Genomic DNA, 144,179 nt, shown 5'->3' with positions numbered 1-144,179 from the left:
AATATTGTTGAGACTGGTGGAAATTTGCACACTGAATACTTCATGGCAAGACATTACTATTTTTATATAAATGTAATGACATTTTAGTTAGATTTTTAAAAAAGATTTATTTATTATTATGTATACAGTGTTTTGCCTGCATGTATGCCTTCATACCAGTGGAGGGCACCAGATCTCATTATAGATGGTTGTGAGCCACCAAGTGGTTGCTGGGAATTGAATTTAGGACCTCTGGAAGAGCGGTCAGTGCTCTTAATCTCTGAGTCATCTCTCTAGGCCCTTTAGTTAGATTTTTTTGTTTTTGTTTTTGTTTTTCAAGACAGCGTTTCTTTATGTAGCTTTGTGCCTTTCCTGGAACTTACTCTGTAGTCCAGGCTGGCCTCGAACTCACAGAGATCCGTCTGCCTCTGCCTCCAAAGTGCTGGAATTAAAGGCGTGCGCCACCACCGCTCGGCCTTAGATTTTTAAAGGAGCTTTTTTTTTTTTTTTTTTTTTTTTTTTAAAGATTTATTTACTTATTATGTATACAGTTCTATGTCTGCAGGCCAGAAGAGGGCATCAGATCTCTCATCAGTTGGTTGTCAGCTACCATGTGGTTTCTGGGAATTGAACTCAGAACCTCTGGAAGAACAGCCAGTGTGCTTAACCTCTGAGCTATCTCTCCAGCCCTAAAGGAGCTCTTCTTAGAAAGCAAGAGACAAGGTCATACTGTGTAGCCCGGGCTAGCCTCATACTTGCAACCCTCCTGCCTTATGGAGTACTAGTGTTTACATAAGAACTACATTACACTCAGCTTAGATTTCTTGTATGTTAGAGATATTTGCTGCAATTTCTTCAATGAAAAGATGTGATTACTAAGATTTTCTTCAGAATAATATAGGAGGGTCTTAGTCACTGTTCTATCACTGTGAAGAGACACTATGAACAAGGCAACTCTTATAAAAGAAAGAATCCTGATTGGCAGGCAGAGAGAGAGAGAGAGACACTGGAGGTGTGGGCTTTGGAGGTTTCAAAAGCCTTTTGAAATCTCAAAAGCCCATCACCAATGACACACTTCTCCCAGCAAGGCCACACTCCTAATCTTTCTAATGCTTTCAAAAAGTGTCACTCCCTGGGGGCCATTTTTATTCAAATCACCATAAGGAGAAAGGATAGATGGGTAAAGAGATGGCTGGTATAAATTGGTATGATAATAACCAAAGCTAGATGATGTGTCCACCTAATGCATTACCTAAATATCTGAAATTATCCCCAGTAATAAGTGTTTCAAAATGTTAGCAGATACTAAACATGTTTTTATTTGACTTCTCATTAAGTTAAAATGAAAAGGACTAACAACATTTACCTTGATGAGGTTTGAAGCCATTATAAATCTAGTTCACTACCAATGGCCATATAAAGTCATGTATCACTTTGGAAACTCTTTACAATGTTGAACATATATCTATCCTACTATCCAGACTTTTTGTTGTTGTTGTGCTGTGTGATATGCAAAAGAGTGAACATGCCAGGCATATATTCAACCATGTGGTTATAACTTCAGTCCTGTCCTTAAACAGATTTTTAACAAGAAAGATTGTAGCCATACTGCCCCTGATGTCTTGTTTCCAAGAAGAATTTCCCTTATATACTACCGTGGGCTGTCTTTCTGTATGCTGTGAATATGTGTTGCTCCCATTGGCTAGTAAAAAAAGTTCTTTTGGCCTGTGTCAAGGCAGCTTAGAGGCAGGTGGGAAATCCTAGGAGAGAGACTGGAAGAAGTGGGAGAGAGACACCAGCACCGCCAGGAGAAGCAAGATGTGAAAATACCAGTAAGTCACAGCCACGTGGTAACTTATAGATTAATAGAAATGGGTTAAGTTATAAGAGCTAGCTAACAAGAAGCCTGTCATAGGCCATGCAATTGGTAATTAATATTAAGCCTCTGAATGATTATTATTATTATTATTTTTTTTTTTTTTTGGTTTTTCGAGACAGGGTTTCTCTGTGTAGCTTTGTGCCTTTCCTGGAACTCACCTGGTAGCCCAGGCTGGCCTCGAACTCACAGAGATCCGCCTGGCTCTGCCTCCCGAGTGCTGGAATTAAAGGCGTGCGCCACCACCGCCCGGCTGAATGATTATTTTATAAGCAGCTGTGGGACCACGGTGCTGGGTGGGACAGGAGAAAACTTCTGACTACGATATACAACTTTACCCATGATGCTCATATCTCCTTGTCAATGCCAGTGTAGGTCCTATTACTTTTATCTTAAAATTTAATTTTTTATAATTATTGTGGGTATGTATAATGCTTGTATGTATGCATGCAGATATGTATGACATGGCTCAAAGGGAGGTCAAAGAAAAACTTTTGAAAATTGGTTCTCTCCCTCCATTGTGGGTCCTGGGTATTGAACTCAGGTCTTTAGGCTTGTATGGAAAGCATTTTTACCACCCCCACCCCCACCCCTCTTACTTGCCCAAGGCTATTAGATTAAGGGCCATCTCAGTAATATTTCCTCTAGATAATTTTCAAGTCCTGTATTATATGTCTACCTCAAATAGGCTGAATGTTTCTCCGCTGTGGTCCTATGACACTCTGGACATACCTTCTTCTATTGCTTCCTCATAATGCTTCTGAAATGATCTGAAATGGCTCCATTCTCCCACCAGACAATGAAATTTCTGAGCATAGGATTAAGTCTTACTCATTTTGATATCTTGGCTGCAACCAAACAATCAACAAATTCATTTGTATTCTGACTTTTCCATTCTTCTCCTCATCAGTGAGCTCAGAGGACCAGGCAGGATGATTTATAATGTGTGGTTGAAAGACAAATATGGGAAATAATCCCATTTGAAGGCTGATTTCCATTCGAGTTAATTATCAGAGTCTAAGATGCTCAGACTTGGGAAAACAATTACAGGTAATCTAATTTAACTACCCACCTGACAGTTGGAGACCTTTCGATGTTTCTCTGAGTTGAGAGGCCCAGAACGGAGTACAGTAATGATGATAGGAAAGGGGGTCTCCTTAGCTCTCTGGAGAATCTGTCATTTCTACTTTCTTCTGGTTCAGGATACTATGTGTGGAAATAATGCAACAGAGTTATCTGGATCAGAACACACATGTTTACATACAGATGCACATATAACCAGTCACATGCTGTAAGTTTAAATTTGAAAGTTGCTTAAGATAATGAATGGCAAGCAATTACCTAAAATGTTAAGTGCAAGTTGGGGACTGAGACAGCACCCAGAGAGAAAATTATTTGTAATTTCAAGTTAAAACCATCTGTCAAAGAAGGGGCTCAGAGCAAAAGGAAAGAAATTGGTAGACTCCATAGATGAAGGCAGAGGCCGAGAACCCACCCTGCAAGTGGCAGCCAGCTAGAACCAGCAGTCTGGGCACCATCTTGCTGATGAACAGAAAAAGCAGACTATGAACCTTGGGTCAATTGTACTCCACCACAGTGGCTTCAAGTATCCTGTTGGTCTCAGAGTTTTGGGAGCTCCCGGGATCAAATATTCTATTACAAAGTAAAGGATTGCCATGCTAAAAAGTGGAAAACTTACTTTGTCCAGAGGCAATCTGATGCATCACTGTAGTTCCATTTTGGTTGTTTTCCCCCAAGCTGAGTTAAAACTAGTTGTTCTAGGGGGGTTTTTGATCCTAGTGTTAGCCCTGGGCTTCATAGAACAAGTTTTAATCACCTGTCCATTGATATCCTTTGACTCTTTCTAGGCAGTCTGGTTATGTGATCAGAAATCTTGGAACTCATGAACACTGTATGCTTCATATACCATTGGCATGTGACACTGCTTCACAAATGGAAGCCTCTGGAGTGCTGGGTCTCCAGGCATGTGCTACCACGTGTAGCTCTGTAACAAATTTTGCAATAACACAAACATATCACTTTCAAAGGAGTATCTAAAAGTGTGTGTACTTAACTATGCTTGGTTCACAATGGAGCAACTGTGCAAACTGAATAAGAATTCATGCAACAGTGTACTTAATGAACTGACAATAGAGGAAGTTGGTTAAAATAAATAGGAACATTGTGGTAGTTTGAATGTAATTGGCCCCATAAGCTCATAAGGAGTGGCACTATTAGGAGGTGTGGCCTTGTTGGAGGAAGTGTGTCACTGTGGGGGCGGGCTTTGAGTTCTCCTATGCTCAAGCTACTGACAGTGTCACAGTCTACTTCCTGTTGCCTGCAGATCAACATGTAGCAGCAGCTCCTTCTCCTGCACCACATCTCCCCGCATGCTGCCATGCTCCCTGCCATGATGATAATGGACTAAACCTCTGAAACTGTAAGTTGATACCTCAATTAAATGTTTGCCTTTATAAGAATTATCAACTTCATGATTTCTCTTCACAGCAATAGAAATTCTAACTAAGATATTGTCTTACAAGAATTTCAACTTGGCAGGGAAGGGACCTAGAGATGGATCAGTGGTTAAGAGCACTTGCTGTTCTTGTAGGTGACTGGAGTTCAGTTCCCAGCATCTGTGTCCAGCAGCTTACAACTGCCTGTAATTCTAGCTCCAGGGGTCTGACACCTTCTTCTGGCCTCTGCAGGCACCCATCACATATACCCATCCATATACACAGAGAGAAATAAGATAAATCTTAAAAAATGAATTAGAATGGAAGGGTTCCATTACCATCTGGTGTTGGTTTATTGTTGTACCTGTGGTTTGAGCATGACAATTAATAAATGGGACCTCCTGAAACTGAAAAGCTTCTGTAAGGCAAAGGACACTGTCAATAAAACAAAACAGCCACCTGCAGAATGGGAAAAGATCTTTTACCCACCCCACATCTGACAGAGGGCTTATCTCCAAAATATAAAGAACTCAAGAAGGTAGAAATCAAAATACCAAATAATTTATCTCATTGACAGTGTTGGTCTCAGTGTCTGTGTTATTGGTGTATTCAGGAAGTGGTCTCCTGTGCCAATGTGTTCAAGGCTACTTCCTGATGGGTGATGTTGCTCTGTATGCTGTGAATGTGTTGCTCTGATTGATTGATAAATAAAATACTGATTGGCCAGTAGCCAGGCAGGAAGTATAGGTGGAATAAGCAGACAAGGAGAATTCTGGAAAGAGAAAGGCTGAGTCAGGATGCTGACAGCCACCGCCATGAGAAGCAAGATGTAAAGATACCAGTAAGCCATGAGTCATATGGCAAAGTATAGATTTGTAGAAATGGGTAATTTAAGATGTAAACAAGAAGCCTGAGCCAATAGGCTATACAGTATAATTAATATAAGCCTCTGTGTGTTCATTTAGGTCTTAGCAGCTGTAGGACTGTGAGGACTCGGGAGCCGAGTGGGCACAGGAAACCTTTCAGCTACAATTTCCCACTTTCTCTTCTATCAGGTTCAGTGTAACTGGATTTGTGTTGAGGTCTTTGATCCACCTGGACTTGAGTTTTGTGCAGGGTGACAGATATGGATCTATTTGCATTCTTCTACAGGCCACCATCAGTTATGCCAGCACCATTTGTTGAAGATGCTTTCTTTTTTCCATTGTACAGTTTTGGCTTCTTTGTAAAAAATCAGGTGTTCATAGGTGTGTGGATTTGTGTCAGGGTCTTCATTTTGATTCCAATGATCCATGTGTCTGTTTTTATGCCAATATCAAGCTGTTTTTATTACTATAGCTCTATAGTAGAGCTTGAAGTCAGGGATGGTGAAGTCTCTGGAAATTCCTTTATTGTACAGGATTGTTTTAGCTATCCTGGGTTTTTTGGAGGAAAGCATTTTTTTCAATCCTCTCTATCTTCCAGCCCTTACACCACCCCCTTTTGCAGTCTTCCCTGAGTCCAGAAGTGGTTGATATAAATGTCTTATTTAGTGCTGAGCACTAAACCATTATTCGTTCTCAGCACCTTGAGAAGCCGTAAGTGTCTGCCTACATGGGAAGAAGCATCTAGAATTAAGGATGAGAGTGACAATTGTCAATGAATATAAACATATATATTTTGGAGGTAATTTGATGCAATGTTAATTTAGCTCAACAGCAGAATTAAGTTTCCCTTCAGTCCTGTGACATTCTCTACAATGGATTTTAGTGGGTTTACAGTTCCAAATATGGAATGTTCCCTGTGGAGTAGGTCTCAAATCCAATCAGAGAACAGTTGGTTGTCCCCATAACAACATGCCACTATTGCATATAGGTGCATCTTGTCTGGCAATGACCTACATGCTCTTTTAAAAATATTTTTAAAAATTATTTTTAAGTAAGTGTATATGTGTGTGCCTGGTGCCTGTGAACTTGAGTACCGGTTCCTGTGGAGGTCAAAGGTGTCCTACCCTTCTCGAGTTGGACTTGTAGGGTTGTGAGCCACCCAATGTGGGTATTTAGAATTGAACTTAGACTCTCTGCAAGAACAGCACACACACTTGAATTCTGAGATTTCTCTCCAGCCCCACCTACACATTCCTAATGCTTCCTTCTGTGACAAAAATAAAGACAAGGACAGATATCATTTAACTCACTCAAAGTAGTTTAAATCAGCATTTGTCTGTGCTGGCTAGTTTTATGTCAACTTGACACAAGCTAGAGTCACTAGAGAGGAGGGAGCCTCAATTGAGAAAAACAAACAAACAAACAAACAAACAAACAAAACGCCTCCATAAGATTAGGCTGTAGGCAAGCCTGTAGGGCATTTACTTAATTAGTGTTCAATGCAGGAGTGCCCAGGCCATTGTGGGTGAGGCCACTCCTGGTCAGGTGGTCCTGGGTTCTATAAGAAATCGGGCTGAGCAAGCCATGGGTAACAAGCCAGGAAATAGCACCCCTCCATGGCCTCTGCAACAGCTTCTGCCTCTAGTCTCCTGCCCTGTTTGAGTTTCTGTCCTGGCTTCCTTCAGTGATGGACTACAATGTGGAAGTGTAAGCCAAACAAACCCTTTCTTCCCCAGGTTCCTTCGGTCATAGTGTTTCAGCACAGTGATATGAACCCTAACTAAGACGTTATCCAACTGAATTCTATGGCGTTTGGAAGGTTCGAAAGCAGGAGGAGCAAGCAGTTTACACACTGGGCTGTTTCCCAGCACTCGTTAGGTTTTAAAGCCCTTTCTTCAGGTTTGAATCTGTTCCTTTAAGTCTCTGACCTCTAAGGGTTCACTTCCCGGTCTCACCTTTCCTTGATTTCTTTTGCTTCCCCGTGCTCCTGTTGCTCTCTCATTGGGTAGCATTGGGGCTGTTCTTTCTTTTGGTGCTGGGGACCAAAGTCAGGGTCCCATGCACACTAAGCGTATGTTCTACCATGGGGATCCACCTCCTACTATTGGGGAAATCTTTTGAAAGCCCAAGGCCCGTGTCCAACCCACAATGATTCTAATGGTCCGGAATATAGCCCGGGTGACTGTGTCTGAGATTGCAGTGTACAACCCAGATAGAAAGACTGCTGTATGTCTTTTCTGCAGTGAACGAAGCTGACTTACAGAGACTTGTATGTCCTGCTATGCACGGTGGGTAGAACCAAACCATGTGCTCAAGCCAACCCTAAAATTGGAAGCCTCCTTAGTCTTCAATTTTAGGATAAAACATTTGAGAAATGTTGTCATTTTGTGTCTAAAATATCACCAAAGAATATTTGTGTCTATGTGAAAATAAGACCATGTTCTTGTTTGCCATTCTGGTAAAGAGAATAATTTTTTACTTTTTATGGTATTTCATTCTTCCTTTTGGATTTAATGAAAGTGATTTAATTTTGAATGAAGACAAAATGCCATTTCTAAACTGCTGATATCTGATTGAACTGGCCTTCGTGTGTCAAGAATACTTACCAGCAACTCAGGATACCGTGTTCAAAGCAGTCTGCTGCTGTGGCTGTGTGGGGGAGGGAGATCAGTGCTGTACATGATCCAAATGTTTCTCTGAATCACCAGAAGTTTGGTTGAGCACTTTTTTTTTTTGGACAGAGTTTCTCTGTGTAACCACTCTGACTGTCCTGGAATTCGATTTGTAGACCAGGCTGGCCTCAAACTCACAGAGATCCTCCTGTCTGTGCCTTGAGTGCTGGGATTAAAGGTGTGTGCCACCACTGCCTGGCTTGACTCAGCACTCTTAACCCATGCTGTTTTCCATGCGTTCAGGAATCACCAAGTCAACTGATTCATGGAGAGTAGAAGAACACCGTTGTCTATTGCAGTGTGACAGATTATCCCCAATCCAGAAAGCACTTTATGACATCTCATGGTTTTGAGGGGCAAGCTGAGCTTACTTTGCTGAATCCACAGTCTAAGTGAGATCAAGCAAGACTTCTTACAGCCTTCAGACAGAGGCCAGGCTGCTCTGGAGAATGGAATACAGCTTTCCCATGTTTGGATAGTGTCAGGGTAGAGATGTAAGGCAGGATCCCGTTAAGACTGTTCACTTAGCCGGGTGGTGGTGGTGGTGGTGGTGGTGGTGGTGGTGGTGGTGGCGGCGGCGGCGGCGGCGGCGGCGGCGGCGGCGGCGCACGCCTTTAATCCCAGCACTCGGGAGGCAGAGCCAGGCGGATCTCTGTGAGTTCGAGGCCAGCCTGGGTTACCAAGTGAGTTCCAGGAAAAGGCGCAAAGCTACACAGAGAAACCCTGTCTCGAAAAACCAAAAAAAAAAAAAAAAAAAAAAAAAAAAGACTGTTCACTTAACTTAAGGCATGTTACTGACATGTGGCCTCTCCAGCATGCTGGTCTCAGGAAAAAGAAATTTAGATTTCTTTTTCTTTTTTCTTTTTAAAAATGTGTGGTATAACATGCCAATTTCTCTTTGTATGTCTTTTATTGTGTGACAAAACATACTTTACATGAATTTTGCCATTTTAGCCACTTTTAGGTATCAGTTCAGTGGTGTTAATTACACTGACAGTTATTCAAACATTTGTTTCAAAACTCGTTCCTTATCCATACAGAGATTCTGTGACCTATCTTGGTTACTTTACTATTGCTGGGAAGAGACACCATGGCCAAAGCAGTTCATAGAAGAAATTATTTAGTTGGGGACTGCCTTACAGTTTCTGAAGGTGAGTCTATGACCCTCTGAGAGTATGTATGTGCACCACGTGCATACAGGAACCCATGGAACTCAGAAGAGGCGTCAGAGCCCAAGGAATTGGAGTTATAGATGGTTGTGAGCTGATATGTGGGTGCTGGGAATTGGATCTTCGGTGAGAACAGCAAATACTCTTTACTGCTCAGCCATCTCTCCATCTCCCCAGACTAGGCTTTAAGTAGCCTCTTAAAAAGTGTAGATTGGGGGCTGGAGAGATGGCTCAGAGGTTAAGATCACTGGCTTCTCTTCCAGAGGTAATGAGTTAAATTCCCAGCAACCACATGGTGGCTCACAACCATCTATAATGAGATCTGGCGCTCTCTTCTGGAGTGCAGGCATACATGCAGGCAAACACTGTGTACATAATAAATAAATACATCTTTAAAAAAGAGTGCAGATTGCCTGAGAGAAGGAGAAAAGAGAAGCTATGTCAGTTAACAGGGGTAACTACAGAGTAGATAACAATAAGGGAAATGGTGGCCACGGTGATGTCTCATGATTTTCTTATCCAAAATCATCCATTTAATATATTTAATGCTTCATAAATATCCAAAAGTACTTATCGAAATACATAAGCCATTAAAAACACCCTCTTCCCCGTCTTTCAAAGAACAAAACACACACACACACACACACACACACACACACACACACACACACAAAAAAAAAAAAAAAAAAAAAAAACCCTCAAAATGTATTAAGCCTGTGATACAAGCCAGTAGGCAGCAAAACACTGTGTTAATTTTGGAAGCCTCCCATATGTCATCATAACACACGAGAGTGCGAGTTAATGGCTCTCTTGTCACAGCCCGTGTTGGCTGAGCACTGGTGTCACAGCACCTTTCTGGCTTAATTGTGCACTTCCTTGCTTCCTTTGGTTTCTGTCTGTCAAAACAAAAACATGTTTATGCTGGTGCACATGAGTATAAAAAATAGTTAGTGATGGAATGATTTTATACACTGGAAATACCTTTGTTTTTATTTTAAGTTTTGCAGGTCTATGAATCACACTAGAGCCTTGCAGACACTAGGCAAATTCTCTGCCATTGAGCTACATCAATAGATCTGAAATATTTTAAAAAATCCAAACAAAGCATACATATATGATCTTCAAAATCATCAGTGGGATCCTCCACTGCTCTGGATAATAATTTATTTTTCAAGTTAGATTCAGAGAAAAAGGTTTCAATGTGGGCATTCAAGCCATGTACAATGTGTCATTTATTGAAATGGATATGAAAAACAGAGGGGACCAGCTTTGAAGAAATTAGTGAAGTTGCACTAAGAACAGTGAAGTGTATCATTTCCTCACCACATAGCAATCTCGGAATGCACTGTGGGCCTGATAGCTCAGCGAAACAGCCTACGTTTCCTACAGTGCATTTTCCCTTGGATAAAATATCTAAGTAACTGCGCTTTAACAATCTGAAATTATTTAAGGTATTAAGTTGATGGAATCAGAATCTTTTGAAAAGATGTCTAAATGTTTGATTATCTACAAAGTTTTTATTAGGAAAGGTTGAAAAAAATCAATAAAACTTCACCTCCTTTAAACCAGTGTTAATATTGGCACACTTGAAAATGCAGACAAACAAAATAGACATTCGTCCTTATAAATCCTGAGAGACAAAGACCAGCTTTCTTCACAGGCACTCTTGTTTCCGTGTTCAACACAACGAAAAGTATTTAAGAATTTGGGGATAACGATATTATTAATTTAACATTTGGAGTGGTAAAAATATCTACATATATGGAACTTTTAGTTTTGGGCCGTACACGTCAAGATAATAGAACATAACAAGATGACTTGTTATGTTAATGATAGAATAATTTTATATGCTGGAAATATTAAGAATATTAATATTAAGAATAAATGGAATGTAACTATCCTGCTCTATGATTCAGAAGTTTTTCCGCTCCCTCCCTTCTTCCTCCTTTTCTTCCCTTTTGTTAAAGAATAATAGCAAAAATAATTGTTATCCTTCCTTTCTTTGAAGACAGGGTCTCACTCTGTACTCTGTAACCCAAGGCTGACCTTGAATTCTCTGCAACCCTCCTCTTGCCTCAGCCTCCCAAGTGCTGTGATTATAGGCCTGAGCCACCAGAGGCCGATAATCTGAGGGGCCCTCTGTAAAAACATAAATTATCATTGTTTATGAGTATAAGGAATTCTGATTATTGCCAAACTGCACTGGAGGGAAAAAAAAGCCCATGAAGTTTCCACCCTACAGAAAGAACTGTAGGCAACCAAGGTAAGCTGGGGGCAGGAGAGGGGGTCTCCTCCAGGGGAGAGCACACCAACTCGTTGTCCAGTGCCAAATGGGCAGCCCTGAAAACATACCTACAAGTAGTACTCTACAGACTGGGTAAGTAATATTTAAGAATATATATGTGTGTACATATATGCATGTGTAGCTGGAGAATTTTTCTCCAGCTCCCACCGCCAAGTCCCGCCAGTCCCGGAGCCCACTTATAAAATAAACACACAGACTCTTACATTATTTAAACTGCTTGGCTGTTAGCTCAGGCCTATCATGGTCTAGCTCTCACTCTTATATTCAGCCCATTTCTATTAATCTTTACTTTGCCGCGTGGCTCGTGGCTTACCTGTACTTTACATCTTCCTTGTCTTGGCGGTGGCTCCAGCAGGTCTCTCTTTCCTTCCTCCTTCCTCAATTTTCCTCTCTCCTTGTCCTGCCTATACTTCCTGCCTGGTCACTGGCCAATCAGTGCTTTGTTTATATAGAGCGATATCCACAGCATGCATGACATTAGTAGTTAGTAAAATGCAGTGAATTTGGAGGAGAGCAGGGAGTATATGGAAGGACTTGGAGGGAGGAAAGGGAAGGGAGAAATGGTGTAATTATTTAGGATCTCAAAAATAAAAAGAATTCTGGCTATTTGGTTCTCATTAGATAGAAACATATGGCGTTTGCCTCATTTCTATGTTGGATTTCATATATTTACAGTAACTCCAGTGAAATTATTCAGATCTATCTTTTATATTTTATTAAATAGGGAACGGTTCACGGATTTGCATGTCATCTTTGTGCAGGGGCCACGTTAATCTTCTCTGTATTGCTCCAGTGTTAGTATGTGTGCTACTGACGTCAGCCCAGCTCTGCTCTTGGTGGTCTGCTTGACCGCTCTTTTACTAGCTGTTTCTTTCAACACTAAAAAATTGCGAATGAAAAATGTCAATGTCTGGGCATGGTGGCACACACCTTTAATCCCAGTACGATGGAGGCAGAGGCAGGCAAATCTCTTTGAGTTTGAGGCCAGCCTAGTCTACATAGTGAGTTCCAGGCCAGTCAAGGCTACATAATTGCAATACATCTTACCCTATTTATTTTACTTCTGATTTAATATGCTATACTATTACCTAATATTATAACATTAAAATGAATACTTAATAATGCTACATGTATTAACTCAAGTAAAATTTCTCTGTCTAACATGCATATAATGTCTAGTATACATATATATGCTTGTTTTTTCTGTTTCTCTATCTGGCTTGTTGTCAGATAAATCAAGGTGAAATTACATGAGGGGAAAATATCCCTTTGAACTCCTCAATTTTTTAAAATACATATATGTATTACAGTTTCAAAAGGTAAGGGCAAATAATTAGCACTTTATTAGACTAGATGGAGGCAGTAGCATTGTATTATTTTTTACTTCAGTCAAGATGGTTTATTTAGGAAAGTATCTTGCAGGTCCTGAATTATAGTTAAAGTGTCATTGCTTTATTCTGACGGTACTGTTTGACCTTCAGCTACTATTCGTGCCTAAAAGAGATCAATGTAAGAAACATCCTTCTTAAAAGAATGTTATGACCAAGATTAGAGAATTCTAAACAAGCCCCTTAATGTTTGGAAAAGGTAGTAGCACAAGAAAAAAAAATATTACATTGTGTTTTAAGAAACCTAGTAAGAGGTCAGTTTCTCTGTGGTTCCTTTGCAGGAACTGACAGTTCCTCGTTGTGATATGTAGAAATCAGGGGTGTGGCTGCGAGGCATTTCTTTTTCCAGATGTTCTAGTAAACCTACATATATTCATATATATTTTAGCCATAGAAAGACATAGAACATGTATGTTTTGATGACTTTCTGTTCTGCCTTCTCATCGGTTGTAAACCCAACCACATGACCGCCTCGTCACTGCCTGTCTGTACAGACCTCCAGGTCTTCTGTGGTTGGTATTGAGATTACAGGCATGTGTCTCCAATGCTGGCTGTATCCTTGAACACACAGAGATCTACCTAGCTCTGCCTACCAAGTGCTGGGATTAAAGGCGTGCGCCACCACCGCCATGCTTCTGTGATGGCTTGCTATTAGCTCTGACCCCTGGACAACTTTATTAACATACAAATCACATTTTAGTACAAATAAAATATCATCATATTTCCCCTTTTCTATTTTAATAAAAAGAAAAAAGGAAAAAGGTTATAACTAACATAAGAAAACTATATACAAAAGTACAATAACTATATACCATATATACAAGTAAATACCTAAACAATGTCTGGTCCATTTGTATTTGACAAATTCAGAGAAAATAATTCCATTATCTATCCTATTTTGGTAAGTCCAAAATGTACCTAATTCACTTTCTATCCTAACTAATCTTCAACTATAACTAACTAATCTTCAACTCCCTCAGAGACCCAAGAAGGAAATAATATTAGCTAACAAAAATAAAAACAGGAAGTACATACAAGCAACTTCCAAAAAATTGTGAGTTGACAGAAACAGCCAGCTGCCTGGACAGTCACCTGAGGTTTCTCCGCAGTGTTGGGGCATCATCTTCAGCCTATAGGCTTAGCGTATCTGACAGACTCATTTGTGAAGTAGGATGTACACAAGGTCAACAGTTCAACCTCACATTGGGTGACAGCAGTCCATGTACCAGAAACACCTGAATTCCACTAGTGTCATGTTATGATTCAGGATTTTAAATTCTGGAAATTGTTGATTTTTTTTTTTTAATTCAACTGTCCATTCTTCTTGGCTGTGTATATATGGCTTCATCTCAGCATCCTGTTCTTCTCCATATCCCTCTATCAAATGCCAGTCTACTATTGAGAGGTATGAGTTTAGTTACTCTTCAAGAATAACTGTTTCAGCTGCTGTTCCATTGCACATCAGAAGCCATCAGCCCACTGCCTGTTCAGCTGCCTTCGAAGAAAAGGGCACTGTACCTTTTCCGGATTGCGAAGGTCACTTCAGGGATGGTGCCATATTGTCCTGGCCTCAGAAGATGCCTTTTGATAAAGCCATAACCACACTTGTTTTGGCAAGAATCGAGGACAAAATGTAGAAGCAGTAATCTGGTGTCTCATTGGAATTATAAGAGCAGTGTTAGGGTCCGAGAGAAGCCCCCAAGAAAGACTCAAAAGTCATGTATGCAATTTAGCAAGGGCATTTACTGTTTCCAACAGTTGGGGTAGCCAATAGCGACCCGAAAGGGAGTTGCAAGCTCCCTTTAAGCAGAGTTAGGGGAATTCCAGGGAGGAGGGATTAATCTGGTGCTGATTGGTGGAAGAAAGATTAGTCTGGGAACTGATTGGTTGGAGGCTGTAGTGGTTAGGGGTTTAGAAAAAGCTATCTTTAGCTAGCAGAAGGCTGGGGGACATCGGCTGGGGGGTGGGCATCTGCTGAGCCAGCCGAAGGGGTTTCGGGGTACCTGCTGAGCCAGCAGAAGGCTGTGGGGCGCCTGCTGATTGGTTGCCCCTGAGTTGTGATCTTCCTGAGAACTGCCTGCTCAGCTCCAGCCAGTGCCGGTAAAATGAAAGTAAGGCCTGGTCCCTGGCAGGGCTATTAGAAACCTGTCACGGCTCTGGTCTGGCTCCCCAGCCCTCTCAAACAAAAGGTTTTGTCTTAGTTTTTGTTGTTGTTGATTTTTCGAGACAAGAGTTTCTCCATGTAACAGTCCTGGCTGTCCTGGAACTTGCTTTGTAGACCAGGCTGGCATCGAACTCACAGAGATCTGACTGCCTCTGCCTCCTAAGTGCTGGGATTAAAGGCATGCGCCACCACGTATTTTTTTTTTTTTTAAATTTAGGATGGAACCCTAGGCCTTGTATCTGACAGGTGACCACTCTACCACTGAGCTACAGCCCCTGAGAACAAAAGGTTTTAAGAGTCAGATTTTCATATTAAAAGTTGAGATTTGGAAACTGGTGACAGCTCATCAATTGTTTTGAATTGGTTGCCAGGCAGCCTGAGCTATGGCAAATTCTGTAATTCTCGTTTAATTCTATGTCTTAATTTACTAGTGACTTCTAATAAAAATATTACAGACACTAATGACATGAACTTGCGAGATGACTTATCTTCTGAGAGTCTTGCTTGTTTCTGAATGAGTAGTTAACTATGCATCTTCACACTCCCACGTTTTTATTGAGTGCTTAGAGGGTGCAAAACATGTTGCCTGAGTTATCTTCGCTCAATCCACATAAAACCGTTATAACGTGAGCATTATTATTTCCGCATTTTACTAACAAGGAAACAGACTGAAAGAAGTGAAACCTTCCCAGGGAACTGTTCATAAACTCAGGAATGGGATTAAGGCAGGTCTGGCCGGCTCTAAACTCGAGCTCTTTGAAGTATACCATTGTCTAGACAGTGAACTCATGATAAAGACAATTTCTAAAAAACTAGAGGAAAGGATTTTGAGTGTTTGTACCATAAGAAATGATTGTTCAGGGGCTGGAGAGATGGCCCAGAGGTTAAGAGCACTGGCTGCTCTTCCAGAGGACCCGAGTTCAATTCCCAGCACCCACATGGCAGCTCATAACTGTCTGTAACTCCAGTTCCATGGCAAAACACCAATGCACATAAAAAAAAAATTTAAAAAAAAGAAATGATTGTTTGAGGAGATAGATATATTCCCTTGGATTTACAAATTACACACCATAGACAAGTTTTGAATCATTATATGACATTCCATAGATATTTGTAGTTTCTATGATTTTTATCTATCAGTTAAAAATAAAATAAAATTAAAAAATAAAAAATTGAAGTTTTTTTTTTGAAGTTGAAGTTCCCAGGCTGCGTGGTAGTTCTTAGGTATAGATTTTTTAAGTGGAAATGGAACACAGACACCTTATTGTCATGTCTTGTGGCCCAGAGCATTGCTCTGGCTTCCTGCGAAGTTGTTACAGTATGGGTTTGTGGGTGTGTTATGTGGCCAAGAGTTGTTCATTAGCAACTCAAGAACAATGGCTTTACTGTGTACTTTGTCTTTACGTTTATATTTATTTGCGATTATTTAAAAATGATTTCAGGCTAGCATTATTTAATTTTAGAGAAATCTGTTCTAAACCTTTCTACATGAGACAGAACTAAGGAATAGGAGAGCAAGTGACTCTCTTGAGCTGTAGAGACATGGAGACACCCCTGCAAACCACATCTCTTATTCCTGATATTATTTATATGTACGGTGCTTGTAAAGCAGCTGAGTAAAGTTCTATCTGATGATGTTAATTAATTGTGATTTAAAACTGTCCAAGTAGGAAGAAATGCAGTATTATTTTCACATAAAAGCCATTCATGATAGAATGCCATGTGGCAGACAGATAGTAAGTTAGTGAGTGAAGGAAATTGTTTTAAACAAGGTGTAATTATTACTCGATACTTCTGAAGGCATAGAGATTGTCTACCCCAAGCTTAACAATGATGCCTACGTGGGAAGAGGGAATGGTCAGTTTCTCTGTAGAGGCAAGGAGCTTCTGAGGACAGTAGTATCCATCCCTTTCACTGAAGAAAGACACTGAAATGACCTAGTTTCCAGAATCTCATTTGCTCACTGTAAATGTGATAAGCCTTATAGTAAGACATCATAGGCAACTTTCTTCTCATTTTCTCTTTCCTTTTCCCAGAAAGAGAGATAAAATAATTCCTTTTTCATTGTTAACTTCTCTGGGACCTTCAGTAGTTCCCTTTCTCTGCTGAAATCTAATTCTTAAGATAATCATGAGCAGGCTGGAGAGATGGCTCAGCAGTTAAGAGCACCAGCTACTCTTCCAGAGGACCTGGGTTCAATTCCCAGCACCCACATGGCAGCTCACAACTCCCTGTAACTCCTGTTCCAGGGGATCTAACACCCTCATGCAGTCATACATGCAGGCAAAATACCAATATATATAAAATAAAAACAAATAATTAAGAAAAAGAAGATAATCACGAGATACAACTAACAAGAAAAAGTGCCTCCCAAGAACAAGGAGAAGTTTCATGGGTTCCATAGGCAGCTGTTTGTTTTACCATTGACATGACTTCTGACTACATGCTTCTAGACACAGAATGAAGTAAAGTGTTTTGAAAAAGCTCAGGATATTCTTGAGTCTTCAAACAGCTCTCTACCCCACACCTGCCCCAAGTACTTGCTCCATTTCCTGAAGCTGGGACAGCAATTAGGCCCATAAAAATGAAGTTCATTAATGAAAACTAATTGAAAATTAATTCACCATGACTCCAGGGAAGAGCTTGCATTTAAAACATTGTGTTGTTAGCAAGTGAGACTGTAATCATCAGAGCATGGCAAAATACTTCAGAATGACACATAGGTTAATGAGGTGGCAGAGCGTCAGAAAGGCAAAGGCTTGTAACATTAAAATAGCCACCATGCTTAGAACGCTGCCCTGCCCTTCCGCCTGCCTTCCCTTCCTCCTCAGCCCGCCTTCTTTATTCTGTTCTCACCTGACAGCAGATGCCACACCACCATCCCTTCACCCAATCGTCTTTCCACAGGAAAAACTCGACGGTAATTCTTCCATTTTTGAGTATTAAGTAGGATTTCTGCAAGTGGCAATCTATCCACTTTCCAAACCCTTAGGAATCTTATTTTATGCATTGTAAGTGTGTTCTTATAGAAAATTCAGACTTACATAAGGGAGAATAGTGGAATGAAATCCTCTCCCCTGCTTCCAACAGTCATTTACCAGAGACATATTTTAAGACATATTTCAGTAAATGTTCAAAGACAAAAATTCAGATTTCTGAGACTTTTGTCTTTGCAAGTTAGATATTGCATCAGAAACACATTGACTTCTTCTTCTTTTTGTCTTTATTTACTGGGCTTGAGATGTAGCCCAGGTGGTAAGGCATTTGCCTAGCATGTGCAAAGCCTTAGATTTGAGCCCTCCCACCAGGACACAGAAAGTGTTAAAGGTGTGCAGGTGTGAATGTAAGAGTGATGGGGCGCTTTTCCTTCAAAGTTCACTTACATTTCTCCTAAGAGCTCATCTAAAGCACCCTCTGAAGGCCTTTTCATCTGCAAGTTTCTAATTTTTTGTTTGTGTGTACGGATTTAAATCATTAACATTTTGTTGGTTTTATTCACTTTGAGTGTGATTGTTACCCATGAATACAAGCTTTCAAGCTTTCTTTTTTATTTTTCTTTCCTTTCCTTCCTTCCTTCCTTCCTTCCTTCTTTCTTTCTTTCTTTCTTTCTTTCTTTCTTTCTTTCTTTCTTTCTTTCTTTCTTTCTTTCTTTCTTTCTCTCTCTCTTTCTTTTTTTGATAAGAGTGGGTTCAAGACATGGTTTTTCTTGCTCTATAGACCAGGCTGGCCTTGAACTTACAGAGATCTGCCTGCTTCTGCCTTCTGAGTGCTGGGACTAAAGGCATGACCACCACACTTAAAACAATCTTTCTTATTTAGCTCTTGATATCATTCATAGTTAGTTTTGACATAAAAATATTGGTAAGAATCTATGGAATGATTACCTTTCCTCTCTACATGTATTTATTTATTTATTTATTTATTTATCAATCATCATCCTCATCACTATTAGAAAGTGTTGAATAAGAATCATCATACACTGAATTTTGTCATGGATGAAAGAAAACGCAGTGGGTTGGCCAATGTGGTAGTAGAGCAAAGATTGTGATGTGATGAATCAATTCTTTTCAGATCACAAAAGAAAGAAAGATGTCTTAGTTAGCGTTCCTATTGCTGTGAGAAAACACCATTACCAAAAGCAACTTTGAGAGGAAATGGTTTATTTCAGACATGTCTGATCACAATACCTAATGCAGAGGGGTCAGGGCAGGAACTGAAGGCAGGAGCTGAAGCAGAGGCCATGAGGAAATGCTGCTTACTGGCTTGTTCCTCATGACTTTCTTAACCTGCTTTTTTAAAAAATAATTTATTTATTTTTATTTTATGTGCATTGGTGTATGTTCATGTGAGGGTGTCAGATCTTAGTTACAGACAGTCGTTAACTTCCATGTGAGTGCTGGGAATTGAACCTGGGTCTTGTGGAAGAGCAGTCAGTGCTCTTAACTGCTGAGCCATCCTTCTAGCCCCTCAGCCCGCCTTCTTATACAACCAGGATCACCTGTCAAGGGATGGCACCACCAGCAATGGGCTGGTTCTCCTGCATCAGTCATTAAACAAGAAAATGCCCCACATTACTCAGCAAATGTGTTATTAACAGTATTTCAGATCTTCTGTAACGTTTTGAAACAAGACTTTTTGTTTTGTTTTGTTTTCTTTTTTCCAAACAGGGTTTCTCTGTGGAGCTCTGGCTGTCCTGGAACTAGCTCTGTAGACCAGGTTTCCTCAAACTCACAGAGATCTGCCTGACTCTGCCTCCCAAGCACTGGGATTAACAGCATGTGCCACCAAGCCTGTCGAAACAAGAGCTTTTAAAAACAAAACACGCAAATGAAACAAGGGAGTGTGGCAGAGTAGATAGTTAAACAGCAGATGACACTCCCAGCACTTGTCCAGGTGGGAAGAGACTGACATTAGGTTCCGATTTTGATTTTTCTTCTTAGAATTTAATGGCTAAGAAAAATTCTATGTACTTCCATTTTTAGAAGACTTGATATAATATTAACATTCAAAACCTTACTCGACCCATCTTCATAGAGGAGCCAGAGACACAAAAATGATGTGGATGATTTTGATGGTGAGTCCGTCTGTTAAATGTACCTGCTATACTTGGTCAGATGTTTCCCTCCCTGGATTGCATTTTTCCTACATTTACAGCTTTAGGGGATATTATGTTGTCTATTTCACGGGACATCTCTGCCCTTCTCTGGAATGTACAAGAATGCGGCTTTTAGTACAAAGCACAGAGTAATTTAGCAAGAGTCAGGGGCCGTAAGGGAAGGAGATGGTTGAACTACAGAGTCACAGTGTGAGAGGAGTCCAAGGCTGACTGAAAAGAGCAGTAGAGAAAGTTCTGCCCTGCTTTACAGGAAGGCCAGGATAAACACAGTGTGTGTGCCTTCTGAGAGCTTTGCCAAATGGAACGCATCTATGTTTCTTGAGTTTCCCCGTGTATCATCCTAAACCCTGTACTTCCTGTCTGTACATTAAAGTCTTTGGCAGATGCCAACGTAGCGACTTTTAAAACAGGAGCCATGTAGTTGAATGACAGCATCAAAGAAACTATGTCCAAGTCCCGTTATTACCAACAGCTCTTCGATTCAATGCCTCCGCTTTTCCTTGGATAACAGACATGGAACTTACAGCAGAGACTCGCTCTTGGAAACAGTTACTGGTGAGAAAATAGAAAAAAGAGACCCTTGACTTAATTTTAGTTTGAGCATTTCAAAGCTGGTATTTGCAAACTCAGAAAAAAAAAGTGGGGGGACTTTTCATTAATCCAGTATTTTGGAAACAGTAACTCCTAGCTCACAACTGCATACAAATACAAAATTCCTAATGGGACTATTTTCTTACTAAGCCAGTAACAGTTTACATTCACCTAATGGCCTGGGGTTATGAGCAAACTACTCAATTAGAGAATTTAGGCTGCTTGCCCACATATTTTAGAGCAAATTATCCTTTCACAAATGCAGAACCCCCTATATAAAAAGCCTAACTAGTATTTCCTGGAAAAAAAAAACATACTATTCCCCAAATTCCCACCTTGAACCTACTAAGAGTTTGTCTTTCTGCTACGGCAAAGATTTTTATGAAAATATTTGTTTTTGTGTCACAAACTTCACTGTTGGTCTTCCTGCTGGCTTGTGTTTTGACCCTAAAGTAGCTGTGGAATTATAATCAAAACACTTCTAAATGAGGACTTTCTTTCTAAGGCCTTTTCTGAAGTTGAGGATTTCAGATTAGAAAGTATTGAATCTGGCCAATTCTTTGATAACAGATCTCGGCTTGGGGGGTTAAATGAATTTCATGGTTATTCTTAACACTTACTATTTCTTCTTAGGCCTCTTTCATTTAAAAGGGGGTCGGTGCTTCCAATCTATAAACACCCATTAAAAGTTGTCCACTCTTTTATACTTGGCTGCTGGTCTTAATTGTCTGCAGATGGGTGGAGCGCTGCATTTTATTTCAAAGGTAGAGATTTGCAAAATGTAAACGGGGCCTATTAAAAGTTCTAAATCAAGACTCTCAACATCCATTAAAAGGATCCATGTGTAAATGGGAATTGAACTCAACGGGAAAGTGTCTTTTGCTATCAAACATTTGTAGCTACTTTAAAGGAAAAGTCTCTGATACTACCAGTGAGTTGTTCATGTGTTCAACACAATGCGTTGTTGGAGAGTTATCTTAAAAATTCCAGCAAAGGTTGGAAGTAAGGAAATAGGAGCTGCTGTGCACCTTATCAATTTACATTGCCTTTAAGAGGAATAGAAACATTTGTTACACATTCCATAACAAAATAAAAATTCCATATATTTAGTCCTGTAGAGTATTGAATAGAGAATCTTAAAACGTGACTATTTCCAGTCCATCTATTGAGCTATTACTTTCTATGCTATTAAAATTCCTTCCAAAAAGTGAATGGTTCTCAGTTCTGCCCGTGACTGAGAGCTGAACCCAAGCTCACAGATCTTGTCTCTGTGGTGTTCTGGCTTATCTTGCCTAAGGGGTTGACAGTTTATCTCAGATCCTACGGTTTCATTTACCCCTCCTTCACCAGCCTTCGTCTTGCTTCTCATTAGCCCACCCCAAGGGCTGACAACTTCTAATCCATAAACTAAGCACACCTTAAACACAAAAAGGGTGTGCCTTTTATCTCTGCAAAATAAAACCCATTACAGATGTGATTTAATTTGATTTTCCTGGATTTAAAATGAAATATTCTGAATAGTACAGGACAATGCTGAAATCTTTGTCCTTAAACAAGCAGCCTTATATAATCACCTTCTAGTCAAGACTATAGTGGAATTGCTGTGGAATATTTTGTTCACTTTGGCTTTGAGACCCATAATTGATACCCAGTAGTCCAATAGAACCTTGAGCATTTGATAAGTATATTGCCTTCATCCTTTCCCTAAGTACAATGAACCATTTAGTTTTAGACAAATAGTATTTCCCCCTAAACTCAGTTTCAACAAAGAGGTTACAGTGACAAGGTTTAAAAGATGTTCTAGTCTTTGAGATTGCTATTTATTTATTACATTTGTCTGTGACGAAAGAGGAAACAATTTGGGTACCTCAATAGAAACATATATATATGTTTGCAAAAACACATTTATAAGCTTTAAACAAAATTTTACTTTTAAAAACCATTTCAATATTTGTTATCTTTTTTTGGGATAAGATCTCCGATAATTTTCCATGTGGCTCTTATTATGTGAATAGCTATCTAAGCTTGCATATGTAATTGTATGAATTACGAACTGTGACTTTATTTCTTTTATAATCTTTGTAGTTCTTGCCATGACTTTTACATGTCTATGTCTGGCATTATGTAGCTTTGAAACTGTGCCAAAAATATTTATTGTCGTATATCTGGCGTTCTCATTCTATGTGGTTGGGTTTGGTCTCCAAGCTGGGTAAAGCTTGTTAGCAGATACAGTTCTTGGCATTTGTGTGAAAATGTCTTAAGTAATTTTAGTATGTGCCTGAACTATATAGCCTTTCGCATTCCTTGAAACAAATATGAAGTTGGGATTCAATGCCTGAGTTATCTTTTTTTTTTTAACTCATAAGGTGGGGGAAAAAGAAACAAAAATAACAATAACAAACAAATAAAACCACCTCAGAAAATAAAAATAAAAGTATAGATTTAACTGCAAACTGGAACATTCTGAAATATTCACATGACAGACTGGATAAAATATTTCCTTATATGTAAATCCCGGAAAGCTGGGGCAGACACTGGTACCTGGTAGTGTTGGTATTTTGTGGTCACGTGAACTGATGATGGTAATAAAAAGCAAAGCATCCATGAACAATCCTTTCCTTAATCTCCTTGCAGCATGATTGCTTTGTGGAAGTATTACAAAGACATTCAGATCCTGAGCTTAGGTTTGTATCTTACTCTTCTTCACACGGCTGTTTATTATATTCAGACGCAGCACCATGCTCTTCTATGGTTCATTCTCGATATATTTTTGTGTACATAAGTACAGTAACCTATTAGCATTGTTTAAAGTGTTTCAAAGGTATTCTTAAGCTGGTAAAGTTCTTTACAAATGATTTTTCGATTATCTTATGTGCGTGAATGTTTTGCCTGCATGCACACATGCACATCAGGAGCCTGCCTGGTATATGAGCAGGTCAGAAGAAAGCACTGGGTTCTGTAACTGGAACTACCGCTGCTTGTGGAGACACTTGTCATCTAAGTGCTGGCAAGTGCACCTGCCTGTGACTCCAGGATAGCTGACCCCCTCTTCTAGCCTCAGTGGGCGCCCAAACTCACGTGTTCAAACCCCACACAGACATACACACATACACATAATTAAAAGTAAAATAACATTTTTAGAAAGAGGGGCCTGAGAGATGGCTCCGCAGTCAAGAGCACTTGCTGCTCTTGCAGAGGACCCGGGTTTGTTTCTCAGCAAACATGGCAGCTCACAACCGCCTGTAACGCCATCACTACTGCATGTAACTCCATTTCCAGAAGATGTGATACATACTTCTGGCCTAGGCAGTCACCAGGTGCCAGGCACACACATGGTGCAAATACATATGCTCGGGCAAAACACTGATACACATAAAATAAAATACAAATTAAAAAAAATCCTTCTGGAATCAAGGGTACCTCAGTGGTAAAGTGTTTGCTGTTCATGTCCAAAGCTCCCAGATTCAGCTCTCAGCATTGCAAAGAACCTTCTCCTGGGCTTGGCGGGAGGACCAATCAGGGAATGTGGGAGACAAGACAGGAAGAGAAGACAGACAAGTAGGGCAAATACCAGGCTGATCCCATCATAGGAGGTGGCTTCAGCCTCCCTCGACCGGCCCATATCTGGAATGTAAGTTAGGCGCAGAATTGTCCTGATTAGGGAGAAGGGACTGGCCCTTCATATGCCTCCACCCAGCAGTTCCCTAGAGGAGGGCGAAATGGGGGAAAGGAAATGCCAGTCACCTTCCAGGGTTGACAAAATGGGATACTGTGTCCCAATGACATCTTAGGAAAAAGAGTTGGGTGTCGGCTATTGGAAGCAGAAGCAGCAGACAGAGAGGTCAAAGAGGATTTGAAGCTGTTGCATAGAAGTTAGTAAGTGCCACTTTGGAGGCAGCCTCCTGGGAATAGTGTTTCTCCACCTTGATGGTTGGAATTCAGGGTGACTGGACTTAGAGATAATAACAGTGACCTGAAGAATGTCGATACATTTCACCTGCTTTTGGGACCCTTTTCCTCCTACTAGGGTGCCTCATCCAGCCTTAACATGAGGGACTGTACCGAGTCATACTGTAACTTGATATGCCATGTTGAGCTGATATCCCTGGGAGGCCTGGCCTTTTCTGAGGGGAAACAGGATAAATGGATCTGGGAGAGAGAGAGGAGGTTGGGGGAGGGACTGGAAAGAGAGGAAGGAGGGGAAACTGTGCTTGAGATGTAATATATGAGAGAAGAATAAATAAAAATAAAGAACGCTGGTACGAAGTGATAGTGACGGAGGGTTCCCTGGAAGATGCCGAGGAGCAGAGTTTTTTTGATGTAGGTTATTCACCTAGGAAAAGAAGGCAAGGGAAATATGCCACTTTGAAGGCACTGCATGGTTTCTGCATCTTTATCACAGCAAACCTGCACTTTTCCAGTCAATACAAGATGTTTTATTCTTTACCCAAAATTGTGTGTATTGTTATTTTCCCTACTAGAACATGCGTTATAAGAGAGCAGGAGATTTGCACTGTCCTCATCGGTACCAGGTAAGTATTTACATAGTGAATACCTGAAAGTGTAGGGCTGAAGTTGTAGCTCAGTGGTGGGACACATACTCACAGCCCTGGGTCCTATTCCCAAACATCACAGGAAACCAAAAATGTAAACTGTCTGTCCCTCCTCTGCTCTGCGATAGTGGACATAAATTATATCCTAATGAAAGAACTAATTGCCAAGCCAGCTACGAGTGGTATGTAACAGGTGAAAAAGTTCAAGGAAAAATAACCTAGATAAGAAGGTGAGGTAGTGATATACTAAATATGGAAAGAAGATAAATTGCACACTGTAGAAAAAAAAAACCAGGTGCCAGAGCGCCTTGTTACAGGCTGTGGTGGATTGGAAAGGTGATTACAAAGGGCTTGCTGACCAATTGTTTCCCATGTCTTCAGAGGAAAACTCAGCAGCAAAGAGCTTAAACCGACCCGACAGTGATAGTGATTAAACATTAGAGAAGGCTCCAGGGTGATGTTGTAAAGTCTCTGTCTCAGGTGAATTTTAGGGAGAAACCATCCGTCTTAGACATTTTAGGCAGAGCCTTGCAAGAAGAGAGAGATCTGGACTAAATGATGCCTTGCTCTAGCTTCTTTTCAATTTTAGATGCCTATGCCACCATGTAGGGCAAGGAGCGGGGTCTGGTAAGCACATCGTTCACTGCAAGGACCAGTCTGATTAACTGGCATGTCTTGTCTCTAACCAGAGAGTTAGATCTTAGGTTTGAGTTAGAGTACAGGGAAATGAAAGATTAGCTGACCAAATAACAACATTAAAAAGTATATCTTGCATCTAGACCTTCTAAGATACTAAGTGATTTCCGCACAATAAAAATGAACCAGAGAAGTCCTAAATCTTATTTGATACATTTTAAGTGCTATGCTTTATTTAGTAAGATTAAATTTAATAACATGATATAAGCATAATGCTTTACTGTTGACAGGGAAACGCCACAGGAGAAAATAAAACTGTTTATGTTTATTTGTAAGATTTATTTACATTAGTGGTAGAACTGTAAAAAATATAATATTTATTAAAATACTAGGTTGGCATGATGGTGCATGCCTTTATTTCCAGCACTCAGGAGGCAGAAGCAGGCAGATCTCTGTGAATTTAAGGCCAGCCTGATCTACATAGTGAGTTCCAGACCAACCAGGGGTACATAGTGAGATCCTGTCTCAAAATAATTGTACTGTTTTAATGTTTCTCATTAATAATCATTGTAGTGGATTTCCCATCACTGTCACAAACCCTTGAGAGAACAACCCAAAGGAGGGAAGATTTTAGCTCACAGTGCCGGAGGTTCGTGGTCAGTTTGCTTCATTTCTGTGGGTCTGTGGTGAGGCAGAAAACCATGACCACAAGAGCATGTACTGAGACAAAGTGGCTCACCTCATGGAAGCCAGGAAGCAGATGGATGGACTGGGACAAGTCATCTCTTTCTAGGGCACATCCTCTACCGACCTTCTTCCTCTAAGTAGCCCCCTGTCTTATTAGGGTTTCTATTGCTGAGGCAGAACACCGTGACCAAAAAGCAAGCTAGCAAGAAAAGGGTTTATGTGGCTTACACTTCCACATCACTGTTCATCATCGAAAGAAGTCAGGACAGGAACTCAAACATGGCAGGAACCTGGAGGCAGGAGCTGATGAAGAGGCCATGGAGGGGTGCTGCTGACTGGCTTGCTTCCTGTGGTTTCCTCGGCCTGCTTTCTTATGGAACCCAGAACCACCAGCCCAGGGTTGGAACCCCTCACAATGTGCTGGGCCCTTTTCCACCAAGAACTAGTTAAGAAAATGTCTTACAGGCAGTTCTTATGGAAGCATTTTCTCAATGAAGGTCCCTTCCTTTCAGATACCTCTAGTTTGTGTGTCAAGTTGACAGAAGACTTGCCAGCACACCCTCATCCTACCTTTTGCCACTGCCCAACAGTGCCATCTTGTTCTGAGTGCATCACAGGAGTCATCCACAGAAGAAGTCAGAGCCTCCGTGCTCCGGTCACTTCTCTAAAGTACCAGCTCTCACTACTGCTGCTCTGAGAAACAATCCTCCGACTCATGAGTCGTTTTGTTCATACTTCAAATCATAGTTATGTGAGAAGCTCCCTAAAGACAAACTTTCATTAGAAGAGGGTGTTGCCTCTGTGAGAGGTTTTTCTTTTTTAAAGTTTGATTTCTTATTACTGAATAGTACCATAACAGTTGCTTTCAAAGTAAACATTTAAATTTTTGTAACTTTAAAATTCTACTTTGAGGGCTGGAGAGATGGTTCAGTGGTTAAGAGCACAGACTGCTCTTCCAAAGGTCCCGAGTTCAATTCCCAGCAACCATATGATGGCTCACAACCATCTGTAATGAGGTCTGGTGCCCTCTTCTGGCCTGCAGGGACACATGCAGGCAGGATACTGTATACATAATCAATAAAAATTAAAAAAAAAAATTCTACTTTGAATTTTTATTTTGTAGTACTCAAAAGAAATACAAAAGTACTTTATACTTTTATATAAAACTGTATTTTATACTCTGGCACAGTGTTGTGGGAAACAAACACTAGAATTTATTTATTTTGGCAGATTTCCAATTTTATTATTACATAATTTTACATATCTATTTTAGTTCCAAAGATGGAATTTTGAATTCTTCCAGAAATAGTTGGAAATGTGTCTCTGTATTTTAAGACACTATAGTATAGTTCTTTCTTTACTTAAATACCAGATGCTAGAAAGTTTCAACTTGGTAGGTCTTTATTTCATTGAGGGTGAAATGAATCTAACTAGGTATAGTAGGAAATCATTGACTACTCTTCAAGCAATGAAATTTGAGAGCGAACAATGCTCCTTTAAACACACAAAATTATGTTTAACCTCATTCAAAATTTTAAGAGTACAAATTAAAACTATAATTTTTTAACCTCTCGTTTCTACAAAGTTAAAAAATGATCACAATCTGGTCTGAGATAGAGAAAAAGGGTACATTTATGAAAGGCATGTAATTTAGTACAACTTCCATGGGGGTATGCTTGTCAATATACGTCAAAATTATAATTACACATATCTTTTAATCAGCAATTATACTTCCAGAATTTTTTTGTTAATAATGGATGTTGACACATAAAGAAATGGCACATGTACCATGTTACATACTGAAGTGTTCATTGTAATAGTGGGAGCCCAGAAGAAGGTCAATGCCCACTAAGTGAAGACTGGCTATAAATGTTACATCTGTTCAGTTGAATACAATACAGACACCAAAATGAATGAAAGTGCTTTTTTCCTTTGAGAATAATTCTTAAGATATATAGAGTAGTGCATTAGATGAACTCTGTGTTGAACAAACAATAAAAGCCAGGGATGTAGCTCAGTAGCAGAGTGCTTGCCTAGCATGAGAGAAGTCTCTTAGTTCCTAAAACATTACAGAGGGAGGGCAGGAAGAGGAGGGAGCAGAGCGGGAAGAAGAAAAGAGGAGGAGGAGGAGGAGGAGGAGGAGGAGGAGGAGGAGGGATTATATCTAAAAGTCACATGTGTGTAGGCAGAGGGGCTAGGAGAAAGACTTAATTTCACTGTACATACACTCTTTCTACAATTTTAAAATTTTGTATATGTGGTGGTTTGAAAGAAAATGGCCCTCCAAGGGAGTGACACTATTAGGGGGTGTGGCCGTATTGGAGTAGGTGTGGTCTTATTGGAGGAAGTGTGTCACTGTGGAGACAGGCTTTGAGGTCTTGTATATGCTCAAGCCATGCCCAGTGAGACAGTGCATTCCTGTTGCCTTCAGACCAAGATATAAGGACTCTTAGCTCCTGCTCCATCACCATGTCTGTTTGCACACCAACATGGCACATCATGAGGATAATGGACTAAACCTCTGACCTGTAAGCCACAGCAGTGAAATGTTTTCCTTTCTAAGAGTAGCCATGGTCATGGTGTCTCTTCGCAACAATAGAAACCCTAAGACAGAAGTTGGTACCAGAGACTGGGGTGTTGCTGTGATAGGCTGGAGCATGCTTTTGTTTGGAGGAATGTGGACTTTGGATTAGAAAAGCAGCTGGATGCTTGAAGTGGGTCTTAATGGGCCATCCTAGTAGGAATATAGAAGACAGTGGTGCTGAGGGTGATCTGAACTGTGACAGGGCTGGCTCGGGAGGGTTCACAGGAGAAGAATGTTAGTGTGTGACCTAGAGACTGGTCTTGTGATATTTTGATAAAGAATGTGGCTGCTATTTGCTCTTGTCTAAAAAATTTGCCTGAGGCTAAGGTGAAGAGTTGGATTAATTCCATTGGCAGAGAAAAATCTCAAAACAGCATTAACTCTGACAAAGATTTATAATGAAAAGGAGCAAGCAGAGCAAATAAAGATACAAAATGTGCAAATTGAGAAAAGAGACGCTGGGAAGTGGAATAGTCCTGTGTTCAAGGAAATACATGAATTAAAAAATGGATAAAGAGAGTGGTGACCTCAGGGCTAGATCCACCCAACTTGTGGGATTCCAACTGTCGAAGGCACCTTCTGATTGGTTTGATAAAGTGCTGAATGGCCAATAGCTAGGCAGGAGAGGATAGGCGGGACTTCTGGGGAGAGAGAGGAACTTGCGGGAAGAATCAGAGAGGCAGAGTTTCTCCAGTGAGACATGGAGGAAGTCAGATGTACAGTATGGAGGAGAGGTAACGAGCCACATGGCAGAACATAGATTAATATAAATGGGTTAATTTAAGTTATACGAGCTAGTTGGGAACAAGCCTAAGCTGAGGCCAAGCTTTCATACTTAATAAGAAGTCTCTGTGACATTATTTGGGAGCTGACAGTCCAAAGAAAGTCTGTCTACAGCAACTCTTATAAAGGAAAACATTTAATTGGGGCCTACTTACAGTTTTGAGGTTTAGTCCATTATCATCATGATGGGAAGCATGGTGGCATTCAGGCAGACCTGGTGCTGGAGGGGTAGCTGAGAGGGAGAGCTATATCCTGTCTGCTGACTGATAAAGAGAGAGGGATTAAGTAAGAGGAGGAGAAGGGGGCAGGGGAAGGGAGGGGAGAGAGGGAGAGAGAGAGAGAGAGAGAGAGAGAGAGAGAGAGAGAGAGAGAGAGAGAGAGAGAGAGAGACTGCCTGCCATGGGCTTTTGAAACCCCAAAGCCCACCCCTAGTGACACCCCTTCCTCCGACAAGGCCACACATGCTTTCAAATAGTGCCACTCTCTGGAAACTAAGCACCCAAGTATATGGGGGCCATTCTTATTCAAACCACCACAGTCATAAATAAAATTTGGCTAAATAATTTTTATGGAAAGCTAGAATGATTGGTTGGCATGCAGTGGACCATCTACAGGAACACAAAGTCTCTCACTACTGAATGAGATCAGTGAGCCATGTTGCGTGCATAACGTTGAGAGGGACATTTAAATTGCTTCAATATAAAGGTACGTTTGTCTGGAATGAAACTGTGTCCAATAAAAAGTTAAAAATTATTTTTACTTTGGTAAAGATATTCTTGTTTTTTCCTTTAACTACACTTGTTACTTGTGTGTGTGTGTGTGTGTGTGTGTGTGAATGGTATGTGCACGTGTGGGCTCACGTGTGTGAGGACGTCAGAGGACACTTTGCAGGAGTCCGCTCTCTTTTTCCACTATTTGGTTCAGAGACTGAACCCAGCTACTCAGGCTTGGTGGCAAGTAGCTGTGTTAGCTGAGCCCCTTCTATGGCCCTTATTAAAAGCTTTTAAAAACAGGAAATTACTTTTCAATATCACAATATATTTCAAAGAGATTTGATTGCATTGGTCTGCCCTGCACGCTCAACTTTTAGGATAGAAAAATTACGATTGGTGATGTGAAAAGCTGGCATCTGTAAAAATACCTTGCAATGAAGATACAATTTAAAAATTTCTGGAAGTAATTATGAAGAGAAAAATTATTACAAAATTTTCAATCAGTTTATGATCACCAGCATGAAGCTAAGCCATACTGAAATGAAGCCTGAGGTGGGAGGGGGAAAAAATCACTGATACTGATCCTGTATTTAAAGTTTGAAATGATATTTCATGGATTTTTGGCACTGATTTTAGAAACTAAATTAAAATTTCATTCATAATGATTACTTTGCTTTAAAGTATCCCTTTATGTTCTTTACTTTAGGCAAATACTGCACCCATTTTATCATAGAACGTTCTAGAACTTGCATCACTCTAGAATTGATAGGAGAGAAATAGGGGCGCTTTTTTAAAGGATTTTATTGTGTATGTATGTGTGCCTCAGTGAATTTATGCATACCACATGTGTTTGTGCAGGTACCTACTGAGGCAACGATATTGCGAAGTGGATGAGTTTTGAGAGATTGTGTGTTATTGACATGAACACAGCTGTGTCAAGGACCCTGGTGCCTCACACCCAGGGAATGGCAAGGCCTTTCACTGGTGGAGTATGGACATTTACACAGTGTGTAAAAAGCGAAAAGCATCAACTGCCTCTTCCTCTTCCTGGATGTTGACAATGTGTCAGTGCAGTTGAATGTATCAACCATATGACTACAGCCTGATTTCACTTCCTTACGGAGCCCTCCTACTGAAACTAGCTAGCTCTGCCTCCTGCGTCATGCTGCCTATAATAAATGCTCTGGGCTGTGGCTGGTGCCTCTCCCTAAGAGCATGTGGCCCACTTGATTCCAGCTTTTCTGTAAATGTGTCTGCCATTTCTTCATTCTCCCATCAGCCCAGTCAGGTCAATGACAAAGTCAAGCAGGTTGTGGCACGAAAAGGCACTGGATCCCCTGGAACTGAAGTTACCACCAGATGTGGGTGCTGTGAACTGAACCTAGGGCCTCTGCAAGGGCAATAGGCATTCTTAATCCTTTAGCCACTCCTCCTGTCTCGCTCAAGCACCCTTTGGCTAATATTTGAAGGCTACTATAAAGATGAATAAATATAAGGCTACTATGAAAATAAATGACAAATAGTGACTTAATGAATTATTAAGTTTAAAAAAAAATCTGATCCTTGGGTGGTGGTGGCTCATGCCTTTAATCCCCTTGCTCTGCCTTGTGAGTTCGAGGCCAGCCTGGTCCACAAAGTGAGTTCTAGTACATCCAGGGCTGTTATACAGAGAAACCCTGTCTTGAAAGATAAACAAAAACAAACAAATAAACAAAAACCCCAGACAATTCAGGAAATTATATATTCTTATCTATATTTGTCTCTATAAAAATGGAGACAAAGAAGTTAATAATTGGCTTCTGACACACAGTTTTTTATTGAAGTCTCCAAATATGTTGGATCCTTCCTCAGGAGTTAGATATTTGAGCCATGCTCTGAAAGAAGTGTGTGGATTCAGCAGAAAGAGAAAAGGGACAGGATATTTTGAGCAACGAGAAAAACTCATTAAAATCTGGAACTAAAGTCTGTAGGTAGTTTCACCCTAAAGTAAAAATTAAAAATTTAGGACCCCCTTTAAAAAAAACAGCACAACGTTCTATGGAAGAAACGGTAGTTGTATACTTAAAAAAATCATTAAAAGATTTTTCCTGCATGTATGTATGTGTACCATGTGTGTGTCTGCTATCCACAGAGGACAGAAGAGGGCACTGGATCCCTGGAAGTGGAGTTACAATTGTGAGCTGCCAGGTGGGTGCTGGAAACCTGAACCTTGGTCCTCTAGAAGAGCAACAAGTGCCCTTAACTTTTGAGTCCTCTTTTCATTCCCAAGAATCTGTACGTTTGCAGAGCTTGCTCGTGCTGAGGTATTTTAAGTACTGTCATTGAAGATAGTGTGCCTTTGATTTCTGGCTTTCCTTTCATCACACTTGGCCTTGATGGTGGGGTTCTGGGACTGTCAAGGTGCTGTGGGGATCCATGTAAGAGGTGGCTGATCTGGAGACAGGCTGTGTTGCTTCCATGGGATTTTATTTCTGTGGTTTGTAGTCATTTTGGTAGTTCTTCAGGGTAAGAATAATTTCTAGTGATACTCTAGCTGCACATTGTGTCCACTTGCTTTGCTATTGTGGTGCTATCTATCTATCTATCTATCTATCTATCTATCTATCTATCTATCTATCTATCTATCTACCTATCATCTATCTATCTATCTATCTATCTATCTATCTATCTATCTACCTACCTATCATCTATCTATCTATCTATCTATCTATCTATCTATCTATCTATCTATCTATCTCTATTGGAGATAAGAGTTTCTCTGTGTATCCCTGGCTGTCCTGGCATAAACTCTGTAGACTGTCTTGGTCTTGAACTCAGAGGGCTGTCTGCCTCTGCCTCCAGAGTGCTGGGATTAAGGGTATGTGCTACCACATCTGGCTCTGTTGCTCTGTTGTGATGTTATGATTGGCACCTGGACAGCAGGGATAGGTTGATAGTGAGATAGAGACAAACTCTGCAGAATATGGAGACAGAAAGTTGTCTGGAAAATTCTTTCAGTCATCAAACAAGCAGAGTTGTAAATTGTAGGTTAAATTTTCAGCAGTATGTAGTGGAATTTTGTTACTATAAAGAACACTTGCTCATACAATGTACACAATGATGTACATCTCACATAGTTTTTTGATAGGAATTATGTGTGTGTGTGTGCAGGGGTCTAGAGGCTGGAGGCTGACTTCCTTGATTATTCTCCTTTCTCTGTATTGAGACAGGGTCTCTTGCTTGAACCCAGAGCTTGCTTCTTTGGCTTCTCTAGCTAGCCAGCTCACCCCCAGGACTTCCTGTACCTGCCTCCTGCACTGGGATTATAGATGGCTGCCAAGCCCACCTGCCATTTGTGTGGGTGCTGGGGACCCGAACTCTGGTTCTCATGCTTTACCCATCGAATCATTTCCCCAACCCCAGCATTCCGATTACATGTTCGTAAGTACTTTTAGAAAGTCTTTTTGTTTGGTTTTGTTTTTCTGACAAAGAGTCTAATTCTATATCTATCCAGGCTGTCTTTGTACTCAAGGCAATCCTCTTGACTCAGACTCTCAAGTTTTGACATTATAGGTATGATCCATGACTCCTAGTCTAATCCTGTTTTATTAATAAATTGTTTTCATGACAGACATAATTTATATTTATACACTATATTTATGTACTTATTTATTATATATTTGTTATTATTATACATTATTTGCATTTGGCAACTGTAGGTAGCACCAGAGAAGCATGTTTTCTTGTATTATACATAAATCAAAGAACAGGTGATAACTTTCCTTTTTATTTTGAAGTGCCGAAAGAACAGATGAAGCTATTATGTCTTACAGGGAACTGTTGGATGTTATTGATGACAATAATGGACATGATGCAAATTATTAAAATCCAATGCAACTCCTAGAGCTAGTTATTGATTTCAGCTAATTTTTGCATGAGACTTGAAGGAAAGATGTTCCAAATGAAAACAATGGTGGTTTGTGAATGATTAATTGAAATAATGGGAAATATGTATATACAGTGAGGGACTCAGCAAATGAACAGTTGCCAACCATTGCTCTTACAGTGTAGGTTCTGTCAGATGTAAGCGATGCCGTTAGTCGACCATTATTGTGCTTTACTGCTCTGACTAAAAAGTTTATGAGTTGTTTTCAATTTTGTTACCAATGGAAAACTGGCCTACAGCTTTATTCAAGAATGTGGAGCATGGGCCAGGCCTGGTAGTGCACATCTTTAATCCCAGCACTGGAGGGGTGTGTGTGTGTGTGTGTGTGTGTGTGTGTGTGTGTGTGTGTTTGTCTTTGCGCACGCGCGCAAAGACAGGCAATCTCTAAGAATTCAAGGCCAGACTGGTCTACATAGTGACTACCAGGACAGCCAGGGCTACATATAGAGATTTTGTCTCAAAACAAACAAACCCCCAAACAAAAACAAAAACAAAAATCTTCCAAACAAAACAACAACGAAAAAGAATGTGGAGCAAAGTTTGGACAACAGTACCCTGTAGCTGAAAACATTCATGAAGAGTCACCCAACAAGACCGCAGCTATGAAACTTGGGGAGAAGCGCCCCCAGTACCCTTTAAAGATGGTACTAAGCCTGCAGGATGCACACCGCTTGCAGCTCAGTCCTTCACTCCGCTGAAGAAAAAAAAAAATCTGTCTCCACAGTTGCTAACCATGTTGGCCTTTACCTGCTTCTTTTTCTTTTCAGGTTCCCCTCAGAATTGGGGATGTTAAATACACATGCTAAGTTGGGTTTTTAAAGTTGAAATATAATCTAAGGCACTGGCTATTATAAAGCCATTGAAGTCTTGCAGCACAAAAGTCAAGTACATTTATACATTTTTAGATGCAAAATTTTATTTTTGAAGGCTTGGAAGGAAAACCCCAGTACAAACAAAACAAAACAAAAAACAAAAACAACCCTCCCCCCCAAAAAAAACTCAAAACAAAAACCAAAAAAACAAACCAAACCAAACAAAAACCAAAAACAGAAACAACTATAAAAACTTATTCTAAAAGCTGACAAAGACCTGAAATTTGTCATTTTGATTGCAACTGAGAAAGACACTTTGGAACTTTCCAGCAAGTCACTTAGGGAAATAAAATTTGCATGAAGGGAACCTTCTTTCATGTCTTTAAAAGTATTTATAAAGGACCAAGAAAAATTTATAAAAAGTGGAATATGGAATAAAAATAAAAAGACATTGGCAAAAATCACTCTAACATTGAGCATAAATGTAAAACCCAAAGATTTTAAATGAGAATGAAGTCAGGACTGTACTAGAAGGGACACGTTTCACAGAGAACCAATGAGGAGGCTCTTTGGTTGTATGATAATCCAGTTAATGAGAAGAGGGGATCATACACACGCACATTGGAAAAGGATTGAAAATTCTACTTTATTTGACATAATAAAACAGAACAAAAATAATAAAAAATAATGTTACTGCAACAAGAACATCAAGGGTGGATAGTAATTGTCACTGATTAAAAAAAGTTTCTGATTGATTATTGCACAAAATTCTAAAGCCCTGAATTAAAAAAAAACTATGTGTATGTGTGTGTCTATATGTGTGTATGTGTGTGTGCATGTCTATGTGTGTGTGTGTATGTATGTACATGTCTGGAGGTCAGAAGACAACTCTGAAGTAGCTTCTCTTTTTCCACCTTTACATGTGCTCTAGGGATCAAACTCAGGTCATTAGGATGACACCAAAAGCACCTTTACCCACTAATCCGTTTTGCCAGCCCGAGCCCTGCATTTTTATAGTACAGATACAAAACCCCAAAGCACTCTTCCCGCATTTGACATCTGTCCTAAACATTTTTCCATTATTAATGCAAGGTTGAAACATTACTATCAGTAATAATTAACCAAACTACTCAATTACATTTCTCTTCTTTATAGGAGATGTTAAAAAAAACAATGTCAAATCAACAGATTATCCAAAAGTGTACAGGCTGAGGGTCGGGGAATTTTATTAGTGGGGTGGGAGTGTGGCACACCCCTTTAATCCCAGAACAAGGGAGGCAGAGGCAGGTAGTTTGAGGCCAGCCTGGTCTACAGAGTGAGCTCCAGGACAGCCAGGGCTACATAGAGAAGGCGGGTCTTGTAAAAGAGATATTACCGAAGCATTGGAGCTTGAAGCTGCAGTGGAGGACATGCTTAGAGAACTCGAGACTTTAGTCAGAGCTCCATGCCCTGCCCCCACCACAGCAAAGGAGGCAGGTGGAATTCCTGATGTCTGATAGTTGATATCTGTTTGATAATTAACAACTGAAAGTTCTAAACAAAGCCCATGAAACAATCATCTGGCGACTTTAAAGAGTGAAGAATAGGTGGGGGCCATTAGGAGGTGAGCTATTCAGGGGTGAATGTCTCATTACTCCCTTTTACTCATGGCCAAGGGCTCCTGAGAGCACCACACATCCGAACTGCGGACAGTTACAATTCTGAGATCCTAACTTCTGTCCAGAAGACCAGGAAAAGCATTGCTCACAGGCCAGACTGCACATGATAATGTATTTTTTTCTTGGCTAGTCAAAGGCAGACGAATAGTGGAGGTGAGTCTGTGTTCTCGTTTTCTGTTCAGAGGAGTTGAGAAGCAGGGACGTACTGACTCTCAGAGAGTTCGTAGTTCTAAAAATCATTTTTTTTTCTCTTGCTGTTTCCTTTGTGGGTGGCCCCAGCTTGGGAAGCCTGGCAGCTTGGAGTGGAAGAGGAATCATTCTACCAGAAGATTAGGAAAAGGACCCCTGTGGACTGCAAGGTGGGGGAGAAAGGCTTGAAGGTGATCCTCCAATTCTGATGGTAAATCAGCATAATACTTGGTCTCACTTTTGAGCTGCACATGTGCAGAACAGACCCAAAACTACGCAGCCCACGGCTTTGACAGCTGACTATAAATCTCCAAAGTCAGACTAAACAATAGGTGGTATGTGAGATAAACATAACAGCTTAGCTAGACAAAACAAAACAGAGCAAAGCAGACACTCCCCGACCCTCAAACACTGGACGATTACTTACAGGAGAGATGAAATCTGTTTTCTGATACATGCCAATGAACCAAACTATGAGGAATCAGTCAATGCCATCCAGACTTCTGAAACTACATTCAAGTCAGGGTCTCCCCCAAACCATGCTTTGTTTATAATTCACTGGAAAGGGTGTTTTTTTTCTTTTGTGTATCCCTGGCTGTTCTAGAACTCGCTCTGTAGACCAGGCTGGCCTCAAACTCATAGAGATCCACCTGCCTCTGCCTCCCAAGTGCTGGTTTAAAGGAGTGTGCCACCAGACCTGGTCCATGCTCCACATGCTTGAATAAGACTATAGGCCAGTTTTCCATTGGTGACAAAATTGAAAGCAACTCATAAGTTTTTTAGTAACAGCAGTAAAGCACAATAATGGCCGACTAATGACATTGCTTATATCTGACAGATTCTACACTGTAAGAGCAATAGGTCCTTATCTGATAACCATATTTTCTAATTCAAAAATTTAATGTGTATTGATGTATGTTTCCATGTATCATAATGTGTTTCTGGTACCTTCACAAGTCAGGAGAGGGCACAGGAGCACCTACAGCTGGAGTTGCAGTTGTGAGCTGCCATTTGGGTGCTGGAAATTTAACTCTGGTTCCCTCCAAGAACAAGTGTTCTTAACCTCTGAGCCTCCTCTCCAGCCCCCATTATCTTTTTTTTGAAGACAGGGTCTCAGTAGCCCAGGCTGGCTTGAAACTCTAACTCTGTAGTCTGTGTTAGTCTTCAATTTGTGGCAGTTTGCCTGTCTCAGCCTTTCTAGTATTAGGATTATAGGTGCGAACTGCCACACCTACCAGCTGCCTCACCACCACCACCAACTACACATCACCACCAGTAGTGTCATTCATTGTGTTTTATATTGTTTGGTATCCAACTAAAGATTTGAGCATGCTAGGTAAGTGCTCTATCATTTAGCTCCATCTTCAGCTAACACACACACATTTTATATGTGTATATATATATGTATGTTAGCAAATAAGTAATGTGTTTCATTGCAGCATTTTCACAAATAATTTGTTCTTATTCACCTCCCTCTCACTGCCTTCCCTGTTCCATGTCATCTGTCCACAAGCAGCCCCTCCTTTGCTTTTCATACATGTATTTGATTACACTCCCTTGCCTGGTATCCACAGAGGCCCAAGAAGGGTGTCAGATCCTCTGGAACTGGAGGTAAAGATGGTTGTTTGCTGCCTTGTTGGTGCTGGGGATCAAACGTGGTCCTCTGGAAGAGCATCCAGCGCAGTGCTCTTAACCACTGAGCCGTCTCTCCAGCACCCTGAGTGTTTGATTCTGAATTTTGTGTGTGTTTGTATGTTCATTTATTTCTCTAGACTTGAATTTTTTTTCTGCTATTATTTTATAACTGAATTGTCCATGCCCTAAATACTTAGCTCCTTTTTCCCATCTTGTAGATTCTTAGGTTTGGGCTCCTGAATAGTTCTTGAAAGTTTTGGCCATGCTCATTTTTTTTATTTATATATGTCTGAATGCAATATTTTCTCAATCCTGTCCTCTATCTCCAACATCTATTCTTTGGCTTAGTCTTGTCTGGTAGTGTTTGAATTTTTTACATCAGTGTATACTTTGCATTGTAAAAAACAAAAACAAAACTAAGTCCAGTGGTTGAGGGACAATGTTTTTTTTTTTTTTTTTTGTTTTTTTTTTGTTTTTTTTTTTTAATTTATTTTGCAATACAATTCAGTTCTACATATCAGCCACGGATTCCCTTGTTCTCCCCCCTCCCATCCCCCTCACCTTCCCCCCAACCCCCCCCCCCCCCCATTCCCATCTCCTCCAGGGCAAAGCCTTCCCCACAGACTGAGGTCAACCTGGTAGACTCAGTCCAGGTAGGTCTAGTCCCCTCCTCCCAGGCCGAGCCAAACAATCCTGCATAGGCCCCAGGTTTCAAACAGCCAACTCATGCAATGAGCACAAGATCTGGTCCCACTGCCTGGATGCCTCCCAAACAGATCAAGCCAATCAACTGTCTCACCCATTCAGAGGGCCTGATTCAGTGGGGACCCCTCAGCCATTGGTTCATAGTTCATGTGTTTCCATTCATTTGGCTATTTGTCCCTGTGCTTTATCCAACCTTGATCTCAACAATTCTCGCTCATATAAACCCTCCTCATTCTCGCTAATTGGACTCCCAGAGATCCACCCGGGGCCTAGTCATGGATCTCTGCATCCAGATCCCTCAGTAGTTGGATGAGGTTTCTAGCACAACAATTAGGGTGTTTGGCCATCCCATCACCAGAGTAGGTCAGTTCGGGCTGTCTCTCGACCATTGCCAGCAGTCTGTTGTGTGGGTATCTTTGTGGATTTCTGTGGGCCTCTCTAGCACTTTGCTTCTTCCTATTCTCATGTGGTCTTCATTTACCATGGTCTCCTATTCCTTGTTCTCCCTCTCTGTTGTTGATCCAGCTGGGATCTCCCGCTCCCCCAAGCTCTCTTTCCCTCAACCCTCGCCTTTCATTACCCCCACTCATGTCCAGGCTGTTCATGTAGATCTCATTCCATTTCTCTGTCATTGGGCGATCCCTGTGTCTTTCTTGGGGTCCTGTTTTCCAGGTAGCCTCCCTGGTGATGTGAGTAGCAGACAAGTCATCCTTGTTTCATGTCTAGTATCCTGCTATGAGTGAGTACATACCATGTTTGTCTTTCTGAGTCTGGGTTACCTCACTCAGGATGATTTTTTCTAGATCCATCCATTTGTCTGCAAACCTCATGATGCCATTGTTTTTCTCTGCTGAGTAGTATTCCATTGTGTATATGTACCACATTTTGTTTATCCATTCTTCAGTTGAAGGGCATCTGGGTTGTTTCCATGTTCTGGCTATTACAAACAATGCTGATATGAACATAGCTGAACAAGTGCTCTTATGGTGTGGTTGAGCATTTCTTGGGTATATGCCCAGGAGTGGTATAGCTGGATCTTGGGGGAGATTGATTCCCAATTTTCTAAGAAAGCGCCATATTGATTTCCAAAGTGGTTGTACAAGCTTGCATTCCCACCAGCAGTGGAGGAGAGTTCCCCTAGCTCCACATCCTCTCCAGCATAAGGTGTCTTCAGTGTTTTTGATCTTAGCCATTCTGACAGGCGTAAGGTGGTATCTCAGAGTTGTTTTGAATTGCATTTCCCTGATGATTAGGGATGTTGAGCAGTTCCTTAAATGTCTTTCGGCCATTTGAGTTTCCTCTGTTGAGAATTCTCTGTTTAGTTCTATAGCCCATTTCTTAATTGGACTGTTGGGCATTTTGATGTCTAATTTCTTGAATTCCTTATATATTCTGGATATCAGTCCTCTGTCAGATGTGGGGTTGGTGAAGATCTTTTCCCATTCTGTAGGCTGTCGCTTTGCCTTGTTGACCGTATCCTTTGCTCTACAAAAGCTTCTCAGTTTCAAGAGGTCCCATTGATTGATTGTTTCTCTCAGAGTCTGTGCTACTGGTGTTCTATTTAGGAAGTAGTCTCCTATGCCAATGCGTTCAAGACTACTTCCTACTTTCTCTTCTAGCAGGTTCAGAGTAGCTGGATTTATGTTGAGGTCCTTGATCCACTTGGACTTAAGTTTTGTGCACGGTGATAGATATGGATCTATTTGCAGCCTTCTACATGTTGTTATCCAGTTTTGCCAGCACCATTTGTTGAAGATGCTTTCTTTTTTCCATTGTGCACTTTTGGCTTCTTTGTCAAAAATCATATGTTCATAGGTGTGCGGATTAATGTCAGGGTCTTCAATTCGATTCCATTGGTCCACATGTCGGTTTTTATGCCAGTACCAAGCTGTTTTTATTACTGTAGCTCTATAGTAGAGCTTGAAGTCAGGGATTGTGATGCCTCCAGAAGTTGTGTTATTGTACAGGATTCCTTTGGCTATCCTGGGTTTTTTGTTTTTCCATATGAAGTTGAGTATTATTTTTTTTCCAGGTCTGTGAAGAATTGTGTTGGTATTTTGATGGGGATTGCATTGAATCTGTAGATTGCTTTTGGTAAGATTGCCATTTTTACTATGTTAGTCCTGCCTATCCATGAGCATGGGAGATCTTTCCATTTTCTGACATCTTCTTCAATTTCTTTTTTCAGGGACTTAAAGTTCTTGTCATATAGGTCCTTCACTTGCTTGGTTAGTGTTACCCCAAGGTATTTTATGTCATTTGTGGCTATAGTAAAGGGTGATGTATCTCTGATTTCCTTCTCCGCTTCTTTGTCCATTGTATATAGGAGGGCTACTGATTTTTTTGAGTTGATCTTGTATCCTGCTATGTTGCTGAAGGTGTTTATAAGCTGTATCAGTTGCTTGGTGGAATCTTTGGGGTTGCTCAAGTATACTATCATGTCATCTGCAAATAGGGAAAGCTTGACTTCTTCCTTTCCAATTTGTATCCTCTTAATCTCCTTATGTTGTCTTATTGCTCTGGCTAGAACTTCAAGTACTATATTGAATAAGTATGGGGAGAGTGGACAGCCTTGCCTCGTTCCTGATTTTAGTGGAATTGCTTTGAGTTTCTCTCCATTTAATTTGATGTTGGCTGTTGGCTTGCTGTAAATTGCCTTTATTATGTTTAGGTATGTTCCCTGTATTCCTGATCGCTCCAATACCTTTATCATGAAGGGGTGTTGGATTTTGTCAAATGCCTTTTCTGCATCCAGTGAGATGATCATATGGTTTTTTTCTTTGAGTTTGTTTATATGGTGTATTACATTGACGGACTTTCGTATGTTGAACCACCCTTGCATCCCTGGAATGAATCCTACTTGATCATGGTGGATAATTGTTTTGATGTGTTCTTGGAGTCTGTTTGCCAGTATTTTATTGAGTATTTTTGCATCAATGTTCACGAGGGAGATCGGTCTGTAGTTCTCTTTCTTTGTTGTATCCTTGTTTGGTTTAGGAATTAGGGTAATTGTAGCCTCGTAGAAGGAGTTTGGTAATGTTCCTTCTGTTTCTATTGTGTGGAACAATTTAGAGAGTATTGGTATTAACTCTTCTTTGAAGATCTGGTAGAATTCTGCGCTGAAACCATCTGGTCGTGGGCTTTTTTTGGTTGGGAGACTTTTAATGACTGTTTCTATTTCGTTAGGGGTTGTTGGACTATTTAAATAGTTTATCTGGTCTTGATTTAACTTAGGTATGTGGTACCTATCCAGAAAGTTATCCATTTCTTTTAGGTTTTCCAGTTTTGTCGAATAGAGGTTTTTGAAGTATGACCTGATGATTCTCTGGATTTCCTCAATGTCTGTTGTTATGTCCCCCTTTTCATTTCTGATTTTGTTGATTTGGATGCTTTCTCTCTCTTTTGGTTAGTTTGGATAAGGGCTTGTCTATCTTGTTGATTTTCTCAAAGAACCAACTCTTTGTTTCATTAATTTTTTGTATTGTTCTCTTTGTTTCTATTTTATTGATTTCAGCTCTCACTTTGATAATTTCCTGGCGTCTATTTTTCCTGGGAGACTGTGCTTCTTCTTGTTCTAGAGCTTTCAGGTATGCTGTTAAGTCTCTAGTGTGAGATTTCTCCAACTTATTTATGTGGGCATTTAGTGCTATGAATTTCCCTCTTAGTACTGCTTTCATAGTGTCCCATAAATTTGGATATGTGGTGTCTTCATTTTCATTGATCTCTAGGAAGTCTTTAATTTCTTTCTTTATTTCTTCCTTAACCCATTGGTGATTCAGTTGGGTATTATTCAGTTTCCATGAGATTGCAGGTTTTCTGTAGTTTTTGTTGTTGTTGAAATCCAACTTTGGACCATGGTGGTCTGATAGAACACAGGAGGTTATTCCAATTGTTTTGTATCTGTTTAGATTTGTTTTGTGGCCAAGTATGTGGTCAATTTTAGAGAAGGTTCCATGGGGTGCTGAGAAGAAGGTATATTTTTTTTTGTTAGGATGGAATGTTCTGTAGATATCGATTAAGTCCATTTGAGTCATGACATCAGTTAAGTCCTTTATTTCTCTGTTAAGTTTCAATTTGGGAGATCTGTCCAGTGGTGAAAGTGGGGTGTTGAGGTCTCCCACTATTAATGTGTGGGGTTTTATATGTGATTTAAGCTTTAGTAATGTTTCTTTTACATATGTGGGTGCCCTTGTGTTTGGGGCATAAATATTCAGACTTGAGACTTCATCTTGGTGGATCTTTCCTGTGATGAGTATGTAATGCCCTTCTTGATCTCTTTTGATTGATTTTAGTTTGAAGTCTATTTTGCTGGATATCAGGATGGCTACACCCGCTTGTTTCTTAAGACCGTTTGATTGGAAAGTCTTTTCCCAGCCTTTTATTTTTAGGTAGTGTCTATCTTTGAATTTGAGATGTGTTTCTTGTATGCAGCAGAAAGATGGGTCCTGCTTTCATATCCATTCTGTAAGTCTATGTCTTTTTATAGGTGAATTAAGTCCATTGATATTGAGGGAAATTAATGACCAGTGATTGTTCATTCCTGTTATTTTTTGGTGGTGATGTGTGGGTACTTCTATACGTTGGGGTTTACTGCTGTGGCTTTATCTGTTGCCTGTGTTTTCGAGGGTGTATCTGACTTCCTTAGGTTGGAATTTTCCTTCTAGTGCTTTCTGTAGGGCTGGGTTTGTGGATAAGTATTGTTTAAATCTGGCTTTGTCATGGAATGTCTTGTTCACTTCATCTATGGTGATTGAAAGTTTTGCTGGGTATATTAGTCTAGGCTGACATCCATGGTCTCTTAGTGTCTGCATTACATCCGTCCAGGTTCTTCTGGCTTTCAAAGTCTCCACTGAGAAATCGGGTGTTATTCTGATGGGTTTGCCTTTATATGTCACTTGGCCTTTTTCCTTTGCTGCTCTTAATATTCTTTCTTTATTCTGTACGTTTAGTTGTTTAACTATTATGTGGCGAGGGGACTTTTTTTGGGGGGTTTGGTCTGTTTGGAGTTCTATAAGCTTCTTGTATCTTCATAGGCATTTCCTTCTTTAAGTTGGGAAAGTTTTCTTCTATGATCTTGTTGAATATATTTTCTGTGCCCTTGAGTTGGTATTCTTCTCCTTCTTCGACCCCTATTATTCTTAGGTTTGGTCTTTTCATGTTGTCCCAAATTTCTTGGACATTTTGGTTCATGACTTTGTTGGCTTTAGTGTTTTCTTTGACTGATGAATGTATTTCTTCTACTGTATCTTCAACGCTAGAGATCCTCTCTTCCATCTCTTGCATTCTGTTGATTATACTTGCATCTGAAGTTCCCAATCGTTTTCTCAGATTTTCTATTTCCAGCATTCCCTCTGTTTGTGTCTTCTTCATTTTTTCTATTTCCCTTTTCAGGTCTTGGACTGTTTCCTTCATTTGTTTCATTGATTTTTCTTGATTTTCTCTCAGTATTTTATTGTTTTCTTCCAGGACTTTATTGATTTCTTCTAATTTGTTTGCCCTTTCCTCTAGTTGTTTACAGCGTTCTTCACATTTTTTTGTCTTTTCCTCTACACAAACCTCTAGCTTCTTCATGATGTCATTCATAAGGCTGTTTTCTTCTGCTTCTTCCAATTTCTGATGTTCAGGTCTAGGTGTTGGAGGAGGACTAGGGCCTGATGATGCTGTATTGCTATTCATATTGTTGTATATGTTTCTGCCTTGACGTCTGCCCATCTCCTTGTGGTTCGTTCTTGGCCTTATCCGCACACTTGGTTCAGACAGACCAGTGTTCCCAAAGGGAAGTCAGTGTTCCAAAAGGGAAGTCCAGAGCAAGATGGGAGCTGGGGGCCGGCCTCTAAGTCTCAGGAAGAGGCTTGGGGCTCAGGCGGATGGGCGTGGGGGCAGGGCGTGGAGACTGCAGGGTCTGCCAGGGGTCTTGGAGAAGGGGATCCTTCCCGGTGGGGCTAGCAGGGAACCTGCCCGGTGGCCAGAACCTGGGGCCGAGTTGGGCAGGTCTTCCCTGGAGTGGCTGGTGCCCAGGGATGGGGTCTGGGGCAAGGACGGGCACTCACCAGTGTTGTAAAAGGGAAGTCTGGAGCAAAATGGGAGCTGGGGGCCGGCCTCTAAGTCTCAGGGGACAATGTTTTTAAACTAGAAAACAGAAAATGTGTAGACTGAACTTGAGTATATACCTATGTGAGGGGCAAAGATGACAGGCATGTTTGGAATGTGTGATGGAGAGAAAAATGCTGTGGAGTGAGCTTGGAGGATCAGGCAAGGTCCAGGTCATGGAAGATCAAAGCTGCGAGTAAGTCTTTCATAGTAGTTGAAATGGGAAGCTTCTATAGTGGAAGAATAGCATGATGGAAACCACATTTAGAGGGTCACATATATGCTGTCATATGGAGTTCGGGTAAGAGGAGAGGACAAAAGTCAGATAACTAGGAAGCTGCTATACAAGTTCTTTTGTTAGCTTTTGTTTTTGAGAGTGGGCCTCACTGTGTGGCCGTGACTGGCCTGGAACTCACTGTGTACACCAGGCTGGCCGCTGTGTTGACTGACTCTTTCATTCCAGCATGTCTCTTTCCTTCTTTTCCAGAGTCTGTTTCCTTACTGAAAATTTCCTCTATGATTTGGAATGTCACCTTCAAGTTTCTTCTTCATTCATGCTGTTTAACTTGGCTATGTAGGCTCCAAATTGATTTCCTTATCCATCTGCTTAGTGAGTCCTCTGTGTGGTCACTGATCTTTTTAAGAAGTTGTGGAACTTCAGCTCACCTTTAGTTCCCAGCACTGGAGTTGAGAGTTACAGAGGTGTGACGGTGGTTTCATTTCTCCGATTGTGTTTCTTTGTTGTATTTTGTCTGCTGGGGTGGATGTGGCCTCCAGTCCTCACCTTCCCTTTTGGTTCACTCCCCACCACTTGGTTTCGTGTCTGCGATTCTTCCTAGTGAGTTGTCACCTGAATTTATGGTCCCCACTCTGCTTTAGGAAGGAAGCCTGCTGAAGTAGTGCGCACCATGACTTGACATCAGTGCTGGTGCGAACCTGCAGAAGCAGGCATTTACCTTCCATGGACGCCAGAGAAGGTGCAGAGACAGCGGCCCCAGGGACTGGAGTGAGAAAAATGTAGTTGGCAGTGTTTTTAGAACCGTCATGATTGATCGTTAAGATGTAAGAAGAGGATGGGGAAAGAGGGAGCAAAGAATGAGCAACCTGGAAGTTGCATGGTTAGAGGAAAGAGGATGATGAAAGGAAACAGTGGAGACACAGGGAAAAGGTCATAAAATAGCACTGGAAGGGGATGGTAGAGGGAAGAGAGCGACAAGGGCAAGTATTGCATATACAGGGAAAGTGGTCATAAAAGTCTTTTCAGATGAGTTACAATCTAAAACAAAATGAAATCGAAATGGGTTAATATGTGTATTTAGGTATGGGGTTAGTGGGGATAGTGGCCAGGAAGCTAGAAAGGGGCCATGGAGTGGGCTTTAATGCGGGAGGCGGGAGGGGAACAGAACATGTGATATAAAGAGGCATATTGGAGGGAAGGTTAGAGCAGAGATGGTGGTGGAATGGGAAGGTGTGTGTGTGTGTGTGTGTGTGTGTGTGTGTGTGTGTGTGTGTGTGTAACAACAAAAAACCATGTTAAGAAAATACCATAAAGAAACCTGCTACTTTGTAAACTAAACTAAAATTAAAAAAAACAAAACGAAATTGAAGCTATTTTAGTATCGCTCTTTCTGGTAGCTGGGTGAATGTGGTTTCTCCCATCTCATTTGTAGCAGGGTCTGTAGGAAGAAGAGGGCTGTTAGCTCAGTTATTCAGGTCACAATTCTTCTCCAGGTTACTACACAGAGCTCCACTTTTACAGCAATTCCCCGGTGTGAGACTCTTGCCTGTCCTTAACAACTTTGTCTCTGGTGTGCTGGTGTACTTCCCATTCTTGGCTTTCTGTGGCTGAGGCTATAAGGGGTGTGGCAAGCTTGTCCACACTTGTGTTTACCTTGGTTACTGGGTGTTAGCATCTGGCTGGGTCTTGGCTTCCTCCTTTCCAAGTCCAGCATACTTAAGTTCCTGTACTGTTGCTCCCCTGACTGTGGTGAGGGTGGTGGCTTCTCTGGGCTGCTCTGGGCTCCTCAGCTTCAGGTTCCTGACACACTTCTCTCCATCTCTCTGCCTATATGTATCCTGCCCCTGAGCACATCTCCACAGTTCACTCAAGACATTTATAGATTTCATTCAACTTTAGTGGGTGGGCATTCTAAAGGTGCATAGGACACTTATCTCGACTCACCTAGGTGACTATTTACTTCAGAAGAGTGTGATGGATGAACCCAAATAGGCAAACAATGCGACCACAGTGTGACCTTGAAGATGTCACTGTACAGAAAAGCCTCTCTGATGAACTATCAAAGATATTTTGCTTGTAAGAAAGGTTTTTCTTTTTTCTGCAGTTAAAACATTGCTTTCTTTAAAAAATTTTTAAATAGTGTGTTCGAACACATCTCTATGCCATGGCACATGTGTGGAGGTCAGAAGATAATCTGTATGGGTTGTTTCCCTTCCTCCACCACGTGGGTAACTGGATCAAACTCAGGAAGTCAGTCTTGGTATCAAGTGACTTTACTCACTGAACCATCTAGCCCCAGCCATACATTTAATACCTTGAAGTAACATCATCATATTGTTCTGTAGATAAAGAATCCAGACAGTGTAGCTTAGCCTGTTCTGTTTTAGGTTTCACAGAATTTGAATATCAGCAGGGTGTGCTGCTTCTGCTGCCTGAGAAGAATGTTTCCAGGTTTCCTCAGAGTTTGAGTTTAATTCTGCCATTGGCAGGGCTGAGTTCCTACTTGCCAGCTGTTAGTCAGGCGAGCCTCTGAAGGGTAACTGCACTCCTTGGTTCCAGGCCCTTCCCGTTTTCAGAAGTCACAGATGAAGCACCAAATCCTTCTTATGATTTGACTACCTCTGATTACTTCCTATCTCATTTTTTTCCTCTTCTGCCATATCTTTCGGACTCCAGCTAAACTTCTCTTTTTGCCAGGGAAGTAGTTCAATTGGCTCCACTCAGATTGTCCAGGAAATTTTCCCCTCTAAAAGGTCTATAGCTTCAATTTCTTCTGCAGATTTCCTTGATAGCAATACTTGGATTATTATTTTATTGACTAACCAGAGGTGAGAATCTTACAGGAATACTTTTAGAATCCTGCCTTTTACAAGGTATGGAATATAATGAAAATGAGATCAAATTTGGAGATTAAGAGGCTTATATGAGAATATTGTAGACACAAACTATGTTCCAGAAAGGCTTACATGAAAGGAAATGAATATACACAAAGAAAGTTGAATGAAAGTCCAATTGGATATTTTTTTGGGGTGGGGTGAGGTTTTTGAATACCTGATTCCAAAGATAAGACAAATAAAAGGCAAAAATAATAATTGACCACAGAAAGGCAAGTATATTCTGTAACTCTTTTTATGAAGTTAGCTAGGCTGCCGTTGATACTAAAAGCAGAGAAAGACCTTAAAGGACAAGTAATTACAGGTCCACACCATTTGTGGAAGCTCTCTACATCTGAAGTAGAATAGCATATCAAATCCAGCAATATACAAAAGGATAATAGATCAACAGAAAAGGAAACCAAAGTCACAAGTATTTCACACATACATCACGTTTCCAGTTCACATGCAAATGCTATGGTTATGCGTGTCCCCCAAAGGCGCATGCGTTTAAGCTTGCTTGACAGACTGCTGTTGGGAGGCAGTGGGGCCTTTCTGAAGAGAGTCCCAGTGAAGGAAGTCAGGTCTTTTGGGCTCTGCACATGAAGAAGATACTGGAGTCCAGTTCTGTCTTCTCCTCTCTTTTGTTTGCTTGCTACCACGAGGCAAGGTAAGCAGATTCTTCTACCACACATTCTTACTGTGATGTGCCTTCTTGTCATAGGCTCAAAATGAAACCCCAACAAAGTACTGCAGAGCGGAGCACGTCACCTCTTACTATTGTTCATTCTCCCCAAGGAGAGGAGTGAAGAACTTCAGTACTCACCTTTTCTCTAATTTAAGAAAATACATTTCTAGAGCAAAGGAAAATACTAAAATTTTAGAAAAAAATTAAAAGTCTTAATGTAGAAGGGCAAGAAGAGATCTCTGAAATAGGAAACGGGTATTTCTAATAAAGGAAAAGACTAATAAATTGGTTTCATTAGAATTTTTTCCCATCAAGATATTATGAGTGAAGAGATGAACCACAAAAGTGGGAAAACCACTCACAACATATAATCAACCTAAGATTTATTTCCCCAGTATGCAATGCACTAACACAAATCAATGAGAAAAATACCAACAACACACTATACAAATGGGAAAACACGGAATAATGAGAAAACTTTCAGATGAAGGTGATTGGCTTTTCATTACAAAGAAATGCAAGACAGAACATTTCTTCGGTTGGTGTACTATATCCATTAGATGGGTGAAAATCGAAGTATCTGAAAGCATCACGTGTTGGTGAGGGCAGGCTGTGGTATGAGTTGCAGTGCCTTTATTGTACACATAACATTTTCTCGTCTTTGGAAACTTAATGGCTTAACTACACAAAGCAAGGGCTTTTATAATATTTCCATCCACCATTGCTCAGCATGTATCAAATTAGCATGGCTTTGATTGCATTATGTTAGAATACTTGATTTTCAAAATTACTGCTTGAGTTGCTGGCTTAAGCCTCATAAAAACTGTTAAATTTTGTGTTGGAATTAGGATAAAATTTCAAACAATATTGGAAATAGTCTCAAACATACTTCTGTCACTTTGCACAAAGTATTTATCATAGTACTGACAATAAAAATAAAAATCCTGATCAGCTCTGAAAAATGTTGAAGATATTCTACACCCTATGTAGAAGTTGTTCTCAATTTGTGAGTGGAGATCCCCGGTGTCGAATGACCCTTTCACAGGGGACACCTAAGACCATTGAAAACACAGATATTTACATTATGATTCATAACAGTAGCAAAATTACAGTTATGAAGTAGCAACAAAAATAATTTTTATGATTGGGGGTTACCACATCATGAGGAATTGTATTGAAGGGTCACAGCATTGAGAAGGTTGAGAACCATTGTCCTATAGTATTAAAATACTTAAACAAGATTTAGAAATAAACACAGGATATCTACCTCATGTAATGTGAATATTTTGTCTTTTTTTTTTTTTTTTGGGGTGTTTCGAGACAGGGTTTCTCTGTGTAACAGCTCTGGAAGTAGTACAAAAAAGTTATCTAAGTGGGCTGATGGCCATTTCTGTGACCAGGGCAGAAGTCCCAGGCTCACCGCCAGGAAATTTATCTAGCTTGTAGCTTGCAAGGCCCAGTTTACTCAGAGCTGCCTTACTGTGGAGGACCTACGCCACCTCCATCAAAGATGAAGGGTAAAGCCTTATCCACAGGAGATGATACCATCTTCCTTTCTCTATGTTTTTCTTCTTCTAATTCCTAGTGATTTTAATTTGCAGGGGTCAAGAATCTGCATTTTTAAAAAATAATTTGTTAATTTATTCTGAAGGGTAGAGCTTTTGTGGCACAAACACCACCCTTGAAGTAAATATAATACTAGTTGTCTACAGTATGTTAAAAACTATAAAGCAGAGATAATGTTTAGAATTTCTATGAAGCCAAGAACATTTAACAGTCTAGTGCTCAGGCCAGAGGAAGGCATTACTACAAAGGAAAGGATAGCGATTACATCCTTTATGAATTTAAAATTGTAAGTTCCAAATAAATTATTACCAAATAAAATCAATTATGTACAAAGAAGTATGTAGCTAAACCAGTGAGATTTCTTCTCACTGTGCAAGTCTGTTTCATTCTTCAAAAATCAACTAAGTAATTCGTCACATTTACAGTAACAAGGAAAATCATGTAATCAGGTGACTACACATAGGAAAACACTGGAAAAACAGAGCAGCTATTTGCAACAATAGTTTTCTAAACTTCACAGAGAAAAATTCATAGGAATTGGTAATATAACTTAGAGATAGACTGCATGCCATCGTGTTTGAGGCCTTGGATCTTCAACAATGCAAAACATACCAAGGAACAACTCAAGCCGGTTGGTGGTGGCGTGTGACTTTAATCCCAGCACTCGGGAGGCAGAGGCAGGTGGATCTCTGTGAGTTTGAGTTTTAGACACAGGGAAACCCTGTCTAAAAAACCCAAAACCCCAAAACAGAAAAGGAAACAAAAGCAAAAGAATGCAAAAAAAAAAAGAGAAAGAAATGAAATGGCTGTATCTTCTTAATTCTATTTTATTTGTCTATTTATTTACTTATTTTAATATATAATCAATGGAACCTAGGTCCTAGTACATGCTAGACAAGTGATCAACCAATGAGCTACATTCCCAGTATCTCAATAACTGCTTTTTTTGAAAAACAGATTTTCCATGCAATATATCTTGATTGCCATTTTCCCTCCCTTCCCTTCTCCCAGTCCTTCCTACTTCTCTTCCACTCTGGATCTACTCCCTTTTTGCCTCTCATTAGAAAACAAACAGGTAGGGGCTGGAGAGATGGCTCAGAGGTTAAGAGTACTAGCTGCTCTTCCAGAGGGCCCAGGTTCAATTCCCAGAATCTACATGGCAGCTCACAACTGTCTGCAATTCCAGTTCCAAGGGATCTGACATCTTCACACATGCAGACAAAACATCAAAGCACATTAAAAATGATTTTCTCATTTCTCAAAAGAGAAAACAAACAGGTATCTAAGGAGTAATAAAATATAAGACCAAACACATTGGAGTAGGTCAGAACAAAGAGTAGGAAAGGAGTCCAAGAAAAGGCAAAAGGACTCACTATTGATGTCCTATGTGTGTTCAAGCACTCGGGAATCCCATAAAAACACAAAACTGGAAGCCATCATAGATACAAAGGACCAGCAGGGTAAAAAGAGAAAAAAATTAGAAAAACAAGAAAGGAAAAAGCCCAGCCAGGACATTTATGAGGCAAGGAACCTTGAAAGATGTCACTGAGTTTGTTTTGTGTTGGCCATCGACTGCTGGGCACGTGGCCTACCTTGAAGAGTGGTTTGTTTCCCCACCCGGTGAGAAGAGTCTGTATTTAATAAGCACCTTGGTATTCTCATGCAGTTAGTCTCTGGCGCCATAGTACCATGCCTTGAATAAACTTAGTTATAAAAAGGATCAACAGTGACACTTATTAAAAATACAAATTTCAGGCCCCACAACAGATAAGTATCTCTAAGGGGAAGCCTGAGAACTGGGGTTTTTAACAAGGCCCTGGTGATTCTCAGGGAACCCTGGGACACTGCTATGGTGACTTCTATTTTGTATTTTCTATTCTAAATGTAAGACAAAACTTCTTACTTAGAGTAAGGACACTCCATTTGAAAGAAAGTGGCTACAGAAAGGGCAACACATTTTTGTCTAGCCCAGACTTTTTGGTGTTTCAGACCCATAAACCCAACTGTTTATACTTCCCTTTGAAGTCGTAAAAACACCCTAAACTCTTTGTTCAAGTCAAAAATCACCATTTTCCTCTAACCCTGGCTCTTTTCCAGTGTTCCTCATATCTCCATGATGGCATTAGCAGTGATCTAATGGGACCACCAGAAATCTCCAGTTATTTTTAATTTCTCGTTCCTTAAATCTTGATCTGAATCTGTCACCAAGACCTCTCATTTTACTTTCTAGCTTGTTCCATTTGCCCCACTTATTTCCACTTCCTTGTTCTTATCTCCTTTCACTTGCACTGTGTCCAACTGCACTCATCACTTGCATACCCTCACTGGTCCAGAGTTGACCATGCCTGCGCTCTCACATTTAGTTTGGATCCCATCAAATCTGCTGTTTTCTCAAGGAAAGGATTAACTTTTGTTTCTTAAAAAACAAGGCCAGAAAAACAGATCTTTCAGTGTGGTGCCCAGTTTCACACTGTATCACTGTCTCCCTGTAGTCTATGACCCAGTCACAATGGCCTCTTTTTAGTCTCTTAGGCTTGGTAATGCCTGCTTCTAACAAAAGGCCTTTACATATGACATTCCTTGTGTTTTTCCACAGTTATGTTTCTTACTCTTCGGATCTAATTTGAGTGTGACTTCCTTAAGGAAGCTTACTCTAACACCTCTGACCAGATTGATGAATGCCCCTCCTGTAAATTTTCTTAACACTTATGGAAATTGATTTTTTTTTTGTGTGTGTGGCTGAATTAGACCATTTAGGATTCCACCAGCTTGAACAGTTTGTTTCCTCTCTCAGAGTATTCTCTGGATTTCACTTCTTTAGATGCAATCCTGTTAAGTTTAGGCTTAGTAGGGAGTCATATTTGCGATCTGGATTTGCTAAAGCAGCCGCTTCCCTGGCTTTCTGACATCGTCCCTGGCTGCTGCGCTATGTTCTAACACCTTGAACACAGGTTTACACAACAACACTTAACTTGCAGTTTTTCTCTCACTCCTGTTGGATGCTTTACTACAGCTCTTGTACATTTCCTTATATTTAACCCAGGGGCTTGCTCCGTAGTCTGTGGTTTAGCAATCCATCCCATGTTTAGTTCTCTGCTGCCTCTCCTTCCTGTCCCTTGACAAACTCTTCCTTTTTACTCCCTTTTTCATTTCTTTCATGGTACCGAGGACTGAACCCTGGGCCTTGGACACACTAGGTAAGTGTCCTACCACTGAATTATATCCTCAGGGCAGCTCTTACCTCCCCATATAGGAGACAGAACGGCATAGTGCTATCTTTAACAGCGTCCATGTCCTCCCACTTTGTTTCCTCATTTGAAAAATGATACTTGCTTTGAAAGATTTGGGGATGATTTAGACTTTATGTTTTCCTTCAAATCTGACTAGGTTAAAACTTTTTCTAACTTTATTCCCTTAGGACATTTTCTCTCAGGATTAGATTTTTAGACTCTATTGTAACCAGCTAGCTCTTCTCTGTCTTGCTGTCCTGTTTTTATTTTGAAACTCCCTTTATGACAGTCCTTGATGGCTAATTGAAAAACTAGAGGACAAAATATTAGCAAGAGTCAAACATGTTCTTTCCTGTTCTCTTGAGGAAAGACCTGAGACAAGATGCAGTAGCTGCACAGCAGCACAAGATTTCAATACTTAGAAGCTGCAAAGGCTAGGAAATAAAATGGTAAAATTTCCAAATCAAACCTGGTGAAACACGTGTTCATTTTCTTCCACACTTGTGAGGCGACTCACACTGCACACTAAAGTTTAGATCTCTCCTTCAATTCTTTTTACAGAGCTGTAGTGGAGGATTTTAGCAGTTAGAGAATCATCTTACCAACTCGATACACTACGTCTATGTCATCTTCTTCTTCTTCGCCTGCGTCATCATTGTAAACATAGCATATTATACCCGTTACACCTTGGAAATCAGAAACATTTTCTTTAGTAACTAAAGTACAAGAACCCATAAAATGATTGCACACAGGACAAAACATAAAAGCCTTTGTTGAAGTTTCCCTTCTTGTTACGGGTACACATCTCTAGTTGTTTTTTTTTTCCTCCTCATTCAAGTGTCGTTTATTATTGATACTTGACTAGGAAATTTAACATTCTTTAGGCAGTTTTCAACTCTTAGGAAAATATATCATGATGGTTTTAGGCAGGCTCAGTTATTTAGAGCTTTAGGAGAGTGTTCTTGAGGTTCAGAGTGTAAAGGTGTAAAGCTCAGCCTTCGTTGCTACCCACAGGTTTGAAAAGGCCATCCTTTGCATTTGAAGTTCATCTCATTCTGGTGAGGTAAGCGCCCAGTCATCAAAGGACCCTTTTTGACGTCCATGAGCAACAGGCAACTCAAGCCCTCACAGGATCTAGCCAGGCCTATATATATGTCTCCACTGGCTTGGCTGGGACTGGTCTCTTCTGAGCTATGTAGTGAACTTTTTTTGCTGCTTGCTGGATCCGTGACAGCTGATCTGGGACCTCAGGTACCTGTTCTTTTTCCAGACACACTCGTCTAGACCTTCAACGCCCCTCCTCTTTGTCCCCTCCACTCTTCTTTCGCTCAGAAGGACTGGGACACTCAGGATCAGTTTCTTTCCCCCGGCGAGACCTGGGAGAAGGGGGCGGGGGTTGTTCAGAAGCAAAGGAGGCAAAGGAAGACTAAGAGTCAAAGACCACTAAGAGTCATCGGAACAGCCATGCCCTGCAGTGATCTAAGGACCGCCAGCCTACACGGGCCGCAGAAGATACGCAGCCTGAATCCTCAGGCCAAAGGCATCGCTCGGAAGCACCAAACGCTGGGCGGGCCGGGTCACGTGACGGGGGCAGCGGCGCGCGCCGGCCGCGGCGCCCATTGGCTGGCGGCGGGAGCGCGGGGTTTGATGGGAAGGCATGGGCCGGGCCCAGCTCTCTATCAGTAGCTGCTGCTGCTGCCTGCTCTAGAGGCGGGCTACGCTGTGGCGACCCGGGCCTGCCGGAGCGGACGCCGGGGCCGGGCGGTTCCCACTTTCCTCAGGTAGGACGGTGAGCGGGGAGGGCCGCGTAGACGGAGGCGTTCCGGGCCGCGGGAAAGCAGTTCCCGGGTTCCTCGGCGCGCCGACCCGGGTGCCTCCTCCGCCCATGCCAAGTGGCCTAGGGCTCGGTGGCGGCTGGGGACACGCCGCGCGGGGCTGAGCCCCCGTCCACGGTTGCCACCTTCTCCCGTGGATTGCCCGGCACAGCGGCCCGAGCGGCGCCCGAGTGCACGAGACCCGGCTCAGCCTTGCCCCCAGGCCGGTGTTCTCCCGGCTGTGTTCTCAGGGATTCCGCGCAGTGGTTGTCCGAAGCTCGAACCCCTGGCCCCACCTGTGCTGAGCAGTGCCCGAAGGTCCCAGAAAGCACATTCCCTAGCTGAAATAGCCACCCCGAGAGTTCTCTGATCACCTACCTCCGCGTCCACTTGAGCTGGCCGGATGGGAAGAATTGAAAACTGTCAGTGTCATGCTGCTCAGACCGCGGTGTGGGCGTGGATTGTGAGCGACTTGGAGGAGCCACTCCACGACCATTGTCCTTATTTATTAGAAGGACAGCGGCCGGCCTGAGGGGTGGAGAGGAAGGACGAAGATGAGTGATGTTAGGGACAGCTGGGGCAAAGCAACTCCAAACGACATCAGTAGATTTAATCCTTTGATGATGTCTTTTCGGACGGAGAGTTCGGACTGGTGAATTTAAGTTTTGTGTGTGCAGTTGTAAGCAACACCTGTGACTCACTGAGTTTTCCATGTTCTGCTCTTCCTTTTTGGCTTCTGGTTTGTTGTGCTGAGAGTCTATTTTCGGTCTCAGTGGCCTCGGTCTCAGCGTTGACAAAATTGCCCAGAAGTGTAAAGAATTATGCGTAAATTTAGTGTCAGACATATGTTGAAGCTGGCAGCAGGACTAATCCCTAGTCCCCAAAAGTCTCCATAGTGCCTTCTTCGGGGAACGGAGTTGATTGTGAATACATTTTCTTAAACAAGATTGGCTCATTTAAACGTAGAGTTTTTAAAAAGTTCCTTGACGTCTATTGTCAGCACAGTAGTGCTATTAATAAACGTATATTGTGTTTATATGTTGGAAGAATGCAAGGTAGGACAGGTGACTGTCATGAAGGTATGATTTCATATAGAAGTCCCCCCTTTATTTGTGGCAGTCATCTCACACATCTAAAGTGCTTTTAGAGATGTGCTTCTTTTCATTTATTTTGGGCAATAAACCTGGTACAAGAGATTTCAGAATTGCCTGTTTGGATATTTGAAAGCGATTTTGAACAAGTTACATTGAATTCTAGATTGTGTAGTAACATGGAAGTGCTGTTGAAGATTGACTAGTTTATATTTAAGTTTGGAACTTAAGTTAAACACAAAACTCTTGCTATTTTCTATGAAGGCCTACAAGTTTATTATAATGAGAAGTGCCTGAAGAATATTGTTATTTATTTCCATGCTACAGTAAATGAGAAAAATATTTTCAGTAAAGATACAAACTTATTTTTAAACATTTTAAGTTATGAAATAAATGCTCATTTTTATAAAATGTTAGGCATGTGCTTCATTTAAATTTTACATGTGGGTTTTTTTTTGTAATAGCAGTAGTAATGGCTACAATTTATTAAACACTATGTGCTGAACATTGCTAAGTGATAAATAATTTCATTTAACTTATACAATTCCATGGAATATAAGTATTTTCACTGCTTTATAAACCAAGGCTTAGAGAGTTTATGTAATTTACCCAAGATCATATAGCTAGTATATAGCTCAACCATGTTTTGAATCATTATCCCATTGTTTTAATGTGATTTGAAATGAGTTGAGAATTTGAGAAAAACATTTAAGATTTTAAGTTCTGTCACTTAAACTTGAGTGTGAATAATAGAAAATACCATGTAATTTGGTAGGCATTGTTGCTTATGGAAAAACACGCTTTGGAGACTGAAGAGATGACTTAGAGGTTTGGAGCACCCACAGCCATCTGTAACTCTAGTGCTAGGGGATCTGGCGCCCTTTTCTGACCTCCCTGGGCTCGAGGCACACTTATGGTGCTCATATACATGCGAGCAAAACACTCATACAAATACAATTAAGTAAATCTTAAAAAAATAGAACACATTTAGATTTACTCAGTCCTTAAGGTCGTGCATGCTAAGTCCCATTGTGATATCAGTTGGAAAGAAATGGTACAGTTTGGAGACAAGCTGCTTGAGGTCTAGTTAATGGCAAGTGAGTGCTTTGTGCTTTAGAAGGAAATGCTAGAGTTACTTGGCAACAAAGTAGAGATGGATTAGAAAATGGCAATAACTACAGCAAGAGAAAATTTATTCTGAGTAATTACTGTATTATCAGGTACTGGAGTAAATAGTGTAGGCTGTGTTATTTAAGCCTTTCAGCATTTAAGAGGATTCTAACTATACCTCTTTTGCAGAAACAGAGAAATAGGGATGTTTAAGTAATTTAGTTGCTCATTGTTTCACAGTAAATGATGGGCAATCAGAATTGGCGTTAAGTTGTCTAGTTGGAAAGGACAGAAGTAGTGGGTGAGATAGAAAAATGAACTTAAAAGTATAGAAATATTTAATTTTTTTGTATTTCTTATCTATTAAAAACTATATGTGTATATCATTTATAGTAAATTAGCTTCTTTAATACTAGAATTTGATAGAAAAAATTTCTGAATCAATAAGGATTGACTCTTTGCTTATGAATATGAAAGCATGGATTTAATGACTGTCACTAACATTTCAGAGGGTAAATTTAAAAGCACAACTTCTTGCTTCAGGGAGACTAGAGACTAACCCATAGTTTGTTTCTTTAACACAAAACATTCTCCAAACAAATAATTGATATAAAAATAGATATTTATTATGAATTATGAGTATAGTTCATATACTCATTCAAAAGGTAATATACAGTAATGACTGTTTTAGGCCGTTGCTCTAAAAGTTCTAACTGGAGTCTTAGAAATTTAGCAAGCCATTTAACTCCTCTCTAATGCAGATTTTGGCACTTGTATTTAATCTGATAAGGGAATTGGGCTACCTGATACATTGCCATAAACACTGTCTCTTGTGTTTATAACTCATTCTCCACTTTAGCAACTCTGCTTATCAACTATTTGAGAAGATCCAAGGTGCTTTCCTATATTTTATTTCACTTGGTTTTTATTTTTATTTTTTACGGTGCTGAGAGTTGAGCCCAGGACTCCACATGTACTAGGCAAATGCTCTGCTTCTGACCTGTATCCTCAGCTATCTATATCTTATACATAGATATTCTAGCCTATATTGATATATTCCAGCCTACGCTATATAAGTATTCTCCATTTCTTATTTTATGCTGTTGGGAATAACCGTTGCATTAAAAAAATTCAAAACTAAAATGCAATGTTTGGTTTTGCTACTTAGTATCTTTGGAGCTTACCATATTACTTCTTCAGCCTCAGGGTCTTAGTTTGTGAAGTGGAGGGACAGTATCTAAATGATTGAGTTCTAGCAAACCATCTGTTTCAGGGCCCTTTAGAGATCTGGAGCCAAGTGAGTACCTGATGCTGTCATTGATTTTCAACAGTAAAAACCTGTCTAACCCAGGCAGGGCATGATGGTGCAAGTTTGTAATGCCATTGCTCAGGAGGCTGAGGCAGGAGGGGGAAGTTGAGGGTAGGCTAGACATGTAGGGAGACCCTGTCTCCAAAAACCCAACCAAAACAGAAAATTTGGTCTCAAGGTGTGATGGCTACACGCTTGACTTGGAAGGATGTAGTTCTTTTAGAAATGGAACTATGTAGTCCAGTTGTGCATGAAACACTGTCAGATATCACATGCTAGTTTCAAAAGAGCGGGGTGATGTGTAATTTGAGAATATCAAATTAAGTAGTTCATCTGAATTTCTTTCCTTCTACCTTGCTTGGTAACTATTTTTAGAATCTTAAGGTTTTAAGATTTGTTTAATATCTTGTCTCAGAAATGTATTCTTTTTGTTCATTAGAGCTCCAGAATACCTCACTGTCACATTTTAGAATTTTGAATACTGAGCTATTATTGCAGGGTTAATAATTGCCACTTATTTGTCATTTATAAAATTATGTTTGTATGTTTCAGATTGTCTTAGAACAGATAATATTTTTGTCCTGAAGAATCACTTTATACATGAAAGTGCTTTAAAATTAGGCATTCATTACTTTCCTAAGAAAAGAAACTCTTAAAATAGGTATGCCTTGAGCTAATTCTGATATATAAATAGTATTGAAGTTCTTACTGGGTGTTGATAATTATTTTTTATGGTTAAGATATGGGGGATATTGTAGATGTAACCAACGGTCTTATAAAATAAGAAACACAGAGCCAATTCAGAGAAGAAAGCCAAGAGGTCAGAGCTAAGAGCCTCACCCTTCCTGATTCAGGGATCCTCTCCAGCCAAGAGAGCTCTCCGAAAAGGACCTACTTCCTGTGTGTCTGTCTTTAAAGTCTTCCTGTTCTGCCTTCTCATTGGTTGTAAACCCAAACATGTGACTGCCTCGTCACTGCCTGAATGTACCGCCCTCCAGGTCCTTAAAGGCGTGCGCCACCGCCGCCACGCACTTGCTGTGACTCTAATAGCTCTGACCCCCAGACAACTTTATTTATTAACATACAATTAAAATCACATTTCAGTATAAGTAAAATACCACCACAGGATATACCTATGAAAATGAGTGTGTGTGTCCATATGTATAAATGAAGTAGCTTCACACAGATAAGCATATACTTGTAACCTGATAAAAACATGTCAATTTGAAGGTATAATTTTACCATTTCAACTTAAAAGAATAAGGAATTATATAATGATTATCTGTTAAATTGATTTATGATATTATCATTTCTGAGTCTTTATACAATGTTTGAGAATCATAGATAAACAAAGGGAATACAAAGTTAGCTGAAATGAAGGTTATCCAGCTTGAGGGTCTTAGAATTTTAGTAACACATGCTTAACTGGGCGTTGGACAGTAGTGTTTTTAGAAATAGGAACCAGGAGTCTGAAGGTAGAGGAACTTTAGGGCAGGTTTCTTATGTGCTATTGAACAAATCACTAACTCCGCTGTCATTGAGTTTTCTTGTCTCCAAGGTGATTTACACTAAAGGCTGTTCTGTGACAAACTATTGACATTGTTCACTTTAATTAACAAAGTAATTAAGGCTCAGACTATTGAAGGATTCATTCTTTTATAACAAGGATAACATAGAGAAACTACTTTAAAAAATAGAAAGTCTGTAGATATGTGTATACTTCTAAAGTGGTTTGTCATTAAAAATTTCCAACTCTGTTTTTACTTTTAAATATGTCCTCACTTTAAATATACCAGTGGCTATCTGGATGCAAGTTTCATTTAAGTGGAGGCTAACAAATACTTTATGGTATTTTAATGTAGTATTACAACCTAAAAATTTTAGAGAGAATGTGCTGGGTATTTAACTTAAAAGTTTAAAATATTTGCTTTGTTTCTAGCTGTGACTTCTTTTGGACAACCAATGATATTTATTATTGTGCCAAGTTTCTACAGATAAAAGATGGGTGGATTATTTTCTCGATGGAGGGTAAGAAAACATATTTTCTGTATTGCAAGTTTTCAAATCTAACATAAAAATGCTACATAAGTTTTTTTGTAAAGGTCTCCTTTGGGATTTACTTCTCAGTGAGTTTAATGTTTTATATTTAATTTTATTTAACTCCATTTAGAGTTACTTCTTTGCACATTATTTTGGTAGCTCTGTATATTTTATGGGTATCTAATGTCTCTAGTAATTCATTTTTATTTATGTATCTTATGCAAGTAGTTTTCTTCTCATCTTGCCCAAGTTCCAAGTTTATTTTAAAAGTAGTTGAATTTAAAAGTTTTATATTTATGGTTTTTAGAGACTCTATAATCTATTTATTAACTTACTTATCTGTTTATTTAATTACTTATTTTGGAGATAGGGTTTCACTGTGTAGCCGTGAACTCACGGAAATTTGCCCTGCCTCTGCTTTCCTAGTTCTGGGACTTAAGGAATTGTAATTTTTTTTTTAGCATGTCAGATAAATTTGCTGGTGTCACACTGAATATGCTTTTAAGTGTTATAGGTTGAACAAAATTAAAAATGAAGATTTTATTAGTTAAGCCTTTAGAGAAAGTATCTCAAATTTAGAGATATAAAATATAAATTATATTGATAAATATTCTTCTATTGTAAGAAGAGATAATATAGTCTAGGACAAACTAATTTCCTTATTTTTTTTCTTATTCCTTATCATACTAATAAAGACTAGTGATGATTTAGCCTTTGGCTTGTTAGATTAATCCATATTTTAGATTTGTGTTAAATTGACTTCCTCTTTTTAAAAAATCCACAGGTAAAATTGTATGTATTTATCATATGCAACATGATGTTTTAAAGTATGTACATTACATTACATTACATTGTTTGATCTAGCTAATTAACATAAGCATTAGTTCACATAATTACACTTTTTTGTGGTGAAAAAAATAACATTCCCTCTATTAGCATTTTTCAGGAATATAGTATGTGAGGACTAGAGAGATGGTTAAGGGTTTAAGAGCACCTGTTGCTCTTGCAAAGAGCCTGAGTTCAGTCCCCAGTACCCCAATCCAGTTATTCCAACTGCCTGGAGCTCCAGTTTCAGGGATGTGGCACTTCTGGCTTGACACCTGTACTCATGTGTGTACACACAGGCACACATGTGTATGTGCATACCTAAAACTGAAATAAACTTTTTTGAGAAAGCTCAGAAAAAGATATAGTATATCACTATAAGCTGTAGTCATCATGCTGTATGGATCTGTAGAATTTATTCTAGATGTAGTTTTGTATCCTTTGACCCCTAATCTTTCAACCCTCTAGCTCTCTACCTCCAATTTCCCTAGACTGGTAACTTTTTACTTCCTTTTTCTGTGGGATCAACTTTTTTTCATTCAATAGATGGATGAAATGACTCTTCTTTAAAAACCTATGACAGACTGAAAAATCTTATTATTCCTTTGTTTTTCTTATTTGGTTGAATTATATGAACTTCCAGTATTCTGCTTTGACATACAAAAATGGCAGTTTTGTGTGGTTCAACCTTATGTTAACAACTCTTGTAGGGACTATAGTGTAGCTGGAGTTTTCTTCAGTTCTGTCCAGGCCTGCAACCGCTCAGACCCAAATAAACACACAGAGGCTTATATTAATTAAAACTTTATGGCCTAATGGCTCAGGCTTCTTGCTAGCTAGGTCTTACATCTTAAATTAACCCATTTCTATAAATCTATACCTTGCCACGTGGCTCATGGCTTACCAGTATCTTTACATCTTGCTTCTCATGGCGGCAGCTGGCAGTGTCTCCTCACTCTTCCTTCCTGTTCCCAGAATTCTCCTCTCTGCTTATCCCACCTATACTATGCTTCCTGCCTGGCTACTGGCCAATTAGCATTTTATTTATCAATCAATCAAAGCAACACATTCACAACAGGATAAGCAGAGAGGAGAATTCTGGGAACAGGAAGGAAGAGTGAGGAGAAGCCAGCCCGCTGTCCAGGGAGCAGCATGTAATGGCACACAGTAAAGCCACGGAAAATGTGGCAATTTATAGATGAACAGAAATGGGCTGAGTTTAAGTGTTGGAGCTAGTCAGTGGTAGGCCTGAGCTAATGGCCAAGCAGTTTTAATTAATATAAGCCTGTGTGTGTTTACTTGGATCTGAGTGGTTACAGGACCAGGTGGGACACAGGAATTTTATAAGTGGCTGTGGGACCTTGATGCCAGGCAAGCACAGAAAAACTTTCAGCTACACTATTGGATTAAAATTTGTTATTGTCTTGATAAATGTTTTCTCAATTGTTATTTGAACCATTCTGGCTTATGTAAAAATACCTTTGGCAAATAATCTCTATTATAAATTATTATTAGATACTCTTTAAAAATCTAATCTTTACAAAGCTGTGTACTTGCGGCTGAAGAGATGGCTCAAAGGTTAAGAGCACTGGTTGCTCTTCCAGAGGACCTTGGCTCAATTTCTAGCACCTATATGGTGGCTCACAACTGTCTATAACTTCAATTCCAGGAGATCCAGTGCCCCTTCTGACCTCTTTGGGCACCATGGATGCATGTGTATACAGACATACATGCAGGCACACACCTATACATATTTAAAACAAGACAAACAAACAAGCAAGCAAACAGCCCTCCCAAACTGTACTTTAGGAATCAGAAGGAACTTGGAGCCTACAGATTTTGACCTCCGGAGCCCTTGTTGTGTGTCAGTGATGCAGTCAGTTAGTGTGGTGCTTACACAGAGCCCAAGGTGAACTTTCAGCGTTGTTGAATTAGACTGAAGGTAGGCTGTGAATATTTTGGTGTATGAATCCCTTTGGATGAAAATTTATTTCTCTATATAAAAGTCTGTTCTGTTGAGGTTAAGAATGGTAAAAGTAGAGCTATCACAGTTGAAAGATTTAGAAAAAGGGTTATTTTAAGAATCCTACCTGGGCAGTGATGGCGCATGTCTTCAATCTTAGCACTTTGGAGGCGGAGGCAGGCGGATCTCTGTGAGTTCAAGGCTAGCCTAGTCTACAGAGCGAGTTCCAGGACAGTCAAGCCTACACAAAGAAACTGTCTTGAAAAACAAAAATCCTACATAGATTTAGTAATTATAATTTTTATAATTTTCCAATTTTAGTTAAAACAGGTAGACATATAGCTTGATAACACTGAGAAGCCTAGTTGTGAAATAAAATGTTTTAATGACTATAAATCCAAGTGTTTTTAGTAACAAGTTTTAATGCATGTCTTATTTCTGTTTCTAAAACAGGCAAAACCTTCAACAGTAGAAGTTCTAGAAAATATAGATAAGGTATGTTTGTTGACTCTAAAGTATTTTAATTTAATATTTTAGTAATTTTATATTAGAGAAGAGATATGAGAACTTAAAAGATATTATAGAGGAATCCTGAGATCTTTAGTGTTACATGATCTCAAAAAAAAAAAAAAATCTGGTCTCTTAGTGACTTAAGAAGCCTGTATCAGGTAATAGAATATCAAGTAATAGAACCCAATAGAATGCAATTAGAGCTAGCATGGTGTAAGTCAATGTGACAGATAGCATAATAAAGGTTGCAGGCTACTGTGCAACTTTTATCAGTCTATAGATTTGACATTTTTCTCTTATTTAAAAAGTGATTTTTTTCCCCCTAGGACTATAGGGAATAGTGAATAGACTGAAATGGTGCAGTTTCAGCCACTGTTTTGATTTTTTTGTTGTTTGTTTGTTTTTGGAGACACTCTCACTGTATTATTCTGCCTGTCTGGCCTAGAACTGACTATTTAGACCAGGCCAGCCTCAAACTTGGAGAAATCTGCCTGCCTCTGCCTCCCGTGTACCAGGATTAAAGGTGTATACCACCATACCTGGCCCTACATTGTTATAATTTTTATTCTTTTTTTTTTCTTGCCAGATTTTTAAAGTCCATATATAGAGAATTAGTTTTTTTTTTCACTCAATAAGTATTTGCTGATATCTGTTTCATTTCTCCAGTTTTTACTAATTTGATAGATTAAAAATAATATTTAAGTTTAAAAAATAATTTGTTGGGAAAGGCTTATTTAGTTTTTAACTTCATTTTTAGTTTTCCTTTCCTTATGTTTGCTTTGAAATATTAGAGCATTGAATTTCATTGAATTTTAGGAATCTTATCTGATCTTTCTGTCATGTTAGTTCTTTCATTTTAATTTTTAAATGATTTATGAGATTTAATAATATGGAATACTTCTCTCTTAACAGGAAATTGAAGCACTGGAAGAATTTAGAGAAAAAAATCAGAGATTGCAGAAATTATGGGTTGGAAGATTAATTATCTATTCTTCAGTTCTTTATCTGTTTACATGCTTAATTGTGTACTTGTGGTATCTTCCTGATGAATTTACAGCAAGACTTGCCATGACACTCCCATTTTTTGCTTTTCCTTTTATGTAAGTATTCTCTTTGCTGATCTTTTCCTTTTCTGACAAGATACTTTTAGTATATTCATTCTCTTATTATTATAAAATATTAATGTCTTAGATTGAATAAATTTGGATTATTTCTGAAGTTTGATAACTTAAAAAAGTTGTAGTATAATTTCTATTCTATAGCCCAAAGAGTATATCTTAGGGATATTACCATTGTTACTAGTCATATTTTATAGTTTTCTGATAGGTGGCTGTGGTTCCTGTAGGCCAGTGTTCTCAACCTGTGGCTAGCGACCCCTTCAGAGGTCAAATGACCCTTTCACAGGGGTTGCATATCAGATATCCTGTATATTACAGTTCATAACAGTAGCAAAATTATAGTTACGAAGTAGCAACGAAAATAATTTTATAGTTGGGGATCACCACAACATGAGAAATGGTATTAAAGGGTCACAGCATTAGGAAGGCTGAGAACCACTGCTATAGGCATTGGGCATGGTATATGGTGTATGGAGTATGGTGATGAGTATGGAGCGTTTGTAAAACTGAAATAATGTGTCCAAATGCTTCTAAGTGTGTATCTTTCATCCTAACTCCTCTCTTTTTAATTATTGCTATAAGCTAATCATTCCTTCTTAAGTATTTCGTAATCTGGCACTTTATAGGAGGTGTATTTCAGCTGAGGATTTTGGGAAACAAGAAGTCTTTTCATTTAATTAGCAAACATTTATAAATAACAATTGTGTAGACATTGGGTTTTAATAGTATATGGTGAACAAAATTGGAAAATTATTGGCTATAAATTTTAGGCTATGTATATTATGTAATAAATATGATTAATGTTATGACAGAGTAATACAAAATGCTATGGGAACATTTAACAGGGGCCCTAACCCAGGCTTAGTGTGGGGACAGGGTTCTAGAAAGAATCTTGGTTGTGTTTTCCATTGTTCTCAATTTACGCAGCTTAAAACAGCACTCATTCATTATATCAGAGCTCTGAAGTTCAGAAACTCAGGCAGATCAACTGGGTCTTTGCTTAGACTCTCATAGGCCTGAGTCTCCAGAGATCAGACAGCAGTCTACTTGGAGTCTCTGGTGGGAGAAACAGCAGACTTAGATTGTTGATCAACTTCTGAATCTCTGATTTATGTGGGTAATCCATGATAACCTCCCACTTAAAATCAATAACTTTGATTATATCTGCACAGTTCCTTCACAGCACTTGTCTAGATTACTGTGTTATTTATTATATCACCCAAGGCTGCATTGGGAGGAAGGATTTCTGTGGAATTGTTTATTCCAAACTCCTGTAAAATTGATGTTTAATTTGAGGCTTGCAGAGTGGATATGTGTAAGGTGGTGTGACATGGCAGCAAGAGGAGTTGTAGCCATGACTGAAGGAGCATGGTCACATTGCATCTGCAGTTGGGAAGCAGAGTGAGGTGAATGCTGTTGCTACATTTGCATTTACCTTTTTATTAATCTGGGACCCAGCCCACAGCACGAGTCTGTCCACATGCAGTGTAGCTTTTCCTGCTTTAGGTAAGCCTCTCCGACATGTCCAGATGTCTTTCTCCTAAGTGATTCTAAATCCAGCCAAACTGACAAGATTAACCACCACATCATTATAGCCACTGAGAGTGGAGCTCTAATAATTAGAAGGAAGTAAGAGTGGATCTAGAGTAGGAAGCTAGAAGGATATTATAGTTGATAAAGAGAAATGATGAATGCTTTGTATTGGGTGGGTGGGAGAAGAGCAGATGGATTGAACGAAATTGATAGATTGGAGATTTAGAAAGTAGAATTGAGAGACTTTTGGTGATTGGTTTATTATGGGGTGAAGAGGAGGAATCGTTTCAAGGGTAAAATTCAGTTTTATAGTTTGGGATGTTTAAGAGTATTATCATTCATCAAAATAGTGAACAACGTGAGTAGGAGCAGGTTTGGTGAACCACTGTATTTTCCAATTGGAGCTGTCAAATGGATGGTTAAGTATGAGTATGAAACTTAGAGAAAAATCTAATAGGAGATAAAAATTTAGGATTTTGTAGCTTATAAATGTTAATGGAAGTCAGACCTGTAATCCCAGCTAGTTGGGGGACTGAGTCAGGAGGATCACAAGGTCAAGGCCTGCCTAAACTATAGGGAGAGTTGAGTTAGGCTGTGCAACCTACTGAGACCCTGTCTCAGAAATAGAAAGTACAGAAGGTATTCGGGAGCTATAGCTTATTGGTCGAACATTTGCTAGCGTATGTGAGGCTCTGGGTTCAAGTCCTAGTAACACACACACACACACACACACACACACACACACACACACACACACACAGACACACACACACACACACACACACAAATTTACCAAAGCCATCATCTCTTTATAAGTATTAGGCATCTGCAATGTGTTAGGTAGTGGTCTAGACCATAATAATGGGAAAAGTAGTGGTAAGAGTCTACTTTCATGGACCTTGAATTCATCTGTGATTGGCAGATGAAAAATAGAGACAAGTTAACAAAGACATAGTTAATTTGGAGAGAAATATGTGCAATGAAGGAAGTCAAATGATGTGATTAAAAAAAGGTTTCCTGAGGAAGGTCCTGGTCCTGGGAGACCTTCTTTTAGGAAGTGGTGTGAATTGAAGAACAAGTATGGAAAAAGTTTGTGAAAGACTATATGCAGCATATAGTGGCACATACACCTACAAAGTTACATATGAAGGATTATTTCCAAAATATTAGTGGTAATTCTTTCTAATGGTAGAATTTTAAGTAGTTCTTTTTGCTGGGGGATGTCTTTCTGTACTCTGTGAATATATGTTGTTCCCATTGGTTAATAAATAAGCTGCTTTGGCCTATGGCAAGGCAGCTTAGAGGCAGGTGGGAAATCCAAGGAGAGAGACAGCAAAGAGAAAGGTGGAGTCTGGAGAGACTCAAGCCAGCCACCGAAGGAGCAACATGTAACGGGATGCAGGTAATGCCACGGAATAGAATACAAAACAAAGATTGATAGAAATAGGTTAATTTAAGATATAAGAGCTAGCTAGCAAGAGCCTGCCATAGGCCATACAGTTTGTAAATAATATTAAGCGCCTGAATGATTATTTTATAAGTGGTTGCAAGACCATAGGGCTGGGCAGGACTGAAGAAAACTTCTGGCTACATCTTTTATTCTGTGTTTTCTGGTAGTGTTTGAATTTTTTTACATCAGTGTATACTTTACATTGTAAAAAAAGCAAAGTCCAGTAGCTGAGGGACGATGTTTCTAAAATAGTAAACAGAAAATGTGTAGACTGTGAACTTGAGTATATACCTATGTGAGGGGCAAAGATGACAGGCATGTTTGGAATGTGTGGAGAGAAAAATGCTGTGAAGTGAGCTTGGAGGATCAGGCAAGGTCCAGGTCATGGAAGATCAAAGCTGGGAGTAAGTCTTTCATAGTAGTTGAAATGGGAAGCTTCTATAGTGGAAGAATAGCATGATAGAAACTACATTTAGAGGGTCACAGATATGCTGTCATATGGAGTTCGGGTAAGAGGAGAGGACAAAAGTCAGATACTTAGGAAGCTGCTACACAAGTTCTTTTGTTAGCTTTTATTTTTGAGAGTGGCAGTGGCTGGCCTGGAACTCACTGTGTACACCAGGCTGGCCTCAAACCCACAGAGATCTGCTTGTTTTTGCCTCCTGAGTGCCAGGATTAAATGCTTACACCACCATGCTTGGTTTAGTAAATTTAATCTAAAGATAAAGATGGATTGGACTGCTCAGTAACACCAGAAATTACTAGATGACTTTGAAATGTTTTGGAAGTTAAAGTTGATACAATATGATAGGAGAAAATGGGATATAGAAAAAGAAGGTATTTCAGGTTTTGGTTTAGTCTTTAGTGAGGGACATATTTCTAAATTTGAACTTCCAAACTTAAGATAATTAACTTTGCATGTGCAAAGGCGAACACATTTATTTCTATGTTCATATATGAGAACTGAAATTGAGCTCATGTGTAACATTGAAGTTAATTTTCTGGGCATTGGCTGTGGGGCCTCCTCATGTACTAGGCTAGATCTGTCTCTGAGCTGTGCTGCCAGCCTCGCTCTTAGCTTATTTATTTCCCTTCTTTTTAGAAATCTTTTGGATTTTTTTAAAATTCCAAAGTAGATGAGCTTATAATGCTGAGCTCTTTTACATTGTTTCCTTTCTATTTTTCATAAAAATCAGGGAGAAAATAATATTAAAAATATGAGATAAGCTGGGCGGCAGTGGTGCATACCTTTAATCCCAGCACTCGGGAGGCAGAAGCAGGTGGATCTCTGAGTTCGAGGCCAGCCTGGTCTACAGAGCGAGTTCCAGGAAAGGCTCCAAAGCTATACAGAGAAACACTGTCTCAAAAAAAAAAAAAAGTTGATTTAAATATTTTCATAACACTAGGAAAAATACTCCTACTTGACATTCAATTCTATAGAGCAGTTGATTTTCTGATTAAAAAAGGTAAGTTATAAATGCCCAATAGAGAACTCTGTTAACTCCAATTGCTGCCCCAAATTGTGCTTTGCTGAATCTGTCACTAAATCATGAGAATTACTTTTGAGACAAATAAATCACTTTATCATAATAATTATAGTCATTATCATTGCTGACACTGGGGATGGAACCCCAAGCATCAGTTAATTTCCACTGTGTAGCTGGGGAGTTTTCTCTCCGGGCCCCACTGAGCCCCGGCAGTCCGACAAAACACACAGACGCTTATATTATTTAAACTGTTTGGCCTAATGGCTCAGGCTTCTAGCTATCTAGTTCTTATATCTTAAATTAACCCATTTTTATAAATCTATGCCTTGCCACATGGCTCGTGGCTTACTGGCATCTTCACATGCTCCTTGTCATGGTGGCGGCTGGTAGTGTCTCCCTCTGCCTTCCTGTTCTCTCAATTCTCCTCTCTGTTAGTCCCATCTATACTTCCTGCCTGGCCACTGGCCAATCAGTGTTTTGTTTATTGACCAATCAGAGCAGAGCACATTTGACATACAGACCATCCCACAGCACCACTGAGCTATATTCTTCACCTGAATCATTTTTAAAAGTAGAAAAACTTTACTAAGTGTTCCAGAATTGCCCTTGGTGGTAGAGTATCAATGCTCTGTAGCTGGAGTTTTCTCTAGTCCCACCCGGGCCCGCAGCCACTCAGACCCAAATAAACACTCAGAGACTTATATTAATTAAAACTGTATGACCTAATGGCTCAAGCTTCTTGCTAGCTAGATCTTACATCTTAAATTAACCCATTTCTATAAATCTATACCTTGCCACGTGGCTTGTGGCTTACCAGTATCTTTACATCTTGCTTCTTCAGTGTCTGGCTGGCAACTCCTTACCCTGCCTTCCTATTCCCAGAATTCTCCTCTCTCTTTGTCCTGCCTATACTTCCTGCCTGGCTACTGGCCAATCAGCACTTTATTTATTAACCAATCAAAGCAACACATTCACAACATACAGAGCGATATCCACAACAATGCTCTATATAAGATGCTTTGAGAATTTACTTCATCTTCATGTTGTTATATAATGTGGATGAACTTTAGATTCCATTATTGTTTTCTAGAACATAGATGTTAAGTGAATATTCATATTTTTTCCATTCTTTTTGAAATTTAAACACTCCTTTTTTACTGCTGAGTAAATCCAAGTGCGTATACATGCCAAACAAATGTTCTACTACTGGGATATATTCCCATCATAAGGTTTAACCTGCCCTTCTCCTCCTCTGCCCAGTGCTAAGGCTCAAACCTCAGGGCTTCACACATACTAGGCAAGTATTCTGCCACTGAACCACCCTCTAGCCTCACTAAATTCTAATCAAAATGCAGCATTTGTTTCATAGACATTAGGCTTTTCCACAGGGAAGGAAGGTTTGGGTATACTTAAACATTTTTACTTCTGCAGATATCTATTACTTTTGGAATTGATTGTTCTGTTTTCTTTGAATCAGCATTTCAGTACCTAGTCTAGGGTGGCCTCCAGCTGATAATCCTCATGCTGGGATTATTGGTGTGTTTTACATGGCTGTCTGAGTTGCCTATACAGACACAGACATATATGCACATGCATACATAATACTTTTTTGTTTGTTTGTTTTTAGTGGTGCTAGGGATTGTATGTGTTAGGCAAGCATTCTATCTGAGCTACAGCCTTAAACCTTCTTTAGCTTTTATTTTGAGATAGGGTCTTGCACAAGGCTGGCTTTGAAGTTACTCTGTAGCTTGGACAAGGATTGGAACTTTTGACTTTCCTATGTCAGTCTCCTGAGTGGCTGCATTAAAGGGCCTGCTCTACCAGGCCTGCTTGTTGTATGTGTGTTGTGTTATGTGAGTGTGTCCTCCCTCCCCCTTTAATTTTATGTGGTGTTTAAGATCAAACCCAGGGCTTCATACATACTAGGTAAATAGTCAATAAACTGCATTGAACTCTAGTTCGTTCATTTTAAAGTGAACAATTTTAAGTGTCTTGTGTGTGTATGTGGTCATTAAATCCTCCCTCCTTCCCTCTTTTCCCTCCCTCCCTCCCTCCCTGTTCTTCCTTCCTTTCCTTCCTTCCGTCTTTCCACACAAACCCACAGGTGTGGAGGTCAGAGAACAACGTGAAGGAATTGATTCTCTCCTTCCACCATGTGGGGCCCTGAGGATATACTCAGGTCCTTAGGCTTGATGCCAAACTCCTTTCCCCATCTAAGGGTCCTGTAACAGTTGTTTTTTCTTTCCTTTTCTTTTTTTTTTAACAGAAGTTTAAAATTTTTTTTTGGTGAGATGCTGTTTGTCAGTTTTCTTTTTATGAATCTTGATTTTCTTGTCAAGTTTAAGAACCTCTTGCTTAATTATATGCCCCGAAGATTTCCTTCTGTGTTTTTTTCTAAGCCTTTTAAAAGAAATATATTGTACTTGTTTGTAATGTACTTCGATGGTATTGTTCGAAGTCCCCCCAACCCAGATGCTGCCTAGTGGGCAAATTTCTAGAAAGGAACTGTACCTTCAAAAACTATTTTAATAGATCTTTTAAAAGTATAGGCCGGGCGGTGGTGGCGCACGCCTTTAATCCCAGCACTCGGGAGGCAGAGCCAGGCGGATCTCTGTGAGTTCAAGGCCAGCCTGGACTACCAAGTGAGTTCCAGGAAAGGCGCAAAGCTACACAGAGAAACCCTGTCTCGAAAAACCAAAAAGTATAGTATGCACATCTTTAAAGAAACATTATTTATACAACTAATTTTTGGTAGTAAAATTAAAAAGAAAAGTGACTGTCTCTAGTTAAGTCTTTCTTTTTGTCATATTAACATATGCACTTTCTATTTTATTTGTCCCTGGTGTGTGTCTGTTCATAATTTTCAGTCTGAGAAAACAGTTTGAAAGTTAGTTCATGTTAAGGACTAGATTTTAGAAATCTTATGATCCTGTATACCAGTCTCTTTTTGAATTTCTGGTTTAAAGTTTAGTGCACTTTGCTGATAAGAAGTTAATTTTAGTTTTGAAATATAATATACTTTTTTTTAGTTTTATAAAAAAGACATCCATATATTTTGTTTACTTTATTTTGTGCCATTATTTGTGGGAGATTTGTGTGGGATGAATGGAATATCTTCACCTGTGTTCTAGACTGACTAGAATTTTCCTTACTATCTAGGCTTTTGTATGAAGTGTTTGTATCTTTTCCTTGCCAGTGAAGTTAGGCAACTGCATTTTTCTCACAGGGCTGAATCTCTTTTCTCCCTCTTTGTCATAGAAACAATGCTCTTTGTAAATGCAATATTTCTGGATAATTTCTATTTAATCTCTGCCTTTTCTGTTTTTTGTTTTTTTCCAAGATAGGGTTTCTCTGTGTAGCCCTGGCTGTCCTGGAAGTCGCTCTGTAGACCAGGCTGGCCTCAAACTCACAGAGATCCGCCTGCCTCTGCCTCCCAAGTGCTGGGATTAAAGGCATGTGCCACTGTCGCCTGACTGTTCTTGTTTATGACTGAAAAAATTCCATTGTGTGTGTATGCCACATTTTTTTTATTTCTCTACTGATGATCATTTAGGTATTGATTCTACAATTTAGTTATTGTGAATAGTGTTATGATAAACACTGATAGGCAGGTATCTCTGTTGTGTTGGCCTGGAGACCTTCTAGTAAATACCTTGGATTGATAGACCTGTGTCTTAGGGTAGATCTGTTGGCAGATTTTTCAGGAACTTCCATGATAGCTTACATGGCTGGATTAGCTCACATGCCCACCAGCAGCATATATAAGGGTTCCCTTTTATCTGTGTGTTTGCCAGAGCATTTGTTGTTCTCTTAATGACTGTCAGTCTGACTGGTATGAGAAGTGGAATCTCAGCATAGTTTTAATTTGCATTTCTTTGGTAGCTAGTGAGGTTGAACATTTTCCATGTTTATTGGCCATTTAATTGGGGTGATGGCTTACAGTTTCAGAGGTTCAGTCCATTATCATCATGACAGAGAGCATGGCAGTGTGTAGGCAGACGTGCTGGAGCTGCGAGTGCTACATCTTGCAGGAAACAGGAAGTCAACTGACTGTCACACTGAGGGAAGCTTGAGGAAAAAGACCCCAAAGCCTGCCCCCACAGTGATACACTTCCTCAACAAGGCCACACCTCCTAATAGTGCCACTCCCTTTGGGGGCCATTTTCTTTCAAACCACCACACCCATCTATTGATTTGGTGGTTTGACTTCTTGTTGTTTTGATGTTTGAGTTCTTTGTATATTCTACATGCTGATCTTCTGTCAGATGCATAATTAGGCACCATTTCCCTCTCATTCTGTGCGCTGTCTTTTTCACTTAATTGTTTTTCTTTGCTGTACTGCAGCTTCACTTTCCCAAGATCCCAATAGTCAATTGTTAGCATTATTTCTTTGATACTGGAATCCCATTGAGAAAGTCTTTGCCTTTGTCTGTATATTGAAGTGTTTTCCCTTCTTTTTTTCTTAATAGTTTCAGAGTTTTAGGTCTTACAAAGATTGCTGAACCATTTGGAGTTGATTTTTAAAAAGACTTCGTGTGTGTGTGTGTGTGTGTGTGTGTGTGTGTGTGTGTGTGTGTACGTGTACGTATATACGTACGTATGAGAGTGTGCCCGTGGCTAAGAAGGCCCGAGGATTTTGGATTCCTTGGAGATGTTTGTGAAGTGCCTGGTAGGGGTGCTTTGATTGGAACTCCTGTCCTCATGATAGAGCAACAGGCGCAGTTAACTTCTGAGCCATCTCTCCAGTACCTGGTGTTGATTGGATTTTTTTTACAGGGTGAGAAATAATGATCTGGTTTCCATTCTTCTACTTGAGGATGTCAAGTTTTTCCTGTGTCATTTGCTGAAAAGGCTATCTTTTCTTCAGTGTGTATTTTTGGCATCTTTGTCAAAAGTCAGCTGGGCAGGTGGCTGTCACTATGTGGGTTTATATCTGGGTCCTCTGTTCCATTGGGTGTGTGTGTGTGTGTGTGTGTGTGTGTGTGTGTGTGTGTGTGTGTGTGTGTGTGCGCGCGCGCGCGCTTGTACCATGGTATTGTTGTTTTTCTCTAAATCTTAATTGTTCGATTTTACCAATAAAGACTTGGGAGCCAGATGCTGGAGTGAAAGCCTGCTGTTTCAGAGAGGCAGAGAAAGCACCCAGCTGACCTTCCTCCCCTGCTGACGTTCCATAAAAGGACTTTCTCCTATGCCTTCTCAACCAAGATTCCTCAAACTGAATGTCCTCCCTTCTACTTTCTGTGTGTCTTTCTGTCTGTTCTCCTCCCTCTTACTCTCTGGTTTTTTTCCTGTCAACTGGTTGCTTGCTCTTCCTCTTAACCTATGGTTGACTTTATTTAATCCTGCCTGTTTACAATATTAAAGCAGAAAGCTCTTGAATTAAAGGTGTGTCTAGGGCTGAGCCACACCACAACTAGAAACAGTTTTTTTTTTCCGCAGTAAACAATGTAATTTCGGGGTTCACAGTGTGATCAAATATCCTACAACATGGTATTTTTATTACTATAGCTCTGTAGCATAACTTGCAATTAGGTATGACAATATCTCTAGTGAGCATGCGTGCGCACACGCACATACACACACACACACACATTTTTGTGAGCAATGATGTTGGAAATTTGATGGAGGTTGCGTTGAATGAGTCTGTATATTGCTTTTGGTAGTACAGTCGTTTTCTCAATCTTAATTCTTCCTGTCCATGAGCATGTATCTGGGGAAACCTTCCCAACTTCTAGTGTCTTCTTAAATTTCTTCAGTTTACAAAGTTTTTGTTGTAGAGATCTTGCATTTCCTTGGCTAAGTTTATTCCAGAGTACTTTATTTTTTTTCTTGAGGCAGTTATGGATTGTTGCCCTGATTTCTTTGTCAGCACAGTTACTATTTGTACCCAGGGAGGCTACTGATTATTCAATGTTAATTTTGTATCCTGCGTCTTTGATGAAAATGTTTACCAATTTTTTTTGTGGAGTCTTTAGGATCTCTTATGTGTAGAGTTCTGTCACCTGCAAATAAGGATACTTTGGCTTTTTCCTTCCCTATTTGTCCCCTTTTATTTCCTTATCTTGTCTTAGTGCTGTAGATGACTATAAGCAAGCACTCTATATCAGAGTAGAGATAGTAGACACCATTTCTTGCTCTTGATTTTAGGTAATGCTTTGAGTTTCCCCACTTAGTGTAGTGTTGGCTATAGGTTTATTTATATAGCTTTATTATTCCTTCCAGTCCTACTTTCCTCAGAGCTGTCCCCCCACCCCTTTTCAATGAAGGAGTATTAGATTTTATCCTGGAGTCTGTTAATGTGATGCACTATATTTATTGATTGTGTGTGTTGCACCATCCCTATGTTTCTGGAACAAAACCAGCTTGACATGGTAGTTGATCTTTTTGATGCTTTTTTGAATTGTAAATATTTTGTTGAGAATTTTCATATTTCTGTGTTCATTAGGGAAACTTGCCTATAGTTTTCTTTTGTTTTGTCTTTTTTTTATGGTTTTGGTATCAAGATAATACTGGCTTCAAAAACATTTGGTAGGGTTATCTCCCTTCTGTTTATGAAGTAGTATAAGAAGCATGGATGGTGGTTCTTAAAAGTTAAGGAGAGTTCACTAGTAAACCTACCCGGGCCTGTTACATTTGAGAGATATAGTTCTTTATTATTATTGATTTAATTTCATTGCTATTAATATTCCATTTAATTTTTTAATCTTTTTATTTGTGTGTGTGTTTGTGGGGTGTTGCATACATGTCATGGCACATTTATGAAGGACAGAGGGTAATATTGTGGGGTTGGCTATGTGGGTTCAGAGGAGTGAACTCAAGTTGTCGGATTTATGGCACTTTACCCACAGAGCCATCTGGTTGGTCTGGTCTTTTCTATATTTATACTGAATTGAAGAAATGACCTTGTGAGAGGATTATTTTGAGTTCCTCTTAATTCTTTTAATATTTTTGGATATAATAGGAGCCTAAAGAGTTATTACCATAAAATCTTTTTTGAGACAGGATTTCTCTGTATAGCCTTGGCTGTTCCTGGAACTCTCTCTGTAGACCAGGCTGGCCTTGAACTCACAGAGATCCACCTGCATCTGCCTCCCTTGTGCTGGGATTAAAGGCATGCGCCACCACCACCCGGCTACCATAGAATTTTAAAAGGAGTCATTTAGCTAATTTTTATCAAGTGTTTATTTGAAAGTAAGGCTCTACCCTCCCCTGGCTAATTTCTTTCTCCAGATAGCTTATTCTGTTGCATAAAGAAGATCTCTCCAGTGAATTGTGTAATAATGCTCATGTTTGGAAAAGAACACGCTTGCCTGTTAACACAAGGGAACATATAATAAAATTTTTTGGAATTGATACTTATTTAGAAAGCATCTTGAGGTTGGAGAGATGGCTCAGTGGTTAAGACTTGTGCTGCTCTTGCAGAGGACTTGAGTTCAGTTCCTAGCATCTATGTTAATAGGTTTACAACTGTAACTTCAGCTACCTGTGATCTTACACCTTCTTCTGGCCTCCATGGGCATCACCACACATAGGCACATACAAATAAACAGACACATACAAATAAATAAAAATAAAATAAATATTAATAATAGAAAGCATTCTGTAATATTGTTCTTAATGTCTTGGGGGATTCATAGACCCTTTAGAAGTTGACAAAAACAATGGTTTCTGTAGAGAAATGTACTCATATATACAAAGGCAGTTGAAGGCCCGTGGAGTTTAGGTTTAGAACTCCTCTATTGAAAGCTCAGGAAAGCTTCTGGTATTCCTCGACAGAATATAGTATTTTTTTTTTATTTTCAATATATATATAGAGAAATACCTAACCCTAATTCAATTCTATGGATTCTGATTCACCTCTTGTAATGATGATTTTGTTTTGAATTTTGCTTCCTCTCTAGCATCTGGACCATAAGAACTGTGCTTATTTTCTTCTTTTCCAAGAGAACAGAGAGAAATAGTAAGTTTAAGTTCCATAATTTTTTATAACTATGTATTAAATAAGCAAACATCTTACTGTGTGATATTTTATAAGCCAGTTATGAAATGGTTTATGAGATCATAGTGTGTATGAGATCATAATGTGGTAAGTATCAGAATTGTTTGCTATACAGTAAAACAAAGTTTATGAATGTAAGAAATTTCTATTTTTAATATGTGTCAGTTCTTATTTAGATTTTTTTTTTACACAAAACATTTTCTTAAATAAAGGCAAATTGTATTTGTTAAATTAATCTTTGTGGGAAACATTGGTACAGAGTAAAATCTAGCACACATATTCTTGTTCCTTTTATTCCTTTTATTATTTTATGTATATGGGTATTTTACCTGCGTGTTTGTGTGCATCATGTGTGTGCTGCCTGGTACGTGTGGAGTCCAGGAGAGTTTACTGGACCCCCTGGTTAAAGATGGTTATGAGTGACTATGTGTGCTAGGAATCGAACTGGGTCCTCTGGAAGAGTAGCTAGTGCTTTTAACCACAGAGCCATCTCTCTAGCCTTCTGACTTTCCTTTTAACTGAATTACTCTCATCATCCTCACAGCCCTTTAGCTTTCTTTTAATTAAAATATAAAAATATAATAATCAACTTCTGTGTATGTTTTATATATGTGCAAGTTTTAAAGATTTTCAGGTCTTACAAAATATCTTAATCAGTTATACATTTATTGAAAAAAATTTTCATACAATATATTCTGATCACTGTTTTCCTTCCCTCAGATCCTCCCCACCTCCATACCTAGCCAACTCCACACCCTTTTTTTTCTTTCTTTAGAAAACAAATAGACAATTTTAAAAAAGCAAGAATAAGAAAAGCAAAAACAAAGAAAAATCACAAGAAACACTCATACACACACTCAGATACATGCAAAAACAAAACCCATAACACAAAATCAAAAATTATGATATATAAGCAAAAGACCAGTAAGACCAAAAAAAAATATATGTCTAGACAAAGCAAATATGAGACAGAAAACCTATAAAAAATAACCCTTAAGTGTGGTTAACATGCCCGGTGAGACTCTACTGGAGAAAACTAATTTTTCCTTTACAAGAGATGTTATTTGGAGATAGCTTTTTGGTTAGGGATGGGAGATTGTATCCACTTCTACCTTTGCGCACTGAACCATGTCCGGCTTGAATCTGTGCGAGCCCTGTGCATGCTGCCACCAGGGAGTTCTTTGTGAGTTCATATCCGTCCTGATGTGTCTGGAAGACACTGTTTCCTTGGTGTCACCCATCCCCTCTGGCTCTTACATCTTTCCACTGCCTCTTCTGCATAGCTCTCTGAGCCCAAGGGAAGGAGTTTGATGAAGACATCCCATTTAGAACTGACTGTTCCAAAGCCTCTCACTTTCTGCACATTGTCTGGTTGTGAGTCTCTGTGTTAGTTCCCATGTACTTCAAGAGAAAGGTTGTCTGATGATGCTTGAGTGAGGTACTGATCTATGGGTATGGCGTAATGTCATTAGGAGTCATTTTATTGCTAGATTCCTTCAGCATAGTGGTTCTCAACCTTCCTAATACTGCGACCCCTTAGTTTCATTCCTCATGTTGTGGTGAGCCCTAACCATAAAATTATTTTTATTGCTACTTCATAACTGTAATTTTGCTTCTGTTATGAATCATAATGTAAACATCAGATATGCAGGATATCCGATATGCGATCCCTGTGAAAGGGTCATTTGACCTCTTAAGGAATTGTGACCCACAGGTTGAAAACCACTGTTTTAGCAGAACAATAGTATTTGGTTTTCTCCTAGATCCATGGCATGTCTAGTCTCAGGTTTTTGGCCACCTGAGCAGTGTCAGGCATGAGTTCCAGCTTGTGGAGTGGGCCTTATATCCAAGCAGAGAGCTATTGGTCACTCCCACAACTTTTGTGCCATTATTGCATTAGCATGTCATGCAGACAGGTCACCATGTAGATCATGGCTTGTAGCTGGGTTGAGGTTTGACTCTTTCCTCTATAGTGTGGGCAGTATCTTTCAGTACCATGAACACTAGTCTTCCCTAGGAGTGAAGGCTCTAGCTAAGCACCAGCTTGACTTCTCTGTGTTCAGTGAGAAATATACATTCATCTTAAATGAACTTTCCATGTGGTCTGCTTCTTTTTCTTTTGTTTTTTCCCCACTGTACAAAGTTTAGTATACTAAACTCTTACATACCTATGATCCTACTTAAACAGTTATCATCTCATGGGCTGTCTTAATTTTGTTTTTGCCTTCACCTTCGCTGCTTACATTATTTTGAAGTATATCTTAAAATAGAGTAATTATAATATAATAAATTAATCATACTTAGAAATATTAATAAAATATTAACATCAGATATTAAATATTAAATTTCCAGTAGTTTAAAAAGTGCTACTTGCTTTAAAAATATTTTGTTTGGCCGGGCGGTGGTGGCGCACGCCTTTAATCCCAGCACTCGGGAGGCAGAGCCAGGCGGATCTCTGTGAGTTCGAGGCCAGCCTGGACTACCAAGTGAGTTCCAGGAAAGGCGCAAAGCTACACAGAGAAACCCTGTCTCGAAAAACCAAAAAAAAAAAAAAAAAAAAAAAAAAAAAATATTTTGTTTGATTCAGTATGTAAATAAGGTTGTACAAATAGATGGCCTTTAAAGTGTCCTCCTTGCATATGACCTCACTTCTATCCAGTTTAGGATATGTGGTCTAGCCCAGCAACCACTATTTTCAGACACCTCTGCTGTTTTTTTTTTTCACACCTTTCCTTATCATACTTATTTGGGAAACTCTACCCTGTTTAAATATATTACATGCTTAATCTTCAACAAACATTATTTGAATACACTTAATTTTTCCACTTAAAAACACTTTTATTTATTATGTGTGTGTGTGTGTGTGTGTGTGTGTGTGTGTGTGTGTGTGTGTGCCTGTGTGTGTTTATATGCCAGATGTATGTAGTGCAGGTGTCTGCGGAGGCTAGAAGAGGGCGTTTGATCATTGGAACTGTAGTTACAGGTGGTTGTGAGTTGCCTGATATGGGTGTTGGGAACCAAGCTCTAGTCCTGTGCAAGAGCAGCAAGTGTTGAGCAGCTGCTCCTCTCCAGGTCCTTAAATACACTAAACTTAAATCTGATTACCAATCAAATCTGTATGTTAGTTGTTCTCTAGTCCATGTATTTTTTTCTTTAAAAACCCTACATTATTTATTTATTGTGTTGTGTATGGGCATACATGTGTGTGGGTGTGTATGTCCACACTATACATGTGTGGGGGTGTATATGTCCACACTGTACATGTGTGGGTGTATATGTCCACACTGTACATGTGGGGGGTGGAGAACAACCTTCAGGAGTTACTTATTTTTACTGATTATTTCTACAGAAAAACTAGAAACAATACATTTGTAAGGGGATTCCTCTTTTATTAAGGTTTTATTTAATGTGTATGTGTGTTTTGTCTGCATGCATGTATGTGCACCACGAGTGGAGGTCAAAAGGAGGGTGTCAGATCCCCTGGAACTGGAATTAAAGATGGTGGTGAGCCATCATGTGGGTGATGGGAAGTGAACCTAGGTCCTATGCAAGAGCAACAAGTGCCCTTAATCTCTGAGCCATCTCTCCAACTTCTCTTATTTTTCCAAAATTATTTATTTTTATTTAAAACATTATTATTTTTGGGACAGAGTTTCAGTTTGTAGCTCTGGCACCTAGAAATCCTTATGCAGACCAGGCTGGCCTTGAACTCACAGAAATCTTTTTGCCTCTGCCTCTCCTTGGGATTAAAAGTGTGCAGCACCATGCCTGGCTTAAGGAATATCTTTTGAAGTGATTCTTCATGTTTCATTATGCCAACTTAAATAAGCAGGCAAATTTTAGAAATCTTTAATTTTGAAAAGCTACTGATATCCCTTTGTAAGTCTCTTCTCAGATATAATAAAGATTTTCAAAAGCTTAATTTTTATTAAAATGAGTAACATACTTCTTAGAAACGGAATATCTTTATTACTATATAAAAAGACACTTGGGCCGGGCGGTGGTGGCGCACGCCTTTAATCCCAGCACTCGGGAGGCAGAGCCAGGCGGATCTCTGTGAGTTCGAGGCCAGCCTGGGCTACCAAGTGAGTTCCAGGAAAAGGCGCAAAGCTACGCAGAGAAACCCTGTCTCGAAAAACCAAAAAAAAAAAAAAGACACTTGGTATTTGTAAATTAATGTGGGTGGAATGTTAAAAAAGTAAAAGTGTTGTTTCTGAAAACATTAAGAATTTTTGTCTAGGGGCAAGAGAGATGGCTGAGCAATTAGGAGCACTGGCTGCTCTTCCAGAGGACCCACGTTCAATTCCCAGCAACCACATGGCAGCTCACAACTGTGGTGATATATTGTGTACCCCAGTAAAGCTTGCCAGAGGATCAGAAGACAGAGCCAGCTTCTAGATTAGAAATAGAGGCCAGACAGTGGTGGCACACACCCTTAATCCTATTACTTGGTGTGGATCTCTGTGAGTTCAAGGCCACACTTGAAACAGAGCCAGGCAGTGGTGGCACATGCCTTTAATCCCAGTACTGAGAAGCACACACGCCTTTAATCCCAAGAAGTGACAGCAGGGTGGAGAAAGGTATATAATGCATGAGGAAACAGGAACTAAGGCAATTCAGCTGAGACCCTTTCAGGTGAGGACTCAGAGGCTTCCAGTCTGAGGAAACAGGATTGGCTGAGGAGTTGGCGAGGTGGGGTTGGCTGTGGCTTGTTCTGCTTCTCTGATCTTCCAGCTTTTACCCTGATATCTGGCTCTGGGTTTTTATTAAAAGACCATCTAAGATTCAAACAACAACTGTCTATAACTCCAGTTCTAGGAATTCTGACACCCTCACACAGACACACATGCAGGCAAAACACCAATGCACATAAAACAAAAATAAACTATTAAAAAAAGAATTTTGTCTATATAAAATCCATTTAAATTTTTCCTGAATCTTGAAATGTATAATACAGGTAGAATATGAAATGTATGGGTAAATATTGATAATTTTGATCTCTACATATGTGATAAATTTAGAGAAATTCAGAACATTTTCTTGTTTGTCTCATGTATATATTATTTATGATGATTGAGTCTCATATCTAAGCATCTTAATATTTGATTTAGCTCACATTTAAATCTTGTTTTCTAGATGAAGCATTGGATGATTTAAAATCCCAGAAGAAAAAGATAGTAAGTTAAATTTTATTTAATGTTAATTTATATAAATAAGTTAAGAACAGGATAATTAATGCTTATATATTATACCTTAGTGACTCTTCAGGGAACGCTTTTGACAGTATTTTAATGTTGAAATTATTATGGTTTTTTTTTAGTTAATAGTAATACTCAGGAAAAAGTAGGTTTTGAGATTCTGAGAACTTATGTTAATTGGAAGCTAAGAAATAAGCAAATAATTGAAGAACTAAATGAGGCAGAGAAGGTATAAAGGTGAGCCCCAAATGGAGGGAATGTATACTTGTGTAAATTCTTAGGTCTCCTTAGTACCGTAAGACAGAGAGAGAGAGAGAGAGAAAGAGAGAGAGAGAGAGAGAGAGGAGAGAGGAGAGAGGAGAGAGAGAGAGAGAGAGAGGAGAGAGAGAGAAGAGGAGGGGAGGGGAGAGAAGAAGAGAGAGAGAGAGGAGAGAGAGAAGAGAGAGAGAGAGGGAGAGAGGGAGAGAGGAAAAAGAATATTAGTTGTAAGAGACAAATTCAATGTGAAAAGACTGAAACAAGAGGGAATATGACATTTTCTTCTAGTATCTTCTACTTTACTCCAGCATTGGTGAGCACATGGATACCTGTTGTGAGGCTAATTAGTGAATGCTTTGGGTGTTTGGGGAAGAGTACTAGAGTAAGAAAAAGAGCCAAGGTATTCAGAGGTCGGCATATGAAAGTCTGTAAGTGAGTTGATCTTGGGGTTTGTCTTAGTGGTTTTACACATTTTCTTAGTATTAAAGTGTGGAAATGGTGATTGTTGATAGCATGATGTTATGTAGAAACTCATAAAATGAAATTTAATCAAGTATTCAAGTATATATGGTCTGTTTAATGTACTTTTGTCTAGAGTATAAGTTGTATTAGTTTTCTGTTGCTCTTATAAATAAACGAGGTATTTAATGTAAACTGGTGATAATTTACTTTGCTTCCTGACTTTAAAGGTTTCAGCCCTTGATCACTTGCCTGTGGTAGCATAGTACCTCAATGACGGGTGCGTGTTGTATGAAAAGGATTTTAAGTAAAAGTTAAACATAAAGGGGAATGGGTTTGTACCTATTAGTGCCTTAAGAATTATCTTAATTGAAATAAATAAATGAAACACAGACACACAAGTGAATACTTAAGGCTGACTGATCTACTAGGAATTACAGTTGTTGAAATAGCATTTTGACTTTTGAGTTCTGTGTTAAAGATTATAGTTGTATGTAATCTTTAAAATTTTAAAACATTTTTGTCTTTTAAAAACTTTCACTGCATATATTGATTATATTTATTATTATTCATATATATTATTCATACAAATATATATTGTATAATGAGCACATTCCCCTCTCATATCTCTCTGCTCACCCCACTTCATTAGTCCCCTTTGTTCCCATAGACAGTTTCACTTTTTCTTCCTGTCATGTATGTACACATGGTTTTGTGTTTGTCTAAAATCTGAGAATCACATACAGGAGAAAACATACAATACCTGTTTTTTCTGAGACTGGCTTAATTTTCTTAATATGCCAGTCTTTGTAAACCTAGCAGTAGATTTCATCCATACCTGTATTGGCCAAATCAGTAGCTTCTTACCACATTGACTATTTACATTTTCATTATTTATCGTGAAATAAAACTGTAAATTTAATTTGTAGGTCATAAAGCAACATTTTAAGTGCTCACTTACCATATTCTATTGTGCCAGTGTAGAGAATTTCTGTCATTACTGAGAGGTCTGTTATAGTACAACAGATCTAAAAGTTATTAGCATCAGAGGTTAAATTCTTTAATATCCATGATGACATTGATTTGGGCATATATTTCATGATACTCTTTCTCTACCTCCATTCTTAATTTTCCCTAGTCCAAAATGAATTTTACATCATAAAATTGAGCTTGCTTGAGAATTTATTATAATTTTGAAATAATTAGTAAAATATTTCAGTTTTACTAAATTAGATTTATAAATCATCTAAGGACTTGGCATCTTAAATGTTGAACATTTAATGGGGAATCAATTAACTTCTATTGTGTTTCTTTTAGAGCTATGCTTTAACTAAGTAAATGTGGTCTGGGTTGCTTTTTAAAATAAGTATCCTTGGAATGAACATGACATATAATGAATATAAGTGGTTATATGTCACTGAGAAGGAAAAGATCCTGTTCCAGTTTTTCCAAAAGCATTTTATATTGCACAGTAGTTATTTGTCATAACTGATTTATACTAAATTTATACTAAATTTCAACTTTTTCTGCTGAAAAGATATTTTACTAGTGATTACTTTTAAAATCAAACCCCTGTTTTAGACTATAAAGTGACTTGAGAGCATTGTAAATAAAGTGCTATAACAATGAAGTATTTTAATTACAGCCCCTAGTGTGAGCATAAAACTCAGTAAAAATTGACTTACGTTCTGTGTTTGGTTTTTTCTTCTGAAGTTGTTTGAATCTAAGTAAAAAAAGAGGAGGGGAGGACGTTAGCTTTTGAGTCACTTGAGCAAATTCCATGGCTGCTCTCCCAGTTAGTGAGTTCTCATTGCATTTGCAGCAAGCTAATTGCTTCTGCTAATAAATAATCTAAAATCGATGCTGACAGCAGTTAATTGGCACAGAGATTTTATTTTGTAAAGCTCTTGGCTAACGACCTTCTTAAATTAATAGCATTAAGTGCTATGAGGAAATAAATCTGAGGAATTGCCTGTCATTTGCTTGTCATGTCTAATAACTTCCAATAATGATGGCTGATAGATTTTTGCACATTCCATTATTGAAGTTGGTGCATGTAATTATTCTCCTCATTATATGTAAACAATTAGCGATATTTGGTATTTCCTTGCAGTAAAGCTGCTAAAATACAAGCAGTGTTATTAGAGGTTAGGAACTATTTTAAAAGCTTGGATTTTAATGATTTGATTGTTGGAAATCTTTCTATTTAGATACATTTGCGAATATAAGTACAAATAGGAGAGGAGTGACTTTATTTTGTTTGATTCCAAGATTGATACTTTAATACCCCTTGAATAAGATTTATAAAAATAAATAGTATATGTTTCAAAATATAACAATTTATGGAAATTTTTGTTTTTAGCTTGAAGAAGTCATGGAAAAAGAAACTTATAAGACAGCTAAGTTAATTCTTGAAAGATTTGATCCAGACTCAAAGAAAGCAAAGGTAAAACTGTGACATTACTGTTTTTTCATTACAACTTATACATTGTATTAGGGACTGTATAACTTAAACATTATTGTAATTGACAGGAGTTTGAGCCGCCATCTGCTGGAGCAGCTGTAACTGCAAAACCAGGACAAGGTAAATAACTTTGTAGAAACTGCTGCTGCTGTTGGAAAGATCCATATTTACCCAAGTGAGTTCACAAGTGTGTGTTGGTGGTGTGTAAAAAGTTAAATGCTTTTATGTTAATTTATACTTGATAATCTGACATCTGACGTAGGATAGATAATAATAATTTTTATTTTGTGGGAATATGTTGATAAGTTAGAATATTAAATATTTATTGAGATTAAAATATATAATTGATTTTAATCTTGAAATTTAATTGATTTCACCTATATTTTATGAGCTTTTTCCCTTGCAAATAATAATCTTTGGAATATCTGTTATTAATATCTCTTCATTTTTATGATTTCTTTCTGGAGAATGAAGATTTTTGTGATGGTTAAAAAACTTTAAAATAACACATTTACTTAATACAAAAGCAAAATAATTTAAAAATGAGAAAAAAGAAAATTGAATATATATGAAATTTTTTATATCATTTATATAGAAATATATAGAAAGAAAAATTTCATGTAACAACAAATTTTTGGAGTTGTATTACCTACCATACTGTCATCACCAATACATTAAATACTATATAAAATTTCAAGTCATTTTATTTTATTGTGAATTATTTAAATTTAGTTTATTATTCTTAAGTGTATGATGTGTGTATGTGTGTGGGAGGGGGCATGTGTGCCAGGGCTTATGTGTAGAGGTCAGAGGTAACTTTGGAGTTGACTCAATCCTTCCACCTTCCTGTGTGTTGTAGAGATTGAGCTCAGATTCTCAGGCTTATGGGTAAGCCTCCTCAAGTCATTTTAAATGGTATATAAAATGTCTGCTAAAATGGAGTGTGAAGATATCTTGAGTTTCATTAGTTTTTAATCTTTGTAGTTTTTTACTAGAGTCTGGTAAGTTTTTAAGATTTTGTGGCATTGAGGAATATAAAATACATAGAAAACTGCAACTCTTGTCTTTGCAGAATTGAAGCCTGGTTTTAAAGTTACAATATCATTTATAACTTTGAGAAGGGAATCTTTTTATAAATATCCACAAGGACCATGAAGATGAAATGAGTCACATTTTAGGTTTTCTAATTGATATTGCTGGTGGGAAGAATTCACTCAGTCTTTATAACTAGGATTTTGGGTTAGAAAAATATTAGCTTGTTCTTTATTTTTTTCATTGCTTTTTTTGGTAAAAGTAAAAGTTCACATGATTAAAATAAATTACATATATGTGTTTCTAGTGAAATTTCCATATTTACAATCAGTGTTAAGTTTTTCTATAGTTTATACATTTGTTAAGCAATCCTAGAAAGAAGTTGTGTTACATGTAAAACATTGTTTGTATATGTACTTTTAAGAAGTACTACTTAAGAAATACTGAGTTCATAGAAGCAGAGAGTAATATTGTTGTTTCCAGAGATATAGAGGTGATGGGAGCAATAGGGAGAGATTGGTCAAGGGATGACATTTAGTTATATAGATGAATGTAATACATAGACAGCTAACAGATAGGGTAGTGACTAGACTTAGTAATGCTGTATTGCTTACTTGAAATTTGCAAAGATAGTGGACTTTATGTGTTCTCTCCATATACAGGAAAACCGGTATGGTGGATATGGCTAATAGCTTACTGTAGGAATCATTTAATAATGTGTAAGAAGTTCTTTGAATAAGTAAGAACACTAGTAAACATGTTTTTCAGTGTGGTATTTTACAGAAAGCCATGGCTGTTACTGTCCTAGGTATTTTAGTGTTTAAAATAGCAATTTTAAGAATTTAAACTTTTCTTAGAAACTTTAGAGACCCAAATAACGTTTTTCTTCTGACACGATAATTATAGAAAAGCGGCTGCTGATTTCATTTGCTTTTGGATAGTCTTAGAGAGAATATTTAGCTATATTGTGATCAGTCATTTAAAAAATGCGTTTAAGGAGCAGGGAAGAGGACTCTGGTAAAGGCACTTGCTGCCAGCGTGATGACTTGCGTCTATCCCCAGGATCTACATGTTGGAAAGAGAGAACTGACTCCTGCACGTTGTCCTCTGACCTCATATGCATCATGGCATACAGGACACATTCCTCTCCCTCAAACTAATAAAACATTGAATTAAAAATGTATTCAATACGTACAGGCAGATATCTTGGAGAATAAAGAGATAAGGGTATCATTTTTTTGTTTGTTTGTTTTTTTTCGAGACAGGGTTTCCCTGTGTAGCTTTGTGCCTTTCCTGGAACTCGCTTGGTAGCCCAGGCTGGCCTCGAACTCACAGAGATCCGCCTGGCTCTGGCTCCCGAGTGCTGGGATTAAAGGCGTGCGCCACCACTGCCAGGCAAGGGTATCATTTTTTAACCTAAAAAATTGATAACTGTGTGCAGCTGTACATGCATGTATGTGTAAATGCATGTGGACCAGGGACACTCTCATGCTGTCACTTCAGGTGCTGTTTACTTTTTTTCAGAGGCAGGGTTTCTCACTTCCTTATAGCTCTCCAAGTAGGCTAGGTTGTCTGGCTAGCAACCTAGAGATCCACCTGTTTCTGCTTCCCCAGCACTGAGATTACAAGGGCAAGTTCCATGTCCGGCTTTTCATTTTGTGGGTTCTGGGGACTGAGCTCGGGTCATGCTACTTGCACAACACACATTTTACGATTGAGCCATTTTCCTGGTCGCATCTCCCTCAAAAAACTTAAAACTTTAAATAAAAAAACATTACTTCTTTTGGGTGTCTTACTCTAGGATATCTTACTCCTTTTGGCATATAATTGCTGTTTTGGATTTTTTCTTAACATTTAAAAAGTTCTAAATTTTGTTATAATTTCCTTCTACCTTTCAGAATTGCATTTTAGTTATGTTGAATCTTATTCAGTATCTTTTAGTTCATATCTTTATTTGTTTATTGGAGACAGGGTTTCACTCTGTAACTCAAACTAATCTGAACCCGTGGCAGTCCTCCTGCCTCAGACTCCTGAGTGCTGGGATTGCAGGTGTGTGCCACCTTTCTTAGCTTCTTGTTGTCATAGTTGTTGGTTTTGTGTTTGTGTTAGTTCTGAGCTTCTGTTAGTTTGAATCTTGAGTTTTTGCTGCACTTGCATGCTAGCTAGCTTTCCCCCTTTCCTCCCGTCTCCTCTTTTCCCTTCTGCTCTCCTTCCCTCTTACCTTCTCTGTTTAGTCTGATTTTTGGTTAACAGAAAGTGCAATAAAGTGCTGAATACATATATTGCATTCAGTTATGGCCCTTGAAGTGATCTACTCTCTAAAAGAATTTTAATTTGAAGTGTCAATTTTCTAGCTCTCTTGCAAATTGCTGAGCTGCAAAAACTGATGCGTGTATAATAGATATCTTTATTTTGTGTAACTGAGTTGTTAATGATGTTTACTATACTTAGACTGATTACAGATTTTGAGGATAGTTTTGTTTGAGTTGCCTATTGTTTTATTTATTTTAAAAGAAATATGTGCTTACTGTGCTTACTGGATGATTAACCCATCTTCCCTGACATTCTCTTTCAGTCTCAAGTAGATTTCAATTTATTTTTTTAAAGAACAGCTTTGATTTGTAGACAAATGTTAAAGTAAGTGTAGGTTCCTGTTTGTTCTTGTGCCAAGTTTCTCCTATCAGAACAAGAAGGTATGTTTGTAGCCATGTGATACATATGTGTTGTTAACTGAAGGCCGTACTGTACCCTTTCCTGTTCTCTGATACCATTTGAGTTCTATGTTATGTTTAGTTGTCTGTTCTTCTTAGACTGCTTTTAACTGGAATGGTTTCTGGATTTTTCTTTATTTTTTGATGACCTTGAGAGATCTTTCCCTAACATTTTTTGGTAAGGAATTTTTGGAGTGTTTAATCTTAAAAAAAATTAGTTATCATTTGATATGAAGGGTTGAGCATATAAAGTAGGGATCTGTGTGTATATACATTAAATAGAACCTTTTGCTACTTAGATGCTTGTATTGTCATGCACTAGAAGATGGAAAGATTTTGTCTCACTATATTAAAAAGCAATAAAGCTTGGACAGAAATAAAAAATGAAATGTGTCGCCGGGCGGTGGTGGCGCACGCCTTTAATCCCAGCACTCGGGAGGCAGAGCCAGGCGGATCTCTGTGAGTTCGAGGCCAGCCTGGGCTACCAAGTGAGTTCCAGGAGAGGCGCAAAGCTACACAGAGAAACCCTGTCTCAAAAAACCAAAAAAAAAAAAAAAATGAAATGTGTCACAGTATAAACTCCTGAGTACCCTCTATATTATAGAGAAATGTAAGTATTTGGGAATGATAAAAAATTAAATTTATTTCAAGATCTTGATTATACAGGACTAAATTTTTTAAGGACTGAGCTTTTTCGTTTTCAAGATCTTGAAATCCAGGACTATATTTAATTCTAATGTATTGTCCTTAGTTAGGGTTATTATGGCTATGATGAAATAGCATGACCAAAAGCAAATTGGAGAGGAAAGGGTTTATTTAGCTTACACTTCCACATTGCTATTCATCATCAAAGGAAGTCAGGACAGGAACTCAAACAGGTCCAGAACCTGGAGGCAGGAGCTGATGCAAAGGTCATAGAGGGCTGCTTACTGGTTTTCCCCTCATGGCTTGCTCAACCCACCTTCTTAGAGAACCAGGACTGCCAGCCCAGGTGTAGCACCACCCACCGTGGGCTGGGCCCTCCCCCATTGATCACTAATTGGGAAAATGCCTTACAGCTGGATCTCACTGAGGCCTTTTCTTAACTGAGGCTCCTTCCTCTGATGACTCTAGCTTGTGTTGAGGTAATACATAAAACTAGCCAGTACAGATGAATAGGAGATTTTTAAGTTCACATGTGCCTCATTCCTGTTGATTTAGAGGACCGTATTTCCTTGGTATCCTCCATCCCTTCTGGTTCTTACACTGGATCCTCCTCCTTTTCTGTGGGTTCCCGATCCCTGAGAGGAGGGATTTGATAGATCTCATATAGGGATGTTTTGAGTCTCTCTCACTCTGCATATTGTCTGGCTGTGGGTCTCTGTATTTGTTCCCATCTACTACAGGAGGAAGCTTCTCTGATGATAGCTGAGCAAGACACTGATCTATGAGTAGAGCAGAATGTCACTAGGAGTCATTTTAGTGCTGCGTTCTTTTAGTAGAACTGAAATACTTGGTTTTTCCCTTGGTCCTTGGGCTGTCTAGTCTTAGGTTCTTGGCCACCAAAGCAGTGTTAGGTATGGGTTTAATCTAGTGGAGTGTACCTGAGTCACATCAGATATTGGCTGGTTACTTCCACAAGCTTTGCCCCACCATTGCATTAGCATGTCTTGTGGATAGGACAGTGTTGTAGATCGAAGGGTTTGTAAGCCAGGCTGGTGTTTGTTTCTCCTTTGGTAGCATGCAGAGTACCTCCTGTACCGGAGACAATAGCTTGTAGGGGAAAGTCTCTATGTAGGTACCGGCTGGATTTCTCCACATTCAGTGATTTGTTGTAGGTGCTGTCTTCAGCAGTAGGGCCTTGCCACCAGTTTGTGGAGAGCAACCTATAGTGTTGGCAAGAGCCTGGGTTGTTTGGGGGTTCCCATGGGAACCCTTTGACCAACAACTCAAATGTAATCCATTTCTGGTACTGGAGGCTTCATTTGGTGATGAGAGCTGTCCAGTTAGGGTGGTTTTATTTAAATTGCCTTCATATATTTGTATATTTTAGGAAGCTTCTACTGCATTGGGCTTCTATACTACCCCTCAAATGGCCCTTCATTTTAGCTGCCTATCCTCATATCCTCTCTCATCTGTCCCCTTCCCCCTTCCCCACTTGATCCCCCTGTTCCAGTTGTCCTCCCCCATCCCAACTATAATTATTTATTCTGTTTCCCTTTCCTAGGGAGATGTATCTGTTCCTGCTAGTCCCTTACTCTATACCTAACCTCTGTGGTTCTAGATTATACCTCGGTTATTATTGACTTAATAGCTAATATCCACATATAAGAGAATACATACCATTTTTGTCTTTCTTGGGTTACCTCACTTAGTATGATTTTTTTCTAGTTCTACCCATTTACCTGGAACTTTTACAATTTCATTTTTTTAAAAACCAGCTGAGTAATATTCCATATTGTAAATGCACCATATTTTCACTATCCAATCATCTGTTGAGGGACATCTAGGTTGTTTCCAATTTATGGCTATTGTGAATAGAGCAACAGTGAACATGGTTGAGCAACTGTCTCTGTGGTAGGATACCCAAGAGTGCTATAGCTGGATCTTGAGGTAGATCGATACCCATCTTCCTGAGGAACCTTGCCACATTGATTGCCATAGTGGCTGTACAAGTTTGCAGGCTCACCAGCATGGATAAGTGTTCCCCTTACTCCACATCCTAGCCAGCATAAGTTGTCATTTGTTTTATTGTCTTAGTCATTGTGACAGGTGTAAGATGAAATGTAAATCAAGAAGACTTTTTTTTTTCTTTTCTTTTTTGTTAGCTTGGAGATTGGGTAAAACAGAACAAAGCTGAGACATAAACTTAGGATATAATCTAGTATAGATATGAGAAGAGGACATAAATCATACAAAGTTATGGCAGCGTAAATGAAAAAGAAGCAACTAGAGCAGTGGTTCTCAACCTATGGACTGCGACCCCTTGGGGAGCAGATATTACATGATGATTTATAACATAGCAAAATTACAATTATGAATAGCAATGGAAATTTTGTGGTTGAGGGTCACCACAAGAGGCGCTGTATTAAAAGGTTGCAGTGTTAGGAAGGTTGAGAAGCATGGAAAGTAGACTGACGTGGTTTGATGGTGATTACATTTGGAAAGCAGTGGGTAGTAAGAGGAGTCAGTAAATCATCTAGATTATCTACCGAGACTCTTGAGAGGTGTTACAAAAATAATGCCTGGTAGAATAGCTTCTAAGACATGGTGTCCTTTCTTTGTGAGTATCTGCAATCAACTTAACTATGTGCTTGCACAGTCTTTCCAGTATTGCTAAGGAAATACTTCCATGAATAATCTACAGTGTCTATGAGCTAGGAGTTGATATTCAAATCACTATTGGAAATGCCTAGGCCAATTTTGAAAAATTAAGTTATAGTTATTTTTATTATAGAATATTCAGTTCAAGAATTAATAGAAAACTACAGATTTTAATTTTTTTTCTGTTTTTTTTTTTTTTTTTTTCCGAGACAGGTTTTCTCTGTGTAGTTTTGGTACCTGTCCTGGATCTTACTCTGTAGCCCAGGCTGGCCTCGAACTCATAGAGATCCACCTGGCTCTGCCTCCCGAGTGCTGATATTAAAGGCGTGCGCCACCACTGCCTGGCTCAGATTTTAATTTTTGCATAGTTAGATTTTCATGAAAGAAACTCAAATAACTTGTGAACCATTTAATGTATAAATTAATATCTATATTTTATTTTATGTAATCTGTATGAGTGATTTGCCAGCATGCATATCTGTACACCGTGTGTGTGCCTAGTGCTGGAAGAGGCTAGAAGAGGTTATTAGATCCCCAGGAACTGGAGTTAGAGACCATTGTGAGTTGCCATATGGGTCCTGGGAATCAAACCCAGGTCCTGTGGAAAAACAACCACTTCTCTTAACCACTGAACCATCTCTTCAATTCCCTAATAACCATATTTTTTAAAAAAGAAATTTTTAGAGGCTAGAGAGATGGCTCAGCGGTGAAGAGCACTTGTTCTTAGGGAGAACCTGGGTTTCCTTCCCAGAACCCACATGGTGACTTACAACCATTTGTAACTCCAGTTCTGGGGATCTGATGAAGACACCAGGCATGGATGTGGTGGGCATACATACACAAAGGCAAATACATATAAAATAAATAAATAATTTAAAAAATATTTGGTTTTTGTTTTATACAGATGTTTTATATGTATACTTTTTTTTTTCATTTATGTACGTGTGCTGCATGACTTACAGGTACCTGTGGAGGACCGAACAGGGACTGGATCCCCTAGAACTGAGGTTACAGACAGTTGTAAGCTACCATGCAGGTGCTAGGAACTGAACCTAAGTACTCTGCAGGAGCAACCAATGCTTTTAACTGCTAAGTCATCTTTCCATTCCTTATAAAATATAATCACTGTAGATACTAGATTGCTTAAGAGCACTTACATTCTTTTTTTAGTTTTCACTTTTCCAGTATTAGGAATTGAACTTAGGACTTTACTTGTTCTTGGCAGTTGTTCCACTACTTAACTATAACCCCAACCCTTGAGTTTGTTGACCCTGGGTCTTCCCATGTAGCCCAAGCTGACTTTGAGTTAATCCTCGCCTTTGCCTCTTTATACTACTGGGATTCCATGTGGAGTACTATACTTGGCTTAGATTGCTTAGTTTTTGGTTATTGTAATCTATGAAACCAGTTTATTAATGCTAATACTAATAATGACTACTTATTAAGTACTTTTCATGTGCTTGGCTAAGCTCTTTTTGTTGATTTTCACATTCTGTACAATAACCATAGCGATTCACTATTTTCATTATGAGGAAGCAAAATTGAGAGATGTCATCAATTTAGAAAAGGCTGTGTGTATATGAAGAAAACAATATAGCTGAAATTAAGGAAGCTTGAATATAGTCTTCTGGTCATAACATGATGTTTTATAATTACTTTTAAACTTTATTTTCTTCCTTTTTGTTTATTCTAACATAGTTGGAGTCTATTGGCTTAATTTTGAATTTAAATCCAGTACAGCTAGGCATATTCTCATACTTGGTAACTGAATTTTATTAACTGATTATTAATAAAAGTATTAAGTCATCCTTCTGTCGAGAATTTACTTTAAGATTGGAGTGTAGCTCAGTTGATAGAATGTCTGTGTAGCATATGTGAAGCCCTGGGCCTGATGCTGCATGCCTCTAATTCTACAGGGAGATGGAGGCAGGAGGATCAGAAGTTTCAGGTCCTTCTCAGTTACCTGGGGAGTTTGATATATGTACCCTGTCTAAACAAACAAAAACGGTTTTTAAACTGTCAGGCAGAATCCAAACCAAAAGTGTTTAATGCACTTTTACTGTTTAGACCAATGAACATATGATTTCTTTAGTTTTAGCCCAGTAATTTAGGCTTGTGATATATAGAATTAAAAAGTTACAAAGGGTCTCTTTACTTGATATCTAATGCTAAGGTGTAAAAGGGACTGCTAGAAGTTCATGTATGTCATCTAGTAGGGATCATGAAATAGTCTGTGTAGCCAGTTAGTAAATAGCTTTGAAAGCCATATGGTCCTTTTTGCAACTTTGCAAGTGTTTGAAAGCAGCTGTAGATAATATGTAAGCAAGAGAGAGAATATCATCCAATAAAACTACAAAACCAGGCAGCAGATTAAATTTGGCACATTTGACCAATCTCTGCTCCAGAGAATCTTCTAATTTCTGACTGAAAGCTGAGGTTCATGTATGACAAAGCATGTATACACAGTGGGAGTTTTCCTTCTCTGAATGGATTGGCGCAAACAAATGTGCCAAAAGTCACCATAGTGTGAAGGGTAGGTGCCTAAATAGTGAAGCATCCTTTTTGAATAGCATTTTTATGACTACTTCAATTATTTTATTATTCCAGAATATACATGTATATATTTCCTCATTAAAATTGTTACTTTTAGTCTTGAAAAGCAAATCTACTGTTTGAAATTTTCACTAATTCTGATGTTTCCTTTTCCGTATCATAGTTAGGAAGGCTTAATATAAAAGGATGTGGCACATAACTGGGTGGTGATTTTGAATTTATTTTTAAGATGTCAGTAGATAGACAAATTAAATTGCTTTGTTGTTGTTGTTTTTCCTCAAGACAGAGTTTCTCTGTATGTAGCCTTAGCTGTCCTGGAACTCACTGTGTAGATCAGGCTGTCTCACAGAGATCCACCTGTCTCTGCCTCCTGAGTTCTGGGATTAAAGGTGTGCGCCACCACCAGCTGGCTAGTTTGGTTGTATAAACATGTACAGTTGAATTACTGGTTATTAAAAGAGTTCTCTGGTTTTGGTGTTATGTACAGTTCGCATTGTAAATGGTTAGATACAGTGCCTTTTGGTGCTACAAAATTTTAGCAAATGTCATTTATGGTTGTGGCTAATATGGTGTATTAGACATTAAGTATAGAATATACTTATTATTCTCAGAGATTCGTCAGCGAACTGCAGCTCAAAGAAACCTTTCCTCAGCACCAGCAAGCTCTACTCAGGGCCCTCCTTCACAAGTTCCAGTATCTCCTGGGCCATCAAAGGATGCTTCAGCTCCTGGGGGACCTCCAGAAAGGACTATTGCTCCAGCCTTACCCAGGCGCCTTGGATCCCCTGCTACTTCAGTGCCTGGAATGGGTAAACAGAGCACTTAATGTTATTTACAGTTTATATTGTTTTCTCTGGTTACCAATAAAATGGGCCATTTTCAGACAGTATGGAAATGGCATTTCATTTGGAAATAGCAGAGCAGTTATCTGATTAAGCGGGAGTTCCATATTCAATTAGCTATAACTCTTTACAGCTGGCACCTTGTGATACCAAAACCTATTTCTTGAGCTCATTTAACTGTTATGGCTTCTTTGTTTAAATGGCAATAAAACTTTGTAGCATTCTGTAGTCTACAGTGTAGCATTATCTTTTTATATTCAATTCTTAGAATGGCTCCAGATTTATATATGGTAGGGATAGAGGAGAGCACTTTAGCAAGTACTCATATTCTTTGCTAATTCCTCATATAGACACTAAAACTTGACAATTACCATATTTCAGGAAAAATATTCAAGCATTGTAGTGCCTGATATTACTTTTGTAAATATGAGCTAGTAGATTTTTTTCTCTTAAGTCATGGAACTATAGTGTTTTCTGATAGGTTCCTTTTAAGTTCTCTTAATAGTGTGATAGATCTGTAGATTTTATTCAGGTGTCTAACATATGGCCAGCTACTTTTTTTTTTGAAGTGTGATTAGGGCATGGAAATCTATTCACTGCTTTAGCAGATGATGCTGTTTCATGTAGATTTCCATGTCAGATTATTAAATAAGGGTAAACTATATTTTATTTATGGTATTTAATTCTAATACAGGTACTTTAGTACTTCATAACTAATTGCTACTATATAAATAGAGTAATGATTTTTGAGAGTAGACACTACTTTAATCAAGTGAGTTATTAGAGCATTTATGTAAATAAAAAGCCCCGGTGTTATTTATGGTAGATTCTTGCTTGTGTTCCTGTAAAAATGCAACTAACATTGTAGAAGACTAAGAAACTATTGATTTACAAATTAAAATAACTGACTATAAATGGAATGCATAAAAATCTTAGTATTTAAAATGATTTTAATAATACATCAAAATTTTATGTGTAGTGATAAAAATAGTCATATATTTTGTGAAACTGAGAAAGTTTTATTGGTTGAAAACAATTCATTTTCCAGTTGTTATCTAGGTGATTTGAGATACCCATAATTTGTAAATTCAAGTTTTGGTTATTGAATGTAAGAACCTCCGGTGAGAGTCTTTGACTCCCATGCAGCTTACCCACTTACATAGTTGTAAGGACAACACTGTATAGCATAGGGCTATACAAGCAACTGTAGCTTAGATTTCATGTACATGTAAGTAAAGCATGTGTTGCCTAAGTTTCTAATTAGTTTCTGTGGAAATACTGTTTATATTGTACATTGCCAAAAATATGAATTAGTTAAATAATTTATTATAGAGAAAATTAATAATTCATTTTCTATTCCAACATGTTTGTGAGAGAATCAATTTAATGTATATTACCGCAGTGCTCCCATATGTTTGAAAATTAATAACCAGCAGGTACTTGATAATTTGCCAAACTGTAAAGATGCCCAGTATTCCTACAATAATTGCTTTTGATGGTTATTATTTACTGTTCCCCATGACAACATGAGTATTAAGGTGCATTATTTTCTTTTTTTTTTTTGGTTTTCGAGACAGGGTTTCTCTGTGTAGCTTTGTGCCTTTCCTGGAGCTTACTCTGTAGACCAGGCTGGCCTTGAACTCACAAAGATCCGCCTGCCTCTGCCTCCCGAGTGCTGGGATTAAAGGCGTGCGCCACCACTGCCCGGCCAAGGTGCATTATTTTCGAAGTTGCCAAGTTATTTAACTAAGTTATTACCAAGTTGCAGGAAGCTTAAGATACTTTAATGAAATCTTTTATGTATCCAGATTGCTTTGTGTACATGTTCATTTTAAATATGTAGAAGTAAAATACTCCAGCAAGTTAAGTTGATGTGAATGCTTTCAAAATCCAGTTTGGAAACTGGGAATGTAGCTCAGTGGTAGAATGTTTGCCTGAGTACTACACTAGCTACACATACATTTTTATGTTTCCTTTTTTTTTTTTAATTTAGCTAAGTATTTTCTGATTTCTGTTTTGATTCTGCTTTTCATCCTGGGTTAGTTAGATATGTTACATAGTCTTAAATGTTTTGTGAGCTTTAAGATGTTTCCTGATGCTGATTCTAATTCTTCTGTAGTCAGAAAATATACTGTGTGCTGTTTGGATCTGATTAAATGTATTAAGACTTGTATAATGACCTATTACGTCATACCTTGGTAACTGCTTTCTCTCTGCTTGAAAAAAAAACATGTATTTGTTCCTGTTGGGTAAAAATCCATTAGATAAAGCTGTTAGTAGTGAGTGTTCAAGTCTTTTTTTTCTGATTTTATGTAGATTTAATTTTTTATCAATTATTGGTAGGAAAATGTTAAAACCTTCAACTGTAATTTTATATTTGTCTATTTTTTCTTAAATTTCTATTAGTGTTTGTTTCATGTGTTTGAAGTTCTGTTATGATGCACTTACATGTTTGGCATGGTTCTTTAAGGAAAAACTGTAACACTTATTCATTTATGGGTGTGTATGCATGGGTGTGTGCATGTGTATGGAGGTCAGAAGAAAACTTACTGGATTAGGCTCTCTCCACCGTGTAGGTTCCAGAGATTGAACTCCTGACATCAGGCTTGGTGGCAAGCACCTTTACCCCTGAGCCATCTGGGTGGCCCCTAGTTCTTGATAAGCTAATGCCTTTGTCCTTGTGAACTGTATAGTCATCTAAGGTTTCTTTTCTGTTTTTTTTTTTTTTTTTTTGGTTTTTCGAGACAGGGTTTCTCTGTGTAGCTTTGCGCCTTTCCTGGAACTCACTTGGTAGCCCAGGCTGGCCTCAAACTCACAGAGATCCGCCTGCCTCTGCCTCCCGAGTGCTGGGATTAAAGGCATGCGCCACCACCGCCTGGCCATCTAAGGTTTCTTATGCTTCATGTTAGCATAGTTTTATATTTTACTTAAAATTTATTTTCCCTGTTCTTAAAAATATATACACAGCGTATATTGAAGAGTTGCTTCTTTGTCCAGTCTGACATCCTGTTTCATTGTGGGGTGCTGACCATGATGCAGTGCTTATGTTTGGGTTTGAGTTTAAACGTTCCATGTGAAAATGAACTCATTTGTCCCACGCCTGTGCTACCCTTCTTCTCATTGGCTGCCTCCCCTTGAACTGAAGGTTTTTATGACTACAATTTAATCCTTTTTCACTGCTGTATTGTTTATAACACTTCTTTTGGCATGTGATTTTAATGGCTGTGTTGAGATTTAGTAAATACCTCTAATCACAGTTGTTCATGTGATATGATACGTCTCACAGTTGTAAAAATCTGATGAAAATATATTTAACATTTTCCCTCTCTTGTGCTATTTATTTAGTATTTATTTTAGTTCTCTTGCTTTTATTTTACATTTTACTTCTACACATATTATAAATCTCACAGTTATTTTTTATTTCATCAGTTATGCAGTCTCAGTATATAGCCTTGGCTGACATGGAACCTGCTGTGTACACAGAGTTCCACAAGCTTCTGCCTCCCAAGTGCTGGGATCAAAGGTGTTCACAACCAAGCCCACCCTTCTATGTTTGTGAGCCTAGCTCCCGTGGAGGACAGAAGAGGGCATCAGATGTTATGGGACTGGAGTTACAGATGGTTGTGAGCCTCCATGTGGGTGCTGGCAAACAAATCCAGCTCCTCTGAAAGAGCAACCAGTGCTTTAACAGCTGAGCTACCACTGAAGCTTAGATTCATTTCTTGTCATCTCTTCCTTTGGCTTCAAGGACTTTTAAAAATTATTCTTGAAATGTAGTTTGGCCAATGATGAATTCTTTGTTTTGAACATTTGGAAAAAGACCTCATTTTGCCTTGTCTTCATTTATAAAAGACATTTATGCTGGATGCAGATTCTAGTCTGACAGCTTTCATTTTCAGAATGTTAAAGATAAGTTTCATTTTAGCTTGCATCTGATGAAAAGTCTGCTCTCATTTTTTTTTCCATAATGTAACCCTTTTGGCCTCCTGTTAAGCAGTTTGATCATTTTTGGGGTGTGTGTGTGCAAAATTGTGTGTCTTGTGTTTGGGATTTGTAAGATTCTTTGGTCTGTGGTTTTAAAACTTTCAAATTTGGAAAAAAGATATATTATTTCTTCAATTATGTATATTTTTCTTCTCCCTACAGAACTGTTCATTTGACTGTTTGAAATTGTTCTACAACTTACTAATTCTTCCCCCTGCCCCGTTTAATTTTTATTTTGTATGGTTTCTATTGCTATGTCTTCAAGTACACCAATATCTTTTTTTATAATGTCTAAATGTCTGTTTATCTCATCTGTGGATTATTTTTATCCTACACATTGTAGACTTCATCTGTGAAGTTTAGTGTACTTGTAGTTTTTTCTCATGTCTTTATTAAGCATACTTAGGTTCTCAAACATGTAGAAATGTTTTAGTATTTTTACCTACCATTTCAGTCATATCTCAAACAATTTTTCTCATTATACATTGTATTTTTGTTCGTTTGTTTGTTTGCATGGCTAGTATTTTTTGAATGCCAGACGTTGCAAATTTTACATTACTATGTTTCTTCTTTCTCCTCCTCTCCCCTCCCCCTTTTTTTGTTTTTGTTTTTTGAGATTTTCTATTCTAGCTCTTGGAAATAAGCACTCATTCTGACTGTGTGTGAATACTGTTTCCTTCAATCTTTTAGAGGAGATTTTTCTCCTCTCAGGTAGATTTTTAGATACATGGCCTGGTCAGTAGTGTGCTCAGTGTTTCAGAGGCACTCTGTAGTGCTTAAGTGTAGCAGACTTTCTTTTGGGCCACCAGCCAGCTCCCAGGTCATGACATGGAGACTTCTTATTAGTTCTGAATGCTGGGCTGTACATTAGGCTTGTTTCTGGCTAGCTTTTTTTTTTTTTTAATCTGAAATTAACCTGTTTTTCTTCATCTACATTTTGCCTCAGGGCTTTTTACCTTTCTTTCATTCTTTATGTCCTACTTTTTCTGCTACTTCTGTGTCTGACTGTCTGGTGGCTGCCTGGCTGGCTGGCCGTGGCCGTTTCCTTCAATTTCTTCTCTCTCGAGCCTAGATTCCTCCTCCTGCTTATTCTCTCTGCCTGCCTCCTATCCCTCTACTGCCTAGCTATTGGCTGTTCAGCTTTTTATTATACCAATCAGGTGCCTTAAGCAGGCAAGGTAAAACAACAACACATCTTTACATAATTAAACACATGCAGCATAAATAGATGTAGCACATCTTTGCCTAGTTAAACAAATGCAACATAAATAAATGCAACACACCTTTGCATAGTTAAAGTCATATTCCACAACACTTAAGTGAATTTTTTTCTTCATGTCGTCTTTGACACTGTCATGTGAATTTCAGCTGCGGTGGTTTCCCTAGACTTCCAGTGCTATCTTTTCAGCTCTGGGAGACAGCTGTAGTTCCTCTGGGGTTAGCTCCCTTCCTCTGCTTAGAAACTGTCTGTAAGCAAAAGGCTGGTCTGTTTGCAGGGTTTTTCTTGGTTTTTAGTTTTCTAAGGGAAATTTAACCTATATTGCTTGCTACACATGTTGTTAATTCTTAATATACTTCATCTATTTCTCACAATCTTTGGGGAAGGTAACCCTAATCTGTTACTCTGAGTCCAAAGTAAAAGTCTCTAAATTATTACCATAGGCTTTTAGGAATAGGGTATTTTAAAAATTAGTTTGTACAGAACCCAACATAGTTTCATATCCTAATAAATTACATTGGTGGTTCTGATGTACATATATAGTAGATTTTTATAGTATGGTTCATTAAACATTTAATGCTGTATAGAGATTTATAAGAGTTAGTATTTTATTGTTTTAAAATCTTTTAAATGTTCTAACACACCTAAATCACTTTGGCAGTTGGATTAAATCTTGTGTATGTATCTTATATATACAAATTTCATGTGTTTTTATTTATTTACTAGGCCATCATCCTCCAGGTCCACCCTTAGCAAGACCCATTCTCCCCCGAGAACGAGGTGCTCTGGATAGAATTGTGGAATATTTAGTTGGTGATGGTCCACAGAACAGGTAATGTTTGCTAAGCTAGTAGGTAAAGGGACATGAAAACAACATTATTGGCAGTGTATGTACATATCTGTGATGTTTTGTGGCTTGTATGTGTACATTTAATTCTGCTATCATATTAGAGAAATTGAATTATTTTGTTCAAACTATTAAACATGAAGAGAGCAAAAATAGCAAAAACCTGGTAGGTTAATGGGAAATTGGTTTTTTAATGTGTATCACTGTTGTTGGTGATGATGGAAATACTTCCAATAGTAATGAAAACAATTTGCATTATTTAACTCTTACTATTTTTCAAATGTTTTTCAGATTATTATATTACTTGGTCCTTACCATAAATCTAGGAAGGTAGTTATGAGTGTGCAAAACATTTGTAGGCTTTCAAAAAAGGGATAGTAGAGTACATGTTTGACAGCTTTACTTGTTGGTATTAGTTTCATAAAGGGAACATAGTTTAATTCTAATATAAGTTGTATGTTATTCAAAACAGAATGATTTGATTAAGCCAAGAATCTGTTGAGTTCTGATTATAGAACAGAAAATGAGAATGATGTTTAAGTGTAACTGATAATGAGAAAGGTATAGGAACCACATCATATAAAATTTTACTATTGGCCTTAATTATATAGAATTAAATGTATTTATTTTCTGCAAGATTTCTCAGGGCTTCTTTTTATTTTATTTTTTATATTTGTTGTGAATCTCTAAGAAGGTTGCATCATTTCCGATTTTATGAAATCACAAATTTGGAAGCTATCATACCAAGGAATAAATCATTGAGAAATTTGTTTGTTGCTAAACTTAAAAAAAAACCATTTTTTATTATTTTTTAAGTTGTGTATATGTATGTGTGTCTGTGAATATTAATGTAGGTACACAAAGAAGACAGAGGCATGAATCCTGGAGCTAGAGTTACAGGTGGTTGTGAGATGCCTGTTATAGGTGCTAGGAATCAAACTCAGGTCTGGAAGAGCAGTATATACTATGATCTTCACTGCTGAGCTATTTCTCAAGCCCTTGATTACTAAACTTGTTTCTGTTGACTTAGGATATATTCAACTGTTCTTCAGTTGATTTTTAATATCATGTATAAACTATAGATACATATGTACACACATATATACATCTGTTTATATATACATGTATACATTTAAATGCTTTATGTTCTGTGTTTGTTTTATTTTTAAGTATTTATTTATTAGGTGCTGGGAAAAGAACTGAGGATCTCGCACATGCTAAGCAAGCATCCTATCAATAAGCTATACTGCCACTTCTTAAATTATATTTCAAACTGGTTGAAATTTTGGTTTTGGTTAACTTCAGCTTTTGCTTAAGGAGTGTTATTAATGATTTGCTAACATTTGTTTATTATGGCATAGTCATCTGTTTTGATATAAGTCACAATGGCTGAGTGGCCTCTCTGGTGAGCTTTATATGTAGTTGTAACCGGTGTGTTATTTTCCTTTGTGGTGTAGGTACGCCCTCATATGTCAGCAGTGTTTTTCCCACAATGGCATGGCTTTAAAGGAAGAGTTTGAATACATTGGTAAGGAGTTTTGGAGAGTTAGGTTTAAATATTTTACTCTTAAATATATTATTCTCATCTACTCCCGTGTAATATCATTTTATTTTAGGTACTGCCTGTACATATTAACCAGGTACATTGTCTCCTTATTTAATACTAAAAATGAAGGAGAAAAGCTAACTCAATTCTTTTTTAAAATGCACAGCTTCTAGGCTAGCTGTTTTCAGATATTCTGCTACCCAGACCTACCTACAGGGAGTCTGATTTAATTACTGGGGTGGCATCTAAGCATTAACATATACTTTTAAGATCACCAATTATTTTCACACGCAGCCATTATTAAATGCTCACGTGATAAATTTTGCTTTAGGGATATAACACTATATCTTCTTGGACAAGATTCTGGGTTTTAAAATATGTAATTATTCTATTGACTAGAAATGCAAGTTCAGTCAAGTATTTAATAATTTATATAGTTTTGCTATTAAACTGCTATTTAACTTGTTACACCTTTTCTACTTTAAAATTAATATTTGAATTCTCATAGTAATCATGTAGTATGCTTTGAAATTAATGTTGATTAGAACACCTATTGTAATAGTAAGGTAACAAATTCAGAAGTTATAAATTTATAACTTGAGTCTGACTATTTATAAAAGTAATCTTGTGAGTTATCTGGTTTGTTCTTGATTTGGTTGATTTTTTTTCTTTATTCAAAAAAAATTCTATGCAGCTTTTCGATGTGCCTACTGTTTTTTCTTGAATCCTGCAAGAAAAACCAGACCTCAAGCTCCACGACTTCCAGAGTTTAGTTTTGAAAAGAAGCAAGCAGTGGAAGGCTCAAGTTCAGCTGGTCCCATGTCATCAGAAAGTGTACCCTCACCAGAGAGCCAGTTCAGTGAAGGTAGGAATCTGTTAACTGAAGTGTTTGTCTTGGTACTGTGTGTAGCTTAATAATAAGAGCACAATACTTATAAGATGACAATGGGTTAATTTATCAAGTTCTTCAGCATGCATATGTCAGCTGTTGCACTGATGGCTTCTTCTGTGATGGATATGATTGATGTGTTTCAGTTTTCAAATGCAGATTATGTTGTGATCAACAGCATCTAGCACCAATTGGCTAAGCATTGTGTATGGAATGAACTCTTCTGAAGTCCAAGAGACTTATTAGTGATGCTCCCGTGGAATCATTTGGTGTGTCTAAATGAAGCACTGAAATCATGAAACAACTGTTCTAAGGACAAAATATTTAGAATATGTGTGGGTAGAATAGGTGTATGTCTACCATTCAGGTTGGTCATTGGTAGAAATGACCAGAAAGCAGGAAACTTAGGAGTTGGAACGTCATCTTTGCATGTTTTGGACAATTTGGTTAATAGTAATAGCACTTTGTTTCATTTGGACAGTTTATTAGAAGTCCATGAGCTTAACAGGGCCAGTGATAAAGGAGTCACTTGGTTGTATGGAAATAAGATTTATCAGAGCTTGTGTTTTAGAATTATTCTTGCAAGTCTATCTTAAGAATTCTTAAGGAAGTTTCATGAAAAAATGGAAAAGGTGAAATAGAAAACTGCCAGCTATTTCTCGTTATTAGTATTCACTCATTTTTTTTGTTACTCTGTTCTAAATTATGAAGATGGCTAAAATTATGAAACAGACCATAGTATTTTGGTACTGTTGCCTAGTGTATAAAAACATCCTGGAAGTTCACAAATTTAGTAGCAATTATCATTTATATACTTTTGATTTATCTTTCATAAAAGCATTAAAATTGCTTTAGCTGGATTATATGAAGCAGTGAATATTTTAGATATCAGAAGGTTAGTATGAGAGTCAAGGTTTTTTTTTTAAACTTTGAGGAATGAACCTGAAATATGTGTGGAATTGGGCTTGGCTTTTGGCTTACTAACAAGTGTCAAAGTGAACATGAATACAGACAGCTGTGACTGAGCCTGTGTCCTTCCAACGCTGAGTGAATGCATCTTCGTCTCCAAGTCTGCAGCATCAACTCCAAACACAGTGTCAACCTTGTTTTTGCTTTAAGTCATGCTCTGAGCTGCATGCTGACACATGCAAACCATCTGCCTTGGCATTGCAGCCTCTTGGAACTGAGAATAAAGGGTTTTATACCGAAGATCTAGAGGAAAACACTGAAGTCCCTTCCATGAGTAACCTTGCTTATGAAAGCTAAAGTGAATGCTTGAAAGCCAGTAGTATTTTTTGTTTGATTTTTTTTTTAAAGAGAAGAAAAAAAAACTCCAATAAAATATAAATCTTGATAATGGGTCCTATTCTTTATTTCTTCTACTAAGGTCAAGATGGATAGTTAGCAAACAACACACAGCTATACCTTTCCTTCTCATCTAATCTAGGAGGAACAATACCTCAGATGTCTCATTTTCTATCTGAAATCTCCGGAATGAAGTCTAACTGGCTCAAAGTGAACCCCAGTAAGGTAATGTTAATAGGTGAAGACTAAACTTGAGGCAGGGTCTGATGACTCCTTAGTACTAAAAGCTGAAGCAGTAATTCCATTTTGCTAAGGACGTTTTTAGAGTCGTAACTTTTTCATACTTCTCTTTGGATTCATCAGAGTGGCCGGCCACCTTTTTTCTTCTTGTTTCTTCAGAAGATGGAAACTTTTCTCCAAGACTCCTATTATTACACTACGATACAGTTATCAGTCCAAAGATGGATCCTATAGTAAATGATGCCAAGCATTTCTGATGAACAAAGAGAGCTGCATTTATTTTAAACACTGGTGGTTAAATTGAGCTATTAAATAAGACAGTATGATTTCAGTCATCAACTTTATGCTAATTGCCAATGTAGTTGGAGATTAAAGTTCTAATTTCTTTTTTTTTTTTTTTGGTTTTTCGAGACAGGGTTTCTCTGTGTAGCTTTGCGCCTTTTCCTGGAACTCACTTGGTAGCCCAGGCTGGCCTCGAACTCACAGAGATCCGCCTGGCTCTGCCTCCCGAGTGCTGGGATTAAAGGCGTGCGCCACCACCGCCCGGCTAAAGTTCTAATTTCTAAATTCATCAGTGTTATAGGAAAGTGAGGACTGGGCAGAAATTTTGTTTTCCTTTTGTATTTTTAAAGCATATTGAAATAACTTCTTGAGAGCAGGAACTGGTCAGATATGTTGCTGAATTTACAGAATTTACACTGGAAAGGTAACTTGCTTCTGATCAATGATCTAGAACTAAAAACTTTTCCTCCTAGTCTGTGCCACATGTCTCTGCAGTTAAGTTTTGTCTGGATTCTGATATTAGAAGAATTCACATTTAGGATGAGGTTTTAAAAAGTTTTCTATCATTTAGAAATGGAATCTTGTCAAATTTTTACCAAAGAGACCTAGAAGAAATTCCTGTTAATCTTGAACTTTTTTACATTCTAGAATTGTAATCCAGATACTTTGATAACAGATAACAAAACCACAAGAAACTAGGTGTATTGCTGTATTTTTAAAATTGTACTAGATACCAAAAAAGGACTTGCTTTTACATTAATTATTTCCTTTTATGATTAGATGATAATGTATAAATACACAATCCATAAATACATAAAAAATTAACTCTGCCAACTGACATTAAAGTAAGTGGTTAATTGTTTTTTTTCCTATCCCCAAAACTGGGGTCAGCAAACGCACTTGCCATGAAAGTTTGATGAGGCAAGTTTGATCCCTTGAGTCTGTGGAAAGGTGGAAAGAGAGAACCTCTCCACAGGGTCGTCCTTTGGTTTTGACACGCATGCTGTGGCACATGCACCACCCCAGCACTAATAGTGATCGTAAATAAAACCCTTTCCAAAGTGCTTCATAGCTAGCATTCTAGTCACAGATGAAGTCATCAGAGCAGTGAGGTCTCCAGATTCTTGTGTGAGTTTAGTGCTTCTGTTTTTGCTGTCATGTTTGAAAAAAATATTGTTTCCATTACTTAATTATGTTTGCCTAGGTCCCAGGTAATTGCTTTAGTTGAAAATAATCTTTTATTCACTCGGTAATATGAAAATTCATGCCTTCTATCCAATACTGATAGTTAAGTAAACTTAATATAATATAAAATTTGATAACCTGATGTCTATTCTTTTTTTCTTATTTGCAAAATACTGTTACTATTAGGTTACAGTGAATGAATAAGAATTGTTTTTAGTGTTTTTCTTATGATGCTCTAGGAAATTTTACCATTTGATAATGAAAATTTTGTTGGCTCCTGTTTATATAAAAGACTCCTCATCAAAGCTTCAACCTTTGTTTATGTTGAGCTTTCTGAATAATTTGATCTTCTGATTCCTTTTTTTAAACACTTCCACCCAATAGTTTAGGTGGTTTAAGTCATTGCTCTGTAATGAAACTCTTAATTGTTTTAATTGAATTGTTTACCAATGACAAATAACTAGATAATAGTCTATGTTTTGAATTTTAACTATTTTTTAAAAACTGGTTATAATTTAATTGGGTTATTTATTGAGTCATTTTTATGAATTGTAATTCATAAAAATGAATTCATGCCTTTGTTCCTTAAATATACTGACCCTAAGGAAGGCAAAAATGTCTTCTTTACAACCTATGACTTAAAGACTGAAATTGTCGGTTTTAACTTAATAATGGGAAGGAATATGTATTGTGTACATGTATAGTGAGCACTGGTATGTTAAGAACGCCAAGTTTTGGTTTCTCCACAAAGCAAAAACAATTTTTTTTTTTTGCTAAATTATTTAGTTTTCTTTCTTAAGAGCTAGGATAAAAATCTAAATTTAAGGTAAGGTTCATATGTTTTTGCATGTGTGTGTGTGTGTGTGTGTGTGTAGGTGAAGCAATAGTATTTTTATTATACAGTTACATTGTTTTGAGTTTGAGTTATCTAGCTGAGCTGGGGCTAAGCCTAAACAGTCAGTTACTAGTTGCTATTTGTTTTGGTAGAAAAGCACTGCTGTCTTAGTAATATTGGAGTGGATATTATCATAAAGGTGGTGGATAGGATGAGGTCATTCAGATCATTATTTTGAGTCTTAGTCTCTTGGTATCTTATTGTCAAATACTAATGTCTTTTAAACTGTATTTTATATTACCAAACTAGTTTAAACTGAAGCTTCATTAAACAAAACAAAACTAATTTTTGTTTTTGTTGTAACAGGCAAATGATGCTCCCATAGAAATAAGTACTTTGGGGATAGTACATGGTCTTCTTATAATGCTCTAATGTTTAAATGTAAAATTGTTATGGATCTGTTAATACTGTGTACCTGGTCTTTTAGCTCTTGTTTGTATGGTTTCCTGTAAGGTAGACTTGGCCTCTCAACATCAATGCTAACTGATTTGTGTCATAGGTGTGTAACATGCCAGTGTCTTTTAGTATTGTTCCCATCAAGATTGTTTCCTACAGATCAACCCAAGAGAAGAAAAGTACTTATAAATAGGCATTTCAGTTATTTCAATCCTTACTTATCATTTCACCAAGTTTTTAGTTTTCCATGTATTTTCTGAAATATAATTTTGACTGGAAACTGTGTCATATTTTCTAATTATTGAGACATATGCTATTTTTTGAATTCATGTATTATAGATGTTTAAAATTTCTAGTTCCATTCTTTGTATTAGCTTTCTATGCAAACCTAGAATTTTAAAATTAGCTTTGACTTGGTTAAGTTTTCAAAGTTAGTAATATTGCGAAAGTTTAATATAATAAACTTTGAGCTGTGACCCCTTTGCTGTTGTGTTAGTCAGGTTAGAATTTAGCCAATGGTGTGTGCCTGTGTTCACTTAAACATGGTGTTTGTTGGTTTTGCCCTATGTTATTAGCTTTTTGTTTTTTCATTTTATGTGGCTTGATGGGTTGGTTTCAGAAGGCTTACTACACAAATGACAAAGTTCTTGCTGAATAAATATTGGTTTATGGCCAGAGAGTTTTGGAAAACTGTGACTCTTAAAATTCTACTGTGAATAAATTCTGTGAGGGTTGAATTACAAATGGTTATAACTCCTAAGTTTTCTGCAGAAGAACTTGCTTTTGTAGCAGACATGATTTGTTTATATCCATAGAGTTTCACTTGCCCTTTCTGCTTCTCCTTTCTGCCTGCTCATTTAACAAAACTGAGTGACCTACTGCTTTTCTTCCATCAACCAGATTTCTCTAATCATGTATCACAAGTGTGATTTATGATCTTTCCTCACTACTTTTTGTGATCACTACTATTTGGATTATCATACAGTAAGACATCATTATGTGGATGCCCCTAACTATGGAATCTGGGCCCTTTATTCTGTAAAAGGAGAAAGTTGTAACTAATCCTGTAGATGGGAGTCCAGGATATCTGTTTTAGGAGTTAATACCTTAAAAATATTTTCCAAGTTCTGTCAAAAAGTGTGTTTATGCTAAAACCATGGATTTCTAGTATTTCTACAATGGTGTGTGTATAATACATATAATTTTCTTGCAAAACTATTTAATTTGTGAAATTTTGCCTTATGTTACAAGGAATTTAGCTAGAATCTTTCCTTAAGCAGGCTGACCTTCCCCCAGATTTTTTTTTTTTTTGCATCAACAGCACTTGTAGTTTATCATAAAGAACATTTATGAGTATAGGAAATTTTGTCTTTTGCTTAGCTAATGTGGTTTAATTACTTTTCTGCTAGCAAGAATATTAGGTTTATTATGAAAGAAGGGAATGCCTTAAAGTCCCTTTGACTTGAAAACTAGGTGACTCCAGGCCTTCGCTGCTTCTGTCACTTCCTCCTCCAGCTCATTCTTCAATATCTAAAGAATTTAAGAGAGTTTACTTCATAAACTTTTCATTAAATTATTATTAAGAGATTTAAATTAAAACTCAAAAATAATTAGAACTTAAAGGGAGTAAATTTTTGTGTGGAGACAAACTTTCTGTGTATAGACAGAAGGAAAAAGACCTTTCTTTCTCTTTGTCCTAGCATACTGAAGTATGCAGCATACTCTAATCCCTAAGTTTCAATAGTGAGGGCTTGGATAGGCATAAAGAGAGACAAGATATACAGTTGGAAAGATGGATCTTGACTTCTCTCATCCTTGAATAATGGAGATGTATATAAGGTCTGGAGAGTACTGCCTACATATACATCCATATCTACATGCACATATATGCATATACACAAAAGCATACACTTTACATTGCTTACAGTTTTGCTTAGGTGTAAGGAAAACAATTTTCTGTTCAGTAACATGGGAGATTGTACATTTGTTTTGTTTTCTAGACTCTTGCCTTATTGTCCTAGTTAGGTTTCTCTACTGCTGTGATAAAACATTTTTAAAGAACGAATTTCATGGAAGAAACATTTTATTTCACCCTGTAACTACCAACTCCCTTGCCACAGTCCATCATTGAGGGATGCTGGGTCAGGAACTCAGAACCTGGAGGCAGGAACTGAAGTAGAGATTGTGGAGGGTGCTGCTTACTGGCTTACTCCCTATGACTTGCTCAACTTGCTTTTTTTTTTTTTTTCTATTCTTTTTTTTTTCATTTTTCTTTATTAAGAAATTTTCTACTCACTCTACATACCACCCACAGATCCCACCTCCTCCCAACCCCCAGCCCTCTCTCCCAAGCCATCCCACATCCCCACATCCCCCAAATCAAGGTCTCCCATGGGGAGTCAGCAGAGCCCGGCACACTGAGCCTAGACAGGTTCAAGCCCCTTCCCACTGCACCAAGGCTGCACAAGGTACCACACTGCAGGCATCTGATTCCCAGAAGCCTGCCCATGCACCAGGGATGGATCCCGATCCCCCTGCCTGGGTGCCCCCCAAACAGTCCGAGCCAAACAACTGTCTTCCGTATCCAGAGGGCCTAGTACAGTCCCATGGGGGCTCCACAGCCACCAGTTCACAGTTCATGGGCTTTCACCAGTGTGACTGGTCATCTGTGCACATCCTCCCATCATGATCTCAGCGTCCCCTGCCTGCAGACTCCCTCCTCTCTCTCATCAGCTTGCTTTTTTTAAAAATATGACTCAAGGTCACCTGCCCAAGGGTGGCACTGTCCACAGTGGGCTGGGCTCCTCCCGCATCAGTCATTAATCAAGAAATGCCCTAAGCCCACAGGCCAATCTGATGGAGGTAGTTCTTCAGTTGAGTTCCCTCTTCCAGGTGTCTCAAGTTCGTGTCGTCATTAAAAAAAAAAAAAAAAAATCAGTGCACTTACAGTATCTCATCCTGTTGAAGCCTTGAGATTGGATGCGGAACTTACAGATGGACCATTAGAAGCATATTGTATATGAAATTATAGAAGTATGGGTTTATTTCCTTAATTTTTCCTTTATGCTAATTCCTAAGTAGTATGCTATAGTTCAGTACTTATTGTAGAAGATTTAAAAGGTAAGACTAAAAGGTAATACATGTGTCTTAGTACATGTGTATGTTTATCTTTGATTTTGCCTTACTTAGCAGTTTTGACATTTGGATATTCCTGAAGTCTTATGTCTTTCTCTTTTCAGAATCTTTAGAAGAACAAGATGTTCTTGGTAATAGTACAGAGCAGGGAGATGACAAAATACCAGTGGCAGAGCAGACGAGCCAAGTGATTGAAAAAACATCTGGTTCAGAGGAGCCAGAGGCGAAACAAGAAGAGACAGAGAATGAGGAAACATCAACAAATGAAGCCAAGTCAACAGTTCTCAGAGCTGATTCTGTTTCTAATCTTGAACCAAGTGGAGAATCTTTGGTGACACAGTAGTAAATAACTCCATGTGCCTTCTGCTGGATATTTGTAGTCTTGCTGATGTCAGTTACTGCCTTTTTTTTTTTTTGGTGGTACTCAAAAAAATGCCTTTTAGATATATGCTTAATACTATTCAAATTCAGATTGCCTAGCAAGTTCAGTGTGTTCAAGTCCTGTCTACTGGGCATTGAAAATAAAAGCACGTATTATCACTGAATGTGCAGAGACCCACATAGCTGTTAGATACTTTGTGCATTCTAAAGTTTAAAAAAAAAAAAGCATTTTTGTTTTCTACACCTATAACTTGTAAATAATACCCATTTTGACATAGGAACAATTTTGGCTAGGAATAATTTCTTTAATGGTGTTTAAGGATTGAAACATAATTAAGATTTTGAATACTTCATCATTGAATTTTAAGTCCTGAGATATTTGCCAGTGGGAAGGATATATCTATTTAGGTGTTTACATTAAGTGATACTGAAAGCTGTAATCTTAATTACATAGGCATTGGTACGAACTGTCAATAAGAATGCAACTGAACAGTCAAGTGCAGTGTTTCTTTTGATGTCTTTTATTTTGCAGCTGGGCCAAAGGCATGTGATGTATATAGTTAGTTTATGTTTACATATTAACAAATAGGAACTATGTCTGCACTTGACTGTACTTGAATTCTTGGTATTATTTATATTTGTAAAATAATGATATATAAATGAATTTGTGTGTGCGTGTGTTTTGGAAAATAAAGATGACCTGGCAATGTTTTTTCTTGGTTAAATATCTAGACTTCTTCACGTAGTGTTTTAATGGATGACTAGCTATCTGAAAAAAAAAAATCTTGGTAGGGAGAGTTCACTGTATGATAAATACATAGTAAATTATGTTTTTGTTTTTCATTTAGATTTTCAAATTCAGAGAAATAAGAAATTTAGTGTTTTTAATCAGAAGTTAAAATGTTCTGATTTTGAAACACATTTATGCCCTTTGTGGTTTTTAACTTTGAGAGACAAATACATTTTTGAACTAGGCATTTAGCTGCTAAGGAAGCTCGCCGGATTGAATGTGTATAGCAAGGAGCAGGTGTGAAGGTTTTTGATATAGACTAGTTAATCTTAAACACACTCCGACAATTGGTTCTAGCTTCCTTTATGTGTCTTCTCCAACATTGAAACAATTAGAAGTGAAGTTATTATGCCATAGGGGAGACATGTTAGCATAGTGTGTCTGGTTTAAATTAAATGTACTTTTATCATTTAAAAGTTTATTTTTATGATTTAATATCTCATCTGACATATATTAAAGAACCTAGTTTGTTAATAGTCTGAGACATTTTAGTTTGGTGCCCATAAATTCAAGGATGTGGAACTAGACTTGAATGTCAGCTTTGTAATCCTGGGCATTTCACCTAACCTCTCCACATTTATTTCATCTGTAAAATGGGAAGAATAATATCTGTTTTCCATAGGTACTGGGATGATAAAAATAGTTTATATGATGTGCCTAGCTTTCTTGCTGGATAACTAATAGATATTAGAATACATGGTATAAATTATTATTACTGTTGTTATTATTATTATTATTATTATTATTATTATTATTGAAACCCTTGTGAAATATGGAAGGGCCATAGATTCCTTCTATGGCAGGTAATGAAACTTAAAATCATGAACATATAGTTCAGTTGCTCTGAACAGAAACAGCTTTCTGCATAAATGTCATATGCGCGTGTCTAAATGATAGATTAAAGAAATGGAGAACTGAAACTATGAATTTAACCCTTCTTAAAAAGCTGTGTTTCTTTTTTATGAGGGTGAATGTTTCACTTGCATATATGTTTATGTACTGCATTTGTGTCAGGTACCTGCGAGGCCAGAAGAGGGTACTGGATCCCTTGAAATGAAAGTTACAGATGATTGTGAGCTTCCACATGGGTGCTAGGGATCAGATTTGGCTGGAAGAGCAGGAACTGCCCTTAACCACTAAAGCCATCTTTGCAATTTCATGTAACATTTTTTTTGTTTTTAAATTTTACTAGCTCTGTGTGTGTGTGTGTGTGTGTGTGTGTGTGTGTGTGTGTGTGTGTTAATCGCACCTTGTTGAGTCTTTTTAAAACATATGATAGACAGTGCTCGAATATGAGTACCTTAGAGAAAAGGAATTTAATGATGAAACTGAGGAGATATTATAAAAAAATCTCCAAAAAGAAATACAAAGGGAAGGCTAGAGAGATGGCTCAGTGGTTGAGTGAGTGTGCTCTTACAGAGTGCAGGAGTTCGCTTCTCAGCACTCAGCCTGGGCACCTCCCGCCCACCTGGAGCTCCTTCTATCTGGCCTCCTAGGACACCAAACTCATGTGCATTCTCTTCCTCACAGATACACATAATTAAACATAAAAATCCAGATCTGAAAAGGAGGTTAGTAAAGCTAACACAATGGAGAAGTAGTTAGTGTATTTGAAATCTCATTCTGATGTTATGACAACAGCTGAAGAGAATGAGACGCCCCATTTCTGATTATCAAGACTAGTGTGAATGAGGGAAGCAAGCTGTCAAGCCAGAGTGATGGCTTCCCTGTCCACAGTCAACAGTCTTTTAATGTCGCCTCGTTGTGTCTGGTGTGACCTACAGACAGCGTTTGGCCTCTTCTCCCTGTCTTTCCCCACATCCTCCTCTCAATCCCGTGGCCAGGCTTTGTCCTTTCCTGCCTTAAGTGTCAGCTTACATTGTTTTCTGACCCTCCGCCTTTTAGTCCTGCATCTCTCGTGTGTCCCTTTGTCTTTGCTCAGGGTCCTTACTGCAGGGTGTCCTGTTTCTCCTCAGCTCTCTCCACAATTGGCCTCTCTTCAATCTGTGTGTTGAGGGTCTAGCAGGGCTCCACTCATTGAAGACAAAGTTCTTCACTCGTTCTCCTGCTTGGCAGCTTGATTTGCCTGAGTGCTCTTTTTTTTTTGAGACAGGGTTTCTCTGTGTAGTTTGGGTGTCTGTCCTGGATCTCACTCTGTAGACCAGGCTGGCCTCGAACTCACAGAGATCCGCCTGACTCTGCTTCCCGAGTGCTGGGGTTAAAGGCGTGTGCCACCACTGCCCGGCTGGCTGAGTGTTCTCTTTCCTTTGAGACACCTTTTTCCTTTTGGTTCTGGACAGATGCTACCATTATCTTCTGGTTTCTTGTTTTTGGTCCTTTGAATGTTGGTACTTCCTGGCTTTTACCTCCTGTCAGCTCTTCACTCTGCACATTCATTCCCTGGGAGCTCTCATCAATGCCCAGGTATTTAGCAATTACTGTCTGTCTATGAATGTCAGCTCTCTAGCTTGCTCTGTTTCTTTTTCTTCATAGCTCCATATTTACCCACCTACTGCCATGGCATTGTGAAGTCAGTATATTTGAAAAAGAATGCTTATTCAAACTTGTTTCTCATTTCACCAAATAGCATCAGTATTCAAGCTAGAATTTAGAGTCTGTTCCTTCTTCCTTTCCCTCTGTAGTCCAACTGTCCATCCCAACTTCTTAACCTCCCTGCCCCCTCCCCAGAATATTGCAGTATAGCCTAGCTTGGTCTGGAATTTGTGACTTGTGGCCTCAGCTTCCTGGGTGCTGGCATCATTTCTGTGAGCCACTATGCCTTGCTCTCTTAAACCCCTTACATTTATTTTATTTCTTTGTCTCATTTGAATGATATTAATAATAAATTTGCATTGTTCCATCAAACAACATCTGCCTGCTGTATATATGTGTGCTTACACACAAGTTGTTTTTTGTTTTTTTTTAACAGTCCTGTGAAGATTTTATATCTTGAGTTATGGGAAAGAAACAAGATGTAGAGAGAATAAGCAGTTTTCTCTGAGTGAGTTCTACATCTGGTATGTGGAAATCAGAGATCTGAATGTAAACCAATGACTAATGGTGACTTCTTTCTCGTCTTTGGAGTTGAACCCACAGCCTCATACATGTTAAGCACAGCTCTGCTATTGAAATATCCCTCCAGCTCCTAAAAGCCTTACATTTAGTCATCATGGGGTTGCCTTTTAATCCATGCCTCCATGGCCTCAGGTTATGAAGTCTACCTTTTAAACTGTCTGTCTTCATCTTGATGCTTTCCTGTCCGTTCTATGCAGTTCAGACCTTGCTTCTGCCTTCCGTGATTGCCGTGTTTGAGAGATCTGAACTTAGGATCTGACCGACACAGCCAGTGCAGTTTCTTCCTCCTCGGCTCTGACATCTCTTCTAGCATTACAGCTAGTGTCGCTGTCACCTCCCCTCACCACACACATACTCTCAGTATACATACATTGTTATTTTCAATGCTGATACATACAGAGTTTCTCTCGGCCTACTAGATGTCTCAAGCTCCTGCCCCTGAAATACCTCCTGTTTATGTAGGTCCTCAAGGAACTCAATATATAGTTGTTGAATTGGAGTAGCTCCACTTGGAATCCAAGGTTGGACAGTTTATTATTCATTAAACTATGCATTTTTTATCATGTACTCATTGTGCATACACACCTTCAGATTAGAATCAAGTCAGTAGCTGTGTGTATGTATGTGTGTGGGGGAGACTGATTTTAATTATGTAATGATTGTCATTAAATACTATACGCTGAGTTCCAATGCTGAATGATTGTCAGTTTTAGGTCAGGAACAGCGAGCATCTGAGCCAAGTCAGATCTGACTTACTGTAGGATGATTCTATTGAACCATTAATTTTTCAGTGTTTCAATCTTGGTAAGTTTAGGACTTCTTTAGCAACTTTACTTGTGTTTCCAACTGACAGTGCCTAAATTACGAGACGACCTGTTAGATTTTTGTATATATCAGTTGAAGGGGTGAAGGAGGAGGACAGGTATTTTGAGTGGCTGTGGGTAATGAAACTGCTCTAGGACAATAGCAGAAAAAATGTCAAAGACATTAGATACAGTTCACAAACTAAAGAACCATCAAAAAAAAAAAAAATTCAAGTTCCAAGTAGTAATGAATCAGAGTAGAAATAGTTGTGTATTGAGACCTGTTAGATCATAATTTTATAATTTGATGTATTTCAAGTTTATTAAATTTCTAAGTGTGTTAATACTACTGGTCAGTGGATAAATATATTTTAATTTAGACAGACAGTTATATAAATATGGAAAGGTTATGTCTTTGGAAACAATAAAAACTGAATGCAGAATTAAAACGTTATTTAATTGAATCAATCTGTGAGCAATTTGTCTTATTATTATTAGCTTATTTGAACTAGTTGGCATTTTGTACTTGCATTTTATTTTTTACTGTTACCTTTAACCTTTCTAGGGCCCGAGAGATGAATCAGCAGGTAAAGGTAGGCACCTGCTGCCAAGCCTGATGCCCTGTTTGATTTCCAGGACCCACATGGGGGAAGGGTAGAACCACCTTCCTCAGGCTGGCCTCTGACCTCTGCGTGCCTGCTGGGGCTCATGTATGCCCACACATATACACAAATGAAATCAATGGAAAAATAAAGACTTTAAAAGCATTGCTGAAGTTGGAGCTGAGAAAGCATTTTTTGTAAGCGTGAGGACCTGAGTTTGGGTCTGTAGCTCCTGTGTAAAAACTGGGCATGGCTGCCTGGGGCTGTCATCCCATCACTGACGGGTGGTGACAGGTGGGTTCAGGAGCATGCTGGCCACCCCCCCACACACCTTTTTCCTCTGGCATCAAAACTGATAAATGTTGCAAGTACTCTTAGAAGATTAAAAAGTGTTCTTAAAGCATCCCTCAGTCCAGAATTGTGTAAAAGAGGCCAAATTTTTAGCTACTCAAGACTTTTACCAGATCTCTGGCATTTGATTTAGGAAAACTTGAGGAAAATGTATTTTCATGGAAATAAATATTTCTCAGTCTGCTTTGAAGGGTGTTGCAGGCAGGGCGTTTGGTGCACATATTTGTAATGCCTCCTGTTGGTCAAGCTTATGCTCTAGGTACTATCCCATGCATTCTCTTAGGGTTCTCCCAGTGACTTCAAGGAGAGAGCAGTGTCACATGGAGATTAAATTCATTTCCTAAAACTGTTTGGTTTATGGGGCTGAAAATGGGATTTAAACATGGGGACTGCAGTTGCTTTCTTCACCACCTGTGAGCTCTCCTTTAGCTGAAGGAATTAGGCTAAGGCTCTTCAGTTTTTCATGCTTGTGTAGTATTTCACAAGTCATTCGTGCAGGAAACACCTGGTTGCTTGTTATTTCTGCTTCTCAGTTCTCACTGAATACTGGAGATAGACCATGTTTCTTAGTTATTGTCTCCCTCTTGATCGCAAACCAAAGTAAACCAGAACTTGGCACAGGATGTGATACAACTATAATCAGAAAGCAGATTCCTATTACTAAGTGCTGGACTTGCCTTTGCCAATACCAGAGGTTGATGTGCTGTTTCTGCCTGAAATTCCTGTGAATGATGGAGTTAGGACTAGAAAGTGAGTACTTGCCCAAAGCACTACTGAGGGCTAGGATATATTGTCTTTGTCCTCTTGGTGCCTGACATCGAAGAGCCTCAATAACATGAATGAACTAAGCTGGAGACGGCCTAGACACATGTGCTGCGGTGGGAGAGTGGAGAAAGCATGGCCCTTGCTCCAAAGAGCCTGTTACCTGGGCTGGGTTTATGAATTTCCTTTTTCCTACTTCTTCTAAAATATTTAGAGAAACCCATAAATATTCAGTTTTACTATATACCTCTCTCTGGCCTTGAATTTGCTCTGTAGACCAGGCTGGCCTCGAACTCACAGAGATCCACCTGCCTCTGCCTCCAGAGTGCTGGGATTAAAGCCTGTGCACCACCACACCAGGCTCTATATTGATTTTTACTTACCTATTTCCAACCCATTTGATGCTATGACTGATGTTAGCTTAGAGCTTTTCTTAAATTCCTGCTTTTTGACATCTGGATCTAGTGGGGCCTAGAATCACATATCCCCTTGTATGCAATGATTCAAGAATATTTCCTTTCTCAGTATATAGATTTTAAAGTTGGGTATTTGCCTCAAAGAAAAACATAGCAAAAGGAAATGGATCCTGTGCTTGTACAAGTATAATTAAGACATTCCAATGTGTGTTTTATGAACTATAAGCTGTTTGCTAAAAATGAACCTGGCTACTCATGTCTTATTGTCTATAGCAAGAATTCCAAAGGCTTTCCTTACTTTCTAGGAGTTGACAGATTTTTTTTAAGTTAATAGTGCTTTGCTTTATACAATCTTTCAAAAAAGATTAAATAAAATTTGGAACTTTTATTCTCAACTGTGTGTTCACATCGCTACAGTATATGGATTTTCAAATTAGAATGCTTTGGGTCTTGTAATTAAAACTGAATACAGATGGAAATAAAATTGATATTCTTGAGACCTATTTTGGTTGAATGTTGTGATGGATTCTTGCTGTTCCTATCCAGCACATTTTTTCTTTTGAATTTCGAGAACCTTTTTTTTTTTAAATTCTTTTTAATTGTGAGACCTTTCTTCCCTTAAATACAGCAACCTCCAGTTTATTTCAAAATAATGATAGGCAAAATTGCTCAGTTGTTAAAGGCACTTGCTGCTAAGTCTGACTACTTGAGTTCAATTCCAAGACCCACATGGTGGAAGGGAAGACCTGATTCCAGAAAGTTTTCCTCTGACCCCCCCATATATGGGTCATGATACAATACTCGCACCCCAAATAACTAATCTATTAATAAACCATAGAGATTTTCTTTCTGCTCTTTTCCACTCTTCCTTCCTAGTGCCCCCTGGTCACTGATGGAGAGACCAGCAGCAGTTCAGATTTCAGTAGATTCTGAGAACCAGTTTGTCACCCAGCAAACACTGGTTTTGAATTCAGGATGCCACACAACTACTAGATTGTATGTCAGCAGGGTTGTTGTGTGTGAGGAGCGTGAGGAACAATGACTTGTCTTCTGATCAAGAAGCTACGTTTCAGGCTCCTGCATTCCAGATGAGTAGTGAGGTATGGCAGCTGACACTTCTGGTCTCAACAGTGCCTCCCACAGTCATGCAAATGATTGGTGTACTATGGGATTTTATTATCTCTAAAGAGTGATTTATGTCCTTATTTTTGCATTATTGTCCACCAGGTACTGCCCTCTGTCAGAGGGCCTGTGCTATTTAATTTTTTAGATCTTTGTCTTCATTAGTATAGCAATTTTTGCTTGTAATCATTGTACTAGACCTCGCTGATAAGCCAAGACACTGTGAGATTCATAGTGTTGACATCTAACCTTGCCACTGCCTTCTTGACCCTTCTGCTTCCGAAACATGGGTTCATTTTTTTTATAAAACCAAGGTAAAACTCCATCTATTTTTCACACATATTGTGGGCAGTTTAAAGGTTGGTCAGAATCAAATATTGTGCTTTCAAATCTGATAATGTATGAGTGCAGAAGGTTGACCTTTGCTACATAGTCATACATCAACGTGACATGAGCAGTAGATGCAGCAATTACCTTTAGTGTATTGGAATGGTGCTTTGGCTGCTATCTTCTGTGCAGTTATTGCACAAAATTTAAAAAGGCGTTTAAGTTCCAGTTATGAAATTTGTAAAGATTTGAATTTTTGAAAATAATTGTAATTTATACATTTATTTCCAACACAAGCTTGGTCTTTATAAGATCCACTTGTTTACTAGTAAAGATTGTTAATTATTGCTCTGATAACAGGCAGATTAATGTAAAGCTATTTTGTGTTTTAGGAATAAGTTTTAAGACAGCTCAAAGGAGTTTTACCAAATAATTTTTAATCCATATGCCAGTGGTCAACTAAAAGCGTTTAGTGATAATAAGGGCCCTGTTGTAATAACACAATGCTGCATGTAGGTTCTGCCGTCTGTAGGGTTTTTGTTCTAGTGTGCTCATTTAATTATTCATTTTCCCTTTGATGAATGTTATCTATGAGCCAGGCATGGGAGATAGAAATGATATTAGAGTCCTATTCTCAAGAGTTCATAGTGCCTCTGTTTTGTCTGATAGCCTGATTCAACCATAGGATGTTCTGAGATGAAAACACAGTGACTTCACTTAATTAAATGCTAAGTGAAATGTGCATTGGCCAGTGTGGCCCAGAATGGTAAAGTTCTGTAGTTCCCACCCTGTCTTCATTGCCCCGTGACTCAGTTTACCCCTTTACTAGTTCTCTTTAAATCCCTCCTTTTCTGACATAGAAGTTAGTAGGAATTGAAGGAGTTCAGAGGCCTCTGGGAATGCTTTTTTTACAGTTTTGTATGTGTACACACGTTGATCCTGGAAGAGAACACAGATGTCATTTAATTTTCTAAGAGGACCAGGAGTCAAAGAGGGGAGGCAGTTGTGCCTTGGGGAATACTTAACTGCTAAATGATTACTCAGCATGATAGTAGTGTTCAGACTGATGTAAAAAGTTGAATCTTTCTTCAGGTGTTAGAGAATTCTTCAAACTGTCCTCATGGACAGAAGCCACACTAAGTGGTAAAATTAATGGAAAAGTGTGTTCAGTGTGTTTTTGGACTCATGGTAGCTTTTTTGATGATCACTTTTGTATGGAAGAATGGCTTGAACTGTGTTGTATTTTTAAGTTTTGAAAATGAGGTGGAGTATTGTGAGGACTCCTAGTACGTTTGGCATTATAAACACGGTATTTCTGCTTACTCCATTCTACTTTATTCTTTAGCTGTTCCAGTCCCTCCCTCCTAGGAAGCTCCTGCTTCTGCAAGGATGTCATGAAACTCATTTTTCTCGCTCATGTCTGCTTTTCTCTATCATGTTTTTGTCCTTTCTGTTCTGGAGAGTCAAGCCAGGGCCTAGAAAGCACTCCACCACTGAACTTCATCCCCAGCACCGAACATCTCTGCGAAGCTCTTTGGCAGCTTTCTACCTTTTTAACACATTGTTTTCTCACCTGGGGGCTTCCTTTTTAGTATTTAGTCCTTTTGGTTTGTATATTTTATAAATTATTTAATACTGCTATGTAATTAACTATATTCTTAAAGCAAAGCTGGGTCTGAGCAAGATACTCTGTGGGTGCCACCAGAATTGGCTTCTTGTGGTTATTTTTACATGAACTGCGGTTACCAAACTCCAGAATCAATCACTGTCCACTGTTATCATCTGAGGCCTTGTAGACATCTGCCACCAAGAAGAGACTGCGACCGTTTACCCTGCTTTTTACAGACCCGGAGCAGCTGCCGATGGTAATGAGGTTCCCCTTCCATGTAGACAGCTGAGGACATGGATGCATGGATGGATAGTCTCAGTTCCTGCCTCAATTTCTCCTCCTTAATTTCTTCTGCATTTGTTTTTCTTTCAGTTTGAATTATTTAGTATAGTGAAAAAATAAATGATCAGGATGGAAGGGGAAGAGTCTTTAATTCCTTTAAAATACTTTTAAAGTTTAAAACAATGGTGTGAGAAACGTTTGTTTAATATTAGGAGAAAAGTGGATGCAAAGTTACAGTGCATATGGTCTGAACTTACATATAAGATTTCAGATGTGTGCGTGTGTGTGTGTGTGTGTGTGTGTGTGTGTGTGTGTGCGCGTGTGCGCGCGCGCGCGCGCGCGTGTGTGTGTGTGTGTGTGTGTGTGTGTGTGTGTGTGTGTGTGATGTTGGACATACATAAAAAGAACTTGAAAGAAATACAACAATGTTTTGACTATTCCCACTGTGGGATATACATTACTTTTTTCTTTTCTCCTTATGTTTTCTAAACTCACTATCAAAATTCACCACTTATTCTTTATTTCTGGCTATCTACATTTACTATTTTAAAATAAATTTAAAATCTAGAACGATGGCCTATAGAAATCACTGTTCCAGAAAGATTGCCAGATCTCAGTTCATACTCTTAGTTTCAAATTCAGAACATTTTTATATGTTTAAGTCTTTTGGGAAAGAGTTGACTTAAATTCAGCTTTAAAGTGGGAGAGACTCAGAATCTGGGAAGAAAAAGAGTTTATGTGAGCAATAAAATCTAGAGACCTCTGTTACCTGGAAAATGGAGAGGAGGAATGAATGTTTTATGCATGATACAGGGTTAAGAATTAGGAAGGAACTGGGGCTCAGATCACTTCAGTAGCTTACAGCACTCTCAGCTTGTCTGGTGCTGGGAAGGGCCTTCTGCCCACATTGGCATATTTCCTCGGCCTTCTTTTATGTGCACATATATAGAGATGCGCAGCTCATTAATTCTTCTAATTAAGAGAAATGAGTCAAGGCTTTTGTCTTCTAGTAAGTACTTATTTTATTATATTCAATATGGTGCCATAATCTTTGATCCCTTAAAATATTTCTTTGGACATCTCACAACTAAGCTCTTATGGAGACTATTTCTTAAGTGTGTTCAAATAATTTCCTAAAGTTCGCTTTGGATATAAATTTAGAAATGATTATGCTACAATATGTAGTAATGCATGCTAGTATAGTTTGGTCTAAAATTCTCACGCAACAAAGAAACTACAAAATAATGCAAGCTCACCAATTGAGAATTTATGACAATTTGTAATAAATTTGAAAATTAATTTCACTGTTTAGGGGATTAAAATACAGATAGATTTATAGTATATGTGAGATTTTGTAGGGCTATTACTTACGAGTTACATGTTTTAAATGTCTGACTATGTATAACAGTGTAATTGGAGGCATTTTGATGTATTAGTTTCCTATGAGATGGAACTGTTATTCATTACTTAATATTTGTCCAGCCTGTTGTAAGACCTTTTATATTCACAGTATTATTTGATCCTTAGAATGCTTCTTTGGAATGTATAATTTTTTTTTTTTCGTTTTTCGAGACAGGGTTTCTCTGTGCAGCTTTGCGCCTTTCCTGGGACTCGCTTGGTAGCCCAGGCTGGCCTCAAACTCACAGAGATCCACCTGGCTCTGCCTCCCGAGTGCTGGGATTAAAGGCGTGCGCCACCACCGCCCGGCGGAATGTATAATTTTTATTCCTATCTTGTAGATAAGGAAACTGATGTTCAAAGTTAACTAACTCATGTAAGATCACTCAGTAAGTGGTAGAGGTAGGGTTTGAACTTAGGTATCCATTGTGTAAGTATTTCATGTATCTTCTACTCTTTTTTTAAACCTATTTTTTTATTGATTCTTTGTGAATGTCACATCATGCACCCCCATCCCACTCATTTCCCAGTACTTCATGTCTGTCCCCCACCCTTGTAGCCTCCCCCCAAAAGAAAATAAAAGCTATAAAAATGATTTAAAAAAAAAACCACTTTGCTCCTCCATCTTGCCCTTCTCTCCATCACGTATTTGTTTGTCATAGTGGTATTGGAAGCTGCAGTGTGTCACACATTAGACCCTTTTGCCAAAACAGTTTTACTTGCAAATTTTATTGCAATGAGTTGTTGGTCTGGTTCAAGGTCTCTAACTTCTAGTACACCATCAATACCGGACCCTCACCAAGACTCTTCTCTGTTATCCTGTTGTTGTTCTGTCATGGAGATCCTTTGGCTATGGATCTGCAGAACTTGTCCCTTCACGTGCTCTAGCAGGTCATAGATGGTGTAGATATTGGGTTGGGCTAACTCAAAGCTCTGGATGTGAGCCTGGGTAGTAGCCTAAGTTGGTCTGCCAGGGCCTCCTCCTGGAACTGCCCCTCAAGTGAGGGGCGGGGCTATCTCTCCAGCACTCACACCACAGGCCAGCTCTCTGGCTGCAGTGGCCACTGAGGAGTAGCTCCAGTTCTCCCAGGGCTGGCAAGGGATGAGGCCAGCTCTCCCCAGCCCAGGCCTCTGGGGCCAGCTCTCCTGCATCCATGGCACTGGGAACAGCTTTGCTGTTGCAGCAGCCACTGAGGAGCAGGGCCAGCCCTTTCATGGCCAGCAAGGGGCAGAGCTAGTTTAGCACAGCCCTCAGACATCAACATAGCTTTGGGTGACAGTCCGGACCCCTGCATCCACATGGCCTTGGTGGTAACACAGGCCACAAACGTCAACACAGCCCCTGGCTGCAATAGGGCCATGAACCCAGATGTGGGGCCCTCGACTGCCTCTCAGGCCCAGATGTCATGATGGCCTCTGGTGGTGTCCCAGACTACAGATATCTGCTTGGCCTTTGATGATAACGTGGGCCATGAGACATCAACACAGACCCTGGCTGTGATAGGGCCACAGCCCCAATATGGCCCTTGGTGGCAGCACAGACCCAGACATCAATTGGCCTCAGGTGGCAGCTCAGGCCACTCACATAGGCCTGGTCCTCATAGCCGTCATGTCTCCAGTTCTGCCTCTCCACAGCACACAAACCACTTTGCTTCTCTCTCTCTCTCCCATTTCTCCACCACATATTTGCTCACTGTCTCTTGTATCTTCCACTCTTAACCATTGGTAAGGTTGGATTTTTACTAACGTTTTCCTTTACCTAATGTACTTTAAAATGATTAAAATATACTGTGATAATAATTTATAACGTGTTACTCAGTATTTGAAGAAGTAAAGAATACACTGAAGAATTTATTGACCAGGTTTTCTGAAGCTCTGTTGCAGATATTATTAAGAAACTGAAAAAGAGTATCTACTGCCTACTGACTTCGCTACTTAGCAGTAGGGAGTACTGTGTTTGTTCTGCTTGCACTATTCACTGTAACTCTTCGAGGATATCCCAAAATGGAACTAGTTTGCAATAACACAAAAGATAAGTGAAGTTGCTCTGTGCATAAATGCATAAATCATATTTCTATTCTTGATGTTGAATAAATTTCTAAGACATTTACATTCTTGGATTCTGTGTCGTTTAATAAATTGTCTCTCAGCTAAGCATGATGTTGTATGCCTGCAATCTCAGGTCTTGGGAGGCTGGGGTAGGTGGATCACAAGTTCCAAGCCAGTCTTGATTATAGGACAGTTCTAAGACTAGAATGGACTATATAGTGGACAACTGTCTGGAAAACCAACCAACCAACCAATCAACCACAACAAAGCACTATTGTGGAGTATTAGTTTAAAATGTTTTACATTCGTTTATGCTGTGGATTATTTGTTTAATGATGCAAAGATGTGTTGCATTCTTTGATGTTCTATTCATTTAACTCTGTAAAGCTGTGTTACTGTGTCTGTCTAAAACATCTGCTTGGACTAATAAAGAGCTGAACAGCCAATAGCTAGACAGGAGAAAGGATGGGTGGGGCTGGCATGCAGAGAGAATAAATAGGAGAAGAAATAGAGAGAGAAGGGTGAGGAGCGAGGAAAGGAGGAGAGGAGAACTGTAGGGGCCAGCCACCCAGCCATCCATGGAGTAAAACGGAAAGAAGATATATTGAATAAAGAAAGGCAAAAAGCCTAGAGGCAAAAATGTAGTTAAAGAGAAACAGGATAATTTAAGTTAGAAAAGCTGTCTAGAAACATGCCAAGCTAAGGCCAGGCATTTGTAAGTAAGAATAAGTCTTCATGTATTTATTTGGGAGCTGGGTGGTAGACCCCCAAAGAGTAAAAATCCAACTACATTTTAGTGCCCAATGTGGAACCATATTTCCATGTAGGGCCTGAGAAGGTAAGAAGAAAAAAAAAGATGATATAGCTCCTTTAAGAGTTTTTACCTTATAGCAAGCCCTTGAGCAAGGGGTACATTAAGTTAAAAAACACTGAGTAAAAAATGCTTGACACAGGCAAGCATGGGCATTCTAGATCTCGGGGGGGTTGAATGCAATTCCTATCAAATGCACCTCTGACTGGGTCTTGAGCTTTAGGCTTGGCTCTCATGAACCTAGAATCGGGCAGAGCCAGCCACCAAAAGCCACATGGGGGACCCAGCTGTACCTTAGCAGTTTTAACTTTGCTCACATGGTTAAAAAAGGCTAAAAGATACACAGTAAAAGAGGTCCAGATGGAAAAACCTCTAAACAGGTTCCAGTGTGTTTTACAGTGTGTAGAAGCTTAAGAAAGAAATAAAAAGAGTATGCACAGTCATAGAAAGAAAAACAGTTTAAAAATAATAAAATCTTTAAAGAGAGAAGTAAAGTAATATATAAAAAGAGAATAAGCCACATAGAGATGCAAAATACACAGGGAGTCTGGATCCTGTATGTTATTGTGTTGATTTTGATTTTTTTTTGATTGTTAATAAGCAAACAACAGGTGCTAAGAGATATGGGATTGAAAGGACTGTTGAAATAAACCAGCCTAGATATTTTGAGAATGCCTTAACTTTAAAATGGAAGTGAAAAAAAATGTATTTGTCAAATGGAAGTCAAAAATGCTTTGGAAAAGAGGTTTTGCTTTCGTTTCCATAGGAAACAAGAGGCTGTGGATTTGTTCCAGGATAATGTGGATCTAGTTTGATCAAGGGAGACTGCCTGAAACTTGACAGGGGATATATCAACAAAGATTACTGATAGTCTTCCCAGGTCTTGGCCATTATCTCAAATTTTCTCAGGGACCCTTAAAGATGTCTTTGCCCACTAACAACAGGAAGCAGTCTGGAGAACATGATGCTCATATTCCCAAGAGATGGGGTGGGTGGTCTTTGGTTATTTGGTGGGTTATAGATGTTTGTTATTTAAGAGAATATAGGAATATAGGATAAAAAATGACTTATTAATCTCAGATATTTTGCCCTGGCATGGATTTTGGTATATTGATACAAATTTAAAGTTAATTTTGTTATACTGTATATATGTTTCTACTTTTGTTTGGGGTATTGTGCCCATGCAGCTCATTTAAAAATGTAATGTATAAGTAGGAAATGAGTTAATAGTTAATCTATAATAATCAAACTTGTAGTCATATTAGGTATGTTTTCAAGATTAAATGGGTATATTTTAGACAGATGATTTTCAAACACTTCAAAGACCTACAGAATATTGCATTTAACATGTTTAATAACCTAAGGTTTTCATGTCAATGAGACACATCTGCTCCTGGCAACACCAATTTACTTCATAAAAGGATGATGAGCACCGAAGAAACTCCATAGGAGTTTGCTTTCATTGTGGCAAGGCTAGCCATTTGGGCAAGAGACTTCTTTTGCCTTGATTGCTTGACAGTATGCTGTATAAACTGGACATGCAGGACCCACAGTAAAGTGACTGCTGAACTTTGCCAAAATAAGGTAGGATGGTTCTTCAGGGTTCCTGCTTATGGAAGAGTTTGCCAGGCATTTTGTAGGACACAGAAGAAATTCCTTCAAAATTCCTACTTCACTGAAAAATCTACCAGATACTCTAGGCCTTTAGGCTGAAGATGGATGTTCCAACATTCCAGAGGAATTTTGGGTGACTGTCCAGGTAGCCAGATATCTCTCTCACTTCTAAAGTTTTGGAAGTTGCTTGCAATGCACTTCCTGTTTACTTAGGTAATATTACATCCTTTTGATGGAGTTAAAGACTAAATAATTAGAGTTTCAGTTTTTCTTAGTTATGATAGAAAGTAAATTAGGTATAAAACTTTGGAGTCACTGAGATGGGATGGATGGTGGAGTATTTTCTCTGAGTTTGCAGAATACAAATGGACTGAATATTGTAAATGTAATTCTTACTTGAGAACTGTTTTTGCTGCATATAGTTTTACTATGTTAAAGTCAAAACCTTTCATTTTTATTTAGACAAAAAGGGGGAAGCACCTTTCCAATAAGGTATTCGCTTAAATCATTAAAAGAATTATACATTTTATTGTCTCATCAAAATGTTTGTTCTGAGTCCATATTGTTGGATTGGTTTATACAAAAGTATGCAGACTTTTGCACAGACTGGATGTTCACTGGGGAACCAGTGTTGTTTAGGTAGCTTCAACTGTCTGTCTGTACATTGCTTAGCAAACAAACAGTAGTTCTCCACAGTTGAACTTTTTTTTTTTTTGTTAGTAAGGCACTGTGCTAAAGTATCAATATTCACCTTCGCTGGGATTTAAAGTTTTTCACCAGAATGCTAAAATCTTAGTTTTAGAGTTTTGTTTTAGAATTTCTTGTCCTCCAGGTCTTTGCTTTGGTATAGTAGAAGCTAGGGAGGGAGGGTATGGGTGGCTGCTATCCATAGATCCCAACCCCAGAGCTTTACCCAGAGGAACAGGCATTTCTTCATTTAATTTGTGGATCTGTAAAGCCTGTGTGCCTGGCCCCTCTCACCTTATGTTCTCAGGTGTTATTCTTATGTTTCTAGACTGTGCTCACCCCACACTTTCATCTCGAGTACTTTACATGTTCTGTTGAATCTGGGGTGAGGGTCAGCCTTTCCCTTAGTTCTTTATGAACTTACTTGTGTTTTTCATAATTCCTATTTATATGTAATTCTTATACTGTGCTAGTTGCAAAAAGCATACTTTCTACAAATGCATATTGTAGCAGATTATTGTCAGATGTTTGATAGATAGGCAAATGTGAGACTCTGGGAAGAGAAGTGGATTGTCCTCTTCCAACAACTTCTGTTGACACCCTGAAGAGCAGTCCCAGGACCAGACAATCAGCCTTTGCAGGGAATGGCATCCTTTCCAAAAGCCCAGGGAACTCTTTTTTAAAAACTTATTTTAATTTTTATGCTGTGCTTCATAGAATCTCCAGATTCCATGTAGTTATTTCTCAATCATTTGACTCAATTTCTTTTGCCTGAGAGGATTGTATCTTTAATCATTTAAGCATAGCTATTGCATGAGAATTGTAAAGTAAGATGAAGCTAAAGAGTGTTGTTGGGGTCTTTTACTCTGTTGAGGGTCCTGCCACCCAGATCCCAAATTAATCACACATGGAGGCTTATTCTTATTTATGAATGCCCAGTCTTAGCTTGGCTTATTTCTAGACAGCCTTTTGTAACAACTCATCCCATCTACCTTTTTTTTTTGCCCCTGGGCTTTTCCCTTTCTCTATTTCTGTATACCTTTCATTATTTCCTCTTACTCCGAGGCTTGTTGTGCAGCCGGGTGTCTGTCCTCTTCCTTCTCTGGCTACTTCTTCTCTCCTCCCAGATTTCTTCTTCTATATATTCTCTCTGTCTGCCAGCCCCACCTATCCTTTCTTCTGCCTTGCTATTGGCTGTTCAGTTCTTTATTAGACCAATCAGGTGTTTTAGGCAGGCAAAGCAACATAGCTTCACAGAGTTAAACAAATGCAACATAAACAAAAGTAACACACCTTAAAATAATATTCCCCAAGACAAGAGACTCCTGATTGAAAGCTAAAATTACAAATGCTTAAAAACCTTTTCCAATAAACCCATATAAAAACTTTCTTGTATTTGTTTCAATGATTTATACTGTTAAAAAGATACAGCACAAGATGTAGCTCAGTGTAAAGAGCTCTTGCCAGCATGTGTGAGGCCCTGGAATCCATCCTTAATACCACAAAAGTGAGTGAACAAAAACAAAATTTGTACTTTCAACTTTTGACTTTTAAAAGTTAAGACTCCTTTCAGATCTCAATTCTTGTTGATTCAAAAACAATGATTACCTCTTTACTTAAAGGTGTTTGTTCATCTTATTAAAATTTCTGCAGAACTAGAGAGATGGATCATTTGTTAACAGCACTCGATTCTCCTGCAGAAAACCTAGGTTCGTTCCCAGTATCTACAGCTCACGACCATCTGGTGATCCCTGTTCCAAGGGCTCCATCACTCTCTTCTGGCTTACCTGGGCACCAGGCATGCACATGGTACACAGGCATATATGCATGCAGACTCATACACATAAAATAATAAAAAAAGTCTTTAAAAAATCGTGTCTATTTGTTGTAACAATATTCACACTTCATAATACACAAGCATAAGACCATGAGATGTGTCATTGTAATTTAATTATGTGATAGGTTAACTTGTAATTATCTTCTTTTTTAGCTCTGAGGCTTTGCTTGCTATGATTATTGACTCAATCTTTAATGTAGATATGCAGCAACCTTAAATGATACACACACAAATAGATTTTATAATAAACTTTAACACCCAGAAGCCACTAATTTGTATCCTTACTGATGAATTATATTTTATAATACTTAAATGTTATGAATTAGAATTTAAAATATAAATGTTTTTGCAAGATAGATAGTGATGACTCCAGCTGTGGGCTCAGCTTTTCTCTCAGATCCAAAGCCCTCTCATATCTCATCTAGGCTGTTGGAAAGGCACTTACCTGCTCTCCTATCATTGTTCTTCATATTTATAGTGGAAGCCTGTCTTCACAATGGCTTACAAGTCCTACACTGTCCATCCTTATGTGCCTGCATGGTGATCCTCTTCCTGTATTCCTTTTTTCTGCCTTAAACTTATCTGGGATACTCAGATACCAACTTGCTGTCTCTGACTTGGTCATATCCTTTTAAAAATATTCCTTCACTCCACTTTCTTGCTTTCTTTATTCCATTAAAACCATTTTCACTATTACTAGTATCCAGTAGCAATATTGTCCTTGTCTAACATACTGTGTGTATGTATGTATATATATGTGTGTGTGTTTGTGTGTGTGTGTGTGTGTGTGTGTGTGTGTGTGTGTGTGTAAAACTAGATCATCTCCCCATCCTCAACCAGTAGAAAAAAATACTTGTTGCCAGAAATACCTGAAGTTTTGTTCTATGCCATGTTTACAATACCTATAAGATGGTTGGTTGTCAATAAATATTTGAATTGTCTAGGTATAATCTATGAGCTCCTAAGCATTAGTAAGTAGGCTGGATTTTCCTGGGTCTCCTGCAGGGGAGAGGAATAGGATGGTTTATATGAAGGAGATTCTTCTGATTACTCCTTTCCTGGAGCAATTGTAACCGAAGTATTTATTCTTAAGAGAGTTGCCCCCTTTTGGCCGCTGTCTCATTCCTTTTATTCTTTGAGAATTTTGTGCAATGTTTTTTGATCATATTTACCCCTCCTCCAACTCTTCTCAGATTGCCTCCCTTCCCAACCCACCCACTTTGTGTCCTTTTTTCCCCCTCATCAAATCCAATTTGTGCTGCCCATATATTCTTGGATGTGTGGCCTTCCACTGCAGTGTGATCGATTTACCAAGGGCAAAACTCTTAAAGAAAACTGATTCTTGTCTTCCAGCAGCTATCAATTGCCAAAAGCTCCTTCGAGAGAGGTGGGACTTCATGTCCACCTTCCCTCTCCATGCAGGAAGTTTGTCTGGCTTGAGCTTGCATGGGGCTTGTGCGTGACATCACAGTTGCTGAACTTCTGTGTGCAGCTGCTCTGTTGTTCCCAGAGGACACTGTTTCCTTGTATTCATTCACTACGTCTGACTCTTATAGTCTTTACACTCTGTTTTTCACAATGATTCTTGAGCCCTGTGAGGAAGGAATGTGACATAGATATCCCATTTAGAGCTAAGCATTCTGCAGCCTCTTGTTCTCTGCACCTTGACCAGTTATGGTCTCTGTGTTCATTTGCATCTAATGCAAATAGAAGCAAATCAATTTCTCTGATGAGGATTGAGATATGCATTAGTCTATGGGTATAATAAAGAATCATTAGGAGTCGGTTTAATACTATGCCCATTTAGTAGAATAATAGTAGTAGGTTCTTCCCTAGAGTCTATGACTGTCTAGTCACAGATTATTGGCATGACAATGGTGCCCAGGTATAGGTTTCATCTTGTAGAGTGGAACTTAAATCCAATTCGAAAGTGGTTGGTCACTCCATGGTGTTCATGCTACTATTACATTAGCAGGCTTGTCTTGCCAGGCCAGACATTATTGTACCTTTCAGGGTTCTTAGCTAAGATTGATGATTAGTTTTCTCCTTTGGTAGTGTGCAAAGTTAGCCAGCAGGGATGAAGATTTGAAGCTTGATATATCCATGTTCTGTGACTCAAGTACATAGTGTCTTCAGCAATAGAGTCTTACCATCAAGTTATGGAAGTTGATCAATAGCATTGACAGTAGCCTGTAATATTTGGGGGGGTCTATGGGAACTCACTGGTCAACAACTTCAAAAGAAATGTTATTCTTGGCACTTTTAAAGAAGTGCCTGTCATGTCTACATGTCTAGTAGGATCATTGTTATCCTGTTACAGGGTAGACCTACTCTGTCTATCTATCATCTATCTATCTATCTATCTATCTATCTATCTATCTATCTATCTATAAATTCCATTAGGAAGCTTCTACAGTAGTAGGTTTCCATTTGGCTTTTCAAAAGACCTTTAGTGTTAGTTGTCTCGACCCATGTTCCTTCTTTACCTTGCTCTTCCATCCCTTCCTCATTCAATCCCCCTACTTTCGCTATTATCTCTTTATAACACCATATTCTAGTTTTCCTTCCTTAGAAGGTCCCCTCATCTTCCCTTGTCCCTTGCTAGCTGTCCAACTAACATCTAAATATAAGAGAAAACATGCAATATATATATATACATATATGTATATATATATATATATATATATATATATATATATATATATATATATTGATTCATACTGATGGCAAGGTCCTATTGCTGAAGACAAAACTTAGGTCATCAACCATGGACAACTTGAATTGGTGCCCAACTAGTAGCTTCACTCCTACTGACTAGTGTTTATGGTGCTGGAAGGTACTTTGCATTACTCTGATAGGAGGAGAAAAGTAATCATCAATAGCAAGTCATGATGATTGTTTCTGGCTCCATCAATTTATATGCAGATTTTGTTTTTCTTAACAGCTGAATAATATTCCGTTGTGTAAATAGGCCACACTTCCAATTGATTCATTAGTTGATGGACATCTAGGCTGTTTTCATTTTTTGGCTATTATGACTAGAGCAACAATGAACATAGATACCAGTACCACTATAGTAGAATGTAGTCTTTTGGGTATATGCCCAAGAGCAGTATAGCTGGGCCATGTGATAGATCTACTTTTAATTTCTTTAGGAGTCTCCACACTGATTTCCATAGTGGCTGCACCAGTTTGCACCCCCACCAGCCATAAATAAGTGTTCCCCTTGCCTTACACCCATACCAGCATGTGTCATCATTTTGTGTTTATCTTATCTATTCTGACTGGGGTAATCTCAAAGTAGTTTTAATTTGCATTTCCTGGATGGCTTAGGATATTGAACATTAAAATAATGTTTCTCAGGCATTTGTATTTCATCTTTTGATAATTCTTTGCTTAGTTCCATGCAACCATTTTTTTTTTGAATTGAGTTGTTTTCTTGATTTTAATTTTTTGAGTTTGTTTTTTTTTTCTTTTCTTTGAGATAGGGTTTCTCTGCATAGCTTTGGAGCCTGTCCTAGAACTCACTTTATAGACCAGGTTGGCCTTGAACTCACAGAGATTCACTGCCTCTGTTTCCTAAGTGCTGGAATTAAAGGCACCACCACACCTGGCTGAGTTTGTATATTCTAGATACTCTGTTAGATAGCTGATAAGGATTTTTTTTCCCCATTCTGTAAGCTGCCTCTTCACTTCAGTAACGGTGTCCTTTGCTGTACAAAGCATTTTCATTTGATGAGGTCCTATTTATTGATTGTTGGTCTTTTAAACATTTTATTTATGTGTATGTTTGTTTAACTGCATGCATGTCTGTGTACCATGTGTGTGCCTGGTGCCTGGTGCTAGAAGAGGCCAGAAGAGGGTGTTGAATCGCCCAGGACTGAAGCTACAGAGTTGTGAGTTGTTATGTGGGCATTGGGAATGAACCCAGGTCCTCTGGAAGGGCAATCAGTGCTCTTTACCACTGAGCCATCTCCCCAGGTCCCAAACTGTTGATGTTACTTCCTGTGCTATTGGAGTCCTGACCAGAAAGTCTTTCTGTGCCAATAAGCTTAAGTTATTCCTTACTTTCTCCTCTGTTAGATTCAGGGTCTCAGTTTGGAGTTCAGTTTTGTGAAGTGTGATAAATGAGGGTAAAGTTCCGTTCTTCTCCAAGTAGCTATTCGATTTGACCACACCACACTTGGATAGCACTAAAAATGTATTTTGTAGGTTAATGCAGCATCATCAGGCACACTGATCAAGTTAATGAAAATCTGAAATTAAGACATATGAAAGTATACTTACCTGGCAGGGGCGATACCATGATCACCAAGGTAGTTTTCCCAGGGCGAGGCTTATCCATATGGGCTGACCCCTGCGATTTTTCCAAATGTGGGAAACTCAACTGCATAATTTGTAGTGGGGTGGACTGTGTTCACACTTTCCCCTGGGGTGGGGGGAGATGTACAAAAATCCCAGGATGTGGCGGCTCACACCTATAGTCTCATTACCTGAGGCTGAAGTAAGATTGCTTTGAGTTTGTTTGAGGTCAACCTGGGCTTCATTGTGAGTTATATGTCAGCTTAGGTTACAGAGTGAGACTTTGTGTTAATAACATAGAACAAAAGGTGAGGAAGAATTTTGAGGAAAAGTTTTATTAAAATGATTTTTAATTAAAACAATTTTATTTAATGTATTTATTTAAAATGTTTTTCAATAGTAATATCTTCCAGTATATGACTTATATGGACTCAAAGAAGTATCTGCTCCCCTTCCCCCACTTCCCTTCATTTATGAACAGTCTCTACTGCCATCCCATCAATGATGGTAGGCTAAATTTATTGTCAAAATGGTGGATTATCCAGGCTTCCTTATCCTTTGTTTGCTTCCAGACTTCTGGACATTTCTCAGCTTGTTATTTTCCACTGTGGTAATATATAAGTTGAAATTAAGGTAGTCAACGTTACAACTTCTGGCAAATAGCTGGGTGGAGGGAGAAGAGCAATTACTGACTGGAAGGAAATTTAGAGTCCAAATGGATTGTAGTTGCATGCATTTCATTAGCACACATAATTGATAGCAACACTAATGCATTAAAATGATTATTCTTTAATGCCCAGCTTGCATTATTAGCACATGTGTATTTCATTAACATACATAAGCAAGAGCATTTATACATGTGGTAGCAAATGAGCTTTGGAAAGTCATTTTGTAGTTAGTGGGTGTTTGTAAGGCTGATCCACTAGTGTATATGTAAATGTAAACACTTCTGTATGCTACGGTGACATCTTTAAGTAATTGGAAAGTCAGTATAGAAGTTGTGTCCAGCCTTAAGACCAATCTCCGTTAAAAGGTTATACCTTTTAATAGCTGAATAGGCTGCCCCCTCAGACATACCTCAGAGCAGAGAATTTATTATGTAAGGTACGATCTCATTGGTATGCAAGGTAAATAACCTCATTAAGAACGGAATCTGAAGGAGACGCAGTACTATTCAAATAGGGCAAAGAGGGGCCAACTAGGTAGAACAAAGGCAGTCATGGAAGTCAACCGCTGCTTTTAGTTCGTGGGGAATGGATGACCAGAGCTGCTCCTTAAAATCAAGAGGAGCCAAAGAAAGAGGCCTGGCGAGATGCATTCTTTTGTTCAAAGCAATGGATTAGAACAGAGCCTGTTGGTCGTGAATTAACTAAGCCATCCCCAAAAGGTAGAAAATGTTTGCTCTCACAAGTATATCTGTAAAGAGCTGTAAAGGAAGACATTCTCCTGGGCATGTTTCCCCAAAATGTGGACATCCCCTGATAGATGACTTGAGTACCATTTTCCTGTTTCCCATGCCTACTCTTATGCTAGAATTTCTTTGTTTCATTCCATTTTAATCGAAAATAAAGTTATTCATACAGTGTATTCCAATCACAGTTTCCCTTCCCTTATTTCCTCCCAGATCCTCCCTGCCTGTCCATCCTTCTAGCTCCATGCCTTCTTTTTTTTTCTTAAGAAAACAAACAGACAAGTAAAAAAGACAAACTAGGATAAATGCAATGAACAATCTAAAGAAAGGAAGAAAGAAAGGAAGGAAGGAAAAAAAGAAAGAACATGAGAAATATACATACACACACATTAAAAACTCAAAACCATAATGTATACGCAAAAGACCAGCAAGGTAATTAAAAAATGTGCAGACACAGCAATATGAGACAAAGAAAATCTCCCAAAATCCTTTGAGCTCATTTTGTGTTGGCCATCTACTTCCGGGCATGGGACTTGCCCTTAAGTGTGGTTTGCATACTGAATGAGACTGTTGGAGAAATGAAGTTTTCCTTTTTGAGTTGTTATTAATTGGAGACAGCTTGTGTTAGGACTGGGAGCTTGTGTCTACTTCTCCATCTCAGCGCTGGGACCCTGTCTGCCTTGGACATGTACAGGCCCTGTGCAGGCTGTCACAGTCTCTGTGAGTTCCTTTGTGCATCAGTCCTGTTGCCTTTTTTCTTGGTATCATCATTCCCTATGTCCCTTAGAATCTTTCTGCTTCCTGTTCCCCAAAGTTCCCTGAGTCTTGAGAGGAGGGCTTTGATGAAGACATTCTGATTAAGATTGAGTGTTCCAGGGTTTCTCACTCTCTGTACATTGCCTAGTTGTGGATCTCTGTGTTAATTACCGTCTACTGCAGGAGAAAGCTTCTCTGATGATGGCTGAGTGAGACACTTACCTGTGAGTATAGCAGAATGTTGTTAGGAGTCACAATATTGCTACATTCCTTTAGTAGAACAACAGTATTTGGTTTTCCCCTGGGTCCATGGCCTATCTAGTCTCAGATTCTTGGCCACCCAAGTAGTGTCAGACATGGGTTCCATCTCATGGAGGGGACCTTAAATCCAATTAGATAGTGGTTGATACACAGCTTTTCTGCCACTATTGCAACAATGTATCATTCGGGCAGGTCACCATTGTAGGCTGGACAGTTTGTAGCACGGTTGGTGTTTACCTTTCTTTGCTAGTATGCCAAGTACCTTTCATAAGCGTGGGAGGGCCAAGGCACTAGTGTGACTTCTCCATGTTCACTGAGACATAAATAAGTGTTGTCTTCAGCAACGGGGCCTTATTGGTTAGTTTGTGGAGAGCAACCAATAGCCTGGGCAATAATCTGAGTTGTTTGGGAGTTTCCATGGTTTGTATTGGAATTTAAAATGGAGAATGCGTCTTTTTATTGAGGTAACAAGCACTATTCTGTCACCAATTAATATTCGAATTTATCGTCTTCTATAATATCTATATTTATTGCTGCTTACTCATCATCCAAAAGTTAAATTAGAGCTGACACTTTGGCTCTGTGGTATTTGCTACCAAGTCTGAAAACCTGAATGGTAAAGGTATTTATCAGGTATTTACCTGAAAACCCAAGTTTGATCCCTGGGACCCACATGATGGAAAGAGAGAAACAATTCTCTAAAGTTGTTCTCTGTTCTCCATATGTGTGCTGAGGTGTGTATATGAATGCGTGTGCACATGAACAAATGCTAAAAATTAAATTGCATTGGAGCCTCTAGAATGAAACATTTCAAAAGTAGAAAAGCCAGTTGGATATTGGAGATTACTTTGTTTAGGCTTCTTACATTTTCAGATTGTCAAAAAACTCATGCACATAGGACACTTAGGTATCGCTTGTCTTCCAGAAATACTTCATCTACATTCGAACAACCACTTTTCTAGTGAAGTTTATTCCATGTTTTCCATGGCACTAGTGAGCTTTTAGGCAACTACAAATAGGAGAAAGAGCCTAACACAATGCCAGAGGCATCTGTTGGTTACATACGATATTTTCTCAGGTAATTATTTCATCTCAAATCAGCAGTAGGGGAATGCAGCAAGTTTCACAACAACACAGAATTTAGGTCTAAACTACTAAGAGAAAAGTAGCCATATGCCTAGAACAGGCACTTGTTCTGTGTCTTTCTATACCCTTCAGGTGCTTTCTCTTGTTTCTACAAATTGTCTCCAATTCCTCATTTTATCCCTTTAATCAAACTTTCTATTCCTACCTATCTTCTTACTATGGTAATGTATTCATTTTTCCTCAAGATAAAAGTTATTATTTTTATAGTATCTTTTAAATCAGGATGTTGGCTTTTGTGAGAATATATTATTAGGTTTATTTTTTGTTGACACTTTTATTACAAATGCTTAAGCTTTGGGAGGTCTGTTTTTAACTCAATTTTCTCTCTAATCAAGTGATATCATACATGTGAGTATTTCTCGAGCCACACATCTCTCTCAGGAGCATCTGCATCTTGTTTGTTTGATGAATGTTCATGTGGCTGTTATAACTGGATATCTTCAGGACTTGTCTAAGGAAGCCAAGCTAAAGATGGAACAGAACCATCCATTAAAGAACCTAACTAAGGTTTAAGAGTAACAGAACGTCTTCAAAACTTGTTCCAAGTCTTGTAATTTTAGTGGGCTTTAACTTTTTAAAAATTAATGTCTTAGGTTAAAATAGGAAGTGTGTGTTTCATGATGGAATTTTCATAAATAAATGCTTTATGCTTTGCTCTAGGTTTTCCCCTCCGTCACACCCTCCTTCCTGTCCTCTGCCCCCACCCCGCCTTTAGCTGGTTCTCCTTCTTCCCAGATATGCCCTGCTCTGCTTTTGTATCACAGTAGTCCATTTCCTTCTTCCCCTGCCATTTCTTTTCTTCCATGAGCTCAATCCCCTTCTAGCTCCACACACACAGATATAAATATACACATCCATGCACTACAATAACTTCACATCTAGGTTTTGTGTATGGGAGAACATGCAGGGAACTAACTTGAGACTGGCTTATTTCACTTACTATAGTCTATCCGTAGTTCTACAGATATCACTATTTCATTTTTCTTTACAGATACATAAATTTGGACTATATATGAATACAACATTTTCCTTATCCACTCCTCTGTTGATGGACATTTAGGCTAGTTTCATTTCCTTGATATTGCAAAAATGCAACTCTAAGTTTTCAAAACGTTCACCAATGATTGTCTGGATTTCGCTGGAATCTATAACCTCCTGTTTCAATCTCTAATTTTATTAGAGTCAACTCTTTGATCAATTCTATGTATTTTTTGTCTTTATTACATTAGTTTCTGCTCTGAAATTTAATTCTTGCACTTACTGCTTTGAGGATTGAATTGTTAGTGTTTTTCTAGAATGCTCAGGCACAGTATTAGGCTATTTCTTTGTGATCCTTCTGATTACCTCATGTGTGCACTTGGAGTTATACACTCCTTTCTTAGAACTGCTTTAGCTGTTCTTAGCTGTCTCAAAGATTCTGGTAAGTTACATTCTCATCCTCTTTAAGTTCTTCCATGATTTCTTCAATAACTTACCGACCATTCAAGCGCATATTGTTCAGCCTGCATGTATTTGCATGGTTTTTACGCGATTGAATTCTAGTTTTATTGCAGTATAAGCTGATAAAATACAAGCAATTGTTCCAATGATTTGTGATTTAGAATGAGGTCTAAATTCAGAGACAGTGCATGCGCTACTAAGAAGAATGTATATTCTGCAGCTTTTCCATGGAATGTCCTTTACATATCCGTTAAGTCATTTTCTCTGTGGTGTGGTTTAACACTGAGGTTTCCTTGAGTTTTTATTTTAGATGGCCTGTTAGAGTTGAGAGCACCACCACTGTTAATATATCAGAGCCCACCTGACCTTTTATGTGCATTGATGTCTGTTTGGTGCATGTGTATTGAAACTTGGTATATCTTCTCCATGCATACCTTAGAAGTTCAGAAGTTCCACAAAGTTTGAGTCTTAGTGTAACGCTCACACTCTTCAGCCCTCCCCTCCCCAGCAAACGGGAATGTGTAAAATGCTGCCTAAGACTAGAAAGGTACCTTTTCTGAACTTTCTTGCAATCATTAGAAGTAATCCTTGATGCCAAGAATATAGTTAATTGCCCAAAGCTACCGAAAGGAATTCTGAAATAGAATCTCAGCTTTTGTTCCTTTCCCCCGTCCACTGCCCTAACCCTCAAGACCCGTACTCTGTCTGCTGATGCTTCTCATAGCTAAGAACACAGAGCGATTGTACACACATGATCCTGGGAGTCCTATTTCACCTCAACATAGTTTCCTGAAACACCAGATGTCTAAAGGAAACCCTACTTGTGACACACTATGTTAAATTCCCAAATTAAATATCAACGCATCATTAGGGACCTGCTAAGGCAGTGCCTTAATCCAAGATGGCAGCTATAATGGAACAGGGTATATGTATCTCTTATGTTTTGCTAGATGACAGAGTTTGTATGATTTTTTCAAATCACCTGGAAGCTGAGACAAGACAGATGGCGTCCTAACTCAGAAGCAACCCTGTTTTATAACTAGTTTCATCCATGATGACATGTTTAGTGACAGGTATGCAATAGATATGCAAGTGTGGACGTGTTCAGTTACTCCAGAAAAGAATCACTGTGAAATCTTAGGTGCTCTGAACTAAATTTCTTTATATGACAAAGCCACAAAGTCAGCCTGGAATAGTGAAATTCCCATGAAATTAAATTGATCCTCAAATTATTGCCTAAATGATAGAACAGTAGGAGCTTAAGAACATATTAATGTTAATGGGAATTGCTCACCCAACGCTGTGCAAGGCCAGTTGCGAAGTGCACCAGGCATGCTACAAAAAGCCATTATGCTCATCTTTTCATAGATGCTTGGTTTGTTTTATTCTAAAAACATTTGAGGTTTAAAGTTTTTATACCATGCCTTATGAATAAGAGTGTAATGAGGTTGAAAACCAAAATAGTGCTCACCACTGTGCACAGACAGAAAAGAGCAGCTTTAGCCGAATGGTACTCATTTGAATCCCCTTTTCTAAAAATCCAATTTAATTTTTTGTCACTTGTCTCATTAACCCCAAGATTTAGAGAAATCAAATGCTACTTAAGTAATACGAGACTGACAATTCAAAATATCTTAAAAGGGTTTGGTTTTTGCATTGATCATGTTCCCAATCATTTTACAATTAAATGTTCTCACATTATCAAATTTCTTTTCGCAACGTATATGGTTTATCCCTAAGTTTGAATCCACCTGTCTTAAATGTATACTGAGCTTTTATTTATGCTTTGAAAATATAGCAGATAAAAGGAATAAGTGTTTCTGATATTATGTTTTGTCATCTCCAGCTAAGAAGATTGAAATCCTGAGAAACAATTTTCTGAAGAAATGAAATCGTATGCCCTCTGAACCCTTGGGGGAAAATAGCCTTTGTGTTTGCTCAGAATGCGAGACAGAGAAACAGTACAAGCGCAACAGCCATCCGTGCCCCGCATGTGACATTTTTGTCTGGGGTGTCCGAGACGATGTTTTAAAAAGATTTTGAGGGTTTTATTTGTTTGTTTAAGAAATCACTAGTAGAGATAATACTGGCCCAATCTTGCTGATAGGAGATTTTTCAAATAGATAGTTTCAAAGCAACTGGGGAGATTGCTTTGAAACCTTGATGTTGAATGAGTCCCAGAGAACACGTGGAATGGAGGCTTGGGAAGTGCTCTGTCGTGACAGCCTTTCTGAAAACATTAGCGTGCCTGAACTGGTCACTCCAGTGTTTGAGTGGGTGTCTTGGTCTCAGAGTGGGTGAAAGAATTCCTTGAAAAGGAAGGAAATGTTTTAAAAGCCAGCCCCCGGCATTATTAATGTTATAACTGCTCTAATTTTCAAAGAGGAAATGATTACATTTAGAATTAAGAACTTCTGCACATTGCTCCCTCCTGTTCCTAATAAAATTCTGTCTGGCTAAAGCATGCTTCATTGTTTTTGAGGTTAAAAATCAAGTTTTGATTGGAAAAATAAGCTTACATAGTATATACAAAAGCATATGACAGTGTATGTGTGGGTGTTATTATCGGACTTTAGGCTTAGGAAAAATAGTTTTCCTTATTTTCATTTATGAATCTGTTAGACAAATGGGATAAATCACACAAATAATATTTTGAAGTTTTACTTTGTAGCTAAACTATATATGAAATTTAAACAGTATATAACTGAGTAAAACTACCTGTCAAAGGCAGTTCATAAATAATGAAATAGAAAAACCTATCTTCATGTTTATATTCAATATTATTTTAATGCCAAATGGTTTTCTAAG

At 38.6% G+C, this 144,179-nt stretch overlaps 1 protein-coding gene, 1 non-coding gene and 1 pseudogene across 3 annotated transcripts; 2 read left to right on the top strand and 1 right to left on the bottom strand.

Moving 5' to 3' along the window:
• Nucleotides 1-12,039: 12,039 nt before the first annotated feature.
• LOC128102813 (U6 spliceosomal RNA) lies at nucleotides 12,040-12,146 on the bottom strand. Its single transcript, XR_008215559.1, has one exon. It is a non-coding gene; the product is annotated as a U6 spliceosomal RNA (small nuclear RNA).
• Nucleotides 12,147-55,795: 43,649 nt separating this feature from the next.
• Lnpk (lunapark, ER junction formation factor) lies at nucleotides 55,796-120,822 on the top strand. Of its 2 annotated transcripts, none has more exons than XM_052722841.1 (13): nucleotides 55,796-55,928; nucleotides 61,411-61,499; nucleotides 64,753-64,794; nucleotides 65,722-65,909; nucleotides 78,299-78,357; nucleotides 83,533-83,573; nucleotides 86,674-86,757; nucleotides 86,844-86,895; nucleotides 96,986-97,183; nucleotides 103,146-103,251; nucleotides 104,724-104,794; nucleotides 105,507-105,677; nucleotides 113,244-120,822. In XM_052722841.1, exons 2-13 carry the CDS (start codon nucleotides 61,473-61,475, stop codon nucleotides 113,480-113,482), a joined length of 1,278 nt encoding a protein of 425 aa, XP_052578801.1. In that variant the 5' UTR covers nucleotides 55,796-55,928; nucleotides 61,411-61,472; the 3' UTR covers nucleotides 113,483-120,822. The 2 variants fall into 2 exon arrangements, with proteins under 2 accessions (XP_052578801.1, XP_052578802.1); XM_052722842.1 differs by lacking the exon at nucleotides 113,244-120,822 and adding an exon at nucleotides 107,149-112,942.
• A 15,512-nt stretch (nucleotides 120,823-136,334) lies between these two features.
• LOC128102783 (uncharacterized) lies at nucleotides 136,335-136,487 on the top strand (annotated as a pseudogene).
• Nucleotides 136,488-144,179: the final 7,692 nt, after the last annotated feature.

This window comes from Peromyscus californicus, unplaced genomic scaffold, assembly GCF_007827085.1.
Source record: "Peromyscus californicus insignis strain IS unplaced genomic scaffold, ASM782708v3 Scaffold_7__1_contigs__length_154581171, whole genome shotgun sequence".
Taxonomy (NCBI): Eukaryota; Metazoa; Chordata; class Mammalia; order Rodentia; family Cricetidae; genus Peromyscus; species Peromyscus californicus.
This window is presented reverse-complemented; position numbering and strand designations above follow the sequence as displayed.

Bases quoted from the DNA above. Each gene is read 5' to 3' on its own strand.
- Lnpk (XM_052722841.1), top strand. From the start codon at position 61,473: ATGGGTGGATTATTTTCTCGATGGAGG. The intron at 97,184-103,145 runs GTAAACAGAGCA...TTTATTTACTAG, and splicing joins TACTTCAGTGCCTGGAATGG to GCCATCATCCTCCAGGTCCA. The intron at 104,795-105,506 runs GTAAGGAGTTTT...AATTCTATGCAG, and splicing joins GGAAGAGTTTGAATACATTG to CTTTTCGATGTGCCTACTGT.